General features: G+C 42.1%; 2 protein-coding genes across 3 annotated transcripts; one reads left to right on the top strand and one right to left on the bottom strand.

Annotated features, from left to right (window-relative positions):
- Positions 1 to 10,479: 10,479 nt before the first annotated feature.
- Positions 10,480 to 14,295, top strand: LOC147621359 (proline-rich receptor-like protein kinase PERK8). Of its 2 annotated transcripts, none has more exons than XM_086824549.1 (7): positions 10,480 to 11,265; positions 11,813 to 12,000; positions 12,251 to 12,324; positions 12,487 to 12,539; positions 12,756 to 12,907; positions 13,369 to 13,572; positions 13,802 to 14,295. In XM_086824549.1, exons 1-7 carry the CDS (start codon positions 11,091 to 11,093, stop codon positions 14,033 to 14,035), a joined length of 1,080 nt encoding a protein of 359 aa, XP_086680675.1. In that variant the 5' UTR covers positions 10,480 to 11,090; the 3' UTR covers positions 14,036 to 14,295. The 2 variants fall into 2 exon arrangements, with proteins under 2 accessions (XP_086680675.1, XP_086680674.1); XM_086824548.1 differs by having other exon boundaries at positions 10,488 to 11,265; positions 13,793 to 14,288.
- Positions 14,296 to 76,672: 62,377 nt separating this feature from the next.
- Positions 76,673 to 140,194, bottom strand: LOC147621358 (coatomer subunit beta'-1-like). The gene is made up of 24 exons (XM_086824096.1): positions 140,006 to 140,194; positions 109,883 to 109,903; positions 109,706 to 109,767; positions 109,531 to 109,585; positions 109,402 to 109,438; positions 108,967 to 109,292; positions 108,749 to 108,880; positions 108,491 to 108,639; positions 106,964 to 107,032; positions 106,695 to 106,842; positions 106,444 to 106,509; positions 105,885 to 106,073; positions 104,414 to 104,554; positions 104,083 to 104,157; positions 103,740 to 103,916; positions 103,557 to 103,648; positions 103,342 to 103,458; positions 102,986 to 103,100; positions 102,634 to 102,705; positions 90,123 to 90,319; positions 89,902 to 89,995; positions 89,685 to 89,791; positions 77,517 to 77,649; positions 76,673 to 77,416 (listed from the first exon to the last, which is right to left on the bottom strand). Exons 1-24 carry the CDS (start codon positions 140,126 to 140,128, stop codon positions 77,273 to 77,275), a joined length of 2,841 nt encoding a protein of 946 aa, XP_086680222.1. The 5' UTR covers positions 140,129 to 140,194; the 3' UTR covers positions 76,673 to 77,272.
- Between the last annotated feature and the right edge of the window lie 3,985 nt (positions 140,195 to 144,179).

Raw genomic sequence — 144,179 nt, 5'->3', positions numbered from 1 at the left:
ATTATCATTTGAAAGATAACAAAAAATTAGAAAACCATTAAAAGAATAAGAAAAAGTAGGATTTCTAACTTACATGAATTTTTGGGAGCTTTCCTTTGGCTTGATAGTTTGAGGGTTCTACTCTTGTTTGCAACAAGTGGCCACCAATTCTTTAGAAGAGGGAAAGGTCAAAAACTAATGAATTATTAAGAAATTCACAGTTTTTGGCTTTGGGGAGGAGTAGAGTAACAGTGCATAAAACACTATTAAGCTTCAACAAAGGGCGAGGCTTCTATTTATAGGAAAAAGTGAGCTTCTAACTAAGCAAACTGATTCTAGAATTTTCCAGATCAGTTTGGTCAATTTTTTACCATTTTTGGGTCAGTTTAGCTTACTTTTTGGAACTAGACTTGAATTAGGAGAGAGGAGAGATGACATATCTCAATTTTTGGGAATTTAAAACTCCACCACAAAAGTGAAATAGGTGCCTCCTTCATGAGGGGGAATCCCCACATCTGAGGTGTCAAAATTTCATTTTTTTAGTATTTCCTTTGGTCCTTAGTCCACTCTTCATCTTATGTGAGTATTTACTCATTTTTTAAGAGTATTTTCTTTATTTCTTCTATTTATCTCCTCCACACATTTGGATGAATCTGATTGGCCCCTCAGAACCTTAATTTAAAAATTTCAGAAAATCTGGACCCCTAGGATGAGGCCTTTTGAACACGTTATAATTGATTTCTAATGTACCTTCTGGAAATCTTTTTGAACTTCTGTTTCAGGGAAATTTATTTTAATAAGATGAGATATTTTTCCATCCAAAAATATTTAAAAATTGAATAACCTCTCTCTATAACATTTTCTCTTTCTAGGCCAAAACAAGTAGAAACAAGATTTCTTTTATATTTATGAAGAGGGATTTGATTACAGGGGGAAGATACTGGACATCTTGAGGGGCTAGGGAGGAATCTTACATTCTCTCCTACTTGAAAAACGCGAGATGTCCTCATCTCACAAACTGGGGATAATCCTGCAATAGTTCGGCTTCTTTCTCCTAGGTGACATCTTCAAAAGGATAGAACTTCCATTTAACCAATAATTCTCTCAGAATTCTATTTCTGAGAACCTTTTCTCGAACATCAAGGATTTCTTCAGGTTGGAGTTCTATCTGCCCTTGGGTTGAAGAAGTTAAGATTTCATCAAGCACATGATTCGGGCTTGGTATATACTTTTTAAGAAGGCTGACATGAAATACATTATGTACTTTGAGATGAGGAGGCAAAAGAAGCTCGTAGGCTAAGTCACCTACTTTCCTTGTAATCAGATATGGTCCACAATATCTGGGGGATAACTTCTTGTACTTCCCGAACTTCTTTTGGGGCGTACTCAAATGAAGACCATATCTGCTTCTTCAAATTTTCTGTCTGACCTCTTCTTATCTACATACTGCTTTTGTCTATCCTGGTGGGCAGCTTTTATATCTTTGCGAATTGACTCCATATGCTGCTCTATGTCATCAAGCATCTATCTGGACATCTCAACCCTAATCCATGGATCGGACCAAGCTAATGGAGTTAAGCAATCTTGTCCATACAAAGCTTTGAAAGGGCTCATCCCAATACTTCTGTGATAAGAAGCATTGTAGGCGAACTCGACTAGGTGCAGATAGATTAGCCACTTCTTGGGTTCACCTTTTCAGTTTGACCATCGGTCTCAGGGTGGTAAGCTGTGTTGAGATCCAAGAAAGTTCCTACTGCTTCAAAAAATGCAGTCCAGAATCTTGACGTGAATTTGGGGTCTCGATCACTTACTATTCTCCTAGGTAGGCCATGCAATCTGAAGATTTCTTTGAGGAACACTCTGGCCACATCCACTGCAGTGTAGGTTTCTTTTACTGGAATCAAATGGGCAACTTTGGTTAGTCTATCAAACTACCACGAAGATGGAGTTGTAACCTGATTGCACTGAAGGTAATCCAGTAATAAAATCCATACTGATACATTCCCACTTCATCTGGGGGATGTCTAATGGATGTAACTTCCCATGCATTTTTACTCTCTCGGGGGGGATGTCTAATGGATGTAACTTCCCAGGCATTTTTACTCTCTCGGCCTTGACTTTTTGACAGGTCAAACATTGACGTACATGATTAAGCACATTCTTTCTTAGACCAAGCCAAAAGAAGATTTTCTTCACAGACATGTAGGTTTTGATGAAACGTGGATGTCCTGAAAATAATAAGGCTATCATGGGCTTCATTCAGAATTTGACCCTTAGTTCCCTCATCATTGGGAATGCATAGTCTGCGATTATAATACATAATTCCATTATCCAGGCTGTACCCTTGAACTCGGTTCAGCTCCTGTGGAGTTTTGCTTTCCTACATAAGTAGGGTAGCAATAGGGCCAAAGAATCTATCCTGCATGATCTTCTCTCTTGCTTCAATAACCAAAGTATTTGACGCTATAGTAATTGCAAGCATGGAGGCTTTTCTACAGGGCATCTTCTCTACCACATTTTCTTTGCATGGGCGGTACTTGATTTCAAAATCAAATTCCTGCAGGGTCTGCATCCACCTTCTTTGGCGCATGTTGAGATCCTTCTGAGTGAAGATCCACTTTAAGCTCTGATGATCTGTCATCAAAGTGAATCTTTGACCCAGTAGGTAATGTCTTTACAACTTCAGGGCATATACTACTGAAAGTAGTTCTAGGTCGTGGACAGCATAATTTCTCTCATGCGTTCTGAGTTTTCGGGATTCATAGGCCACTGCATGACCTTCCTGTATGAGTGTACCTCCCAAGGCAAAACCACTGGCATCAGTTTTACTACGTCAAAGGGTAGAGAGAAATCTGGCAGCTTTAGAACGGGATTAGTTACCAAGGCGGTCTTCAGCTTATCAAAAGCACTCTAACACCTGGCACACCATTGAAACGGGATATTCTTCTTGAGAAGATTAGTTAGGAGGGAAGCTATGAGAGCATACTTTGGTATAAGAATTCTATACCAACCAGTCAATCCCAAGAATCCTCGAACTTCTTTCACTGTCTTTGGTTTATGTCAATCTATGACTGCTTGGACTTCCATCTTTGGATACCAGAAAGCCCAAGTATTCAACATGGTCGGCAGAGAAAGTGCATTTGCTCTTTTTTGCAAAGAGTTGGTGCTTCCTTAGGATCTCAAGAACTCTTTTGACATGAGCTTCATGGTCAGCTGCATTCTTTGAGTAAATCAGAATATCATCAAAGAAAACAAGAACAAAATCATCCAAGTATTCTCTGAGAATGTCCTGCATTAATCGATTGAATGTAGCTGGGGTATTTGTCAAAGAAAACAAGAACAAAATCATCCAAGTATTCTCTGAGAATGTCCTGCATTAATCGATTGAATGTAGCTGGGGTATTTGTCAATCCAAGATTCTTTGAGAATGTCCTACATTAATCGATTGAATGTAGCTGGGGTATTTGTCAATCCAAAATTCTCTGAGAATGTCTTGCATTAATCGATTGAATGTAGCTGGGGTATTTGTCAATCCAAACGGCATGACAATGAATTCATAATGCCCATACTGAGTATTGATGGCTGTCTTCGGGATATCTTGCTCATTAATCCAGATCTGATAATACCCTGATTTGAGATCTATCTTTGTGAAGATCTGGGCTCCACTTAGCTTGTCCAGAAGCTCATCAATTTTGGGGATAGGATACTTATTCTTAACTGTCAGCTGATTGAGACCTTTGTAGTTCACACAGAGCCTTAGCATTCCATCTTTCTTTTTCTGAAAAAGAGCATTGGCGCACCCCAAGGTGAAACACTGGGTCTTACAAACCCTTGTTCTAATAGCTGTCTAAGCTGTTCCTTGAGTTCGATGGCTTCAGGAACTGGCATTTTGTACGTGCACAGGACTACTGGCTGAGCTCCGGGGGTCAATTCTATCACATGATCTACTTCCCGAATTGGAGGCATCGCTGTTAATTCTGCTGGGAATAAATCATCATAATCACTTAACCATTCAGGCTCTTTAGCTTTTAACTTTGAGTCTACTGGATTCATTTTGACAACATAAATGAGCTGCTTCTTTCTAAGTCCTTTTAGTAACTTAGAAGCCTTTACTAACTGCAAATTTGGGGATCCTGAAATTCTGATTCCTTGAACTCTATTTCCGTGAAGGTCACGGAAGGAAATGGTTCCATTATGACAGTGAATGTCAGCTTGATTTTTGTGGAGCCAATCCATTCCAAGGATCCCGTCGAAAACTCCCAAATGTATAACTCTGAACTGACAGTCAGTTAAATTCCCATCTAGATTGAACTGAATACGATCTATCTCAAGGTGAGTGAAAAGAATCTTCCCACTGGCCAATTCAACTTGCATAGGTTTCCCTGATTTCTGATCTAAGACTAGCTTACGCAAGCATCCAGGGGAAATGAAAGAATGAGTACTGCCTGAATCAATCAAAAGCTTAAAAGGCTTACCCTGATACTCAGTTGGAGTATGGATGACGGAGAATTGACGGTTTGGCCCTTGGTTTTCAATTGCTGCATAAATCTTTCCTCTTTCTTCTTCCACTACTTCTGCTATTGTGACTGCTCTAGCTGCTGTAGTCTGAGGCAAAACTCTTTCTCTTTGGTTGCCCCAGTTCTAGGAAGGAGTTCTGAGGCTACTTTGGACGAAGGCAGACGGCTGAGCTGGAGTTCTCCTGGGGTTTCCCTGATTTGGGCAAGATGGACCTTGATTTGATTGATAGGAAGGGGGTAGTCTCTGTACTCTCGGTCCCTGACTTCCCTGTCCCCTTGACATGGCAGGAGTCGGCCAGTCTTTGAGTTGGTGACCAAAACCTAACATCCAAAACACCGGTTCTCACTTCTGAGCTCATCCCTCTGAATCCTTGAAAGAGGTGGGGCTGCTGATAAAGTGTTCTGGGGGAAGGGTCTTCCTTCACTTCTGAATCTTTCCGTATCCTAATTCTTATTTGGGCCTTGCTGCCTCTTTGGGGGAGGAAAGTTTGAAGTACTTCCCGGGGTTTGGAATCTTTTAAAGTTAGAGGGTGCAGGCTTTGGCGGGACCTTAACAACAAAGGCTTTGGCAAAGTCTTTTGCCATTCTTACTGCTTCGGCCATTGAGACGGGTTTGGCATTCTTTACTAAGGTGTCCAATGGCTCGTTCATTCCTCGAATGAATCTGGCCATCAGCTGCTCTTCATCCAATTGCGGGGGGAATATTTGAGGAGAAGGGCAAAAGCTTGATGGTACTCTTCAATTGTCCGGCTATCTTGATTTAGTTCCAAGAACTCATTCATTTTAGTTTCAAGGAAGCCCGGAGGACAAAACCTCTTTCTAAGGTAAGCTTTAAGATCGGTCCAGGTCTGGGTATTCCGGTCGAGACAGTTAATCTTGCAGTGATTCCTCCAAGCGACCCTGGCCGTTTCCATAATCTTTAACCTGGTGAGAGCCATCTTGCTTCTCTCATTGTAGCCAGTTACATCAAAGTATTCCTCCATTGCCTCAATCCACTTTTCCACTACTTCACCTAACTGCTCCCCTCCACCCTTGAAGGGACCAGGTTGGGATCTGTGCAGCAGGGCTTTTCGAACATCCGGATCTAGCTCTTCTTCATTGGTTAGAGGATCCGGTTGCCTTGCACGGGCCATGCGCCTCATGACTTTGACAAAACGAGATTTTCGTCAACTTAACTTTGACAACAGATTTATGATTATTTAATTTTTACGATTTATTCTTTAAATAGATAATTATTTCATCATACTTTATGAAACAAGACTTACTCTCTGATAATTTTATTAACCATTCACAATCATGAAAATAATTTGGAATTTTTTTGTAAAACATCGTTTATTATCAAAAGTTTTCGATATATACATAGAGCATCACGGCTCCCAAAATCACTGCCTCAATCGTATACGCATAAAGAAGCGAAACTGCGAAGGAGACTTGCCATGGCACACACGATTCATTACTGAAAGAGGTGCTGTAATTCTACTTCTAGGGATAAAGCGGCTAAGAAGCCTCAAAATTCGGCATGAAATTCTGAAGTTCCTGGGTGAATGATCAAAGAGTTGAACATGTTGAACAAGCCCTAGCCTTGTCAGAATCATGGCTAAGGAAATATTTTGCCTGAGCCTCTGACGCTGACTGGTACTGACATTAATACATCGTCCTCCACAGAACCACATATACCGACGTCGCTCAAGAGGATCAAGAAAGAAAAGACTCTCAAAATGACGTGCGAGTCTCACTCTGCTTACTCGGGTCGTAGCAGAGTTGATGAGGTGCTCGAATGCAAAGGCTATCATATCCTGACTATGGAAGAGTTCAGGAATGCCAGATAGATTCGGGGTATCCATCTATAAATTTTCAATTTAATTTTTGAAGTTCATTCAACATAAATTTAACAAGCGAAAACATTATTTTCCAGATTTACTTTAAAATTTTAAGCAATTTCTGATGCTGTTACGTAAATTTACAACAACGCTTTGATACCAACTGTGGGATCCCACTGCCCCCTCCGCGCACCAGATTCCCGATTGCTGGTGGTGGGCAGAAGCAACTCCCTCTTGCGTGGGGCAGGGTTTCCCACTCGGGGCCTCGCCCTCGAATGTCCGGGCACGAGACTAAGCTGGTGGTCATTCCAAAAACCGAAACCGAGAAAATTTCCCATGCCCAAAAAACGGGGACGATTCTACCATTTTGAATTTCTTAATGAATTTTTCTAACGAGGTCAAGATATTGAACTAACCTTCATCTGAATAAACCAGATAGAAGGGAAACTATTATAGACTTAACTTGAAGGAATCAACGCTTTTTCCTAATTGAATTAGGCATAGCCATTGATCTATTCATTTGAGAAGTCTTCAGGTTATTATTTAACTATTCGAGTTCTAAGCGTATTCCTATTGATCAATTTTATTATTAAAACTCTACTAATTCCAGCCTAAGCCCACAGAACCAGACAAGTACTCACCCACCCATAATTGAATGCCTTTCTTAACTTTTACTTTAGAATACAGATACGCACACACTCCTCTTTAAACTTTAATTTATAAAACAATCCATTGACAATGGTTACAGATGTCATAACTCAAAATTTCCATTCAATCCTTATTTCTCACAAAACAGTATCACTCTGGACTCTCCATTGAGACCAGTAGGTCAGCAACGAGATCCAATAACAGATTACAATAATTTTCTCGTCATGATATAAATAGGCTTGTGATCTGATATGTGGGTCTGTTCAGAACTTTCATCTTAGTACTACTGTATTCCTTAGCAATAAAGCCACTGATGTAACATCTATCAAGACTTTCTTTTCTAAGGTGAGAATCAGCTCTACCATTTGACCAAGTGAACTCAGGGTTTGATGCAATGTCCATAAGGTCAAGAAATCCCTTACAAGATAGCCATTCTCTGTACTCTCGCCCCTTCAGAGTGAGACCCAAGCCACACATTCTGTCTTGTTGGTATCCTACCATGTTAAAATCTCCCACTAAAATGATCGAGATGTCAAGTTGGAGAAGAGATTGCCATAATGTCAGCCTGGAGCTTGCAAGGCCAACAACATACACAGACTATATACCATTCAAACTCTATTTCCATCTTAACTAAAAGCCATTTGCTATACGGGTCAACCCATAGTGCTTTTAATAGAATTATTCCATCTCTTATATGGATACCCAAGGCAATTCCCCCACTACCCTGACTATGATCAATGTAAAACCAAGTAAGATCCTTAGATGCCTTCTCAAGATTGGTCTTAAGGTAAGGACCACAGGCCTTCACTTCTTGGAGACACATGAATTTTTTCCTGAAAAAGCCAACTTTTTATCTTGGACACTTTGAGGGGGTCCGTAATCCCCTTTACATTGAATGAAATAATGGACTTAAACATTATTTCCTTTGTGTTTTTGGAATGATCCCCGTCCTTGTAGAAGCCCTTTTTTCCTCTGAAATAGGAGAGTCAAAACTAGGACCAACTTTAGAGATTCTTCGTTTTGTAGTAGACACTTCTTGATGGGGCAGTGTTGAACTAGAGGAAGGACGATGCCACAGAGACAATGGAAGACCATCATCTTGACTAGGAGTTGGGGCTCCTGGGCCTACTATATTGATTTTATCTTTGTGTTTAGAACTCGAAAGCCTCTCCTCCTCCAAAGTTAGGGCTATAATTAGAGAGTCATCACAAAAATCCATTTTATCAATTTCTTTTTCTAGTCTTTCCAAAGTGTTGATTTGGAACTCCTGAACAAACTCATCCTCATCTGATGATTTACTCTCTTCATCCTCTGGTTGGGATAGGTCAGCAACATCTACAAGAAGAGGGGTGAACCTATTTTGGTTTCTCCCTCTAGCTTGTGGCTTGTTAGAGGTTTGTCTAAGACCCTTTCCCCTCCTAGAGGTTGGTACAAATCCATCATTGTCCTTTTCAGCATTTTCAGACGGTTGGTAGCCCAGATTTTTCTGAAGGGGGGGGGATTATTAAGCGGACAATTCCCAATGAAGTGCACTTTCTTGTTACAGTGTGAAAACATGCATTAGGCAGATTCTTATAGAGGATAGGTTAGACAAAGCTAGTCAACATTAATCAAAATATCATCCGAGAGCTCCTTACTCAAATCGATTTCTATCAAGGCATGTGGATGACATCTGGGATTTAGATCTATGGTGGTGGTAGGTCTTTGACCTAGAAGTCTACCCATCCAATGGTTCAACAATGAGTCTAAGCAGAGTGTGAAAATGGAGGGGAAGGTCCGAGAGTTCAACCCACACATGAAATTTAAAAGGTTTAGGTCCACTAGGGAAAAAATCTGGTTGCACATAGATAGAGGAGAGTTCCTTATTATCCATTGGCCTGCCACAAGGATGTTTAAGGTCATCCTCGCCTTCTTGAACAGAAAACAAAAGTAATTATTAGACAAATATTGAATATGTTCTACTTATACTCCTCTAGGCCGCTAGTTAGATCTAATCCAACCTCTTAGGACATCAGTCGGGGGGCAAGAGCCATGACACAACCCAACTAGTGTATGAGACTGGTAAACTTGCAACCAAACTTAAACCATGTTAATGGGAAGAGAGACTGAAAGTTTACCTTTTGAACCTCGATGATCTTCGTGCTTATTAGTAGGATGAATACCGACTCCTTCACCATTAGCCCCAGCGGGCAGTTCTTCTCCCGAGCTTCTTGTCTTTGTGTAGCATCATGAGGAGCCACCCGACTGCCTCCTCCTCCATGTAAATGTTGCTGTCCTAGGACGACAAGTGCTTCTTGTTGATGCTTACTGAAGGTTTCGCTTGTTGATGCTTACTGAACGTTTCACCATGTCAACCATCTATGGGCAGCTTATCTCTTGGTCTTTCACATAACATCTTGCTCCAAAATTTTCTACGTCCCAAACCCAAATTCACTTTCATTCCATGATGTAAACTAGGAAGTAAACTATACCCGCTTAGTAAACTAGAAAGTTAACTATGACGTTTAGTAAACTATGATCGCTTAGTAACCTAGTTTATTCAGCCTAATTTACTTTATCCGATGGTCGAAAAAAGACGTTAGGATTTTGATCAATGCCATCCATTGATGTCACCTGACAAGGGTCTTTAAGACCCCGTGGCACTTAGTCGTGAGGGAGACAGAGTCGACTCTGCTGTGGGCGCTGTGCTCCCATCCACGCGTCGTCCCGTGCAAAGGCGGCCTCCCCCAAGGAGAGGGTCAGGGCCTGGTTTGGTTTCAATCGCCAAGTGAGGAAGGTCGGAGTCGTTCCGTGCAGGAGCGCTCTTTTCCATCCTCATCTATTCTTCCTGTTAGTTAGGGTTTCATTAGCGATAGGAGACCACGATCAAATCAAGGAGACCAGGACGGGAGACCGTATCAAGCTCAAACTCAAAGGAGACCTTGATCAAGCTTAAAGGAGACCACGACAAAAGACCATGTAGGCCTCCTTTCTGGGCCCCTCCCTCTCTGTATCAGACTATTGTGGCAAGAGTGCATGAGAGAGAGAGAGAGAGAGAGAGAGAGATTAGGTGCCTGCAGATGTACGAAGGAAGTGAAACCCTGCGGGCTTTGTTTACCCTAATGCTATCACTCTCTGCTCAAGGTTTTGGGAAAAAAAAAATCTTGTTCTACTTAATAAAGCGAGCGCGCGCGCACACGCACACACACATGCATCGGGTCTGAATTCTGGAGGCGTTCGGGTGGGTGCAGCGGCCGCTCCGCCGCCACAGCTAGCGTAGCAAGGAGACGTGAAATTCGAGATCGTGGGCGGGCGGCCAAATGTTTGGCAGAGCTTGAAAGCTTCATCATCAAACTCATCATCACCTCAACATGCAACTCCCAAGGTCCAAGAAAGAGAGACTTATCAGACACAGACACCACCTGCAACGGCAGGTACATCAACAGCCTTTGTCCCTTTGTCCCCACAACTCTCCTTCACTCTCTCGCCTCCCTCTCCTCTTTTCTCTCTCTCTCTCTCTCTCTCTTTCTCTCGCACGCACACACACACGCACTCTCTGTCTCTCTCTCTCTCTCACACAGACACTGCTCAACTTTCTCTCTCTTCTTGTAAGGGCCTTCTCCTACCCAGTCCAAAATTCTCGCATGAGTTTCATCCTGATTCCTAAACCTAGCTGGCTACTAGCGCGGGCTCTCTCTCTCTCTCTCTCTCTCTCTCTCACACACACACGCACACACGCACTGCCAGCAATTGCTTAATTTGAGAGCTCATAAGCTCTCTCTCTCTCTCTCTCTCACCCCCCACCCACCACCACCATCATTTTGCCTTGCAATCGCTTAACTTGAGCGCTCTCTCTCTCTCTCTCTCTCTCTCTCTCTCTCTCTCTCACACACACACACACACACACACACATGTAAGCAAGCAGGATCCAGGACCCAGGCCGCAGGCGTGTTTCTTGCCGTTGCCTTCAAAAATCTCAATTCTGACAAGAACAAAAGCGGCCACATGCGCATCGTGAAGGGCCATAATTCTCCACATCAATGAGTTTGCAGGCAGAGTTGTTGCCAAAAACAAGACGATCAAGAAGGATAAGTACACTATACGTGATTTTGGGGTTAAGACCATAATCACATAATTATAAACAACTATGGAGACTTGGATATATGGGATAATTGGAGCCACATCAGTGATTGCTGTGGCCACCATTCTTGTCTTGCTTCTCTACTCTGTCGTGATCATCCGAACGTTTTGTGTGCACCGTTTGATTATCAAGGGCAATCTAGCGGCTAAGGCTTCAACCTTCACTTACTACAAAGGCAAAGGTGAGTGATGATCAGCTTAAATTAACACGAATTAGCTCCTTCAATTAAAATTAATCACCTCATGCTAACTATCTGTCATTTGTTTTACGTGCTTTGATTAAGCTGATCACTTCCTAATCTTGTGTTTGGTTACAACGTTAAGCTCTACTTAACTGCCTACGTCTGTTTGAACTAATGTCCAATTTTCTGCGTAATATTTGTGTGTGATTTTCTATTAAGCTGCTTTTGGTTTGTATAACAGACTAATTTCTTGGGATTTGCAGTGTCACGAGCTCAAATTTAGATTTCTAGCATGCTATAATTAGGGATTAGCTCAAATAAAAAACACGATCCTTGTAGAAGCTTGTGCGTTACTCCTATGACATGTGATCTCCATGAATTTGTGAGATCTAAAGGGAACATGTTTGGGATTAGAAATTCTTCAATAATCACCTAAAAAGCAAACCATCTAAAAGCTGTTAATGGAGATGAGCTAACATGCATGTCAAAGGGTTTTAATCCTTAATGTTGAGAGCTTAATATTGTTATTAATGGGGGATCGTTGTAGGTCGGATAAGAGATCTCACCTTCAATGAGTTGAAAAAATACAGCGAATGCTTTAGTAATAGAGTGGGAAATGGAACCACCAACTATGTTTACAAGGGCATCTTGCCTGATGGCACTGAGGTGGCTGTGAAGAAGACTAAAGAAGAGGTGGCGCATAGCTCCAATGTAGAAGCAAGCTTTTGGTTTCAGGTAATAATTAAGAAACAATCAATTGGATCAGAGAGAAACCTTACATAATTAGGAACACAATTATCATTTTCATGCTGAATTTCAGGTGATCTGGGTAATTAAGACAAACAAGCCATTTTAAGAAAATAAATAACAATTTTAATTAGGAGGGGAAACTTTTTTTTAAATCTAATTTTATTATTCATTCATCCATATCTTTGCTTTGAAATTAGCTAACCCTTGATGGTGGGTCTTGTTCAACCCAATGCAGGTGCACCTTTTGTCTCGAGTTTACCATCACCACCTTGTAAATCTAGTGGGGATTTGCAACGAGAAAGTTTATCAGTAAGTGTTATTGAATTAAATAATTGGACTTTTGCATTATGATTCACATTTCGCACACACATATGTATGTAGGTATAAACTTGGCTTCATTAATTCTATCTTTGTCTAATGATTTAGCAATTGATTTTTCTTTATTACTTTTTCTCCCGTGCCCTTGGCCAGGATGCTTGTGTTTCAGTATGCTTCCAACGGCACACTCTATGAGATCCTACACGGTGTGCCCCTTAAAGCAGTCTATATGAGGTGTTCACTTTAGATTGAAAATTAGACTCTATCAAGCCTCTTTTTTTCCCCTGAAATTTGTGTAAATTTGAAGAGATTTTGCTTATAAGTCAAATTTTGTAGGTATGATTTTTAATTTTTTTTTAAGGGGCTTATTTTTATCTTGTCCATGATTTTCAAGGAATATGATTGTTTTTTTTTTTTGAAAGGAGAGGAACATCTATCATGGAATCAAAGGATGCGTATAGCAATGGGTGTGGCCTCTGGCTTGGCTTATCTCCACCATTCATGTGATCCTCCTGTCATACATGGAGATTTGAGATCTTGCCATGTTTTTCTCACAGAAGATTATGCAGCAAAGGTAAATTAAAAAAGACCCAAATTCCAATATTGAATTCAAAATTTCCCCCCGTATCCAGTTCCTCATGTTACAATCATGCATTATTTTGTCCTACTAATTTGAAACGGAGCTTCAGCTTTGTGTTCTCCCAAATTTTTTTAATATTTTGTATATATCACTTTGCTTTTTTGTTTTTTATAAAAAGAGGGGCCATATGAATTCTGGAATAAGAAAATAAAAGTGAAAATAGATATATCTATCTATCTCTCTATATATCATGTAAAAATATTCTAAAAAATAATGTTTTCTAATTGCGAGGTTTGAAATCACTTCGTTGATTTGAAGGAAAGAAAATCCCGCGTAAAAATCATGGACGATTTTAAGAATTCAGAACTATTTTTGTCGGCCAATGTGTGGCAATGATTGTGAAGCTTTTTTTGTTTTTTTGTTTATTTTGTTTGGATATATATATATATATACAGGTAGGAGGGTTGGGGAAAGTGCCAATAGCAGCAAGCTCTGAGCTGGCAGTGGTGAGGAGGACAGGTGGCAGTGTGGACCCAGAGACGGTGCAGAAGGGGATTCACAGCAGGGCAGGCGATGTCTACTCATTTGGGGTGCTCCTGCTTGAGCTCATCACTGGCAGATTTACCTACTGCCAAGAACATGGCCTCCTGGTGGATTGGGTATAAACAACCCCCCTTTCTTAAAACCCTAATCACACAGTTAATACAAATTAATCTTTACCCTAATAAATATCCACAAAAAAAAAAGTGTGGCCTGCTGTCTTTAAATATTTTCTGCTTCATAATTTATACATAATTTACAAATTGATTATTGGGGGATATCCAAATCAGTGTTTTGTCCTCTTTTTTTTTGTTTTGAATAGAATAAATACCTGTGCAGGCTGCCCAGGTGAGCGGCGAGGGGGAGCTGGTGGACAGGAGGCTGCCGGCGGGCAACGTGGTGGAAGCGGAGCTTTACGCGGTAGTGGAACTGGCGCGGCTGTGCGTGGGGAGGGAAGCAGGCAAGCGGCCCAGCATGCGGCAAGCGCAGGAGATGTTGCAGAAGGGGTTGTGCGTGGGACCCGACTCTTCCGCGCCATGCACTAGCCCGCTCACCCTCAGAGGCCTCTTGCAAGTCTCCTAGCGCGCTCTCTCTTTCTCTCTCTCCCAAGCTGCACTCCCTCATTGCAGCCTCGTTACATTTATTGTATGCTAAATTAGGCTCTTTTGGGTTAGGGTACTGTGCTCCCTTTTTATAAGCTTTATAAATCCCGTTTATCAAATTTTCGGACTAGTTCTGTTGTACTTTTACTTGCTAACCCAATGCTTCGGCGATTCCAATGGTGGATTGCTTTTTGGCTGCTTGCTTTATAAACCATGCCACATGGTTTATAAAGGTTTTGTAAAGCCCCACTTCTTGAGTGATTCCAATGAGAATGGTGTAAAGTGTTAATATTATATATGTATTTACTGTTTTCAAAAAAAAAAGAGAGTGGTGCATTTAATTGAAGGAGCTTTAGGGTGAACCCTTAAGTGGAGCCTTTTATGTTTGTGCACGCGCCTCTATATGTTTTTGGGTGGTGGAGAGAGGGGGAGCAAGAGGCATGCAAAAAACTTTTTGCCTTAGCCAGTGAGAGAAAAGGAGAAGACTGGAGTGTGACGAATTACTATTAATCAAAATCCTATGATTGGCCGGTTTTGTAACATAAAAAGTTTAATTCTCATCAATTTTTTCTCAAGACAAGGTCAAAGTTAACTTTGATTTTTGAAATTCAGTTGGTGAAAAATACACTAAAGGCTCGTTTTTTTCAAGCATTGGAGAGAGGAGCATTCCACCCTATGAAGAGTTGAGTCTCCATAATGCTCAAGTTGTTCAATAGGGTTTGATGGGGTTGTGACATACATTGACCTCTTAAGAAAAGGACATAATAGGTAGGAGTTTGCATCGAGCGAACGAGAGATTGAGTAGGTAAAGGTGGCCTCTATATTTGGTACTAGGTGGCGGCGATCATGGGGGAGTGGGGGGCTCTCTCACACGTGCTTGTGCATGCCCCATACTTAGTGAAAGGTGACGGGCTACATGCATGGATTGCCTCTAGGAGCATTGCCCGGATGAAGGAGATAATGGTTGGGGGGACTGAGGGGATGGAGGGTTTGATGAGATGAAGAGGGCGTGTGCGACAGAGGATGAGGGAAGGGACTGCAAGAAGTCCTTGCCTGATAGAGTAGCCTAGAGGCTCATTACACATGCTCAACTAGAGGAGAGAAGCTATGTTTGCAAGTGTCCCCTAATCTGGTGAGGAGCCAGATTGATTTGTTTTCTCTGTGTAGTGTGATTATCTTTTGTTCAAATAGGATCCCATTGAAAGCTGAGGTACCGAGATGGCTGCAAGATGACATTTTTCGGGTTTTTTATTTAGGTAAAGGTTTCTTTAACGTTTTGTTTACCAAGACGCAAGCTGTTTCGGAACTCTTTGCTAGAGCCTCCCTGTTCATGGATCATAGGTTGATGCATGTGATTCCTTTTAATCCCTTCTTTGATGTTAATAGAAGTTTGGCCGAGTCTTGCCCTGCGGGTTGAAATCGTAGGTTTGCCCCCTTGGCTTCGTCCTGCTTTGAGGGAGATTGCCTATGCGATTGGCCTAGTACTTTATTTATCTAAGGACGAAGTGGATAATTGGCAAGACAACAGTGTTTGTATTGCATGGAATAGAGCAGTTGAAACTCCTAAATCTGTAGAGGTGGACTTAGGTGACGTAGGTAACATGGAGTTGATGTTGAAATTTGGTCCTTTTCCCGGTGCATGCTTCATATGTGGGGGGTTCAGGCATATCACTAGAAACTGTGCTAATGGGAGTCTGCTAAGAGCAGAGGTTGAAAGCAAGGATAAGTTAGGGGGAGATATGAAAAGTGGGGAAATGGAAGGTGGTAAGGGTAAAGGGCTAGAGGATAAGGGTAAAGATATTGAAGAGAATATGGGGGACTCTGGTGGAGAGGATGGCTGGAAAACAGTAAAGGGAAAAATGAGCGTGAGACAGGCTAAAGATGAGGCCAAAAAAAAGGCAAGTGGGGGTGGTGTTGGGAATAACCAGGGGAGTAAACAATCTGGCAGTTTAAGCCCAGCACGTTGAGGAAGCTTGGAAGGGCATTCAAAAAGAAGGGGATCAAGGGGGTAGTGGAGAAGAGGTAGAAATGGTTCCCGAGATTTCCCTCTCATGAGTTCTACTATCAAAATCAATGGGTGCTTGTGGAATATTAAGGGAATTAAAGATAAAAAGAAGAGTGTTGTTTTTTGGAGTCTGATTAAAAATTGGGATTTTTCTATCTTAGCCATTCAGGAACATAATCTTTTTGGGTCTAAAGTTTTGAGAAAAGACAAGTTTAAGGATTGGACTGTTTTGTATGGGGGTGAATGGTGGGTATAGTGGTGCCATGACTATTGTTAAAAATAGTTTATGCCCTATTATCATAGCCAACCATCCTAATGGGAGGATTTTGGTAGTCGATATTGTTTTGGAAGGAGGGAAGATTTGGATAATTTTTGGTTATCGAGTATAGCTTGTATGCAATTTTATACAACTGCTTTATGCGATTTTGGCTTATCTCGTCAGAGCTTGATATGTAAATTTCACATCTTGCAATATAATTTAGCCATTGTTTGCACTTGTGTACAATGTCCCTACTTTGTAATGTCAAAAACGTTTTGGCACTCTACCTTTTCCAACAAATTCACTTCGTTCTTCACATCAGAGTACAGTTACCTTTGGTACTCTATAAGTTTGGCATAATGGTGCATCCAGCTACAAGACTGCAGCTAGATGCACTATTATGCCAAAAAAAATTAATATCTGCACGCGTTGAAATAAGCGTCCAAACTTTCCTGCATCTGTCGAAAGAAGCGTTAAAACTTTCTTGCATCCGTCGAAATAATCATTGTAATACTAGTCAAAATAACCATCGAAATAGTAGTCAAAATAGCAGTCGAAATGCCAGTTGAAATAGTCGTCGAAAAGCCCATCAAAATAAGACTAGAAAACATGGTTATTTTGATGCTTTTTTCGACGCGTATATCGACGTATATTTTGACGTTTCCATTTTGATGCTTTTTTCCATGCGTATTTCGACATTTTAGGGATTTTAAGCTTAGTTCTAAAGCATCGAAAAAGGCATGGATAATGGCCCCACCTCTTGTTGTGTGTGTGTGTGTGTGTGTGTGTGTGTGTGTGTGTGTGTGTGTGTGTGTGCCCATCCCAACCCAGGCACCATACTCAAAATGAGGTAGTAGGCCCATGAGTATAGTCCTACTGCCTCATCATAGTGATGAGTAAAGACAGATTAAATTTAAGTCTTGCCAAACCCTCCCTATATGCCAATTGTTTGCATATAAGTGACACAGTGTTGGGTGCATTGTCCAGCCCAACAATCATAAATTTATCCATAATATTGGATAATTCTATTAGAATATCATGTGTCATCCAATTGGATTCCTTATCTAGCCAATTGTGTGGAATTACCTTTATTTTTTCTATAAATATAAATGGAAGAATTTGGGCTATGTCCTAATGGACATTATACTCCAATTGGAGTCTTTTGGCAATGCCAGCCAAGCAATCAATTAGTGATGCAATGGCCATATTTGGGTTAAGTGGTTCAAGAGAGGAATATAGTTTAAATTAGAAATGGAAGAATTTCCATCTTCTTTGTTTTTGTCTACAGTAGCCAATAGCTTAACCCAATCATTAAATGATAGGATTTGAAGGAGAGAACCTAATAGGAAGGTTTCTGGGTTGGTCAAGGAGAGAATCTTTCTGCAGGTTTCTTCATCTTTAAAACAGGCTAGAACACGTTAACATGCCCTTGACGGGAGGTGTTCGCTTAGGATGATCTCAGCCCCATGAAATAAGGGTAAAATCTAACCCTATGTATAGGTCTGTGTTGCTAGTTTAAAACATAACAATATCCACAGATGAATAGACAAAACTATTCATGAAGCCATACCATCTTGATTCAAAGAAATGTTATACATGAAACAAGTTCAACTATGAGTCATGTATACTTTAGGGTCAATGATGACAAGTTGCATCTAATGCAAATAAAATTAAAATAAAAAGGAAAGCTTGTTTGAAATTAATTGCAAGAGAATAGAAGGTAGGTCATGTTACCTGCATTCATACAAACAGACAAAACAATTTGTTAGCCTGAATGCATATTATAGGTGTCAGTGGACCTATCCACATGTTATAGATGTCACCCTATCTCCGCAAGTTAAAAATAAAAAAGCCTAGCCAAGTTAAATTATGTAAGTCCAAGTAGCACTTAGCATCGCATGTACTGATACATCCAGTTTTTATGTGTTTATCCAACATTCATCACATTAACTTTATGTTGAAAGAACCTCCATTTAGCAAGTTCATTAATATCTTACAAATCTTATGATTTTTTTATGATCCAGCATGTCTCTATCAATCTTGAAATCCTGCTTACAGACATAGAAGGAGAACCTGAAGAGAACCAGATCAAATAGGTGAAAGGGGAGTATACTTCCTCTCAGTAAGAGTAGACCAAGAGAGCTGAAGATAGCAAAGTATTCATTGCTATTATGTAGCTAGCAAACCTGCATATAATTTCTAAGGAGCAGCACCCCTAGAACTAAAACCTATAGGTTTCAACAATAAGATGTTACTATTTGAAACATACTCTCAAAACTCAGTAAGACTATAATAATCTCAGCAATACTATAAAAACACTTGTGAGTGAATATCTGAAGTATGTTGAGTCAGGTTTGAGTCATATAGCATCAACTGAGAGTTATCATTGTGTGATAGGGTCACGTGAGTATCAAAACCCATCAGCTGAGGGTGTGGAAGAATAGAGTCAGGATTTTGGGTTGAGAGAAAGCTATTTTTGGGTCTACTTTGATAGTCATAAGTCAGTCTAAGTTAGTCAAACAGTTTGTGGTCTGAAGGATAACTAACAGAGCCAGCTAGAAGATAGCTGATGTCAGTTTAGGGGTTATAAGGCTGAACCTTTGTGAGATTTAAGATTTTGGAAGGTTTTTAACCCTTAGAGGATACATAAGCAGAAAGATCCAAGTCATATTAATCAGCTGAACCAGATGGGACTCAAGCAGTCATCATCATAGTAGTTAAAGGTCAGGTAAGAGACTATAGTGTTCAATCTTTGTAGGATCTAAAGTGTTTGAAGGTTTGTGAGTGTCAAAGGAGACAGAGGTAAGGAGATTTGAATTAGCTGAGTCAACAGAATCAATTTAGTCATACCAAAGTCAAATAAGAGCTAGTAGAGGATAACTGACATATTCAGTAAGGTCCTAGAGCTAGAGATTTGAGGATTGAAGATTGCTGGTTCTGGAGGAAAATATGAGGGTATGGAGGATAAGAATCTAACAAAGGTCAGCAGGAGTTAGCTGAACCAGATTACAGTCAACAAGTAGTGGTCAGCTGAGAGTCGGTTTAGGTCAGTAGGTTGTCAAAGAAGGTCAGTAGGTTGTCCCAACAACTGAGAGTCAACTGGGGTCAATTTAGGTCAATATGTTGACAAAGAAGGTCAGCATTTTGTCAGAGAAGGTCAGCTGAGGAGACAGGGTTGAAGATCAAGGTTATTTAGAGTCATATTTAACCTAAGAAGACATTTTTTAGAGGATCAGTTGATTCAAGTTGAGGAGGGTAAGGTGTCGGATTGTATTAGCAAAGATTCAAAGGATAGTTATAAATCTATTGCATGCCTTGGGCTAGGCAACTCATAACCATCTATAGCGTATCTTTAGTATGAGCAGATGTAGTCTAAATGGAGTGATGATCATGGCCGAAATGAATCCATGTTCATAACCATGTGTATTCATAGATCATATCAAGACTCTTTCATTTTTCTCAAATACTTACCATGTAGAACAATTAAAACAAAGCTTTGATCTAACAATATTCAAAGCTAAAAAACATAATGATGCCCATGAATATAGTTCCATAGATTAGTTTAATCACTTGCAAAATCCCAACTTATTCAGGTATGAAAAAGCAATGTTTTTCTTAAGTACTTGTGTACCTAGGGGCAGAAGGACCCCCTGTAGAGGCAAGGGTGAGAGACATCGTGTGATGCTTAATAAGAAGGCAGACAGGCTAAGTGAGTTAAAGAACCCACCTCCATTATAATATGTGGGTCATGACTAAAGCAGAGCAGCAAGTGCCCAAGAAATGTTAGTGCTCACCACCATCCCCTGTAAGATTATGATGAACAATTGTGTACAGAGGCGCAACAGAGTCACAGCAACCCATAGGAAGAAGGTGCCACAAAAATTAGCTGCCCACCACCATCCCTTGTAGGGTTATGATGAACACACCACCATGTATTATGGATTATGGCTTTATGCATTGTGTGAGAATGGAGATGGGTTCCCTCTATGGTTAGGGTTTGCAATATACATTAGGGTTTTCTCCTCTGTGTGTGTCTCCTCTCCCTCTACCTATTTTTCAACATGGTATCAGAGCCTGGTGCTCTCTATTAGGGTTTATGAGTGAGTGAGAGAAGAGGGAGAAGAAGCTGTGAAGAAAAGCTGTGAAGCTTGGAGCACACCGATTTCTATCAGATCTGAGAGCTTGGCCTACCGGGTAAGGTCTACTAAACACCCTTGAGCAGATTGCAGGTAATTCAGACACAAACAAAGCAAATTAGGGTTGCCCAAAGCAAAGGAAAATTTTGGTTTTTTGGAAGCGGTGATGTATGGTGAAATAGATGCAAATCTAGCAAAGAAACATGTATGTGACAAGGATGAATGTATTGGCAACTCATGTACAAGCCCTACAACTGATTTTGGAGCAATTTGATGCATTTGAATGAGTGGAAAATTACTGGTTTTTGAGCTCTCACAAAACAGAGAAAATGATGGATTGTACACTTGCCTAGGTGTGTTGGGCATCTAATTGCATCATCAATTAGCACTATAACCTTCCCAAATCCTCTCTACAGCAGGTGGCGCAACATCTACAGAGAAACAAGGCAGTTTTTCAACTATTTGATAGGTGGAGGCCCAAAATCAAGTATTGTGTCTGACAATTTTCAAAATTGGCTTAGCAAGTTTGTGATTCACACTAGTGAGAAGGATGCTACATGATTGGTTTGAGCAATTATGCCATATGGAGCTAGAAATGAGCTGATTAAACAGGCTATCTATTGTGTTCAGTGAAACAGAGTGTGATTAATCGACTAATTACTCTCTCATCTTAAACAACTGGACTAATTTCTTTTACATGGAGTTAGTGGACATCATTGCTAAGCTAATGAATGCCTGGTCTCTCAATTTGGACAAGGATTGAAGAAATTAGAGCCATTTTACTACTGGTTTTTTCTAGCTTTTCTGTTTTTTCCCAAAACAGAGAAGGGGGTTTGACAAAATTGGTATGTACGCATCTTGGATAGTGTTGATATGCAACGTTGAGGTTGTTTAGGTGTCAATTCAAGTTATGCACACTTGATTGAACCACTACATTGCAATTTGGAGCCTTGGAAAGCGCGTCAAAACAGGGTATCTTGGACTGCGTAAACCAGTTCATTTTGGATGCATACAGTTTGATTTTCTACATCAAAATTGAAGTTTGTTGACTATTTTGGAGTATTTGGAATACTCATTAGAGTATGGTTAAGCTGAGGAAGGCTCGTTTACAGATTTGGAAGTGTGCGGAAGGTGTATTTGCATTAAGCAAATATGTCGAATAATCCAGTACAAATTGTGGGTGAAAAATTGGATAGGAAGAAATTCCAGGCATGGAAGTATTATCAGTATAAACTTTGTCACTGGATTACCTTTAGTGCAATCAGGTTACAACTCCATTTTTGTGGTAGTTTACAGGTTGACCAAAGTTGCCCATCTAATTCCAGTGATGACTGCATTCTTTGAAGCAGTAGGAACTTTCTTGGATCTCAGCACAGCCTATCACCCCAAAACTGATGGCCAGATGGAAAGGGTGAATCAGGTAATAGAAGATATCCTTCGGTCATGCTGCGGGCAGGGAACCCAAGAAGTGGTTAAGTCATCTACATTTGGTCGAATTCGCTTACAATGCTTCTTATCATCGGAGCATTGGGATGAGTCCTTTCAAAGCTTTGTATGGACAAGATTGTCTTACACCATTGACTTGGTCTGACCCATTGATCAGAGTTAAAATGTCCACACAAATGCTTGACGACATGGACCAACAGATGCAATCAATTCGTAAAGATATAAAGGCAGCCCAAGACAGGCAAAAGCAGTATGCAGATAAAAAGAGATCTGAGAGAGAGTTCGAAGAATTAGATATGGTCTTCATTCGAGTACGACCAAAAAGAAGTTCCTTATCCTTAGGGAAGTACTAGGGAAGTACAAGAAGCTCTCTCCTAGATACTGTGGACCGTATGCTGTCATAAAGAAAGTGGGCAATCTAGCCTACAAACTTCTTCTGCCTCCCCATCTCAAGGTACATGATGTATTCCATGTCAGTTTGCTTAAGAAATATGTACCTAGCCCGAGTCACATGCTGGATGATGAGCAATTGATCTCTCCGACTCAAGGCCAGATGGTACTCCAACCTGAGGAAATCCTTGACATTCGAGAGAAGATTCTCAGGAGAAGAGTCCTCAGATAATTCTTAGTAAAGTGGAAGTTCTTCCCTCTAGAAGACGCCACTTGGGAGAAAGAAGAAGAGTTGGCGAAGGATTACCCCACTTTGCGAGATGAGGACATCTCGCATTTTTCAAGTGGGAGAGGATGTAAGATTCCTCCTCAGGCTGAATATTGATTAAGCCTCTACTTCAATCCCTTGTAATCATTCTATATTTCTGAATACAAGAAAATATTATTTTTCCTTGCTTTGCCTAGTGAGATAAAAATTTCTAGAGAGTGGTAAATCAATATTGGGATATTTTTGGATAAATAAATTCTACAGATATCAAAAAAATGTTTCCCTGAAATGGAAAATCAAAATAGATTTTCCAAGGTGCAATTGAAATTAATAAAAATTGAATTAGAAGACCTTAGCCTAAGGGTCAAGATTTTCAATTTTTTTTAATTATGGTCCAATTAAGGTTCCTATGGACCAATAAGCTTAATCCAAGTGTTGGGACAAGATAAATCCAAAGAATAAAAGAAAATACCCAAAAAATGAGTAAATGTCCACATAGGTGAAGAGTTGATTAAGTACTAGGTTTATTAGTTAAAAACTATGAAGTATTAATAAAAAAATGAGATATTTTGGAGTAATCATTCATTTTTGACACATTGGTAATAAGGAGAAGGGGGCCCTTCAAGGAGGCACCTATTTCACATGTGTGGATGAGTTTTAAACTAAAAAATAATAGGATATTTTTATCTCTCCTCTCTCCTAAATCAAACCAAATCAAAAAGGGAGCCAAACTGGTCCAAAACTTGTCCAAATTCAGCCAAACTGAAGCTGAAAATTCTAGAACTTAGTTGGGCTCAGTTAGTGGCCTCCCTCACCTATAAATAGACCCTCATTCCTTTGTATTCTCATCTGTGAACTAAACTATGCCGGTATTACTCTAAGTTAAGCTTATTTTCTATTATCCTCTAAAAACCCACTATAAATTGAAGAGATTGGAGCTTCTCTCTCTCTTCAATCTTCCTTGGAGACCCCAACAACATACCTATCCAATTGATTGGTTGGGGGCCTCTATTGTGATCAAAGAATCAAGTAATTTAGGAGGTAAAGTGTGGATTATTATCTTCTTTTTCTTAAATCTCCAAATGTTTCTCTTCTCAACCCCTCTCAAGCTTGAGAAGCATTAATTTGAATGGCTTTTGAATACTATTGAAGTTCTTTAATGTATTATAATGAAGAAACACATAAATTTCCATTTATGCTTTTGAATACTATTGAAGTTCTTTAATGTATTGTAATGAAGAAACACATAAATTTCCATTTATGCTTAATTTATAATGGTTTTTAAGCATTTCTCTCTCTCCCCCAAAGAATGGTCATTCCTATGACCTATTCTCAATTCAATTGGAGGCCAAAATAATGGCTTTTTTATACTTTTATGCTATTAAATTTATGGTAAAATTAAGAATCAATCCATAATTGAATAATGATCCAATTAGTGGTTATTCTAATCACATGAATAATACTAAACTTCATTCTTTCAAATTTATTGAGAATTACCAGTAATAGCAGCAGAGCTATGGTAAAATTTTTGTAAAATTAACACATAAATCATTTTCATTCATAATATGAAAAGAGGACTTCCTACCATATTCTAGGATTAATCATCCTAGATTAATTAAATGATTCTCATTATAATCATGGAAAATTGATTTTTATGTTTATGCATAAATAGTTAATTACAAAAAAGAGAAATTTCTAGTAATCCATTTTTATGTTAAAAGAGTAATCCCCATGACAATGGAAATCCATGTACTCCAATGAAGTAAGAGAAAAATTGTGATGCTAAAATAATGCATATTTTATTTAAAGAAGGATTTTAGTTAAATTTATCTTTTTGCATAGATAAATTTTAAATGATGAAAGAGGAATTCCCACTATATTGGAATCCAAATATTTAAATGAGGAAAGTGTAATTCCTAGTGTAAAGGAATTAATGAAGATCTTTATTTAAAATTTTAAGAGAAAATTTAGTTAAATTTATCTTTTTGCATAGATAAATTTTAAATGATGAAAGAGGAATTCCCACTATATTGGAATCCAAATATTTAAATGAGGAAAGTGTAATTCCTAGTGTAAAGGAATTAATGAAGATTTTTATTGAGAAAATTTAGTTAAATTTATCTTTTTGCACAGATAAATTTTAAACGATGAAATAGGAATTCCCACTATATTGGAATCCAAATATTTAAATGAGGAAAGTGTAATTCCTAGTGTAAAGGAATTAATGAAGTTTTTTATTTAAATTTTAAGAGAAAATTTAGTTAAATTTTAAGAGAAAATTTAGTTAAATTTATCTTTTTGTATAAATAAGATTAAATGATGAAAGAGGAATTCCCACCATATTGGAATTCAAATGTTTAAATGAGAAAAGTGGATTTTTTAGCTTAATGGAATTAATGGATATTTTTATATAATTTTTAAGAAGAATTTTAAGTAGATTTAATTTATGGTAAAAGAGGAATTCCCATGATAATTGGATTGCACTCATTGAAATGAGAAAAAGAAGGATTTCAAGTTTATTTAAAAAAAGGTATTGATATTTTAGTTAAAAAATAAATTTCCACCATAATTCTACCTAATGAATTAAGGTTGAGAAATTATGTGATAGAAGGAATATCTTTGGATATTTTAATTGGTAAAATCACTAAATTGATATTTACCTAAAACTAGATGTTTATCTGAAGGGAATCCTTGTAGAACTATTTATGTCATCGACATGGTTGGTGGTCGATACAGTTGATATGTAACCATTGATGGGAAGTTGCTTCTTGTGGCTCTATGATGGAAAAGTATCCAACAACACATTTTCAACATAGGTAAGGTAAGCTCTTGTCTTGAACATATTTGGCTGCACCCCCGATCCCACCTTTTCTATGTATTCCACCTTCTCATCGCACCTCCTTCAAGATGATTGGTACTGTGAGGTCCCCCGCCCGCTCTGGGGCTCCTGCCGGCCGACGAAAGCGGTGTTGGCCTCCCGTGCGGAGCGAGGTCCACACACTTAGGGCCTCGCCCGCGGATGTCCAGGACGAGAGGCTAGCCCGGGCGGCCCCTCCGAGATCAGGCCCGGAAGACTCCCCTCGCCCGGAAGGCACGGGCGATTCCGCCAATTGGGAAAAAATCTTCTAACGGCGGGGAAATTACTCTAACGAGTCAAGTCTTAACTAGAAAAATTGATCTGACCAAACCTGACATCACATGGTCAGATCAAGAAGAGACTTGCACTTGGTCCATGGAATCACCGCTTTTTTCCTCATGTACAAGGCACAACCGATGATCCCCTCCCACAGAACAAGGCCTTCTCAAGATTTAAAGCTAAATAACATAACTAATCGTATCTAGTTGTTTCTCAAGAATCCTGTGATCCAGCCTAACCCCATCCGGCCCATTAGCCAACCACCACCCGACCTGAATTGGTGGGATTCCTTTATAAAGATTTGGTTGGGTTTTTGCCCGGGTACCGAGAAAAAGAGTTTCTAGGCCCCCTAGCCGGCGATTCATGCAAAAATCAAGGTAGGCATACCACGTACACACCCAATATGAAATTGCCATTTATAATAGATTCAACTGGCTTTAAAAACAATCCTTCAATAGAAATCATAATATTTCTGATCATCATTTTCTAAAATTTTGAGTTCATTGTATTACAAAAATGTATCCTTTAAACTCTCCGTTGAAGACCAGCTGGCCAACCAACGAGATCGAGTATCAAAATTTGGTTCTCAAAAATCTTCGTTTTTGTCCATCCAAAATCTTCCTCGACGTACGCATGGGTGTCCTAGCAACCGTGAGCCCGTGCATCGCCTGGTCAGAACCCTCTAGGATCCTCCTTAGGTGTCCTAGCACTTCACTCAGGGACCGCTTCGTCAGTCCTCGCCCATCATACTGGAAGCGTACCATTTTAACTGTACTAAGGAGGCTGGTCAAGACCTCGGCAGGCTTTGCCGCGAGCAACGTCCCTTGGTGACTCCCCACGAGTTGTTCCAAAAAACGAACCTCCTCTTAGAAAAACATAAGCCAAATGCTTCCTCTAGTATTCTGGCATAAAACAGTCCTGTCCTTTGAATGAAAAAAACAGAGGTTCCAATGCAAGTAAAATTCTAGTTTGAGATCGGTTCCAAAAACCCTTTTTCCATAATTCCCAGTTTCATAATGAGGATCCTTGATCTCTCATCAGGGTAATCATTCAGTCTAATTATCCAACTAGATTCTTGGTGAGTTCGTCAGAGAAACTAGTTTAGTTCCGGTAGTCTATTCTTTGTGATTAGAACTGGAATTGGTCTCACGAAGTCTTTACTTGATTCAGATCGAGAGATGGACAAGTAGGTTTACTGTCCGTCCCTCTTGTAGTCTAACCAAATTCATTCGGTTTAGTTCTACAAGGATTCTTGAATTACACTTTTCTCATTTAAATATTTGGATTTCTATATAGTGGGAATTCCTCTTTCATCATTTAAAATTTATCTATGCAAAAAGATAAATTTAACTAAAATCTATCTTTAATTTTTAAATAAAATATGCATTATTTTAGCATCACAATTTTTCTCTTACTTCATTGGAGTACATGGATTTCCATTGTCATGGTGGGGATTACTCTTTTAACATAAAAATGGATTACTAGAAATTTCTCTTTTTCGTATAATTAACTATTTATGCATAAACATAAAAATTAATTTTTTATGATTATAATGAGAATCATTCAATTAATCTAGGATGATTAATCCTAGAATATGGTAGGAAGTCCTCTTTTCATACTATGGATGAAAATGATTTATGTGTTAATTTTACAAAAATTTTACCATAGCTCCACTGCTATTACTGGTAATTCTCAATAAATTTGAAAGAATAAAGTTTCGTATTATTCATGTGATTAGAATAACCACTAATTGGATCATTATCCGATTATGGATTGATTCTTAATTTTACCATAAATTTAATAGCATAAAAGTATTAAAAAGCCATTACTTTGGCCTCCAAATAGACAAGCATAGGAAATTACTTTTAGATTAGAGAAATGCTTCATGAGAAGCTTCATTTGAATTTAGAATAGGTCATAGGAATGACCATTCTTTGGGGGAGAGAGAGAAATGATTAAAAACCATTATAAATTAAGCATAAATAAAAATTTATGTATTAAAATTTTAACTAATAAACCTAGTACTTAGTCAACTCTTCATCTTATGTGGGCATTTACTCATTTTTGGGTATTTTTTTAATTCTTTGGATTTATGTTGTCCCAACACTTGGATTAATCTTATTGGTCCATAGAAACCTTAATCCAAAATTTTCAAAAAATCTTGACCCTTAGCATAAGGTCTTATAAATCATTTTTTAATTAATTCTAACTGCACCTTAGAAAATCTATTTTGATTTTCTATTTCAAGGAAACATTTTTTTTAATCTGTAGAATTTATTTATCTAAAAATATCCCAATATTGATTTACCACTCTCTAGAAATTTTTATCTCACTAGGCCAAACAAGGAAAAATAATATTTTCTTGCATTCAAAAACATAGAATGATTACAAGGGATTGAAGTAGTGGCTTAATTACTATTCAGCCTAAGGAGGAATCTTACAGATACTCCCATAGCCATGGTGGAAGCTCGCCAGGGAGAGGATGTAAAAGACGATCTAGTGCACCCATATGGGAAGTTTCTTCTTGTGGCTCTATGATGGAAGAGTATCCAACAACACACTTTTGAGATAGGTAGGATAAGCTCTTGTCTTGAACATATTTGGCTCCACCCTCGAGGACTATTCTAGGGCATATTAGCTTCGATTTCCATCCCCGTTTTTGGTTATTAGGTTTACCCAATATGGCCCCATATCAATGAGTAGGGGGTCACATCTTGAAAGATATTAGATTTTGGAGTCTTGGATGCATTTGATTTTAATGTTTTGAATCTTGTTTTGCATTAGGTTTTAGACATTCTAATTTGCAAGTTTAGAACAGAAAACCCTAATATATTTTGCTAGTTACATTAGATAAAACCCTAATTTCTTTGCATTAGGTTTAGACATTCTAATTACAAGTTTAGAAGAAATTTTTTGGCTAGTTGCATTATGTTTAAGCTTGAGGCTTAGATTTGGTTGCATAGATCTAAGAGTTTGCTCAACATTGTGATTAGGAGTGTCATCAAATGTGAGCCAATGTGTGTGAGCCACTAGATATGACATGAGCCACCAGGTGTGTGAGCCACCAGGTGTGTGAGCTAACATATATGTGAGCCACTAGACATGATGTAAGCCACCAAACATCCACTAAACATGAGCCACTAGATGTGTGCCACTATGTAGTAGGGGTTCCACACATAGTAGCCTAGGATACTAATATGGACATTTTCATTATATGGTTTTATTCTTAGACATGAGCACGCATTCACACGTGAATTTTCATATCATAACTATTTTTAACATCTTCCTCACATTCACAAGACAGATAGTAATGTAACTTCCGATAGATGTGATGTAATACAACAATGGTGTTTTCTCTCTTTCTACCACATTGAAGATGTCCGCTCAACACTTTGAGATCCTACTCTATAATAGCCCTTAAATCTTCTTTGCCTTAATGAATGAACAAGACCATGATCGCTGTCTTTGCTACTATGTGAGGCCTTGCCATCAAGTTCAAGCTCTGAGGGATGTCAGCATGCTGCCAATTCAAATCTAATGTAGAAGGCCTCCATGATAATCCCAGCATAACCATGATCTTTGTCTTTGCTACTATATGAGGCCTCACCACCATTAACATCAAGTTATAAGGGATGCTAGCATAATGTTGCTAATTCAAATCTAATGTATAAGGCCTACATAATCATTCTGCTAAGAAGAGGACCATAGGAGGCACATTTTTCCATTTGTCATAAATAAGTAATAGTTAGTTGTGGTGTCGGGAAGTCACTTGCTTCTCTGATGGCCAATGAATCCTTGTAAATTTACAATTCTAGGTGCAAGAAGGGTGTCCTCATCTAGCAATGATGCGAATTTACCTTGCTATCCTCATCTAGATCCCACTCAATTCATGTCTTGCAGCCATTCTTGTCACTTGTTAAGGTTTTAACTTTGTACCTTCAAAAATTTAAAATTTATCAATTAAGTTATGCTTTAGTGGTACCTAGACTTACCATAGAGTGCTAGCTACTTTCTTACCACAATACCACAATGAAATGGTGCTAGTTGGTAGTGCTTTAGTACTATATCTAGTACTAGATGCCATAGTGCTAGTAATGCCATATTGCTAGTTAGTATTACTTAAGTGCTATCTTGCAATGCCATTGTGCTAGTTAGTAGTGCTTCACTACTATCTACTAACAATGGTAAAGTGCAAAAGTGCTAGCTAGTAGTTCTTAAGAGTTATCTAGCAATGCCATAGTGTTAGTTAAGTGCTTTAGTAGTAGTGCCATAGTTCATAGTGCTAGTTAGTAGTGCTTCAATACTTTATAGCAATGCCATAGTGCTAGTTAGCAGTGATCACTTTTTACTATCTATATAATGCTTTATAGCAATGCCATAGTGCTAGTTAGTTAGCAGTGCATCACTATTATTTGGCACTGGTACAATGCCATAGTGCTAGTTCGTAGTGCAATGAGATGTTTACTCACTTTCAGAGATTTAAAGCCTTGGTTGAGAAGAAAAAAGGTATGTAGATCAAATGCCTAAGATAAGATGGTGAGGGAGAGTATTTTCCTAATGAGTTTAAAGATTTCTTGAGAAAATAAGGAATCAAGAGATAATTTCTTGAGAAAATAGGGAATCAAGAGACAATTTACATGCAGGTACAACTTCGCAACATAATGGTGTTGCAGAAAGGAAAAATAGGCATAGTACTGCAAAAGTGGCACATGCCTTGATGTCTGAAAAGAATATGCTAGATTATTTTTGGGCAGAAGACAACAACAATAAATACTATTTACACCATAGCTATTCATGGTGTGATGCTTGAGCAGAAGTTTATAGGCATAAAACTAGATATGTCACTTGAAAGTGTTTGGGTGTATTGCATATGTGTATGTTATTCTTTGGAGTAGAAAGGTTATAGATGTTATACCCTACCACTCATGAGATATAAGCACAGATGTTATCTTTGATGAGATGAATAGCTAGTATGCACTACTGAAGGTAACAAAAGATGTAGATGTAAGAAGTAATAATGCTCCCCCATGTGTAGAGCACCAAATCACAAGTACTTATAGTGGACTTAGAGAGTCCTCTCATAGTGGATCCAATGTTAGTCTATGGTCAGGTAGGTTAAGGATAGATGTAGGCACACATATATCATACAAAGAAAAGGAAAAGGTAGATCAACCTTTTGTGTCTGATCTCTATCAATAGGTCACTCATATGTGGATGGTGACTTTAGTGGCTCTGAGTAGAGCCTTGATAAGGAGATTGGCATCCTAGTGCAAGGAGAAGAAGGGCTATTTTGAGGACACCTAGTAGTGATCTAGGTGTACATAGGTCTAGGAGGATTAGATATCTATTGATAGATTGAGATATGATGGATACATTGCATCGTTATGGTTACATGGTTAAAGAACACAGAGTTGGAGCCCACTTGTTTTGAGTAGGCACTTGGGAATGAAAATGGGAAGATGCCATGAATGAGGAGATGGCAGCATTGGATGCCATCTCCTCAACATGGGAGTTAGTGCCTTTGTTTTCTAAGGAAAATAAGGCAATTGGATGTGAGTGGGTGTGTAAGGTCAAGCATAACTTGGATGGATCAGTGAGAAGGTATAAGGAAAGATTGGTTGACAAGGGTTATGTGTAGACCTATGGTATTATCTTTGAGGAAACATTCAACTAGGTTGCAAAAGAATGGCAATGATGAAAGCTGTCATTTCTATGGCTACAAAGTGAAGGCTTCTTATGGATGTAAAGAATGCTTTCTTGCATGGTGATTTGTAAGAAGTGTACATGATGTAGCCACATGATGCACACCTAGATTTTATGTGCAGGTTATACAAAGCCTTGTATAGAAGCAAACACCTAGAGCATGGTTAAAAAAGATTGGGGAGTTTCTTATTACCATTGGATTTTAGATATCCAATTTAGATTTTTCACTTTATGTGAAAAAGATAGATAGAGGGATCATTCTTTTAGTCATTTATGTGGATGGCTTGATTATACTAGTGACAGTGATGCTGACATACATGATGTCAGTATGCTTTTGAAGGAGAAGTTTAAGATGAAGGATTTGGCTAAGGTGTGGTATTTCTTAGGTATAGAGGTGGTGACATCACCTTATGACATTTTTTTGTTACAGAGGCAGTATGGCCTGGTGGACATGTTGTCCAAGTATGGTATGACAGGCTTAAGCCTATTTTAGTGCCACTGGAGAAGAACGCAAGGCTTTTTATAGATACAAATGAGCTTTTGGAGGACCCCACTATGTACAAATGCATAGTGGGTAGTTGATCTACATGACCATTACTAGGCCAAATTTGAGCTATGCAGTTGGACTTATGAGTCAATTTATGCAAGCTTGCCAGGAAGTTACACTTGAATGTGGCTAGATGGATTATGAGGTACATAAAGTCTACAGTTGATTATGGAATTTTGTATGAGGCTAGTATATAGATATAACTACATGGGTACACATATGCTGATTGGGCTAGTAATATCATAGATAGGAGATTTACCAATGGTTTATGTTTTCTTTTGAAAGTGCTCCTATGAGTTGGAGTTGGAGCAACAAGAAATAGTTAATAGTTGCCTTGTCAAGTATAGAGGCAGAGTATGGGAAAATTACTACAATGGCTTGGTTTCAGAAGCTACTTGGATGGTTGAGCCCTTGGATAGGTCATTGTCATTTACTATGACAATATGAGTAGCATATAGCTAGCTAATAACCCAATATACCATGCTAGAACAAAGCACATTGAGGTGCAATATCACTTTGTGAGAGAGAATATTCTAGCAGGTAATGTAGATTTGGTACATGTCAGGACTAACATCTTTGCAAAGACACTTTTGGTACAGAGAAGCTCCACAAGTTTAGGAGCTTACTTGGAGTGTAGTGTGTGGAGTTGAGTTTGACAGAGAGTGTTGAGATATCAAGTTCAATTAGTGCTATGGACATTGATGACCTGCCCAGGTGATAGCATTTGTACTTATGCCACTCACATGGTTGGTGAGATTATGTGATATACCACTAGTGGATGGCACGCTATGTGATAGAGCCACTTTGAAGTACTAGTGTTATGGCATAGTTATTGTGTTAGCTCATATAGTTGTCTTCACACTATGGACCATTATATGTTAAAGTAGGACAGCACTTTTTTATATAGTATGTACTCTTATCTCTTTATGTTAATGGCTGTAGAGAAGAGAAGAATATAGAAGAAAATTCAGCCATCCATCTCTCTTATGTCTTGCTCTCTCTTATGTGTGTGTGTGTGTTTTTTTAAACTTGCAAGGAACTCAAGCCCTCCCTCTCCCTTGCATTCTCTTTAGTATTTACTAGTAGTTATTAAGTGCTTTAATGCCCTAGTGTAGCTACGTATGCCATAGCACTAGATAGCCTATGCACTAGTGCAAGTCTAGCAATGCTTAAGTGCCAGTACAGTGCTACCTATAGTAGTTTCTTAAGTGATTTAATGCCCTAGTAGTAGCTAGCAATGCTATAGTATTACCTAGCTTGAATGCCACTATGCACTAGTGCTACTTAGCAATGATTGCTACTACTTAGCAATGATTGCTACTATCTAGAAATACAAGAGGTAAGAAAACAATTTCATGCTTTATTGAAGATGAAAGAAATATTTAAATGGAAAAGAAATAATAGTACTACATGATGATGGTAGCACACATGAATTTCAATAAAGGCACTAAGTAAAAGCTACATTCACTAGTAACAAATATAATTTCACACATACGGTGAAAAATTTAGAGAAACCGTGAGAAAAAAATATGACTTTCTAGTAGCTCCACTTCAGGGGGTAGACATCATTTTGGAGATGCCATGGAGGCAGCCATGGAATTAGCATAACCAAAAGATTGACTATGACTCTCACACCTAATGGTTAGTGAAAAGATGGTAAATAAAATTTCCTTAAGTTTCAATCTAAAGGATAAGTGAGTTCTTTGTTGATATGGATTATGATACTCTTGAATATCCACATAATGACAATATAATGCTCATATCATCTTAATACAGTGTCCGATTATTTCAAATTTCTCAAAAATATTTGCCATGATTTACGCACAGTTTCTACACACACACATATTTTGTGAGGTACTACTTTAAGTGATATTTGGTTCAAATTCCTCTGAAGAATTATCATTTTACATGTTTATAATTAATAAAAAGTCATTAATTATTCCATGTCCTAAAGATACTAAAATTCATTAATTAGTCCTTGTTTGAAAGATATCAAATGACACTTAATCTCTCTTGCATATGTGGCCTGTAATTGTTCAATGAAAATGCAAAAGGCGCAACGCTGCAACATAAAAACCAAAGCAAGACTGCTTGGTGATTTTTTGACATTGTGTAATCTCTTGTCCTTGGCTTATTGAGTTTCATCTCATTTCACGTTCCTAAGCCATGATTGTTGAATGCCATAAGTATCTCATACACACCTTTATGCATACCTGGTCAAATTCATCAATACACCTTTATGCACCTGATTAAATTGTAAACCTAATGCAATGTATTGACATTTTGATGGTCTCAATTAAATACTCTTGTTGCCCTTGTCCTTACACTCATGTACATTAGTGACACATTATGTGTCTTTAGCTTTTAATAAAGCGTGAGGTTTACCCTATTTCAATATGGCATGCTATTAATAAATTACTATTACCCACTAATCTAATCAAGTGTGAGGTTTATCCTATTTCAATATGGTATGCTATTAATGAATTTATCTTACCCACCACTAATTTAAGTGGTGTCTTACTACATTGCTCTCACACCCACCACCCAAAGTGGCTCCTTGACCATTACTTTAATGATTCCTTTCCCTCCATATAAGTGATAAAATATGATTTTTAAAAATCATATGTCTCTATCACTTCAAGTTTTCTCCTTGAATTAATAGATGTTAGTGTACTAGCTTTGTGTTTATTGTGACATCTATAACATGTGGGGTTGGGAAATAACACATATTTTCCTGAATGAGTTTGTCAATACATGTATCTTATTTGGATGCTCTTTTTTGGATGGTGGCAGGTAACAACTCCTCCCTTTTAATAAATAAATCAAGTTGGAAAATGAGGAATTGAGCAACCAAATACCAAGAGAGGCCTTAAACCAAGCAAAAAAAAAGATAATTTAAGAATCAATGAGAGATTTATAAATAGCAAACATTGAGAGAGCTAATAAAAATAGGAAATGAAAATTGAATTTAGTCCCAAAATCAATGCTTGTCTCAACAAGAGTGAACTATGTATGTAATTGAGCGAGATACATTGTGTTGACTTGATGGAGAAGAAGTTGATGTTCTTTTCATTATTAGTTGCTATTAAAGTTGATGTTCTTTTCATTATTAGTTGCTATTAAAGTGATGAATGTTAATGTTCTATATTGGATGCTAATAAAGTGATGATGAAAGTTAATGTTCTTGTGATTATTGGATGCTAATAAAGTGATGAAAGGTATGTACTTTGTGCCTAATGGGAGACTTGGAGTTATGTAAAGTATATTGTCTTTAGTCACTTTTTTGTGGGAGAGTACTTTCCCTTGGTTTCCCATTCTTAAGCATGGATTATTATACGATAATCTTTGTTTAATTTTTTACTGCTGACAGCATGTAGTGCGGGGGTAGGGTTCGAACCCGCAGTTTTCACAAGTCATGAGCCTGACGAGTTGGCCATTTACTCCACCCCGATCGATCTCTCTCGACTAATTTTCGAATCGAAATTTCTAGGAAATTTATGCAGTAAATAGATGGGCGAAAGAGGGTTGCAGGTTGATGGTGGCCGAGGAGTCCTTTTTCTCGGTCCTGCCCCACATGAAGCAACCTGGTGGAGGTTGCTAAAGACCTATCTGCTGTGAAATATCTGTTATAGGAGGCAAACCACCGATGGGTGATCTATCTCGTTCGATTCCCATGATCCGCTCACCCGCCTTACCGGGAGCTCCCACAGAAGGGAGGGTCTCCGGTGTCTCGAATCACTTGAATCCCCTGGGTTCCATCTAACGTTACATGTGGATCTGTGTATGTAATGAATCTATGGCTTGTGAGTGACATGTTTATTAAAAAGGCTGAGATGCTTCAACCTATTATTTTTCATGGAGATTTCATAATGTAAAAATACTTGGATGAAATCAAATTAGAAGGGAGAAACCATATGTTCTCTTTTCTATGAGAGGGAAGGAGAACAAATACACTTCCATGAGAGAAAAGAGAGGATATGGCTCTAGAAAGCTTATTGAGGTTGACTTGGTAGCCCATAAAGTGGTTTTTTTGGGATTTTGTTTTAACTATAACATTGTTATTGTGAATGTATTGATTCTAATTTGGATTGATGTTGATGAAGTGAGTGTGTTAATGTTCCTTTGTGAGTTTGATGCTATGTTATTGTGAATGTATTGATTCTAATTTGGATTGATGTTGACAAAGTGAGTGTGTTAATGCTCCTTTGTGAGTTTGATGCTATGTCTAGGTACCTCTATCATTTGGTGAAAGGGAAGAGGTTGGTTAAAATTCCCAACCACCAATGTAAGGGGTGGACAAAGATATCTAACCCCATACTTTGCATGTACCCATCTAGCATGCATGCACTTTTATAGTGGGAGCTTGCAAATTATCCATGGTGTGCAGACTTTCCAACTAGCAATGTGTTGATAAGAGAGTGAGATCATTACATGCAATATGCCTCCACTAAAAATACGATGGGTTCACACATTAACAAAACAAAGAAGGACAAATCTTCTCACTAAACAAAGAAGACACAATTTCTATCTTGATAATATTTGTACTTATGTATATATAATTTTTATGTTTGACTTAAGCATAGGGTTTTTTATTTGCATATGAGTAGTTGATGTGGATAGTCCATGTCTTGGAAAAAATGAGGACAAGCATTTACAAAAGGAGAAGACAAGGTTGGAAATGTTATTTTTTTAAATTGATTTCTACATATGTTTAGTTCTTTCATACTTCAATCTTGAGTTTGTCATTATTACAGAGACAAATATATTAGCAAAGGAGATTATTTGGTATGTGTTTAGTCCTACACCATTGATGGATGACCTTCTACCTCATGGTGTCACTTTATTGTATGGCTACACTATTGGTGATCATGTTGGCATGGGGGTAGGATTTTCCATGTCACAAAAGAACATGATGTTTTTCTTGAGGGTGGTTAGAAAAGATAGAGTCTACATGTGGATGGGTAAGAAAGTTTGATAGGTTGCTGCTTAGGAAAGGTTTCTTGCAACATTGGTGGCTTTTTAGCTTGGTGTACTCATAATATATTATTCTCTTGGAATACGTGTAATTTCCTTAAGAGGTAGTGATTGATTTGTATGAGTAAATACTTGTAAAGTGTGCAAGTGGGATTCTTAAATTTGAATTACAAGAGTTACAAGGTTGATGGAACAATATGTTCATGTCCATGGCCTCAAGGTTGTTAGGCATGTTGAGATTTGAGGTGACATGTGAGCTAGAAAGAAGAGTGGAGACTTATCCCACATTGATGTACAAGGCCAAGAGTGTGCCTCCTCATATTAAAGGGGACCATTCCAAGCAAAAAAATGAAACATGAAGCAAGCTCTCAAGCCTCGTTTTATGAATACAAGTCTCAATCTTGTAACTTAATTGTGCTTGGGTATTAAGATGAGTTAGCATAATATTTTTATTATCATTATGTTGTTAATTAGGTTGCACCCACCATAAGATTAGTGTTTCATAATCATAGTGATTAGGGTTAAGCACACCATAGCCATGCATGGTGAGGGTTAATCTTTTTTAACATGGTGTCAGAGCCATCCCTCTCCATTAGCTTAGCTTTAGTCCACATTAACTATTGTCATCACTAATCTCATGCTCATTAATCCTAATCTCAATCTTTATGCATCTTATCCATAGCTTCCGTTTGTGGCCGAAATTCTCCTAGATTAATTCTCCATATCCTCTTCACCATTTCCAAATCCCTCTTAGGGGCATCTTGCTAACATTATTGCTAAGCCACACCTAAAAGCGTTTCACTTAATTTGCTAGGAATCATCAGTTTTGAGCGCATTCTGCATAACTAATATGTCGTTGCATTCGCCACATGTGAGTCAAATTAACCCAAGCCCTTCTAGGGATAGTTAAAAACCTAGCACAAGGTCTTCTCAGCCCGAATCTCATGGACATCAGTGCACTAAGCGACCCGGGAGACCTTGATTTGCAGGCATTGGAAACAAGAAAAAAAAGTTATTTTCTGGTGGATTTGAGTTGAATATTTCCCTTGGGCCATTGATCCTCATCAAGGGTTCTAAGGCTATCAAGAAAGGCCCATCAAGAGGCTCTTGCATTTGCTAGTTTTTCCCTCCAAAGTCTGCTACTGCTGTTAATCACTAATCACTATCATTAGTGCATCATTAGCAAAAATTAGGCCAAATTAATGTTTAAATTGGATAATTGGAGTATCAATACATTGTGGGAAGTTCTCTCTTACATCAAAATTTATTGCATCCTCTTGCATTACTCAATTGAAGAAATTTTTTCATTGCCATTCTTGTACTGGGACTAGACACTGGCTGTGAATTATTATCATGTGCAAAGACCTTACCAACCTTCTCACTACAAATTTGTATTAGATTAGACACTGCTAACAAAGCAAAATAAAACCTTGTTAGTAAGACCTTCTCAGTATGGAGCATTTTGAAGTTGTTTTAAGATTTAATGGTGATAGGTTTTATACATGGCAAAGCAACACCATGTACTTGATTATCCGTAAGGGGATTTGGAACCTCATTGAGGATGAACAAGTGGAGGTTGAGCCACTTCAAAACAACAAGGAATTGGGCCTTATCGTTCAAAATATTGGTGATGATGTGATTAGTCACATTGCTGGATCAAGGATGCCAAGTTGGCATGGCAGGAACTCAACAAGATTTTCGGCACTGACTCAAAGAGCTCAAAGATCAACCTTCTCATGCAGTTTTACAAGCTCAACAAGAAGGACATCGAGACCATTGCACAACACATCAAAAAATTCAAAGGTATCAAGCAGCAACTTAGTGCATTAAAGAAAGTCATTGAGAAAGATGAATCTATTGCCATATTATTAAAAAGTGTTGACAAAGAACCTTATGAATCACTTGTTGCTACACTTAAAAATGTGCCTAATGCTAAAATCCAAGATGTAGAATCATCTCTACTTAAACATGAATAAAAATTCAAGGATAAGGAATTGTTCAAATCACATTCAAGTGAGTAAGCACTATATACAGAGGGTGGGAGATTTCAAAGGACAAATCAATCGACATCTCAACTTTAAGATATAATCACTGTGGCAATCTTGGTCACATCTTTGTGAATTGTTGTTTCAAAAATAAACAAAAAATAATTTATAGTGCTTGTGGAAGGATTAGGCACTTGGAAGAACATTGCTACTCCAAACAAAATCAAGAAAACAACTATGTGGAAGATGATCACTTTGTGGCAGAAAATGACGCCTCTAGCTCTAATCATCTTTTCTAAAAACTTTGTGTGTCCTACCCTCTGGCACAAATAATGTAGCTAAGGTAGAATAAATAGTTAAAATTTGTATCCCTACTCTTAGAAGAGACCTCTAGCCTGCACTTGAATCTCAACAGCCCCTCTCAAGCTCATGATGTACTGCCATAGATGAAGATGTAGATGAGCTTGGGATATCAAAGCTCTCAACACTCCCCCTCAAGCTCATCCCACGTACTCCCAACATAGTACGAAAGTACTCAAACTTCTCCCTGCTAAGTGGCTTTGTAAAGATGTCACCCACTTGCTCTTCAGTCTTCACATACTGTAGATCCACTATACCATCCAACACTTTCTCTCTGACAAAGTGATAATGGACCTCTATGTGTTTGGTCCGCGCATGAAACACTGGATTCTTGGCCAACTGTATGCTGCTCATGTTGTCACAATGAATGACAACTTTGCCATCAATAGGCTCACCCAAATCAGCCAAGAGATTCTTTAACCATATTCCTTCACAAGTAGCAATGGCTGCACCCCTGTATTCAGCCTCTGTACTAGATAAAGCAACAGTAGGTTGCTTCTTGCTACTCCAACTCACCACAGCACTTCCAAGTGTAAAGGCATAACCACTAGTAGACCTCCTATCATATGAGCTACCTGCCCGATCTGCATCTGTGTAGCCATGTATATCCAAGCCTTTACCATGCTCATAAAGAAGACCATAATGTGCAGTGGTCTTTACATATCGCATAATGCGTCTCACTGCATCCAAATGAGGTTTTCTGGGCTCTGCATAAATTGGCTTACTAGTCCCACATCATAACTCAAATCCGGGCGTGTGATAGTCATGTAAATGAGACTACCAACCATCTTTCTATACATAGATGGATCATCCACCTCCTCACCAAAATCAGCCCGCAACTTCACATTCTGCTCCAAAGGTGTACTCATTCATCCCATATTTTGCCAACATATCCAATGCATATTGGCATTGCACTAACCATGTACCTGCATGGTCTCTGATCACTTCAATTCCAAAAAAGTATCTCAATTCACCCAAGTCTTTCATGTCAAATTGCCCACTCAATGCTTTCTTGACATGCATCACATCTGTACCATGATCTCCTGTGAGTGATAATCAAGTCATCCACATAGATGACAAGTAAGACAATCCCATGATCTATTTTCTTCACATAGAGTGACGAATCTGCTTTCTGGTAGAAACCTAAAATCCAAGGGAGATAAGATATCTGCTCATCTTATCACTCCAAGCACGAGGTGCTTGCTTCAAACCATATAATGCCTTCTTCTGCATACATGAGTGGGATACTTTGGGTGTACGTATCCTTCTGGCTGTGCCATATACTCTTCTTCTTGTAGATCACCATTTAGAAATGCATTTTTCACATCCATTTGATGCATTTTCCAACCATTTGCTGCAGCCATAGTAATGACTGCTCTCACTGTTTCCATCTTTGCCACTGGACTAAATGTTTTATCATAGTCCAAGCCTTGGGTTTGTGCATAACCCTTAGCTACCAATCTTGCTTTATGTCGCTCAATGGAACCATCTGACTTGCATTTCACTTTGTAAACCCATTTGCAACCAATAACATTTTTGTCTTGTGGTAATGCAACCAAATCCCATGTGTCATTTTGAACCAATGCGTCCATCTCAACATCCATTGCCTTCTCTCATACATGCTTTCCAATAGCTTCTGTATAGCATGTAGGTTCCACATGCTTCACCAAAGAAGTCATATATGCGTAATGCATAGCAAAATCACGATATGTCAACCTGTCAACAAACTGGATATCTGACCCTTTGGGATCTCCGCAATACATGCGGATCACTCTGAACACCTGTCACTCTAGCATGTGGTGGCGCATATCTATCCTGCCTTGCACTAGGTGTGCGTAAAACATGTATGCCAAGTTCTTCATCCAAATTCTCTAAACTTGACGACTCATAACCTGTAATTCCAATTCCTTTGACTTTCTTTTTCCTTTTATCTACAGCACTACTCCCAATGCTCACACTCTCATGCCTCAAGCGTCCTGACACATGCACATCAGCTTCAAGTGAATCAATGACATCCTCATCCTTTGCTTTGTACCAACTAGCAAGTTCATCAAACACCACATCTCGTGAGATGACCACTTGCCTAGTTTGTGGATTGTAACATTTGTATGCCTTTCGATCCTGTGCATATTCAACAAATACACACTTCTCTGCCTTAGGATCCAACTTCCTCCTTCTTTCGTAAGGCACATGTACATAAGCTATGCAACCAAATACTTTGAGGTGTCCAATGTCTGGCCTAAAACCTGTAAGCCGCATCTCTGGCATACTTCCATGTATGGCTGCTGTGGGTGTCTTATTCAGTATATACACTGCAGTAGCACATGCTTCTGCCCAATAATAATCTAGCATGCTCTTTTCATTGAGCATCACCCTGGCCACTTCACAAATGACTCTATTCTTTCTCTCAGCAACACCATTTTGCTGAGGTGTATACCTGCAAGTTAATTGTCTTCTTATGCCATGCTTTCTCAAGAAATGCTCGAAAGCATGTGAGGCGTATTCACCACCTCCATCTATCCTCAAACATTTAATCCAAGAGCCATATTGCTTCTCTGCAAAAGCTTTGAAGTCCATAAACTTTCCCAACACTTCACTTTTCTCTCTGAGAAAGTAAATCCATGTCATTCTGCTGAAATCATCAATGAATGTCACATAATATAAATAGCCTTTAATGGATGGGTTTTGTGCAGGACCCCATACATCACTATGTACTATCTCAAGTGGCCTACTACTCATGTTGCCTTCTCTAGGAAACCGCAACCTCGCCTGATTTCCAAACTGACAGGCTTCACAAACATGCATATTCCTATCATACTTGAATCTAGGCAGCCCACTAACAATGCCTCGTGCCTGCATGTTCTTTAACCTTGTATATTCACATGTCCAATCCTCTTATGCCACATGTCAATGTCCTGTACCACATTTCGGCTTTTAGAGAACATGGCTGATTTCAACTCAAGAATTTCAACATCCAGCTTAAATAACCTGCCTTCTTTCTTTCCTTTGGCAATGACTCTACATCCATTTTTAAAATCCTCAACAAAGCAACCATGCTCATTGAAACAAACCTATAATCCATGTTCCACCATTTGACCAACTGAGGCCAAACCTGTGAATAGAAAGCTTGATTTCTACCATTATCATCATGGCTAGTAGATGCATCATGAAAAGTGTCACTGAGTTTGATTTCCTCACAAGCAAGAGTGAAACCAACTCATCAAAATCTGGTAAACCTGTACTCCAAACCGAGATGGATGTATTAAAAGATTTATACTCCTTGCCAAGACCACGCAAGGTAATGTCTACCAAATCATCATCAGGCATGGGGGCATTGATTGTTGCCAATGCATCTGCATACTTCTTTATCTCTTGTACATAATCATGGATGCTCCTTCTATTCCGTTTCACATTATGAATCTGTTGTTGCAACTGAGACTTGCGAGCACTCGTGTCTGTATCAAATAGCTTTACCAATGTATCTCATGTATCCTTGGGATTCTCAACATCATGTATGTGTATGAGTATGGCATCTGAAATACATATAGACAGATAATGCAACACTTTGTATGCTCTTTCTGACCATTGCTTATTATGAGCTATAACATGTTGCTATGTAGGTTGTCGGGGTAGTTCCGGCTCTTGTTGTAATAAGATTCCAAAAACCTTTGCATTTCCACTTCATCTGTGGAATGTCTAGAGGCTGCAGTTTCCCTAGCATCTTGACTCTCTCTGCCTTGACTCTTTGGCACATCAAGCATTTTCGCACATGATCAAGTACTTTTTGAGTCCTGGCCAAAAGAAGCTTTTCTTCATAGACATACAGGTTTTTATAAACCCTGGATGTCCAGCTATCAGGCTATCCTGGGCTTCTCTCAGAATTCTTTCCTTTATTCCCTCATCATTGGGGATACATAGCCGATTATTATAATACATGCATCCTTCATCCAGTTTGTACCCAAGAACTTGACTCATTTCTTGAGGAATCTTGCTTTCTTGCATCAAAAGGGTAGCAATAGGGGCAAAGAATTTGTCGTGCATGAGTTTCTCCTTTGCTTCATTCATCAATGGATTTAACACCACCGTAATTGCAACAAGCAAGGAGGCTTTTCTGCTGAGCGCATCTGCAACCACATTTTCTTTCCCCGGTCGATACTTTATCTCAAAATCAAATTCCTACAGGGTCTGCATCCATCTCCTTTGATGCATGTTGAGATCCCTTTGGGTGAAGATCCACTTCAAACTTTGATGATCTGTCATCAAGGTGAACCTTTATCCCAAAAGATAATGTCTCCACAACTTCAGAGCATACACTACTGAGAGTAACTCCAAGTCATGGACGGCATAATTCCTCTCATGTGTTCTGAGTTTTCTAGATTCATAGGCCACTGCATGACCTTCCTGCATTAGAGCACCGCCTAAGGCAAATCCACTGGCATCAGTAACTACCTCAAAGGGTTTGGTAAAATCTAGTAATTTAAGAATAGAGTTGGTTACTAAGGCTGTCTTTAGCTTGTCAAAGGCACTCTGACACATTGCAGTCCATTGAAAAAGTGTACTTTTCTTGAGAAGGTTAGTCAAAGGGGATGTTATCTGAGCATACCTAGGTATAAAGATCCTATACCATCCGGTTAACCCTAGGAATCCTCTGACTTCTTTTACTGACTTGGGTTTTGGCCATTCAACTACTGCTTGGATCTTTGCGGGGTTAGGAGAAATCCCATCCTTTGACACTATGAATCCCAAGTATTCAACCTGGTCAACCTGGTCAACAGAGAAGGAACACTTGCTCTTCTTTGTTGCAAAGAAGAGGTGTTTCCTTAGGATTTCCAGGACTTTGCACACATGATCTTCATGGTCTGCAGCATTCTTTGAGTATACTAAGATATCGTCAAAGAAGACAAGAACAAAATCATCCAAGTATTCTCTGAGAATATCCTGCATAAGACGATTGAATGTCGCCAGGGCATTAGTCAATCCAAAAGGCATGACTGTGAACTCATAATGCCCATAGTGAGTATTGAATGCTATCTTTGGGATGTCTTGCTCCTTGGTTCTAATCTCGTAGTACTTGGATTTGAGATCTATCTTTGTGAACATTTGGGTCCCACTTAACCGATCCAAAAGCTCATCAATCCTATGAATAGGATACTTATTCTTAATTGTTAATTGATTCAATCCTCTGTAGTCAATACAGAGTCTTAACGTTCCATCTTTCTTCTTTTGAAAGAGAATGGGCGCACCCCAAGATGAGACACTGTGGGTGTGACGAATCCCTGCTCTAATAGTTATCTTAATTATTTCTTAAGTTCTATGGCTTCAGGGACTGGCATTTTGTATGCAAGCTAGGCTACTAGTGGCTGAGCTCTGGGGGTTAATTCGATCTCATGATCTACTTCACGAGATGGAGGCATCTCAGTCAGCTCTTCAGGAAACACATCTACATACTCACTTAACCACTCTGGTACTTTAGCCTTGCATTTTATGTCTACTGGATTCATTTTAATGACATACACAACTTGCTTCTTTCTAAGCCCTTTTAATAATTTGGAAGCCTTGACTAAATGTAGCACTGGGGATCCGAAAATTCCAATTCCTTGAACTTTATTTCCGTGAAGGTCAAGGAAAGAGATGGTTCCTTTGTGACAATGAATGTCAGCCTGATTCTTTTGGAGCCAATCCATTCCAAGGATTCCATCATATATTCCCAGGGGTAGGACTCTGAACTGGCACTCTGTTACGTTCCCATCTAGGCTAAACTGAATAAGATCAAGTGAGTGAAAAGAATCTTCCCACAGGCTAATTCCACTTGCATAGGTTTATTTAGGACTAATTTACGCAGACATCCTGGGGAAATAAAAGAATGAGTACTGCCTGAATCAATCAAAAGCTTGAATTTCTTACCCTGGTACTCTGCTGGAGTCTGGAGGACTCAGAATTGACGGTTATTCCCTTGATGCTCTATTGCTGCATAGATCTGTCCTTTCTCTTTCTCTACTTCCTCAGCTATAGTGACTGCTCTGGCTGCTGTAGTTTGAGGTGGAACTCTCTCTCTTTGGTTATTCCAATTCTGGGAGGGAGTTCAAAAACTGCTTTGCATGGAGGCTGCAGGTTCAGCTGGCACTCTTCTTGGGCTACCCTGATTCTGGCGACGCAGCGGACCCTGATGGATTAAAATGAAGGAGTCGATCTCTGAACTCTAGGCAAAGGAGATGGGCAATCCTTAAGCCGGTGCCCAAATCCCTGACATCCAAAGCATTTGTTCTCACTTTGAAGTTCTTCCCTTTACATTTTGGAGAGAGCCCGAGTTCCTGAGAATGTACTTCGGGGGAAAGGTCTTCCTTCATTTTTCTGAAGCTTCCCGTCTCCACATTCTCGTTAGGACCTTGGTGTCTCTTTGGAGGGGAAAAGTTGGAAGAACTTCCCGATGTCTGAAATCTTTTAAGGGATGAGGGAGCTGGCTTCGGTGGGACTTTTATGATGAAGGCTTTTGCAAATTCCTTTGCCATTCTGACAGCTTCAGCCCATGGACACTGGCTTGGCATTTTTGACCAGTGTGTCCAAGGGTTCGTTCATTCCCCGAATGAATTTGGCCATGAGTTGCTCTTCATCTAGAGGTGGTGAATATTTGAGTAGAAGAGCGAAGGCCTGGTGATATTCCTTGATGGTTTTTCTCCCCTGCTTCAGCTCTAAGAATTCGTTCATTTTGGTTTCCAAAAATCCAGGGGGACAAAATCTCTTCGTTAAATAGGTTTTAAGGTCATTCCAGGACTGAGTATTTCTGTACAATTGGTTGGTGTCACAATGGTTCCTCCATGCCACCCTGGCTGTTTCCACTATCTTCAGCTTGGCAAGAGCCATTTTGCTTCGCTCATTGTAGCCGGTGACGTCAAAATATTCTTCCATGACTTCCACCCATTTCTCCATAGCCTCGCCCAGGTTCTCCCCTTCTCGTTTGAAGGGTCTTGAGGCTGAGTTCTATGAAGAGCCTTGCGAATGTCAGGGTCAAGCTCATCATCTTCAGAGAGAGGTTCTGGCTGACGGCCACGGTTTCCTCGTCTCATGATTCTGCCAAAAATGATATATTATTAAATTTCTATTTTTGATATCGTCCACGAGATCCTAAGACTTAAGAGGTTTGAAAAATAATTTCTTAAACAAGACAAATGATCTTATTGGAGATCTATGACAGATGTCCGATAACAGATTTTTATTTATCAGTTCGTCCATAAATAATTACTTATACAGCAGGGAATTTTTCTCCAGAAAACATTTCTTTATTTATATAAAAGCTTCAATATGTACATAGAGCATCTCAGCTCCAGAAATCAAAATCTCCTCAGGAGACGCATAAGACGGCGGTACTGTGGGCCATAGCCATGCCCTGATACAAACGTTCACTTACTGCCAAGGGAACTATTATCTTCTCCTTTAGGAATAAAGTGACTAAGGAATCTGTAGATTTGGTATGAGAGTCTGAAATTCCGAGGCGTTGAATGATATAGAATGACACCATGTACCACTTTTAACTTTATTAGAATCATGGCCAATGAGAGGTTTTGCCTCAGCGTTGCACGCCGGTCGTAAGAGGTGTGGACATACTGCCCTGCAAACCACTTATGTTGTCATCTCTCCGCTGGGTCAGGAAAATATAAATCCTCGAAATGGTGTGCAAGTCTGACTCGGCTTGTTCGAGTTGCAGTGGAAGAGATGAGATGCTCAAAGGCAAACGTAGTCATGTCTTGCGACGATGACTTGGTGAGGTTGGGAATACCAGATAAGTACAAAAATTCCATCTATAAAAATAATTTCTTTGATTAAAAATTCTTCATTAAAGAAGCTTACGGAATGAAAATAGATTATGAAAAATGCCTTTTCTGAGTTTTTGTTTTATCAATTTCTGATAAGAATTCGTTTATCCTTATTAGCTTTCAACAAAGCTCTGATACCAGCTATGAGGTCCCCCGCCCGCTCCGGGGCTCCTACTGCCGGGGCGGTAGAAGCGGCGTCGGCCTCCCACATTAGGAATTTTTTGGACCCAAAAAGGGTCTCCTAAGGATTCCTAATTTTAAGGGATTAGAGCTTAAAAAGCTAGGCTTAAGAGAGACAAAGGCTATGATGACCCCTATTTTTTGCCTTGCCACATCAGCCATACCCCCCTAGTTTCACTTTTTAATGGGAATTTTCTCATACTCTCTCTCTCTTACTTTTTGACTTTTCTCATACTTTCTTACTTTTTGAATTTTTTATCTTCACTCTCTACAAATTGAATCTTTCTTGTCAGTTTGAAATCTCCTTTCTCATTAACTCCCACCATATCTCCCTTCCACACATCAGCAAAACATTCTCGTATTTAGGTTGTTGAGATATCGCGCTCATCTAGTGAGGCGGTGGACACTGATGATCCGCCTGGGGGATAGGTCCCACACACCACTAGCATGGTTGGTGAGATCATGGGTGATATACAGCCAGTGGGATGACAGGCTGTGTGACAGCCATTCTAGAGAGACTGGCATAGTTATAGCGCCAGCTCATTTAGTTGGGTTCACACTATAGAGAACCCTAGTATGTATTTGGTTGAGTACCTTTTCATAGTGTGTGCTCTTATCTTTGTATATGGTGTGTTGAGTGTTGTGTGAAGAAGAAGAAGATTTTCAGCCTCTCACCTTGTGTGTTCTCTTTTTTTAGGGTTTTGTGAGTGTGTGTGTGCTTGCAAGAGCTCAAGCTCTCTTCTCCCCTGCACCTTTAATAGTATCAGAGCATGGTTCATGCTAAGGGATGAGCTGCAAGCAAGAGAAGCATAGAAAGCCGTACAAGGGTAAGAGCTTCATCTACTCTTCCCTATTTGTGTTGGCGAGACTACACCCTTGTCGGGAGCTCTACGGGAGGCACCAGCAAACGATCTCTGATTGAGGAGCTTTCTTCGCGAGAGTAAAGCTATAGGGCAACTATAGGGTCCTATTGGATAAAACTTTTGGGCCAAAAACGCGTTTCGGGCGTATTAGGACTTTCATTTTTCAGAAAGCATCTGATTTTGAGCACTACGGGTAAGTCATCGATTCAATGTAGAACTCTGTTTAAGAACTGCAGGAAGACAGATTGGTTGTGCAGACATTGTGTGTACTGCAAGGAGGTAAAACAATTGCCATTGGGTGTATGTATGCACATTGAGGTCACTGGCTGTGACATTTGAGTGTAATACAGTACCGCTATGCAGAAAATACAGCAATTTGTGCAGGACAAACCAGAGTGCTGTTTCTGGTAAATTTGTGTGTCTGGCAAGATGTCAAATGATGGCATAAACTAGATTGTCGCTGAGAAGCTTGACAAGAACAACTTCCATGCTTGGAGGTTTAGGTTGATAAATTTCTTGATGGGAAAGGGTTACTAGGACTACATAGAAGGTGAGCATGAAGAGGCACCAAAGATACCGGAGATCAATCCGATTGCTGCAGATGTGAAAGAGTTCAAGGATTGGAACCAAGGAGCCAGAAAAGTTATGTATTGGCTCTCTATCAGTATACAGGACAACATGATACAGGATGCCAAGGAGGCGTGGGACACTTTGGTAAAACTCTATGAAACGAATACCAAGGCATGAAAGATACAGTATGGAGAAAAAGAGTATGTCTGCTGCTGCTGTGAATGACTATGCATTGAAGATCAAGGGTATTGTGGAATCCCTTGCATCTATTGGCGTTTCAGTAGATGATGATGATAAGGTGGAAGTGTGTCTACGTGGTCTCGGGCCACAATACAACGTGTTCAAGACATCTATTCAAACTCGAGAAAACATTTCCAATTTCACAGATTTGGTGTCTATGTTGATTATAGAAGAGAAGAGCTTGGGTGAAGACCAACAGTCTTCACAAAACAAAAATAGTTCAGAGCAACAGGCCTTCTACACAAGTTCAGGAGGAAGAGGACGAGGTAGAGGAGGCCGTGGACGCGGCCCAAGGAGGTGGCCAAACAGGTAATCAGAATTGTGGCCACCAGCAGCAACAACAACAACAGTCCCATAATTCATAACAACAACAACACGCAAGTGGAAGAGGCCAATTTAGAGGTAGGGGGAGTCAAAGAGGTCGTGGAAATTGGCAAAGGTAGTATAATGATACACGTGGATGCTTTTATTGTGGTAAGCCTGGACATGTGCAGGCAGATTGCTATAAGAAGCAAGCTGACATGCAAAATGGGAAATTGTAGCAAAACAACTATGCATCCTCGAGCAAAAACAATGAGGATAATGAAAGGTTGTTTGTTATGCAGCATGTTGTTAATGCCATGTCTGAAAATGTTGAAGCAGCACATAAAGGTGATGTATGGTACATTGATTCAGGTGCTTCGAACCACATGACAAGTCATGGGGAGTGGTTCAAGGAGATGAAAAACCTTGAAAGACCAGGTTTTGTGGAAACAGGGGATGACACTGCTCATCTAATTGCCCATGTTGGAGATGTGCCATTGTCTATGCAGGATGGAAAAAGTGAAGTACCTTGCAGATGTACTTCATGTTCTGAACATAACAAAGAATCTGGTTTCAGTTGGCTAAATGATTGAGCAGGGTTTGCAGGTTCGGTTTAACCCTGATGGTTGTTATGTGGTGTTGAAGACTTTAAAGAGACAAGTGCAGGTTGGTTGCAAAAGGCAACAAAGTGGGCAGAATGTTTACATTGAATGTAAACATGCCTGAAGTGAGTGCTGTGATGTTTGCAAATGGTTCAAGAATTGTTACAAACATAGACATTTGGCATAAAAGAATTGGATATGTGAATGTGCAGAGAATGAAGTCTATGCAGACTAAAGGAATTGTGACATGAGGGCTACCAAAGTTTAAAGTTGAAGGTATGCAGAAAATATGTGAAGCATGCCAATTTGGAAAGCAAACAAAGCATGTATTTCCACGTGACAGAAATGTGAGCAGAAATGCACTAGATGTTGTGCATTTAGATGTATGGGGTCCTACAAAGACCATGTCTATGGAAGGCTGCAGGTATTATGTGACATTTATTGATGACCACATAAGGAAAGTGTGGGTATACTTCATGAAGGAGAAGGGTGGGGTATTCACTCATTTTCAGAATTTCAGAGTTATGGTTGAAAAGCAAACATGGAAATATGTAAAGTGCCTAAGGTCAGATGGAGGGGGAGAGTACTTCTCCAATGAGTTCTCTGAATTTTTAAAGAAGAATGGTATTCGGAGACAGTTTACATGCAAATACACTCTGCAGGCAAAATGGAGTTGCTGAGCAAAAAAACAGGCACATTGCTGAGATTGTGCGAGCATTGATGGGAGAGAAGAATATGCCGCATAGCTATTGGGCTAAGGCTGTTTCTATAGCAGTTTACATCATGAACAAGACTCCAACTGCAGCCATACATGATGTAACTCCAGAGGAGAGGTTTACTGGTAGAAAACCTGATTTGTCTCATCTGAAAGTCTTTGGATGCATTGTATATGTGCATGTGCCAGATGAGCTGAGAACTAAGCTGGAAACAAAAGCTGAAAAATGTGTGTTTATTAGGTATTCCCTTGAGCAAAAGGGATACAGGTGTTATAACCCTGCTACACGTGAGTTGAGGGTAAGTAGGGATGTTTTTGATGAGATGAGCAGCTGGTATGCTGCTGAAAAAGAAGCTGTTGGGGCTTATGTGAGTGGAAATGTGGTTGCACAGAATGCAAGGCAGCAATCACAGTCTTTGAGTGGACCAAGAGAGTCCTCATCTAGTGGTTCAGTTGATAGACCATGGAGTGGCAGGCTGCATCATAATACGAGTCCTGCAAATGTGATTAGTACATCACATAAATGCAAAGAGAAAGTGATTGAGCCCTTTAGTATGCCTGACATTTCTGCAGGGCATTCTCATGTTGATGGAGAGTCTAGTGGCTCTCAGAGATGAGCCTTGATGAGGATCTTGGGATACCAGCTATGAGAACACCTGGTGTAAAGAAGGCTAGGAAGCCATGAATGCAAAGCTACGAAGAGCCCACATGCATTGATGAGGCTGTTGGAAATGTGTGTTGGGAGAAAGCTATGGATGAGGAGATGGATGCACTATATAGAAATGAGACTTGGGATTTAGTGCAATTGCTTGAAGGCAAGAAAGCCATTGAATGCAAGTGGGCGTACAAAGTAAAACATAAGAGTGATGGAAGCATAAGCAGGTACAAGGCTAGATTGGTAGCCAAAGGATATGCGCAGACATATGGCATTGATTATGAGGAAACTTTCAGCCCAGTTGCCAAGATGGCAATAGTGAGAGTTGTGATAGTAGTGGCTACGTCAAAGCAATGGTCTTTACATCAGATGGATGTAAAGAATGCATTCTTGCATGGGGATTTGCAAGAAGAGGTGTATATGTTGCAGCCACCTGGTTATGAGGATGTGAGTCACCCCGAGCATGTGTGCAGGTTGAAGAAAGCCTTGTATGGCTTAAAACAAGCACCAAGAGCATGGTCTGACAAGATTTTTGAATATCGTCACTATCAGCTTTCATGTAGACAATGCCTCGCTGTATGTGAGACACAGTGATAGAAGGGTTATGCTTGTTGTCATCTATGTAGATGACCTGATCATTACGGGGGACCATGATGCAGAGATCTTTGATGTAAAGATCTTGCTTAGACAGAAGTTTGAGATGAAGGATCTGGGGGAGCTCAGATATTTCTTGGGCATTGAGGTGATTAGGTCACCACATGGTATTGGATTACTGCAGAGACAGTATGGCTTGGACATGTTGTCCAAGTATGGTATGACATGCTATAAGCCCATCTCAGTGCCATTGGATCATAATGGCAAGTTGAGTGGTGCAGATTCAGGAGAGATTTTGGAGGATCCTACTATGTATAGGCACGATCACCGGGCTAGATTTGAGTTATGCTGTTGGGTTGGTGAGTCAATTTATGTAGGTTCCTCAGAAGCCGCATTTGGATGCATTGAGACGCTTTCTAAGGTATGTGAGGTCTACTTTGCATTGTGGACTATTTTATGAAAGTGGGACAGAGATATGTGTACATGGGTACACAGATGCTGATTGGGCTGGTAGTATCTCAGATAGAAGATCTACTAGTGGCTTCATGTTTTCTTTGGGGAGTGCTGCTGTGACTTGGAGCAGCAAGAAGCAACCTACGGTTGCTCTATCCAGTACAGAGGCCGAGTACAAAGGTGCTGCTATGGCAGCATGTGAGGTAGCTTAGTTGAGAAAGCTACTTACAGATTTGGGTCTATCAGTAGACAAGTTGTCATTTTCTGTGACAACATTAGCAGTATACAGTTGGCCAGGAACCCATTTTTTTCATGCTCGCATGAAGCATATAGAGGTCCACTACCATTTTGTCAGAGAGAAGGTTTTGGTAGGAGACGTTGACCTTGTTTATGTCAGCACACAGGATCAGGTCACTGACATCTTCACTCAAGCATTGGATACAAAGAAGCTCCGCAGATTTAGGGCTTCGCTTGGTGTACATGAGATGGAGTTGAGCTCGAGGGGGAGTGCTGAGATATCGAGCTCATCTCTAGTGAGGCGGTGGACACTGATGATCAGCCTGGGGGGGATAGGCCCCACACTTACACCACTGGCATGGTTGGTGAGATCATGGGTGATATGCGGCCAGTGGGATGACCGGCTGTGTGATAGCCATTCTAGAGAGTCCAAGCTCATAGGATAGTTAAGGAGAAAAATGTAGATCTTTGGGTTGATGGGCATCTCCATCCAGTTGACCCTCCATTAAGAGCAAACCCTCCTTTCCATAATTTATCATCTTTTATGCAATTTGTTGGTGAAGGAGAGCTTGGCTTGTTAGGATACTGCAGAAGATTGACTACAAATTGACTACAAGTGGAGCTTAGCAAACCCATATTCTCCAATCACAATTCAGCCTTTTATAATGTCAAGAAGGACTTAAAACATCATCAGTGAATAAGCAGGCCTTTGTTATGTCATATGAGGTTGCTCAAAAGGTCTCCATGACTGGATCAAAGGCAAGGAGATTTTTGGAGAAGGCAGCAAACATAGAGAATTCAAAGAAGACTTGTGGACTCTAGAGAGACCTGTGTGCAATCACCACAAATGTAGATTGTCCAATGCCAGCTCTTGTAAATATGCGCAACCAGCTTTGGATAAATTTCAATAACATGGTTTGCATTATGAATCAAAATAGCACAACTGCCCCAAGAACAAGCATCATTCCAACAACATATCATAGAATTCACCAAAAGTGTACTCAGGTGCTTGGGGAGAGAGTAAAGTAACACACTATATGGTAAGTTGTACAGTAAAAAAATAAATTGGTCTTTTAACCTTGACTTTTTCTAATTAAATTCTATTGTCATGTGTAGCACATAGTTTATGCGCATGGTGCATATTTTATAAACAAGTATAGATTGCTCGACATGTGGAGTACCCAAGGGATGAAGAAATCACATTATAAAGCAAGAGGGGTTTATTTCAAAAATACAAGACATGGAGGTGGAGCTTCTGCAGGAGGAACACGTACAAACTATCTACAACAAGAGATGTTCAATTGGTTTTATCGCACAACCTTTGAAAGGGTATTGGTTAGGGAGCGGGCCCAACAATCTAAGCTTGCGCAAGAGGCACGTAAGAGGCATGCAAGGCTACAAAAAGTCATGCTCAACTTGAATGGTTGCAGACCAATGCTGCTCGGCTTGAATGGTTGCAGACCAATGCTCCCCATAGGCATGGTGCTTTGCAACCGGACCCTTTAATTTTCTTAAAGGGAATAATCAAAAACTCATAAATTGTATCAAATATTAAAACAACTACTTGAATTAAATTGAAAATTAAAGCACATATCAAAACATAGAGCAAGAGAAAGAAATACATCACCATCAACACAAGGCAACACAAGACTGGATGCAATCTTCCCCCCCCAACGTGAGTGGCTTCTTCTCGCGTGGGTATTTGTGATATATTCCAAAAGTAGGCTTTAAGCCAAAAATAAAATATACATCCATATTTGGACTTTGCCATTTAATTAGCCTTTGTCCTCAATTAACCTTTGTCCTCAAACCTTCTAAGGTTTGCACAATTTTTCTAATACAATAATCTAACTTGTGCACATATGCACATTACAAAATAAATCAATAATGCTCGTACGCACACTGTACAATAAATTGACGCGTGCACACACACACATCACACTGATGTCAAAATAATATCAAATGCCATAGTACAGTCACAAAATGAGATCTGTCCACACGCCACGACTCAATCCACCATCTGTGCGACACCTAAATCGATACCCTCGCACTGTGCAACACCTAAATCGGTACCCTTGCACACCTCATCACCTAAACTCATAAACATAAACCACGTCAGTAGTAACAATCAATTAACATCACATCAATCAATCCTAACGTGTTCATGAGAAATAGGCATCATAAAAAATATATAAATTTAAATGACCATGATTATCATTCGTCAAATAACATGGGTCATAACAGTCCTCCCTGTTGAGAATTAACTGTCCTCAGTTGCGCAATCAATGAGTGGATGGCTTCATGGCACAAGTGGAGGACAAGATCATCACATCAAACAATTTCTGAAAATAAAACCAAACAAGTGAACGCATGTGAAAAGGATCTAAGTGTCCCATACCACATAGGTACCTTCCACATACAAACACTCGTTGGTGAAAGATAGAAGACATAGATACGTCTGGGGTAGGCATGTAAAACCAATCTAATGTCCCATAACATAGATTAATTCCACACGACACTACCTTAAGAATAGAAGTTTGAGACGGAGTAGCTAATTCCCTCTGAAACTTTCATTCCGACATAACTTTTCTCTATCCTCAAAATTAGACTACAAGTCTTATTCCAAAAATGAATTAGGTCGAAATGGAAATTCTTATCAACTTAATATTGAAGAATGATCACTTACATTACTGTCAATAACTTGATGAATTTCTGGGGATTTGTTCTTGATCTTAACCTTGTAATTGTCTAACTAAATTTCAAAAATTATAATCTTTGAATAGGTCTATAATTCTTGAATTTGTGAATGTTGCTTGTAAACAATGAAATCTTAGGGGGATCTTGATCTTAAGCTTAATCTTAAACTTGAAATCAGAACTTGAATAATGATAGACATCTTGTGCCCTAGTTGATAGTAAGTACTAGTAATGAATCTTGGCTTAGATTAAAAATACTTGAATAGACGAAAATTGAGAGTATAGTCTTTAATTAATCATAATTTTAATTCTTGAATAAATCTTGTTCTTAAGGGGTTTAAATCTTGTGGCTGAATATATCTTTAACTTAGAGCAATTCTTGGTCTAGAAAGAATCTTGTACTTGGATAGATCTTAAACTAGAACACTTGAAAATTTAGACAAAACTTTACTTGAATTGGTATAAACTTTACTTGAATTGGTGTAAACTTCGTAATTGTGATTGGTATACAACTTAAACTTCGTTTCTAGTCACTTGAGAGCTATTTCTTTACTTTTCTCATCTTCACTAAATTCAATGGTGAAGCAATTGATAACTTGAATCAAAGACTGGAGAAACTTGCTTGGTTCTTGAATCTTCAAATTGGTCTTAATCTTCTATGAAATGTCTAGTAATCATTTTTTTTTAACTTGAATTTGGGCAACTAGATCTTGAAGATAATTTTTGCTAATCTTGTCTCGTATCTAAAATTCTTTTCAGGAGCTAAAGTTTTCTAACTAGGTCTAGAAGCAAAGAATATTCAGAAAACAGATACAAAAGCAAACAAGAAATTGTATACAATAAATAATTTTTTTTTACACATACCTCCACCTTTGGTTAATGTGTCGAGTGCATTAACCTCTTCGATGTCAAGCTGTTCCTGAATAGTACGATGGTGCGGATATTCACCCATTTCTTGACAATTAAAAGGAATAAGAAAAATTAAAAACAAGAGAAAAGATAGGATTTCTTATCTCATATGGAACGTCGAACTAGATGTGAGTCCTGCTAAGTTAGCTCAATACACAAATGCATAATTTTTCAAGAAATAATCCATGTACTCTTTAAAATTAAAGCTTTATTAATTAAAGCTCAAAGAGTTTCTTAATTAAGCTTACTAATAAAAGCTTTGCTTAACATGATTTTCTACTAATTTAAATCCAACGCACAATTAAACCCAAGCTTAATAAAGGCTTAAATGAAATGATTAGGTGAATTCAATCATCTTGGAATTCATAAAGTTCAGCGCAAATTTGTTAAAAAAAAGCTTTGGAGAAAATTATAATTAGTGCATAATGATTTCAATATTTTCAACTTATATATATATATATATATAAAGCTTTTATGCTAGTTAATAAGCCTTTAATTAAGCTTATTAAAGCTTTTAAATATAAGCTTTGTAATAATATAAAGCTTTTATGCTAGTTAATAAGCCTTTAATTAAGCTTATTAAAGCTTTTAAATATAAGCTTATTAAAGCTTTTAAATATAAGCTTTGTAATAATCAAAGCTTTAAGCATCATTAAGCCCAATTAGAAAATAGGCGTCTGAAAATTTCTGCGTCCCCCTGAATTCGTACGCTGGCCGTCACCAACCGATGGAAGGAGAGAGGTCGCGCTGCCGCCGCCGGGTATGGAGGAGGGAGGGAGAGGGAAAGAAAACAATTGGAAAATTATATATATATATAATTTTTAAGCTTGCGCCCAGCGCATCAACTGAGGAGGAGAGGGAAAATAAAAATTAAAAGTAATTCTTTTTTTGAAAACAACTCTTGAACAATTCTCATCCCTCTATTATAGAAATTGAGCAAAGGAAAGGTTTAGCAATTCTGCTTATGGCTCTCCATGCTCCTCTGCTTGCTCTTTCAATCCGTACAGACAGATTAGGAAGAGGATTAGTGAAGAGGAAGGTGGTTTTATGGTTTTGAGAAACCCACTAATGGTTTTCCACCGTTTTACCCTTTGGGCAATAGATTGATGGAGATTGATTACCCAATGGTCAAAAACAAGCTTAATTTGATCCATACATAAACAAAAATCCCTAAACGTGTTCTTTTTCAATTTAAATTCAAGAAAATTACCAAAATCACCTCTGTTTTAGTCTCTTTCACCTCTTTTGACCGCCTTCAAGAAAATTAAATTACACCAAAGCTCTGATACCACTGCAATCGGACCCTTTAATTTTCTTGAAGGGAATAATCAAAAACTCATAAATTGTATCAAATATTAAAACAACTACTTGAATTAAATTAAAAATTAAAGCACATATCAAAACATAGAGTAAGAGAAAGAAATACATCACCATCAACACAGGGCAACACAAGACTGGGTGCAATCTTCCCCCCCCAACGTGAGTGGCTTCTTCTCGCGTGGGTATTTGTGATATATTCCAAAAGTAGGCTTTAAGCCAAAAATAAAGTATACATCCATATTTGGACTTTGCCATTTAATTAGCCTTTGTCCTCAATTAATCTTTGTCCTCAATTAATCTTTGTCCTCAAACCTTCTAAGGTTTGCACACTTTTTCTAATACAATAATCTAACTTGTGCACATATGCACATTACAAAATAAATCAACTAATGCTCGTACGTACACTGTACAATAAATTGACGCGTGCACACACACACATCACACTGATATCAAAATAATATCAAATGCCATAGTACAGTCACAAAATGAGATCTGTCCACACGCCACGACTCAATCCACCATCCGTGCGACACCTAAATCGATACCCTCGCACTGTGCAACACCTAAATCGGTACCCTTGCACACCTCATCACCTAAACTCATAAACATAAACCACATCAGTAGTAACAATCAATTGACATCACATCAATCAATCCTAACGTGTTCATGAGAAATAGGCATCATAAAAAATATATAAATTTAAATGACCATGATTATCATTCGTCAAATAACATGGATCATAACATGCTTGGCATGCACGAATGAGGAGACAAGGGAGGCGTTGGGTTGTGCACGCACCAGCATAAATCTATATGTAATAAGGCTAAGAAAATAAGTTTAGTTAGGTTTTTTTGCCCTTAAGAAAAACTATTAATAGTTCCTTCTCTCACTTCATTTTCATTTCACTTTTTTAGAGAGCTTGAGCTCAAGATCTATGTAGACACCCACGTAAGGACACCAGCACATCACCACGTTAGCATAGTCGTACATGGATATGGCACGCACCAACAAGAACACCGCACATGTTACCATGCCTTCACAAAACACAGTGCTGCAAGGCACCCAACGACCACATATTGGCAACACCACGGAAGAGAGTGACCCCTTGGATTCTAGGACACGCCCAATGGGATCACCAGAGTCCCACCCTCCTCCCACAGCAACACCAACGCACACACATGAGGCCCTTCTAGTGGGAGCAAGCATGTGAAGAAGACCCCACAATGCAGCCACCCCAGAGATCAAGACAGAGAGGCCGATGATGAGCAGTTCGACTGGGTTGGTGAAAACATTCCTACATTGCGCAGCACCATAGGTGGCAAGACCCTACTACCAGGACAGGGTTCCCTACCTACCCGGGAGGAACTTGATACATAGGTACCACAGCAACAGGAGGAGGAGGATTCAGACTATGAGAGAGACCAAGAGGAGGTTCCTGCAAGTGCACGCAAGCGTAGAAAGGTCAAGCTCTTCAAGCCAAGGAAGTCCCAACCTCGCCAACGCACTAACACAACACAGAGAGATCCAAGGAGAAGGATGTGCCAAGGGCATAGGGCTCTACAAGAAATCAAGTTTTATCAGAGGAACACTGAGTTGCTGATAAGAAGAGCCCCTTTCGCTCGCACAGTGAAAGAGATTCTCCAACGATATAGAACAGAGTTCCGTGTGCAGGGGATTGCCCTTGAAGCATTGCAAGAAGCCTCCGAGGCTTACCTTGTTGGGCGTTTTGAAGACATCAACCTCCTTGCAATACATGCAAAGAGGATTACCATATCTGCCAAGGACATGCAACTAGCTCGGCGCATTCGAGGCGAGCGAGACACGATCTAGAGATCTTAGATGTTAACCTTTTTTTTGAAGCAACTCTTTTGTTTCAAACCCCCCTTTGTAACAAGCCTATCTGGCTTTCATTTGTAACCTTCTGATAATTAAAATTTTAAGTTTCTCTTACAATGTCTCGGTGTCATCGTGTTTGTTTAACATGGAGTGTCTATTATGTGCCAGTTTGTCACCCAAGGCATCAGAAATGCTCTTGGAGGACTGAGGAAGTTGTGCCAGAATAGTGCGAATCTGGCCTCTGCAACGGCGATGTAGGCTCAAAATTTGCACTGTTCTAGCACTTCTCCCCTCGCCACTCAGGATCATTTCTAATGAAGTTGAGCACACTAATTGTGAGGAACAGATAAAAACACCTTTAATCATGTGTAAAAATATAGTGTTTATCATCCAATGCATCAGAATTGCTCCTGGAGGACCGGGGAAGCTATGCCAGAACAGTGCGAATTTAAGCTCTGCGGCGGCAATGCAGGCTCAAAATTCGAATTGTTCTGGCACTGCTCTCCTAGCCACTCAGGATCATTTTTTTGATGCATTTATAATGAAGTTGAGTATACTAATTATGAGAAACAATAGTTTATAAGATAAAAATAGCTTTAATCATGTGTAAAATTACATTGTTTCTCATCCAATGTATCAAAATTGCTCCTGGAGGACTGGGGAAGCTACAGTGCGAATTTAGGCTCTGTAGTAGTGGTAGTGCAGGCTTAAAATTTGCACTGTTCTAGCACCGCTCCCCCAGCCAGAGGATCATTTCTGATGTATTTATAATGAAGTTGAGTACATTAATTATAAAAACTATAATGTACATTAATCATTTCTGATGTATTTTTAATGAAGTTGAGTACATTAATTATAAAAACTATAATGTACATTAATCATAAAAACTATAATGTACATTAATCATTTCTGATGTATTTATAATGAAGTTGAGTACATTAATTATAAAAACTATAATTTACAAAATAAAAATACCTTTAATCATGTGTAAAAATACATTACTTGTCATCCAATGCATCAAAATTGCTCCTGGAGGGCTAGGGAATTTTGAGCTCTACAGCAACGGTGCAGGCTCAAAATTCGCACTATTCTGGCATTGCTCCCCCAGCCACTCAGAATCATTTCTGATGCATTTATAATCAAGTTGAGTACATTGATTATGAGAAACATTAATTTACAAGATAAAAATACCTTTAATCATGTGTAAAAATACATTATTTGTTATCCAATGCATCAGAATTGCTCCTGAAGGGTTGGGGAAGCTGTGCCAAAACAGTGCGAATTTGCGCTCTGCACAGCAGCGGTGCAGGCTCAAAATTCGCACTGTTTTGGCACTGCTTCCCCAGGCTCCCGAGGTCATTTCTGATGCATTCACAAAAACATTGATGGTACAACTAGAAAAAACAATGATATACTTGATGAAAATAAGTTCGCAAAAAATGTATTGTATTCATAAATAAGAAGTGATACATCATCTTTACAAAAGCTTTCTTACAATATTAAGCTTCCTTCTCTTGTTATTGGGCAGAGTGTGCTCAAGGAGTGATTGGGCTATTTCTTGAGGATCCTCTATGCCTATGCTTTTGGCTATACCTATACGAGCAAGAAGCTTATCCCTAAATCCAGAACCAAAAGAAGGCAAGGGATTTTTTAATCAAAACTATACATTTGGTGCTCTCTGCCATAGAGGCTACACAGAGCACCTTAGAGAGGGCTTTCAAAAAGAAGAGAGTGAAGGCAGATTGAGGGGTGTAGTCCCTGTGGATAATGGTGATGCCATCTATAGGAAGTCAACCAAGATAGTGCGCCAATGCAGCATCATGTCCATGGACCTTGGCCTGGTCTCTGCTGCCGCCGCCTCTCCCAGCAAATGCGTCAATTTCAACCACCCTCTGCAATCAAAGGAAAAATGAAAATATTTTCCTATACATAATTACAAATGTTTCTAGGTTGTAAAAGGTTGATTATTACCTCTTGCTCAATGTCTTCTTTTGCCAAAGTGCTGGTGGGGGGGCGGAGAGGTCAATCGAGGACTTAGCCTCATCCTTTTTTGGTGCTTTGCTCTCCTCCATCACTCCAGCAGCAAGGGTATCCTTTTCAGCCTCTAGCTTGTCTTGTAAGGTTGTGAATTCCTCCTCTGGAACTAGGGCTTACTCTGCGGTCTCAACCACAATTTCCTTGACCAAAGCAACTGTCTCTACGATAGATTCTCCAAGAGGTAATATAGCACTATCTAGGTGAGGACCGAGGTTGGACGTATCAATGTCCACCTCACATCGCGTTGTCGTGACGTGGGCGATGTCGCTGGGAAAGTGCGAGACTTCTAGCTGTGAGAGTAGCTTTCAAATCCCAGCAAGGAAACAAAACATATAACTCTTCAAGGAGCATAAGACATCTCCATTTTTGATGACATGTACATGTGCCAATTCACTTCAATACATCCCCAAATTCAGCTTGATGATTGCACATAAATTGTGTGTCAAGAGCATGGCCAGTTCCAAGCATAGATCTCCTGACTCTTTTTCCAAATGCCTCAAACCAATCACATGTAGGCATAACACAATCTACAAATGATTTCCATATACATGTGACCATTCACATCACATATTTCATATATTGCCAACTCCATCATTTCAAGATATCTCTTGATTTCATGAAAACCTGCTTTTCAGATTCCAGCAACTCACAAAGCAAAAGATGACATATGGCATATGTACAACATATTCATGTGATTTTAGAAAACTCCATGTCTAGCAATCCAAAATCCAACCAAGTAGAAAAAAAAATCCAAATCCCAGGAATCTCTTTGTATTTTGATGCTTTCTTATTCTAAGACTCTCCAAAACAATAAAAAAAACTTACCCAAAGCCTTACCCAAAAGCTTTAAAGGGGTAGTGTATTTATCCAAGAGCTATACGATTTTTATTTGAAATCGTAAGTAACAAAAACTACCAAAATATTACTTATCTCAGAAAAAAAAGAAGCGAATTTATGCATATCACTTTTCCCCACGTTCTGCTTCACTGCAATATGCGCCAAGTTCAGTATTCATCATGTATTGTGTGATTTTTTTGAAGATCATCTCCTTTGATAGCACTTCATTCTCTCTTTAATTCTAAACCCAGGATGCCCTATACAGTAACCTCCCTCACAATTTGTGATCCTCTGGTCGAATTTCCCTCTGGTTCTCTCTTCCTCCCATTTCTGCATAATAATTTTTCTCCTCTGCGTTTCTGGTTTTTTTTTTCCCAATTCTTTCCCGCAAGAGAATCGGGCTTCCTTCGCTTTTGCAGCCCAAAAATCGCATTTTCCCAAATTAAAAATACGTTTGCGCCTCCTTATTATTCGGATATTCCCCTTTTTAAAAAAAATCTATTGTGTTTTCTTCCACGCAAGCCACCACCTTGCATAACCCCATACTTGCTTGCAATGCTAGGTGATGCAAAGTCCACGAGCGGAATCAAAGGAGATCCGGTGTCTTCCCACAGATGCTTCTCGCCCATCTCATTCAGTTTCTTGTTGACAACCACAAACATGAGGTGATCCCCTTCCTTCACTATGTTCTTGAGAGCCCACTCCAAAACATACCTACTCCCAAGCGAGAAGTCCATGGCAACGCCCACCTGCCTTGCTGTCTACTAGTTGCCCTCTGCTCAAGGCTTCAGTTGCCAAGCTAATTAGATCACCCTCTTGTCCACATACCCGGGTACCATCCATAGCCTCGCTCACGCACCCGATCACCAATCCAACTTCATGGCCTTGAATTCCATATGACCACCTATGTCTAGACACCTGGGTCTCACCACAGCATGCTCATCATGTGCACACAAAAGCCGCTTCAAACTAGCCATCTATCATCTGTAGCTATTTCGGATGAAAAGTACCCACCTTGGGTGCTAAAATGATCTCAAACTGTAGCTCCTCTGCAAAAATTTCCTTCTAGGAAGTTGTTCATAGCATGTCTGACCACAACTCTTCAGTTCATCACATACCCATCAGGCACTCCTAGCTCCTGCTAACTGCCCTCCAAAATGGCTCCTTATCAGCCTGTGCACTTCACAAAAACTCACACATTTCTCCACTGTTTGCCTGGCCTTCAAGCATGCATCTGCACAGCAAAAGACTGCCCTTTTCCTCCACTAAAAACATCACACTATCCAAGTGTTAAAACACCTACTACACCCGTTATGTACACAAGCTTTGAGACCTGACTCAGTCTCAGCTCGTCTTATTGAACCTCATTTACAATATGAACATATGTACTTAGGCATCATATAATGACTCAAGTCATGGCACTTAATGCCATGCATCTGGATTTGCATTTAATGGCCTCATATGCATGGTTTCACACCATAGACGTGCCATGGCACGACATCGTGCATATAATGCCCAAGCATTCATCCATTCTCAAGCCAGCTATAAAAATATTAAGATTTCAATTAAATAAAGATTGGTTAAAAAAGAGCCTGCTACAAAATTACAAGCATGTCATCTAATCTAAAATTGTTATAATGTCTTCATTTTTTGCCCCTCTTATGACATTTACTTCATGTTGATCTCCATCTCCTTGTTGACTTGAAAGCTTATCATTGCCTTCACCTCGATCCTGAAACTCTTTCCCCTCACGTGCATCAAAACAGAGGCTATTTTCCCATATACTCAGTTCATCTTCAAGCTCTTCCACATGCCTACTATGTGTTGGTAGGGCTATGCACCTTGCTGCTCTGCTGAAAATTCAAGGTCCCCCATTTGCCATGATTCTGAGACCATGGTTGTCCCCTCATTATGCTTCCCAATCTGTAAAAATATAGAAAGTGGCACAATAACCAGAAAGTGTAAGGGTTAATTCTAGACATGTAGTGGAATCGGATATACCTTTCTTCTCATCAACTTAAAACTTGACTCTTCCACATTGTCAAAGCCCATGATGATAAAGTGTTGACGCAGGTCTGCTAGGCTCCAATGCTTGCTTACTGCCACTCGCTCAATCCATCCATTTTTCATCATCACAGCTACCTCAATAGGCATAATTTCTTCTTCTGAGGCTTGAAGTGGGATCCATGTCCCGTGCTTTTGCATCCATCTTTGGTAGTGCACAAACGCATGTACAAAATAGAGCGTGCCTTCAAGAACCTGAAAGACACTGTAAAATCTACTACATTGCACTTGTACACATCACCTTGATGTGACCCCTCATTAACCTCCCAACCCTCTCCTAGTAATCCTTGAATGAGGTCACACCGTACCTCCTTACAAATATACATTGTTTTTGTTTGGTGCATTGGCATGGAATTGAACATGTGCATAAAAACATGTAAAGGACAAACCCAATTTAGCCCTACTGACCTAGATGCCTTTGAAAACTTGAGTGATGTCTTGATATCACTTACCATCTTAAACTTTAAGCATAAGATGGTCCAAGCATCAGGTTTGGGCCATTCGGGATTGTTAAGAGAGGGTTGGGGATCTCTTCTAGCTTGCCAAATAAACTTAGTTTTTTATCTACAAAATATGAGTGAGAAAAGAAAAAGATATTGTTCTGCACAAGAGCACTTGGGCTTTGAGATACAAACATTGCCTCTCCAATGGATGCATGCATAGCATAGAAAACTCCAGTGAGGCTTTGGAGTGGTTGTTCCTCAACATAATTAGAGGGGATGAGGAAAGTATCGATAGAGATCTCATTCCAAATTGAGCTATGTAGACAGAGATTTCTGTTGTAATACTTTGTGTGGTTGTTGCAGGTAAAAATGACTAATAGCTTATCACAAATTGTTAACGAGAGGCTAGACAGGAACAATTTCAAGGCATGGAGATTAAAAATGATAAATTTCCTTATGGAAAAAGGCTATTGGGAGTTCATTGTAGGTGAACAGAAGGAGGCCCTAGAGCTTCCAAAGAATGCAACTCTAGCACAGGTGACGGTTGTCAAGGGATGGAATGAGAAAGCTAGCAAAGTCATGTATTGGCTTTCAATTAGTGTTTTAGACTCCATGATTAGCCATATATAGGATGCAGATATGCCTAAGGAGGCGTGGAATACCTTGGTGCGAATATCTGCAGAGAGACATAAGAAAATGGAGAATCATAAGAAAATTTGAAACAAAAAATCCAATATTAGCATTTTGTTAAAGCTGTGTTTATGTTACACTGACAATTTGAAGGAAACCTTGGTCGTTGGCCTTGAATGTACAGGTCTCCAAGGGTATGTACACATGTTGCACTATGGTAACCAGTCCTTCCTTTAGTATGCTTGAAGCCTTGTAGTCGCCCCTTCCAATGATGTAGCATATTCCCCAGTTGACACACTCGATGTGGTCCCTTAGATCTTGGCTGCATGTAGACCCAAGCCCCAACCCTGAATCTTGTTGGAGCCCAAACTCCATTCTCATCTCTTGTGGCATGCAGCACAAGCTCTTCCACCTTCTCCCTACATCTTCTCACGTTACTAGAAGAGGCCATGGTGGTAAGAAAAGAGAAGAAGGGAAAAGAAAAGCTTGTTTTACAACAACAGAGGAGTGGAGAGGAGAGAAAGTTCAGGGTTTTCAGTGCAGCAATGGAAAGCTTAAAAGAGGGTTAGAGTTTGAGAATAGGCTTCCTGAACCTAGAGTAGACTAAAGAGAGATAGAGTTTCTGCAGCAATGGAGAGGGAGGGAGCTTGAGAGAGAGAGAGAGGGAGATTGAGAGGGAGGGAGCTTGAGAAGGAGGGAGAGCTTGAGAGGGATGGAGTTTCTACAGCAATGGAGAGCTTAGAAAAGGAAGAAAGAGGGAGAGGGAGCTTGAGACTGAGGGAGCTTGACAAGGAGGGAGATCTTGAGAGGTATGGAGTTTCTGCAGCAATGGTGGAGAGCTTAGAAGAGGAAGAAAGAGGTTCAAAATGAGCTTTCCAAACCTAGAGTATGTTTGGGGGGAAGTTTGAGAGGGAAAACACACTTTTGGGAAAAAATTAAAAATTTTTAATTTTTAGGGTCTTTAATCTGCGCGATTCTAGGTGGGGGGACCTCTAAGTTTGGGCCCGAGGTAGGGGACAAGAGTAGTAATTAGGCCCCATTAGCAAACCAAATCCTAGGCCCCCTAGGGTCAAAGAAGTCAAAAATGTGCACCCAACCCTCTTCCTATTGGTCCATTCCTAATCAAAAGTTAATCCAAGAGGCCCTCTTTGGGTCCCAGAATTCCTAATGGCGCGGGGCAGGGTCCACACACTCAGGGCCTCGCCCTTGGAGTCCGAAGGAGGATGAGAGGCTAGCCCGGGCGGCCCCTCCGAGACCGGGCCCGGAAGACTCCCCTCGCCCGGAAGGCACGGGCGATTCCGCCAATTGGGAAAAATCTTCTAACGAGTCAAGTCTTAACTAGATAAACTGATCTGACCAAACCTAAAGTCACTTGGTCAGATCAAGAAGAGACTTGCACTTGGTCCATGGAATCACTGCTTTTTTCCTCATTTACGAGGCACAGCCAATGATCCCCTCCCACAGAACAAGGTCTTCTCAGGATTTAAAACTAAATAACGTAACTAATTGTATCTAGTTGTTTCTCAGGAATCCTCCGATCCAGCCTATCCGGCCCATGGGTTAGCCAACCACCCGACCACTGAATTGGTAGGATTCCTTTATAAAGATTTGGTTGGGTTTTTGCCCAGGTACTGAGGAAAAGAGTTCCCAGGTCCCCTAGCCGGCGATTCATGCAAAAATCAAGGTAGCCATACCACGTACACACCCAATATGAAATTGCCATTTATAAATAGATTCGACTTGCTTTAAAAACAATCCTTCAATAGAAATCATAACATTTCTGATCATCATTTTTCAAAATTCTGAGTCCATTGTATTACAAAAATGTATCCTTTGAACTCTCCGTTGAAGACCAGCTGGCCAACCAACAAGATCCAGTATCAAAATTTGGTTCTCAAAAATCTTTCCTTTTTGTCCATCTGAAATCTTCCTCAACGTACGCATGGGTGTGCCGCGATCCCGTGCATCACCTAGTCAGAACCCTCTAGGATCCTCCTTAGGTGTCCTAGCACTTCACTCAGGGACCGCTTCGTCGGTCCTCGCCTATCGTACTGGAAGCGCACCATTTTAACCGTACCGAGGCTGGTCAAGACCTCGACAGGCTTTGTCGCGAGCGACGAGCAACGTCCCTTGACGACTCCACGCCGGCTGTTCCAACGAACCTCCTCTTATAAAAACATAAGCCAAATGCTTCCTCCAGCATGCTGGTGTAAAACAGTTTGAATGAAAAAACGGAGGTTCCAATGCAAGTAAAATTCCAGTTTGAGATCGGTTTCGACAACCCTTTTTCCATAATTCCTTGTTTCATAATGAGGATCCTTGATCTCTCATGAGGGTAATCTACCCATCATTTTGTCCATTTGTCCAACTAGATTCTTGGTGAATTTGGTCAAGGAAAAACTAGATTAGTTTTGGTAGTCTATTCTTTGGATTTAGCAAGTGGAATTGGTCACGAAGTTTTTGTCTGATTCAGATCGAGAGAAGGACAATTAGGTTTACTATCCGTCCCTCACGTAGTCTAACCAAATTCATTCGGTTTAGTTCTACAAGGATTCCCTTCAGATAAACATCTAGTTTTAGGTAAATATCAATTTAGTGATTTTACCAATTAAAATATCCAAAGATATTCCTTCTATCACATAATTTCTCAACCTTAATTCATTAGGTAGAATTATGGTGGAAATTCACCTTTTAACTAAAATATCAATACCTATTTTTTAATAAACTTGAAATCCTTCTTTTTCTCATTTCAATGAGTGCAATCCAATTATCATGGGAATTCCTCTTTTACCATAAATTAAATCTATTTAAAATTCTTCTTAAAAATTACATTAAAAATATCCATTAATTCCATTAAGCTAAAAATTCACTTTTCTCATTTAAACATTTGAATTCCAATATGGTGGGAATTCCTCTTTCATCATTTAATCTTATTTATACAAAAAGATAAATTTAACTAAATTTTCTCTTAAATTTTAAATAAAAATCTTCATTAATTCCTTTACACTAGGAATTACATTTTCCTCATTTAAATATTTGGATTCCAATATAGTGGGAATTCCTCTTTCATCATTTAAAATTTATCTATGTAAAAAGATAAATTTAACTAAATTTTCTCTTAAAAATTTAAATAAAAATCTTCATTAATTCCTTTACACTAGGAATTACACTTTCCTCATTTAAATATTTGGATTCCAATATAGTGGGAATTCCTCTTTCATCATTTAAAATTTATCTATGCAAAAAGATAAATTTAACTAAATTTTCTCTTAAAATTTTAAATAAAAATCTTCATTAATTCCTTTACACTAGGAATTACACTTTCCTCGTTTAAATATTTGGATTCCAATATAGTGGGAATTCCTCTTTCATCATTTAAAATTTATCTATGCAAAAAAATAAATTTAACTAAAATCCTTCTTTAATTTTTAAATAAAATATGCATTATTTTAGCATCACAATTTTTCTCTTACTTCATTGGAGTACATGGATTTCCATTGTCATGGGGATTACTCTTTTAACATAAAATAGATTACTAGAAATTTCTCTTTTTCGTAATCAAATATTTATGCATAAACATAAAAATCAATTTTCCATGATTATAATGAGAATCATTCAATTAATCTAGGATGATTAATCCTAGAATATGGTAGGAAGTCCTCTTTTCATATTATGAATGAAAATGATTTGTGTTAATTTTACAAAAATTTTGCCATAGCTCCGCTGTTATTACTCGTAATTCTCAATAAATTTGAAAGAATAAAGTTTAGTATTATTCATGTGATTAGAATAACCACTAATTGGATCATTATCCAATTATGGATTGATTCTTAATTTTACCATAAATTCAATAGCATAAAAGTATTAAAAAGCCATTATTTTAGCCTCCAATTAGACAAGCATAGAAATTACTTTTAGATTAGAGAAATTCTTCATGAGAAGCTTCATTCGAATTGAGAATAGGTCATAGGAATGACCATTATTTGGGGGAGAGAGACAAATGCTTAAAACCATTTTATAAATTAAGCATAAATAAAAACTTATGTGTTTCTTCATTACAATACATTAAAGAACTTCAATAGTATTCAAAAGCCATTCAAATTAATGCTTCTCAAGCTTGAGAGGGGTTGAGAAGAGAACATTTGGAGATTTAAGAAAAAGAAGACAATAATCCACACTTTACCTCCTAAATTACTTGATTCTTTGATCACAGTAGAGGCCCCCAACCAATCAATTGGTTTGGTATGTTGTTGGAGTCTCTAAGGAAGATTGAAGAGAGAGAGAAGCTCCAATCTCTTCAATTTGTAGAGGATTTTTAGAGAATAATAGAAAATAAGCTTAACTTAGAGTAATACCGGCATAGTTTAGTTCACAGATGAGAATACAAAGGAATGAGGGTCTATTCATAGGTGAGGGATGCCACTAACTGAGTCCAACTGAGTTCTAGAATTTTCTAGCTTCCTGAATTTGGACAAGTTTTGGAGCAGTTTGGGTCTCTTTTTTATTTGGTTTGATTTAGGAGAGAGGAGAGATAAAAATATCCTTTTTTTAGTAATTTTTTATTTAAAAAAAATCAGAGTTGCTTTTTGGTCTCCGAAATCCATATTTTTAATCCAAAACTACCATTTTTAAGCCCAATAGTGCCCTAACATCTCTCGTGATCAATACGCATGTCACACTTAATATGTAAGAGCCACTTTGCACATAACAACTAAATGATATATCATTGCACAAGATAATATGCTAAAGAGTCAAGCACTGCACAATACACCATCACTAGGGCCCCGAATGGACCGGTCCCTCTCAATACTAGAGTATATCATCGGAGTATTTAAATTTGAACAAAGCTCCAAGGCAGCCAGATAATCCTATGCAATGTAAATATGAAGACAAGTTACCCAAATAGAAGTATGTTGGAGTAGTTTGTTGATGTCGGACTCGTTGAATGAGTCTGAATAGCATGGCCACTAGTCTCATTCACTTGGGGGAAAGTGACTACAAAACTATCATTTCGAGACCATGCACAAACAAGCACTCTTGTACTAGAGTCTGGCTCACAGCCTCAGAGACCGTGGTTCAAGCCTCCCTAGTATGAGTACACAAACAGGTGTACAGGTACACAGTGTCAATAGTAGGTACTCAAACAGATACACTTGGTGCCGGTTCACAGCATGTACATCTGGTAGTGTAGCTGTCAAATGATAGTCAGCATGTACTTGCATGTACACTAGGGTTTTCAACTTGTTCTTATAGGTACAGTTAGGGTTTTATCTTGTACTTACAAATACAATTAGGGTTTCAACTTGTACTTGTTATAGGTATAGTTATGGTTTTAGCTTATACTTGTAAGTATAATTAGGGTTTTAGCTTGTACTTACAAGTATAGTTAGAATTTTAGCTTGTACTTACAAGTACATTTAGAATTTTAACTTGTACTTGCATGTACAGTTAGGGTTTTAGCTTGTACTAGCAGGTACAATTAGGGTTTTAGTTGGTACTTGCAGGGATAATCAAGCACAGTTAGGTAAAGTGCCCACAAGAGTAGGTACTACATGTGCCCACAACAAGTGCACAGCAAGTACAGTTGATACTACAAGTACAACTGGTACTGTAGGTACTATAGGTACAGAAGGTAAAGTATGTGATGCAGGTATAGTAGGTGTCCACAAGAGGTACATAGCAAGTACAAAAGGTGCCCACAATAGGTACAAAAAGTGTCCACATTAGGTACATAGCAAGTACAAAAGGTACCCACAGTACGTACACACAGCAAGTACATACAAAAGGTGCCCACATTAGGTACATAGCAGGTACAAAAGGTACCCAGAATAAGTACAGAGCAGGTACAGAAGGTATACTAGGTACAAAGGGTACCCACAGTAGGTACATAGTAGGCAAGTGCAGCAATTTCAGTCGGTACAATAGCTATCCAACAAGGAGCAGTCGACCAGCAAAAAAGCGAAGAGAGGAAGGGAGAGATGGGCACCAACTTGCAAGAGAAGGAACATGAGAAAAAGGTGGAGGAGAATGGGGGAGAGGAGGTGGAGAGTCCAAGGTGGCACAGTCCACTGGTGGGCACCTCCTTTAAGTGTCCACACATTGGGCCTCAGCCATTGGGTCAATGGCCGATGCCCAACTTTAATAAGTGTGAACTGCTAAGGTTATAAAACCTTTACAATAATAAATAACGGCGGTTAAATGAATACTTACCACCTGTTCACATTCCACAAACCATGTCAAAATACAAGGCATTCACCGGCTCACGGCGGGTGGGCATCCCCTACCTATGAACTAGACACGTCATAATAGGCATTCACACAAACACAAGTCATGCGAAATCATTTTCAAGCAAGCAGAGATGCGTGCACATGAATTATGCAATAGATATATCTCTCATTCCTCGAACCTGTTAGATAGCAGGTCTTCTCGAGTACAAAACTAGCTCAATGGTGGGAAGCTTAAATTGGGATCCCTTTCCAGGTCCTGACCACACAATGGGTGACATGAGGCTTGGCCTCTCGTAGGTGATGCAAGTTCTGGCCTCAATACGGGCGACACGAAGCTCCTTGGGCTTCCGTACCTTGGCATGAAATAGGGAAAGACCACTTGGACAGCCAAATGGTGACACTCTTTCTACCATGATTACCATATACCATCTTAACTCTCATATTAGAATGTTATCCCTATTTACAAGCCTACAATATATGCTACATAACATAGAATCCACAAATTCTCCCCTCACACTAAGGTTCTCCCTTCCTCTTGATTAATTATCATCACCATACATCAAAAATCACCCACAACCATGGCAACTTACCAAATCAGTCCATCATTATTGCAACTTGTGCAATGCTTCAACCCCAACGAAATAAAAACAGCAAGCCACACATGGCCTTATGGCTTCTATCAATTTCTATAATAGTGGTAAAGTGGCATAATATGTGCAAATGCATACATCTATTATGTATATGGATTGCATTTCAGTATAAAACTACGATTCAACAATGTGAATCTTTATAATTCGAAATTATATTAAAAAATAAGCTGTTAAACCTATAGGCCTTTGTCATAACTCACCAACACATGAAGCTTTTATCTCGATGTTTATGGAGCTGAAGCATGATTTTTTTGGCTACATGCATCATGTAAGAGGTACTATAGGTGTATGTATGTATGTACACACACACACACATACATGCATACATACATACATACATACATATATATATATATATATATATATATATATATATATATATATATATATACAAAAATCTCTCTCTCTCTCTCTCTCTCTCTCTCTCTCTCTCTCTACACACACACACACACACACACACAAAGAGATTTTTTGTATCAAAGGAGTAGACAAAGGGGTTGTTAGGTTGGTGTGTGTGTGTTGGGGGGGGATGTGTATATCTAGTGCTAAATTAAATGGAGCTAAAACTATGGTTTTGTTATCTTTACTGTCATTGATGGCTTTTTATGTGTCCATCCTCTTGTGCCCAATAGATGCGTCCACCCCAACCCTAGAAACTGAAATAAATCGTCGGGTATGTGTAGAACCTTAGGAATAAGGGATTGTTGCATGGCCACCTAGTACAAGTGAGTTTGTTGTTATCACAGCACAGCTGATGTTGTTAGGTGAAGGGAGAACTACTGCATGTGTAGAGAAGTCGGGGGTAGTTGACAACAACAAGAGAATAGATGCATGGAAGTTGGTGATAGGGGCAAGAGAATGCATAGTTATACGGGGAAGCATAGTTGTGAAGAAGTTATAGGGGCAGGAGAATGCATAGTTATACGGGGAAGCATAGTTGTGAAGAAGTTGAGAGAGAGACAAGGGGTTATTGTGAGGAAGCTCTGTGTAGCTTGCTGTTGAATCAATTGTTTGTTTTGGGAAGAAGGTGACGCGGAATTTGCTTGAGGAAGTTTGGGTATGCCCAGAGCAAAGAGTGCTAAGGTGATAGAGGGTTTTGTAGGAGGCTGTGGTGCCCTAGGACCTCCACAGGACTAAATGACACATCATGAATCAAGAGGGATCTAAGGCTGAAAAGAGGTGTCCCGATCTAGACCGTCAGATTTCCGTTGGGCAAGTGAACTAGGCGTGAACTCAAGGTGAACTAGGGGTGAACTCGGGAGGGGGTGAACTTAGGGTATACCATGGGGATTTTTGGGATTTAGAAACATTTCGAGAATTTGAGCTCAATGCAAAAGAGGATTTGAACTCGGAACCGTCTGCTCAAGTTTTCATCATCTAACCACTATGCTATACTTTCTAGCAGGTTGTGGAGAGCATTTTTAAATTTAAATCTTGGTATTTTTGTTCCCTAGTTCACTTTCTTCTCGAAAAATGTCTCCCTAATTCACCTACTAGTTCACCCCGAGTTTACCCGCATTCCTAGTTTACCCCCAAGTTTACCCGCAATTCACCAATACTTCACTTGGGAATCCAACGATGATCAGATCCCGATCGCAACGCCTCTTTCCAACGATAGATCCCTTCTAACTCATGATGTGTCACGAGGCTAGGACCTCTGGGAATAGCAAGTCTATTAGAACTTGGACCAATCCAAAGCTCTACTCAACAATTTTCTATTGTGCTTGAAGGTGAAGATCATCAGTGTAGCTATAGTGTTTAATGATACTGATTCTTGTGGAATTGGAAGAAAAAGGCTTGAAGAGCTTTACTAGGATCATCTTGTGGTGGATCCCTTTGTTTCCTTCGTGCTTTTTTTTTACTGTTTGTACCCCATGTCTCAAGGTTGTTTGAGACAAGCTCAATTATCATCTATATGCAGAAAGTTCCTTATGGTTTTGATTGATGAATTGTTTATGCTCTGGTATGAGTCGTTTGGTTTGAGACTGCTAAAAGAACTCATGTGAGAGTAAAGATCTAAAAATTGTTAAGTCGGGTCTGAGTTAGAAAGCTCTAATTGTGAGTCAACAATATCTGGCTGAGTCAGTTGAAGTCCACTGTATATCAAGGTTAGTCAGCTGATGTTATTGAAGAGTAAATTTTATCTTGTTTGACACATGTGGAGTCTGGTCTGACATCTGACCATAGTCAGAAGTCAGTCCTACAATCTGATAGGTTGTGAGCTGGATGGTGTTGTGTGTCAGGTGAGGGAGTCAGTTTGATGGTATACAAGCGTAGAAATGACCTCTTTGGGTTGAAGGGGAAAGTTTTGGGTTTTGGTCTAACCATCATATTTTCAGTCAGTCAGCAACAGTCAAATTTGCAGAAAAGAAGGGGAAGGAGTTCCAGAGTCAACAGACTGCCAGCTACTATCAGCCTTAAGTTTGTGGAGTTGAGTCTTGGTGAGATTTGAGCTTTTAAAGGGATTGGCGGTGTCAACAGACACTGAGGTGTTAAAATCTAACTCGGGACTTAGTCAACTGAGATAGCTAAGTCGGATCTCAGTTAGCAAGAAGTCAATAAGGGCGAGCTGATAGGTTCAGTGAAGTTCTGAAGCAAGTATTTGAAGTTGCTAATAGTGGACTTTATTGGGAGCTTGGTGGACATATATCTAACTGGGGTCAGTAGCAGCTATCCGATTCAGTTTATAGTCCTCAGAAGTTGATCAGCTCAGAGTCAACTCTAGGGATGTCTTTGGTCAGCGAGTGGTCAAAAAAGATCAGCTGAAGACTAGGGCATGAAGATCAGAGCTAATGGAGGTCAGAACGGACCTAGTAGGACAATTGGATGAGTCAGCTGAAATGATTTGAGGGGTTTTAAGAGCTTTTCTGTGTCAACCAAAGAACTGAGGATATCAGTTAAATGGATTTGTGTTGTGCTGGTGTTGTGGTGTTAGTTTATAGATCCCTCCCTACAGTGGTGTGTTCGAACAAGCTATAGAGGCAAGTCTCCCCCCAACACATCGTCGTGTTCTTACACATTACCTTAACTATCAAAAACCAATTAACATTTAAAATCCATACTACCCCCAATGGCTTGTATTTATTAATAAAATGGGAATGCACAAATGATCCATGACACAAATAACAACACATCAAAATCAATTACACAATTATCAATGTACATATCACAAAGAAACTACAAACAATACCACAAATCTAGTTATTTCTAAAACAAATTTTTTCATTAAAGATCCCATATTTTTTACCTCAAAAGCTTCTCATTCCCTATAGAACAATAATGTAATCAAACATTATTGACAATACATAAGGTGCGCATCACAAAGATGACTTTTTAATTGCACAATGTTTTAGATACATAACTTTAATTAAAAGTGTGGCTTTAAAAGGGGGGAAAAGAGTTTAAATGGTGCCTTTGATACAATACATATGTATTAAAAGGTATCTATTTTTTGCTTGTATGGGATCATGATGTATTTAAATATGTTTTTTCTTTTAATTTCTTACATGAAATTGTCGGTTCTAATTCTACTCGCATAAATAACAAGATTTGCGCTAGGTTTCCAAACTAGATTTTATTTTGCTTGCATTTTACCACACTTCTCTCAAGAGTTAGTTATTCATGAAGTTAGAGATTGATGGAAGATCCTACACACCCTATCGGCTTAGCAATTACGGTTTGAAATCAATCGGAAAATACCCTATCAGCTTAGCAATTACAGATTTGAAATCAATTGTTAATATCTCAATTATTAATTCCATTAATTTTTGAACAGTCGATGATAATTAGCCACTAATTAGATTTCCCCACATGATAAACCTTGCGATCACTGTTATTAGAAAACAAATTGATGACTAGCAATATTGGGACCAGCTACTGCATGATATTCATCTCAATTCCACCAATATTTAAATCGGCATTGAATTAAATTTTATTTACTTAGTTAACTCTGCCTCTTGACATTGCTTGCATAGTATCACATTAGTTAACTCTGCCTCTTGACATTGCATGCATAGTCCATCAATTTGAGCTAGAATTTAACGATGGATGCATGTAATTGCTTGGGGGAAGGGCTCGGTGGTGGTGGTGGTGGTGGGGGGTGTGTGTCTGTGTTAGAGAGAGAGAGAGAGAGAGAGAGAGAGAAAAGAACACAAGAGTCTATAGGATCAACAATATAGCTACACATTGGCATTAACTGAAAACCAAAAAATGACCGTACAGTACAAAGCCACAAGAAAAAATGAGGCTTACTATATAAAATTAAGGAAACTGGCTTGAAAAATGAGAGGATTTTTACCAAGACCGACCTTTCTGTATAAGTACTTTCACATTTATACCATGAGACCCTAGCTGTAGGAAGTTGGAAAATGTTGTGAAATTTGATAGGGACCGTTAAATGTTTGGGAAATTGAGTTGAGACCGTTGCTTTTCTTCTTTGTCATGTATATCCTTCTAAGGCAATCTATGCCATTGGGATATGGATGCTGATGTGTTGCTTTTTGCCTTGTGGTTTTATGGGATATGGTAGGGCATCCAATGCTGAAGCCTTGTTCTATTGAATGTGAATTAGCAAAAATAAAAGCATAATAGTGAGACTATTGCATGCACCACCACATAAACCACTTATCACTTGTCACATGCACAAGGAGACGGTTGATTTGCCTTCTGACGAGTTCTAGTCTTCCAACAAAAAGTTGGCAAAGATAACCACTCACAAAAAACCAAGAAGGTAGGTCAAACAAATAACGCTATCAAGAAATTACAGCCTCCACACCGGACGGTGAATTATATTGTGGGCGTACTCATCAAGACAGGTTTCACCCACCTCAAAATGATAGCCCTCTTTACTTCTCATGGGAATTGATCATATGAGTATGATCAGAGAGGAACCTCCACCTTTACGATTCTTTTCATACAGGAAATCCTCAACTTGAATGCTCGTCTCCCTGAGAAGATTTCCAACTTCCTCATTAGAAAGATATGCACAAGAAAAGACCTGGTCTCAGACTCTCCAAAATATTGAAGAAGTGCCGAGCTCATCTCAGAGGCCTCATCCAAATTCTTCATGTTGCACCATGGGGGCATCTCATGGGCATCATAGTGGGCAGATAACTTCATAAAAACCAAGCTTCGGGATCACTCGTCATTCTCTACAGTCCATTCCTTGGCTTCATCATCGCCATTGGCAAGCACCTCGCCGTCTGCAGTGTCATCACATTCGTAGCCATTGACCAACACTCCTCCGTCCTCTTGAACAAAGTCTTCAGTCGCATCCTCAGCCTTAACAGCAACACAAAAATATACATCAGAACACCGGAGTGGTGACATTTGGAAGCAGAAGTTATTGAAAAGTGCAATGAACCTAGAAAAGTATTCCAACCTCATGAAAGGAGTCCCCATTCTCAGCAGGTGTCTCCGTGCCATTCAGATGCAATGCCTTCAACTCCTCAATTATATCCACTTTCGTGCTTCCCAAATGGTTTACATAATCACTTGCCGGCATAAGATTCTCTCTGAAAAACATGTATCGAACAGTAAGTAGTGGCAGGATCCTTTCAGCCTGGAGAGCCCAACCACCCCCTTTCTTCACTACACGGTGAGGATGGGGCGCAGGATCCAGATGCATGAGATCGAGGGTACCCTGGCAGTGACAGCACACTGGGCCCCCAGAGCTTCTCTCCCCGTCCCTTCCTCCCAGACTTTTGGAAGCGCCCATGGGACAGCTATATGCCATGGAAGATCTCACTCTTCCTCTGGCAGTAGCCCACCGCAGCCTCGCAATCAACACTTGGTTGGTCATCAGAGGACAGCCAGCAGTGTGTGTTGCAGCCATCCCACAGAGTCACAGAGACACAGTCTTTAGGACTGTCCCAAAAAACGACAGGTTTGGCAGAGGACCCTTCACCTCTACACGATGGTACAGTCCACGCTGCTGAGACCGCCCCGCTCTTTCCTCTGAGGAGGCAGCAGGAGGACAGGCACTCCGAGTCTCTTACCGCATGATTGTTACTGTACCCACTCCCGACAGATCGTCAGAGCCCTGATCTCTTGGGTACTAGTCAGAGATGGGAGACCATCAGCAGCATAGCTGCATGGTATATATGGTGGGCCCGTTGATGGCACGGAAGCGGTAAAGCTGTCTACGCCCTTATAGGGTGCCACACTTCCACACACGCATACAAACACACCAGAACACCAGACCAAAGAGCATAAACAAGACTTATATTTCAGATCTGGCTGTTACAACTCGTATCCAAATGAACAAAGAAATAAAAGAACTCTCTGGCATCACCAAACACCAAACACAGCTAATCAAAAGAATTTACAACTCTGGCTTGAGTCCCCAGAAGAGGTGGAAATCCACAAAAAACCACACACACCCTCTCTCTCTCTGGCTTTCTGTTAGCTCTACACAGCTATACTAAACAAGCGTCCTTTGATTCCAGACGCTGCAGAAGCAATTCAATCATCACTCTCTACTTCACTGCTACACTGCTCCCATATTCTTTCACTGCTTGAATTCCTAGCTGTCCTGTAGTTGCTGCCAGTCCAATCCCTTCTCTCAGTGTACCACCACTTTGAAATGGTGGTCCCAACACCACAAGGTACCGATTGTCTCCGTCACCACCAACCTTTGCCAAAACAAAAGCAAGACAACTTTCCCTCTAGCATCTGCACAAATATCTGCTTGCTCGGCTCTACTAAGTTCCTTGCTTGCTTCAGCCTCTGCTGGCGTCAGAACCAGGTGAAACAATTCCATTGTTTTGACCTCAACAGCACCACACGGCCACTCACTATCGTCCCAGCCACCGCTATCAGTAATGTAAATGTATTCAGCCTCATCATCGCCAGCAGCTGCAGCAGTGAACACCTGTTTTCGCGAGTGGTTTCTTCTAACCGGCCCACACTCCACGCTCAAACTCTCCCTCTTCTACCTTCGCACCCCCACGCCAGGCATCATAGGCGGTCTCCTTTTCTCTCTCTCACTCTCTAGAGGCGGCTCTCTCCTAAGTTGCCAGCCACCCCGTTTCTTAGTCGTCAACTGCTGCGCCTACCACCTACTCTCTCCGCAGCGCCACAGCAAATACAAACAGAAAAAACGTCAGCACTTCCCTTGTTTTTTTCTTGCAGCTGCGCCCAGCGTTTTACTCTCTCTTGCAGCTACATTAGAGAGCTCTTCGAACAACGCCGCCTCCCCTCCTTTTCGTTTGCAGCTGCGTTGACTTGCCGGCTCTGCTCACCTCCGCGCCTATAGCTGCAGCTACGCCTGCTTCAGATCCACACGGCGCCCATACCAGCAGCCAAGCTCCTCTCTAAGCATCTGTGGCTGCAGCCAGCCACCCAAACACAAAGGGCTCCACACCTCTGCGTTCCACGAGATCCCCCTCTCGCTGCTATCCTCTCTCGCCTTTCAGCTGTACTCTTCTGCTCCTCACCCAGCGACCCCTTCGCTCGTCTTCCCTTTCGCCAGCCTTCTGGAGAATCCTCTCGAAGATGCGCTGGCAGCCACTATATTATCCCTTTTCATACCAATGCCCATAGCTGCATTGGGCCATCAATCATCAAAAAAACTCCACGCCTTCCACACTCCTCTTTCTCAAGGTAACACCGGCCCTCTCAGTGTTCAATGCCCACGCCTCCATACACATTCCAAATGCAGCATACGAGTGCCCACTTACTTTTAAGGACGCGCACACAATCAAAGCCATCAAGCAGCTGATATCATCCTCAGTGGACCTCTCTCCAGACAGGCCTGTATATGCTCACATCAATGCATTTACTCTGTACACCTGACAATGCTTTCAAAAGTAAAACTTCACACACGGCCTGTACATGTATGTACACATTTCAACTCCTATTTTTGTCCACACATATTTAGCAACCCCCTACTTCTGCTGAGACATTCATGTCCAGCAGCTGTACAAACAGGGATGAAATATTCAGATTTTCCTCTGTACCTTCTACATCTTCCTGACATGCATCATAAGCTTCCTGATCTTCTTCTTTCACGGCTAACATCAATCGAGCAAAATATTTCTTCAGTCGTAAACCATTCACTCTCCTTTTATGCTTCTTTCCATCTAAATCAGCAAGCTGATAACTCCCATTATCAAATTTTCTCTCAACTTTATACGGACCCTCCCACTTTGTCTGGAATGCAGTATGAAAAGTGCTATCCAGCTTGCTATTATACCTGAGAACCAGATCACCCTCTTCAATTTCTTTCTGCTCCACCTTCTCATTCTCTCTTTCTTGTCTTTTCAATTGCATAGCTGCATAGTGATCAAATGCTAGCTCTCTGTCCAGCTGAACTATTTGCAAAGCCAGTAATCTTTCTCTGTAACAGTCAATAGGCTCATGCCCTTCTTCAATCAAAAACTTCAAAGCTGGAATTTCCACATCAATAGGCATGAGTGCTTCTTTCCCATAAACTAAATGAAAGGGTGAGAATTGTGTACCAGATTTTACAGCAACCCTGTATGCCCATAATACACGATTCATCTCTATATCCCAATTCTTGATATGGCCTTCTGTCATTTTGGTTATCATCAGCTTAAATTCACCATTGAACCTTTCATTCAAGCCATTGCATTGAGGGTGATAAGGAGTGGAGTATTTGTGGTTGATATTCAATCTTCTGCATAAATGGTCAACTACCTCTCCTCTAAATTCAGGTCCATTATCTCATAGTATCTCCAGAGGAATTCCAAACCTGCAGCATATATGTTCATACACAAAATCAGCCACCTCTTTACTATCCACTCTCTTCACTGCCTTCACTTCTGCCCATTTTGATAGGTAATCCACCGCAGTAAGCACATAACACTTTCCTCTGGCTGTCCTGGGAAATGGTCCAACTGCATCCACTCCCCATCTTTCAAAAATGTCATATACCAGCATGATATTTCTCGGCTCCATTTTTAAGATCCTCTTCCCCATTCTCTGGCACTCATGGCAAGACCTGCACCAGTGTTGAATATCCTTCTGGATGGAAGGCCATACATAACCCTCCAGTAATATCTTCTGCAAGGTGATCTTAAATGCATAATGACCCCCACATGCTCCCTCATGATTTGAAGATAGAATATAATAAATCTCTTCTCTCCAGGGAATTCTCCTCAATACCTGATCAGCTCCCTGCATATATAATTCATCCCCAATCATGACATAATGCTTACTTTTCCTGATAAAATGATACTTTTGGCCTTTTTTGAGCTCCTCAGGCAAGCGACCTGAAAGTAGATAATCCACCACCCTGGATAGGTATTCTCTCCCTCTGTATAATGGCTCTTCGATTTTTGCAATTACTGGATCCTGATTAATTGCCTCCTGAGCTAACTCATGTGCCATATGATTTTCCTCCCGCCGCACATGTTGAATTCTCCATGCTGTAAATTGATGTAGCAACCTTCTAACATTAGCCAGACATTCTTTTAATCTCGGATTCTTTGCTCGCCAGCTACCCAAGACCTGCTTTACCACTAATAGAGAATCTCCCTTTATGATTAGCTTTTGAATCTTCTGCTTTAAAGCAACCTGTAACCCTTGAAACAATGCTGTGTACTCAGCCTCATTGTTACTTTCAGCTTCCAGATATATTCCATTCTTTAGAATCAGCACGCCTTCTGAATCCTGGATTATATATCCCCCGGTGGCCTGATGTATACTCCTTTTATACGAACCATCAAAGAATAAAACATGAGCTCCAGGAATGATAATCTGTTCCTCTTTTTCTATCTTTGAATCCACTTCCTTCACCAGTATCGGGCCATCTTTGTATGTTAGAAGATCTGCCAGAGTTGCTTTGCAAGTATCTTCAATCAAAAATGAAAAATCATACTCTTGAAGCTCCACTAACCATCGCATCATACCTTTTGAGAGTGAAGTACCATTCACCAGCTGAGGGAGTAAAGTATAATTTGTCAGCACCACAAATGGTTTCATCAGGAGATATGACCTGAATTTCCTGCAAGCATACACCAGACTTGACAAAACCAATTCGGCCTCAGTATATTTCCTCTCTGCTTCTGTCTTCACTCTACTTGCAAAATACACAGGCTTCATATATCTGGATTCATCTCCTCTCTGCATTAAGATTGCTCCAACTACATCCGGACCAAAAGATGGATTCACATAAAAGACCTGAGAGAAATCCGGAGCTTTCACACTGGAAATACCTCCCAATACCTCCTTTACTTTCTCAAACACTTCCTCGCATTCTTCATTCCATTGCAATGGTTCCTTCTTCATAGCCTGCTGAAGAGGATAAAGCAGTTGAGACATTAAAGGAACAAATCTTGCCAGATATTTTACCTTCTGGACAAAAGTCTGCAGCTGCCTGGATGTTGATGGTGCAGATAATAAGACAAGAGCTTTTATCTTCTCTGGATCAGGTTCAATTCCATTCTGAGATATCATATGCCCCAACAGCTTCACCTTTGAATGTCCTAAATGACACTTCTTTGGATTGAGCTGTCCACCTGCATCATCCATTTTAGAAAATACTTGCTCCAATTTATTACCATGCTCTTTTTGAGAACTATATACACATATATCATCCAAAAAAGCTCTCACAAAATGATCCGTAAGAGGTGCAAGTACTCTATCAGTGTTCCTCTGATACCATGAGGGTGCATTTTTCAAACCAAATGGTACTACTCGGTAGCAGAAGCAACCCCACGGTGTAATGATGGTGATTTTAGCCTGATCTTCCTCAGCAATTGAGATCTGAAAATACCCAGAGAAACCATCGCATACACTATACCTCTCATATCCAGCTACCCTGTCCAAAATATCATCAATAAACGGCAGAGGATAATGATTGCTTTTTGTTGCAGCATTCAGAGGCTTGTAATCAATACAGACCCTCCAACCACCTGTATGTTTTGGAGTGAAGACCACTGGATTTGCCCAATCTGAGTGATCTACTGGATAAATTAACCCTGCTTTTAACAACTTACTCAGCTCCTCTCTTAATACAGGCAATAGTTCTCTATTTATCCTCCTCAGTTTCTGAAACACTGGCCTCACTCCCTCTTTCAATACTATGGGCATTGGCTCACATTTGAATCCTCGGATCTCTTCATATGAAGTAATAAACAAATGAGGGAATTTATGTATTACCTTCATATACTCTTCTTTCTCCACTAACTGCAATTTAGGATTCAGCATGCCCTGTAACAGCTCCTCTTTCTCCGCACTGGGTGATGGAGGCTGCATCAGACTGTCCATATCTTCAAGTCTGCTTTCTTCTTCCCTCTTTAACTCCTCTTCAGCTTGCATCATATGCTTGCTTTCTTCCTTCATTATAAATGATACCTGGCTCTCATCATCTGAAGTAGAACTCTCTTCTTCAGTTTCACTATCTGAATACTCATCAGCACTTGTTTCTTCAGGTTCAGTCTTCATTTCCCGCTTACTACTCATGTTAAATTTCCTGGCTTTCCCTCTCCTATTATGTACTGTTATGGTTCCCCTTTTCCAGTTTTGAATGGCACCCACCTGTCTGAGCCAAGGTCTGCCCAAAATCAGTGGATAGGCTCCCAAACCAGCCGGCATAATATGGCAATTTATATTGCAAACCACACCAAAAGCAGTCACTGGCACTTCTGTGCATATACCCAGACACTTTACTTTTGCATGATTTGCCAGACGGAGTCTAAAGTCTGAACTAGCATTCAGCTTCAACCCCAATCTCTCCATACAAGACTGAGTCATCACACTGATTTGTGCACCGCCATCAACATATGCCTCTCCAACACTCACATTTCCACACCAGGCATCAACTGATGGACAAATATCAGGAAGGTCTTCCACAGACATCAGCTCCATTTCGCCTTGTGTGGGTTCCTGCTCATTTACTTTCCTCGGATTTGCCAACTTCTTCCACTCTCTCTTAAGCTTCGGACACAATCCAAGCAATTGGGCAAATGTTATATTGGCTACCCTTCCCTTTAAATCTCCCATTAATGTATACTCCTCTTGGCCTTGACCAATATGCAAATCTAAAGTTTTATAATGTCTCCTTGGCTTCCTCTTTTTCTTCTCTGGTTGAGGGCTTATATCAAATTGGACATGCTTACCTTTTTTAGAAGATGGTTCAGGTTCTGCCATTGTACTCCTCGTCCTCTTTGCCACAGGCATAATCTCTGGAATGGTCTCCACTTCTATCAAGCTGAGAGCCGGTCCCTTTCCCTTATCCTCCCATTTGACTCCACTGGTAGAGGGTTGATTTGGATCTTTTACTTCAACACTATGATCCCCCGATCTATCATTAGTCCTCTGCATCACAGGATATATTCCACCACCTGCTCTGGGCGGCTTGTCACATTGAGGGCTGATATGTCCCCGCTCCCCACAGTTCCAGCATTGGACATTACTCAAATAGTAGCCCCTTCCTCTTCCTGTTCCTCCCATGTTCCCTTCACCTGTTGAGATACTGTCCCTTCTATTATTTGGTGCACCTCGGCTTCTTCCCTTTCCACCTGCTTCCACCCAATTCAAACTTAGAGACTTCATGAGCTCCACTGCATCATGTATGTCCCTCTTCAAAGTGTCTTCCTGTTCTGGAACAACAGCAGCTTCCCTTTCAGGATGTATACTCTCAATCTCTGGCATCTTCACAAACTTCTTCGGCTCTTCCTGCATTCCCATCTGCCGCAAACGCTTCACCTTCCACTCCTTCTCTCGAGCTACTCTGACAGCCTCCTCAAAGCTATCCAGGTTCTTCAGCTCCACCTTCAGACGGAGGGTTGGCTCCAGACCAGCCACAAACCGGTCTCTCTTTATCATCTGCGGGGGTACTTCAGGAATCAGAGCCTCACACCATAGACTCCACAGTCTACCAAACTCTATCAAGTACTGATCCACATCCTGACCATCCTTCTGCTGAATGTTGCACAACTCCTTCCACACCTCATTTGGACTCCTCACTCGGGCAAACTGTGCCAAGAATGCAGCTCTGACTACACGGTACTCAGGATCCTGTTGATGAATATTCCTGTGTGTAGTCACAAACATCTGTAACCATGTTTTTGCATCACCCTGCAAGCAATAAGCCAAAATCTGAGAAAGGATCTCCGGGGTTGCCCTGTCCTTCATCAAAGCTGTAAACTCCATCTTCTCCAGAAACCTGACTGCACTTTCCTGTGGCAATCCCCAATACTCTGGAAAATCTTGAGCCATCTTTCCAAATCTTGCTTCACACAGCTCCTATCTTCTTTCACGAACCAGAGGAAATCTGCTCCTCTGTGGAGGCACCAAAAAGTGATGGCACGGAAGCGGTAAAGCTGTTTACGCCCTTATAGCATGCCACACTTCCACACACGCATGCAAACACACTAGAACACCAGACCAAAAAGCATGAACAAGACTTATATTTCAGAAAAGACCTTGACCTTTACAGAGTCGGATATCCCAAGATATCCCAGACACCAGCTACACCAAGCACCGCTCGCAATCAGCCTGCTCCAGCTCCTGGTCGCTCCAAATCCGTTCCCTCCTCGCTTCTCTGCAGCAGCCCTTCTCGCTCTCTGCTTTGCACCTCAGCTGAGGTCCCTCTGCTACACTTCGTACACTGCCAGTTCCTCAAGGTAAGAACCCAATGACCCTTCTATCTTTGGCACCAATCCAACAACCAAAAACCCCTGCTGTATCACCAGCCCAACAAAACCAGCTGCGCTCCACGCTTACCATCAAACGGCTGTCCGCTCCAGCCTGTCACCTCTTTGACCAGCAGCTCCAGCTCACTCTAGGCTCCACACAAACACCTAGAACCCACACTCACCAACCATTACAAAGCTTCACCTAGCACGCTTAGTGCTTCTGGAAGGTGGTCTCTGCTTATCACCAACCAGCGACCCCATTGTTCACTTCTACGTCCAGCCACTTGCGCCAGTCACCTTGTCTCTTTATCGCCCAGCTCCTCTACAAACCCTTTCTTACACATGCACTCCACAGCCAGCTCTCTGTCAGCTTCTTCAGCAGAATCACCTGCTTCTCTGCGCCCAGCTGCACTCACTATTGTAGCCCACACACACAACACACCAGGGGGTCTCTTCCCGTCGGTTCCCCGCCGTCTCCACGTTCAAGCAACTCGGCGGCCGCTCCAGCCACCGCACAAACACTCAGAACCTTCTCTGCACCTTCTGCTGCGCTCGAGGCCCCTCCTCTAAGCAACCAACACGGCGGCTCCTTCACCTCAGAGAGTCCCCCCACTGCTGCAGTGCCACCACACCCGCGGCTGCACCCCGTCGGCTCCCTGTCAAACACACACACAGCGGTGGCCTCCTGCCCCCCGTCTCTGTGTCCACTTCTCTCCCCACTGCTCTTCTCTGCAGCAGCCCCTCTCGTTGGCTCCTTGCAGTCCTACTCCCTTGCACTCCTGGTTGTCTCCCTCCTCTGCGCTTCCCTGCAGCGCCTTACACCAGCAGCTATGAGGCCCCCTCTAGCTTCATCTTGCAGCTGCCTCTCCCCAGAACACACAACACGGCAGCCTTCGCCCACTGCTCCCAGCCGAATTCACACAGGCGGCGCTCCCCAGCTAGCCACCCCTCCTTTCAAACCCATGCTGCGCGTGCAGCTGTAGCTCGCCCATAACACACCTGGGGGTCTCTCTTCCCCGTCAGCTCCCACTCCCTTCACGCCTGCACGGGGCTCCCCTCCAGCTCCTCTCCTTGCTCTCCTCAACGACCCCGACCACACTTGTATTCGGTGGCGCACCCCTGCTTCTCTCCAAAATCCCCCACTCAACGCAATCCTGTTGCGCTGGCCACCTTCCAGAATAACCTAGCTGGCGGCAGCTCCAAATTCCACGCCACTTTCCAAAACGTCATCTTCTATTTTATTTAATTTTGAAAATTTAAGGCCACCATATTACTTTCACACCATCTAAAGCTGCCTTGGCTCTCTTCACCCTTTTTTCATGCTCCACATACCTTCAATTGCAACCTTGAGTACTCGCTTCTCTTGGACACGCATACAACTCAAGTGGCCGAACAGTTGAGACCATCTCCAGCTACGTTCCGGATGAGCTTGTGCTTCCAGAATCCCTACATTGTCCCTGCACACAGTTCCATCAAGACCCTATGTCTGACTGTTGCATCCACGATGCCCACACCGAGTCAATGGGTGTTCCCACGACTTCACCACAACACGTACAACACTCATGTACACATGTACAAGTTGATTTTGAGGTTCCCACAAAACATCACACATATTTACAAGTTGATTTTGAGGTTCCCACAAAACATCACACGTACAACACTCATGTACACATGTACAAGTTGATTTTGAGGTTCCCACAAAACACCAAAAAGTGATGGCACGGAAGCGGTAAAGCTGTTTACGCCCTTATAGCATGCCACACTTCCACACACGCATGCAAACACACCAGAACACCAGACCAAAAAGCATGAACAAGACTTATATTTCAGATCTGGCTTTCACAACTTGTTCCCAAATGAACAAAGGAGAAAAAAAGAAACTCTCTGGCATCACCAAACACCAAACACAGCTAATCAAAAGAATTTACAACTCTGGCTTGAGTCCCCAGAAGAGGTGGAAATCCACAAAAAACCACACACACCCTCTCTCTCTCTGGCTTTCTGTTAGCTCTACACAGCTATACTAAACAAGCGTCCTTTGATTCCAGACGCTGCAGAAGCAATTCAATCATCACTCTCTACTTCACTGCTACACTGCTCCCATATTCTTTCACTGCTTGAATTCCTAGCTGTCCTGTAGTTGCTGCCAGTCCAATCCCTTCTCTCAGTGTACCACCACTTTGAAATGGTGGTCCCAACACCACAAGGTACCGATTGTCTCCGTCACCACCAACCTTTGCCAAAACAAAAGCAAGACAACTTTCCCTCTAGCATCTGCACAAATATCTGCTTGCTCGGCTCTACTAAGTTCCTTGCTTGCTTCAGCCTCTGCTGGCGTCAGAACCAGGTGAAACAATTCCATTGTTTTGACCTCAACAGCACCACACGGCCACTCACTATCGTCCCAGCCACCGCTATCAGTAATGTAAATGTATTCAGCCTCATCATCGCCAGCAGCTGCAGCAGTGAACACCTGTTTTCGCGAGTGGTTTCTTCTAACCGGCCCACACTCCACGCTCAAACTCTCCCTCTTCTACCTTCGCACCCCCACGCCAGGCATCATAGGCGGTCTCCTTTTCTCTCTCTCACTCTCTAGAGGCGGCTCTCTCCTAAGTTGCCAGCCACCCCGTTTCTTAGTCGTCAACTGCTGCGCCTACCACCTACTCTCTCCGCAGCGCCACAGCAAATACAAACAGAAAAAACGTCAGCACTTCCCTTGTTTTTTTCTTGCAGCTGCGCCCAGCGTTTTACTCTCTCTTGCAGCTACATTAGAGAGCTCTTCGAACAACGCCGCCTCCCCTCCTTTTCGTTTGCAGCTGCGTTGACTTGCCGGCTCTGCTCACCTCTGCGCCTATAGCTGCAGCTACGCCTGCTTCAGATCCACACGGCGCCCATACCAGCAGCCAAGCTCCTCTCTAAGCATCTGTGGCTGCAGCCAGCCACCCAAACACAAAGGGCTCCACACCTCTGCGTTCCACGAGATCCCCCTCTCGCTGCTATCCTCTCTCGCCTTTCAGCTGTACTCTTCTGCTCCTCACCCAGCGACCCCTTCGCTCGTCTTCCCTTTCGCCAGCCTTCTGGAGAATCCTCTCGAAGATGCGCTGGCAGCCCTCTTGATGCTCCACGCCCTTACTGCCAGCTGGCTACATTATCCATTTTGTTTTTATTTATTCCCAAGGTCTAAAGATGGCCACTATATTATCCCTTTTCATACCAATGCCCATAGCTGCATTGGGCCATCAATCATCAAAAAAACTCCACGCCTTCCACACTCCTCTTTCTCAAGGTAACACCGGCCCTCTCAGTGTTCAATGCCCACGCCTCCATACACATTCCAAATGCAGCATACGAGTGCCCACTTACTTTTAAGGACGCGCACACAATCAAAGCCATCAAGCAGCTGATATCATCCTCAGTGGACCTCTCTCCAGACAGGCCTGTATATGCTCACATCAATGCATTTACTCTATACACCTGACAATGCTTTCAAAAGTAAAACTTCACACACGGCCTGTACATGTATGTACACATTTCAACTCCTATTTTTGTCCACACACCGTTGCAGCAAGACCATCAAAGGCATTCTCACCCCCCGCCCCCCAGCTGAGTCCATCAGTTCCATTTGGACTGACATCATTCATGCTCTCCGTGGCCAATGGGGGAAGCTTCAGCACATGCATAGACAGCACGAGGCCTCCTTGTGCACATGGTGCCGAGGCCCCTTTCTCTCTGAGAGCGGCCAGCCATGAAGGGAACAACCGTCCCCATTTTCTTTTGCCCCTTACAACGATTCTGAGCATGTATACTTAGTCTATGGCTCCTTTCTTTAACTAATAGAAGGATCTCTTTCCCAGAAAAAAAAAAGTATTTCCAGAGCAGAAAACAGCTCAGATGAAAGGGAACACATAGGGAAATCAGTAAAAGAAGGTCAATATGCTGCAGACCTAAGGGGCTTTATTCTTGCTTCTGCTTCTAATGCCCAGTGCCAATCCGGAAAAAGGTTTGGATACTCTTCTGGGTCTGCCAAAGATTCAGCTGCCTTCTGATTGATCTGCACACTTACACAATATGTCATTGTTTGATAACAAGCTCTGCAATAAAAGAAGGAAAATTTCTTGGAACCCATTACCAGCATATAACCACTGCGTTTCATGCACTCACCTTCTTCAGATCACTGCGCCAAAACTTGACAATTTCTGACACCTTACTAGGTAGATATGCTCGGGCCATGAAAGCGGATTCAGGTGTCCGGTTACTGAGGAAGTTTTTAAAAAATCTCATCAGCTTTCAAGAAAAATCAACTTCGACCAACAACAGTTTTACATTATTTCTGCAAAAATTGAAGCAAAAGGTTCTCGCTTGTAGTACTGCTCAGAAATCACCTATCAACAAGAAGTTGTAAACACTCTTCAAGTTGTCCAAGCATGAAGAGGCAAACGAACGCCACATTGATTTTCCCATTTTTTTGGGCTAAAGAAGCCAGTTTTTTCATCCCGGACGAGTTTCCAAGCGATGAATATAGCAGGAGCAAGCCACTTAAATCTTCTGCCCTCGTCATGCATTCTTCTGCCACATCCAACTGCACAAAGGAAGGTTGTTAAGGTGGTGGAAAAACAGTTAAGGCAATATCCAAAGAAACATTGACTCACAAAGTGCAACCCTACACATGAGGAGACATTATTTTCACAAATTCAAGCCCAAAGAAGGGCTTACCAATAATGACAAGAAGAAAACACACTGACAAGAAGACAGCAGCAGCCAGTGTTCAAGGGATCACAAGGTCTATATTTCTTCTTCAGTTGCACCTTGCTGTTGATAATTGATGAGAAAGAAACATAGATTTGAGTCAAGTGGCACAAAGGACGGCAAAAAACGAACATCCCCTTCTCTTTTGTTTTGCCCAGATAGTATAGAGTTGCCACAGATGTTGGAATCTAAACAAGAAGCTGAAGGCGGTCACCTGGATATGGTCTCTGCCTGTGATCAGGCTCCCTAGCTTGAAAGAGACCGGCAGTATTGGGACTGTACTCATAACCATCCTGTTGCCTATAAGAGCAGGTAGCTCTAAGGTAGGGAGCTGGGATACTCTTACCTGTGAACATCATGTCGTGTATGAGAGCGGGGAATTCCTAAGCCCTGAGTTCAAATACTCTTCCTATCATCGAGAGTTACTAGCAGTCACTCATGCTCTTTGGCAGTGGCTGCACTACTCACATCCAGGCAATCAAGTCCATCCTCCATAAAGTCTGTCCTCTCGCCCATTGAGGTGAGGTGGTGGCACTTGCTTTCTCTAATACTGCCTTGGCAAGGAGAATCCAGTGGTAAACACGTCAGCAGCACAAGGCATTTAATTTGCACATGAAGTACTTTGTGTTACTAAAACAAAGAATTATTTCACTGGTCCAAAATTTAAAATAGCACGCACTAAATTCTCTGCAAGCATTAAGACTGTTCACCATTCTGAATAATGCTTGTACCACTGTGGACAAGCGTGCTTCCACAAGAGGCAAACGGCCCACATCACTTTGGGGGAAAACTCTTAAGAGGTTAACCATATTATTTTTTTGGCATTGCACTGTGGTAGACTTGTGTCTAATGTGCAAGTGAATAACATAGAAGATAGACAGCGAATAGAGGGACACATGCACAACACACAACTACCTAAACTACTGTATATTTATGTACAAGTAAATGTAATACAACAATACAAAATATTGTCTGTCTACAAAAGACAACCAAAAGGTGATCAAACTTTCAGAAGACAGCCCAAATGCTGTAATGCAAAATGCTAGCTTCTCCTGGCTGAAGCCCACTTTTCCAATGCTCTACTGAAGCCCTCGGTGGCTGTCCTAGCTTGGCAGAGAAGGCAAAACTGAATGATGAATAATGGAGGGCTGAACCTGTCACCAGCTTGGACATTCCCTAGTATGAAAGGGGTCTAGTGGACTCCAGGATGTCTAAATATTTGACTCAAGACGTCTAAATATTTGGAAAGTACAAGCTTTGGGAATGGAGGATTATCCTGGAATACAAAGGATCACACTCGTAAATTTAGGAGAGTTGCTATTTTTTGCCCGACTCTGATGGAAATTTTGTTCGCGTCATTACATCTGGAATTAAGCAGATACCAAGAGTTGCCAAAGCGCCTATGACAGAATGTCTATCAGTTGGTGTCAAATCCCCATCGGATCTCCTCGTGGAACGCTCCTGGTACGAGACTCGAAACCTGCAAACAAACAAACAACAAGGGGGTGCAAGCCTGACTCACCTCCCAACCATGACAGCCGTGGGCAAGCTTACAGTCTTGGCTGTCCCCACCAAGCCACGAGCTGAGCTAACTAGGTTGACGTACCGACCAATCTCCACCTCGTGATGTCCCATACCGCCACGAAGCTACCCTCGCGGGCCTCGAGATTGCTGCCGGCCTCAGCTGCATAAAGCAGGTGCACGTCTGCACTCCACACTCTCCTTGTGTCACCCAAGAAGATATCCAATGCTAGGTAGAGAGCAAGAGATAAGGAGCTATGGAGAGCTCGACCTCTACCTCATGCCATTTGTATGCAAAGTGTACATGGTAAATAGCAAAGAGAAGGTAGACGAGGAGAGCATTACCACTCCTACTCACATACACCGACTATCAACCATGCAAGCAAGCAAGAACACAAGCACGCATGCAACCACAAGCTCGCAATGAGAGAGAGAGAGAGAGAACAAACTCAAGTGAGAGAAATGGGATTGTCCATTTTTATATTCCATAACATATATATATATATTATGCTTTCTTAAAAAAAACACCTTTAAACCTTAGAGGGGGCCTTTAAACTCTTTTTTTTTTTTTAAGTTTAATCTTAAAAAAACGAAAGCAACTGAATTCGGCGTTTCAATGATTTTCCTGTTTTTTTTTTCTCTCCCCTCTTGAAATTAGCGCCGCCAGCCTGCCTTGCTGTCGGCGCTGCCTTCGCCCGGGTAGCCATGGTTGTCTGCGCCAGCCTGTGCCTAGGCTTGGCCGCCTGCGCACGGCTGCCTGCGTAGGCCTGGCCGCCTGCCAACATGGCAGCCTACATATGCCTAGGGCCTACATAGCCGAGCCGCTTACTCACTTGCGCCTACAACAACAATACAACTGTACCCGGCCAGCACCCGACATTGCATAGCCAGCAATCGCTTTTCTCGCTCTCTCTCTCTCTCTCTCTTTCAAACAAAAGCAAACGTGCGTTTTTTTCTGTTTTCTCTCACCTGAAACTGTTTACACAGTTCAAAAACATCTTTCCTCTTCTTTGCAAAGCAAACAACCCTTTCTAGACCACAATCTCCATCATCACCGGTTCCTATGATGAAAAAGCAACATACTGAATCTAAAAAACAGCACTATGCACAGAAAAAACAGCAAGCTTTTTGAACACATACCTTACTTCGACCTCATCTTCTCTACCTACCGACTTGCTCGTTCACGAGGCATGCTCTGATACCACTGTCAAATCCCCATCGGATCTCCTCGTGGAACGCTCCTGGTACGAGACTCGAAACCTGCAAACAAACAAACAACAAGGGGGTGCAAGCCTGACTCACCTCCCAACCATGACAGCCATGGGCAAGCCCACAGTCTTGGCTGTCCCCACCGAGCCACGAGCTGAGCTAACTAGGTTGACGTACCAACCAATCTCCACCTCGCGACGTCCCATACCGCCACGAAGCTACCCTTGCGGGCCTCGGGATTGCTGCCGGCCTCGGATGCGTAAAGCAGGTGCACGTCTGCACTAGATCTAGGCTCCGGACCATAGAGCTCTCACAAATCACGCGAGACTCTATATGACTAATGACTAACCTTGGCCACCCTTTTATAGGCTCTTGGCCAGTCATCGAGCGTCCACACTTGGGTGCCCGCCCGTCCATACTTGGGTGCCCGCCCGTTAGTCTATCCCTAACTCAGCTCGCCAATCAGCCTGCCTAGCTCCAAGCTTCCCCAAACCTCGAAGCTAGTCTTGTGTGCATGTAGCACACGGTAGATACACACTGTGCACATGACAGTTGGGATATTTTTAGAGATAAAGTTTATGGAAGGACCGATCTCTTAGATTAGGACATGTGGCAAGAAAGTCGATCAAAGTGAGACAAGTGCCCTGACACTTGTTAGAAAGTGGATCAAAGTGAGACAAGTGGCCTCACTTGTTACTTCAACTATTGTGTGGCTTCCCACTTGTCATTATAGCCTTCTCTTGCCATTTTGGCTCATGGGAGACTCGAATCTATAAATTGGAGCCCTCTCTTCATTTGGAGGAGGCTCTACTGCTGCAAACTAGCCTCTACCTCCTCTCTATTCTTAGTGGTTCTCTACTCCAAGGTTATGGCTCTCTACCACCATTACAGGCTGCCCTGATGTTGGTGCTCTCTTTCTCTCTCTCTTGAAGGCTGCCCATGACGTATACCAGCTGTTGGTGACTGTTTTGAAGGCTTCCATAACGAAGAAATACTGAAGGCAAGGGTATTTAATCATTTTATTATGATTTCCAACCACTTTACTTGCTGTACTAGCCCTTGTTCTTGTTGTACCATCCCTTGTTCTTGCTATACCAGCCACTGTACCTGCTGTTCCAACCACCGTACCTACTGTTCCAGCCACCATACTTGATGTACCAGCTAGTGTACATGCTGTACAAACCATTGTACTTGTTGTACCAACCACCGTATTTGCTGTACCAACTGAATGGCAGGCCGTACCAGTTCAATGGAGAGTCGTATTGGCTATACCGGTTGAATGGAGAGTCGTATTGGCTGTACCAGCTCTATTGCATAAAGACTCGTCGTTTTTTAGGAAGGATCAATACCCACATGGAGGTATATGGATTATATTGTTGGCTCGGCATTTCTACAGCCTGTGTACCGGCTGAATTTATGGTGCCTCGTGTTGGACTGTGTTGTGGAATTTGTATACGGATAATTTGGCATCTCCCATGGGGAGAGTAAGGCCCTCAAAGCCTGTACATGGTATTTTCTCCTTGGGTAATAAAATACTCCAAGGGGGGAGTCGGCCCATTCCGGCCTCTATGCAAAGTCATATGTGCAACTTTTATTTTCAGCTTTGTGGATTGTTTAATGGCTGTGATTAAATGCCAAAATGTTTAATTGTGCTCATGGTCAAGCGATGCACACCCACTCCAGTGCTTCTCAGGCGAGTTACATTGGTATCAAAGCATAGGCTTTCTTGGAAGCAGAGGCTTCCTTCTATCAATGAGGAAGAGAGAAGATCTCAACTAGGGACCACACTTACCATCATTGTTGTTAAGCATGGCCAACCGCTTCATAGTCTATGAAGCAAGAGCATGAGCAGTAGACAACTTGGTCTAAGGATTTATGAATTCACAAAATTTATCTTGGAAGTATAGAGTTGGCTTAATGTGCACATGTTTAGCACTCTTTCCATATGGATATTGTGGATTATATTATTAAGCTTACAGGAAAGCTATATGGAGATATATCTCAAGATATCTTAAAGGATATGGTGAGGAGATATTTATTTTGGCTTCATGACCAACCTGGCGAAGAAAAGCCAAGTATACTTTGAGTTTGCAAAGTTGGTGCTTTTGCTATTTACTATGAAGTGTTTTTGATGTTCACTAACCCTTGTATAGCCATGCAAGGAGAAAGTTGGTGTTGTTTGCCTTGACATTGTTTATGGCTCCCTTTATTTGGGATGCATTGGACCTATGGAACTCATGGTTCACATATCCTGTGCAGTGTTCTCTTGTCTTACGTGCTCTCCTGAAGATTGTTTCTACCATGTGTGAGTGGAACAATAGAGAGCAAATGGAAGGCAACATGGACACTTCAAAGGGATAGTGTCAAGCACAACATACTCTGTTCTCTTATCCTACGTGCTCTCCTGAAGATTATTTCTACCATGTGTGGGTGGAACAATAGAGAGCAAATGGAAGAGAACATGGGCACTTGAGAGGATAGTGTGAGTTGGTGGCCGAAATGCCTATAAACTATGTGTAGCAAAAATGCTTATGGAACACCAGGCCTACGAGTGATTATTTTATCTTATTACTCGAGCCCACCTCTCATCCAATGTGGTCGGAGTACCAACACGGAACGCAAGTGGTAGAGTGGACATGACGCCTGGTTGGCATGGGACTTATGTCTACGCCAAGGGTCATGTGGCCTGACACCTTGTTGGCAAGAGACTTATGATATCTGGACTTATGGGACTGTTTTGTCTCGCCCATTTATTTTGGGTCATGTTTATGATATCTCGACTTATGGGACTGTTTTGTTTCGCCCATTTATTTGGGACATGATTTTCATATTGGTATTACGGAGACTTACTTAGTCTCATCCATTTATTTAGGACATGGATTCTTTCAATTATATTGGATTTATGAGACTATCTCGTCTCGCCCACTTGATGGGACATGATTATATCTTGGATATATGACTTGAAGCTTAAAGTTGAGGACAACTTTTAAGAAGCTGGGGAGGATATCACTAGCTTGGACATTTCCCAGTATGAAAGGGGTCTAGTGGAACTCCAAGACGTCTAAATATTTGAAAAGTACATGCTTTGGGAATGGGGGATTATCCTGGAATACAAAGGATCACACTCCTAAAATTTAGGAGAGTTGCTATTTTCGGCCCGACTCCGATGGAAATTCTATTCGCGTCATTACATCTGGAATTGAGCAAATACCAAGAGTTGCCAAAGAGCCTATGACAAAATGTCTATCAGTTGGGATGTTTTTAGAGATAAAATTTATGGAAGGACCAATCTCTTAGATTGGGATATGTGGCAAGAAAGTGGATCAAAGTGAGACAAGTACCCTAACACTTGTTAGAAAGTGGATCAAAGTGAGACTATGTGGCCTCACACTTGTCACTTCAACTATTGTGTGACTCTCCAATTGTCATTATAGCCTTCTCTTGCCATTCATACTAAGATAACCCGCATCCAAGAGATTACAGGGTAAATGTGCACGAACATCTGCATGCAAGCACTGTTTCAAACCATCCACAAACACTCTACTTGCTATGAACATCGGGTGGTCCCTCGAGAGCACGAGCAAAAGCTTACAAAACTTGTCAAGTAGTCGCCTTACGGGCAAAGCACCCCCATTGCTTCTTTAACTCACAATGGTAATCCACACGTACAAACTGCTTCAAGACTGCCTTGCGGCAATCCTCCCAATCACGGTGTGGTGCCAAAGGTGGTCTTCCCGCCACGAGAGTAGCACCAATCAATGCCATACGAACCAAATGAAGCTGAAACACATCAAAACCACCTACTACCGCCAATGTGGAAGCCATCTGGTGGGTCCAGTTGGTGACGACTTCACAATCCATCTTCTTGTTAAACTTGAGAGGCTTCAAAAGCTTCAACAAATGAGTTCATTGCCCATGAGGCATGGAGAAAGAACTCAGCAATCCAGTGACGTGCTCGTGAAGGAAAGTGAAAACTATCCGGAGAGTCCAATGGAGAGGGACTCCGTGAAGGAAACCATGAGTGATGTGAATGATGCCTCATGAGAGCCAGCGGGCGGCGACTCTAGATACTAGGCTCGGTGAGATCACAGCACCATTCTCCAAGAGGCAGCTCAGACCACACTATCACAGTTTAGAGAGCAGGAGAGGAGCCTTGCCAAAGCCTATCCTTCCTTTAGCGTGGCTGTAGGAGCGCACACCACACAGCCCTTGGATTGAGGCTCAGATGGCCACAGCTCGCAATGAGATCAGTTCCATAGAGGAGAGGAGAGTGGAGTACAGATTCCATTCCCGCACATCTTTCTAGACTCAGACCGGTGACAGAGGCACAGGGGATTTCTTCGAGATAACAGGGCATTACCACCAAAGGGATGGCAAGTGGAGGCTTAGAGGATCAGAGGGCACCATTGTTTCCGACCCGCTCCAGGTTCGATCCATAGCCATTGTTTTCTTCAGTTCCCTACTCACTACAGAGCCTCACTCCCCACAGGTAGAGGATGTGAGAGAGAGGATCTAGCAGCATACTCGTGAGGCGGTCCCACTGGGTCTCCGTAGTTTCTTGATGACACACTTCTCTTCCGTAGAGAGTGCAGAGGCTTTGCAGGCGCTCCCTAGGGACAAGTGCACAAGTGAGGATTGGGCTTCTTCGCAGAGGACACGACCCACATCAAGGGGAGAGGTGCTTGGAGCCCAATCTAAAGATGCCCATCAAGAGAGTCACTTCCCCTGTTTCTTCATCACTGGGAGCTCATGGAAGGCGGCTTCCGAGCGGCCTTTAATGAGATCATGATTTTCGGATCTATGCCAGAGAGACTGCAACCCCACCTCCCAGATCTGATCCATGGCACACAAATAGGTTTCATCCAGGATAGGAGCATCCTAGAGGAACTGAAATCCTTGAAGAATTCGATAACATTTTCACCTTCTAGGAGAGGCAACCGCCATGGCCCATTTACATCGACAGGACTTAGTGGTACTCCTCCTGGATTTCGAGAAAGCCTACAATAGGGTGGATTTGGGCTTTCTCAAGGGGACTATATGCAGGATGGGCTTCACCGCCACCAAGGTCCAAGGTGTCTCCGCCCTCTACTCGGCCTCTCAAGACTCACAGTCAGGTCCTTATTATCGAGGTTGTTCTGGGTGACAAGTTCCACTTTCTCGGTCAGTACACCAGGGGTGTCCCCTTGCACCTTTCCTCTTCCTCTTTATGGCAGAGGCGATAAGCAGTTTTTTACCTTCTTTGGTGACTGGACCACAGGGCTTCAGGCTCCCTATCAGATCTCAAAAGGAGCTCCTCGATTCAGAGTTCGCAAATGACACAATGACCTAACTCTCCGAAGATGTGGAGAATCTCAAGAGGTTTGCGGATATAGTTGAGATCTTTTGCCGGGCCTCAGGCGCACAAATCAACTGGCACAGGTCGTGTGGATTTTGGGTTAGCTCATCCCCTACCCCGGCTTGGTGACCAATTTGAGTCTTTCGAGTGGATTCCGAGAGGTACCCTAGTTCATTATCTTCACTACAAAGTTGGGATTGACATCACCTTAGAGCAGCAGCTTGCCCCCCTTCTTCTGAGCATTCCGAAGAAGCTTCTTTACTAAATCATGACCAAGCTCTCACTCGCTGGTCAAGTAGTGCTGGCGAACCAGGTCCTTCTCGCCACCATGTGGTACATCACTTCCAGCTAGGCCTTCTCCAAAGCAGGTATTGGTAAGGTACAGCGGTTGATCCGTAACTTCCTTTAGGCAGGTAGTGATGGCAAGCCGGCACGGGCCAAGGTGGCGTGGAGAGTCATCATTCAGCCTCACCACAGAAGCGGCCTGGGCATTATTGATCCTTCTACGTAGAGCACAGCCCTTACGGGCAAGTTGATCATCACAGGACTCCTCCCAGGCGGAAGGACTTTCTCATGGCCTGCATCTCCGCCCACACGCTAGTTCTTGGCGGTCCCTGGTACCCAACCCCATGATGGATCATCACAAAGATGAGGACCCATGGCCTTAGCCCAGCCTTCGAGTACCGATTTGCAGCCAGTCTCTTCCAAGCCTGGGACCACATTTGTTTTGCTCTTCACCAATCTCCCCCCATCCTAGAGGAGGAGAGACTTCGACAGCCGCTCATTTGGAACCCCCTTGATTACGCTTCCTAGTGGCCACATGCTTGGCTCCCGTCCTCACGTCTCATGGGGCTCAATGAGCGAGGGACTGGCCCAGTCTCTTGGACTGGCTCACCTTTAGACAGCTCCCACTAAAAGCTCAAGAGAGGAACCTAGCTCAGATCCGAGGCAGAGACAGACTCACCCGCGACATGGATGACTCCATCCATCCCAAGTTGCTTGTACCCGTCCAGGATCCACCTCCCCCTGACTGGGTAGGGGTTTTAACCAAACATGATATCTTGATGGCAGTCCATGGTGCAGATGGAGGCACCCTCAACGCTCATGACTCTCTATAAGGCCACAGAGAAGATTGAACCGATCCACCCCCTCGACAGAGGATCTCAGCAGCTGCATCTCTGGAGGGTGAGAATGATTGAATTTCATGACCACAGATGGCACGTCGACCCACCTCCAGACAAAGTGGCCAAAGAGAGATCTTGGAGAATATGGTTAGGGGAGGTCTGACCATTGATGCGGCTACAGTGGAATCCGGGTTAGTGGGGTAGTGGCAAGTCGACCCGCCTTCACCCAAATGGCCAAAGAGAGATCTTGGAGAATATGGTTAGGGAAGGGCCGGAAAAGGGTGTGGCTACAGTGGAATCCAGTGGCACCATCCCTTCGCCCCAACATCCCTTTCTTTGAGTACACTGTCCGTCTCAGCCGCAGGATTGAAATGCCAGAGGTTGACAGTACGCCAGCGGCGGTGGCAACACACTGGCAGGCACAAGGCATCCCCACGTGCTTCCTCCGTCATTTTTGGAAGCATCTGTGGGACAGCTTCCAGCCACAGAAGATTTTAATCTTTTCCTGTGGTAAATAGCTTGGCAGTGGGCACCTGGCTGGCAGTTGGAGGTCGGCACGCTCTCTGTTCTAGATATGGACACCCTCTGTAGACACGCTCGTATTGCCTTTGGGATAGTCCCAAGGCACAGCAGGTTTCGTTGCGCATCCTCCGCATTTTAACCCTGAACCAGGCACCAGCCCGCACCATCACCCGGGGGCGCGCGGGAGAAAGGGGGGGGGGGCGGGGGGGGGGGGGATGGTGTTGCACGGTAGCCTGGGCTTCTGAGACAGCACTACCCCTAGCCTATGCGGAGATGGGACAAGACCTCACCCTTCTTCTCTCTCATCACAGCATCATGTATAACAGCATGGCACATTTGACGTGCTCGCTGCAGCGAGGCCATAGAGGGCACTACCAAACGCCCCTGCTGAGTCCATCAAGAGCATATGGACGGACATCATACACACCCTCCGTGGCCACTGGGAGAAGCTCAGGGCGGCTCTGGAGCACCAAGAGGCTTTTCTGCTTTTATCAGCAGTCCTTTCCTCAGGGTCAAAGACAACAAGGTTACTTGGCATTACAGGCCACCCGATTGGCTATTACCCCCTCCCGCAGTTTCAGTGCAGCAGATAGCACCAGTTAATCAGCCCAATATGGGTATACCACAGGCTCAGCCTTATGGACAAGGTCCCCATTGTATGAGATAGCCTTCCTCCAAGAGCAGCCAGCCAGCAAGGAAGAGCCCCTCTCTGTCCCCTGTTGTTTTTCTTGTCTTCGCCGATTCGGCTGCATTTTTTTATCTTTTCGAGAAGGGGGAAAAAGGGGGGTGGGGGGGGGGGGGGGGGGGGGTGCTCAATACATATAATGCCCTGCAGGTTGTTCTGTATTGACACAATGGCAAGTCCCTCAAATGCACCCTACCAATATGCAATATGCCAAAGAAGTCACCAAAGCTTTATTGCCTTAGCGTTTTCTTGATTGACAAGTTCTTAGTGCCTGCATTGGAGTCCCCTTCTTCATATTATATTTGAAGATCGAAAGGGCATGGCTACTAAAATCACCATCACATGCACTACTCTCTCCTATCAAATGGATGCGTATGTAGAGGGCTAGAACTAAATAGGTAGATAAACAAGCCTTTATGTGAGCTTTCAACAGGCAGGAAAAATGGCCCACTATAAACATGCCAATAGGGTGGTTTCACATTGGATGCACCCCTAGGAAAGGGATGTACCACAGTGAGGCATCATGCCCTTGTCATTGGAGCAAGAGCAGATGCAGACACCTTATAGTGTAGTCTGCTACCAACTACAGATTCCAGCAAAAGGAGAGGTCTGGTCTCTATGCACACAGCCCGCACTTGTTACCAAGTACTCCACAGAAGTGAGAAGGGGCAAACCTGTGAAAGAGGGGGGAGAGGTCTAGTCTCTGTGTACACAGCCCGCACTTGTTACCATAGTACTCCACAGAAGTGACAAGGGAAGAAAATGTAAAAGATGGGCGGGGGGGGGGGGGGGGGGGGGGTTGTTGTTGGTTGGGGATCAGTTCGGACCCTGTGAGGGTCTACTGCATCTATTCTCTGAACCTTGCACTCTCTAAAGCCATTCATTGCTCAAGCTAGCATAGGCATGGGGCTGAACTCTTGCTGGCAAGAAACAAGGTTGGCAGCAGCAACAAGGACTGGTGAGATGCAGGCTGTGCACAGGTGACAAGGTGAGCGCTTCCAAATAGAAATTGGGCTGAAGACAGAATAAAATCTCCCAGCATGCTATTGGCATATAGATGAAGGCATCAGAAACCTGCACCCAAAAAATAGTTCTTTTTCTTACCCAAAAATGCGATCAAAAAATTTATATTTGGTTCACACAAAAAGTATCATATCATAAATAACCCACAAAAATCATATTTGGTTCATACAGAAAATATCATATCATAAATAACCCACAAAATTCACTCCACCAAACATTTAAATATATGATGGTTATTATTCAGATACATCATAAAAAAACTCACAAAATTCACTCTAACAAGGAATAAAATAGATGGAAGGTTATTAAGTGCCAAGCTTACACAAAAGCTAGATTATCACCATTCAGTGTTTAAATCTAACCAAAAAAAAAAAAACTATCACTATATGTATATAAGACCAACGAACGTATCAGCAGGACTACAGAAGAAAGTCTACAGGACAACTTAGTCAAAGAAAAGCGTACACAAGCTAGTGTAGCCATGTGAAATCTAATCTCCTACACAAATACAGCTTCAGAAGAAAACGTATATAGCAATCAGTCTGGACAGCATGTTTTTACTCTCAACATTGTTTTGTATACATCCAAAACTTATGTTGGTTCTACTTTCTAGATGGCGTTGTCGATTCTTTTATAAAGGAACTTGAAGAAATAAAAGGTACGACAGTTTCCTCAAAACCCAAATACACCCCACCCCACCCACCCAAAAAGGAATAAAACATCCTAACCTTTCCAGAAGACATTGACAACTCTCCAAGCTGCTTCCACTTGGACTCACTTTGTGCTTCCTCAGCAATGGCCTGCACAAGCAGCTAAAGTTTTCAGCATTGCTGAAGTTGCACAGGTGCTAGCTTCAAGATAATACAGACCGCCAGTTGCAACACCATGATGAACAGAGTCTACTATATTATGCACGCAGAAATAATTTGTCAAGCTGTAGAGGGTCTGTTGCTAAAAAAATAAGTCTGCATGTTTTATCTCAGCTTTTTAGGTCAACAAGCGATTTCGCCCTTCCAAAAAGAACATACAGAAAATCTATTCCTAATAATATTGATTCATTGAGATGAAATAAAAACACACCTTTGCCACCTCTAACCTTCCTAACTGAATGGCAAGATCGAATTTATAGTCAGGATCTGTTACTATTGCAAGCGCTTCTTCTAGCATGTTACGAGACTCCAGAAACCGGGCAACACTACAAGCGATTAAACAATCAATGTTCCCATCAATATACCTGTAACTGGTGAAGAAATGAAGCAATGGTAGAAAGCATATTGCTATTAGAATCTGAATCTGGCGAGAACAATGATGCATCATCATTTGTTCGGGGGGAGGTAGGTGTATTTTCAGGGGTAGGGGTGGTTTTGGATAAGAAGAAAACAGAGAAATGGGGGGAATGAGCAACAATAGTTGCCAAATTTAGAACACCATCTTACCTATTATGTTGATCTTTTGGTATCGTAGACAACACCTCTTCAGCCCTTTCCATGTCTCCTCTCATGACAAGAGTCTTATACTCAATCAGGCTAAGCAATAAGGTGTAGCTCATAATGCTGCAACACAACACAAATATCAATGAATTACATGCCAAAAGCCGCATGTCAAGTAATAGAAAGAACAAAATAAACTCTGATGCAAAAAATAGACTCACTTGAACTCCTTGTCAATAAGATACATTCTACTTTGACTTGCAAGGTATCCAAGCAGGTACATTGGCCGATCCAAATGATACATGGTGGTGACCTGCAATGAAAAGCGAAACCGTCTAGGTATAGCCAAAAGAAAATGCTATGAACATGATCAAAAGATCAGAACCAAAACTCGACTGATTTACCTCCCCCCCAACACAATAATTCAGGCGCCATGCTGAGTTGTTATAAATGAAGCAATCGCCAACCCATATACCAGTGCGGACTCGCTCCGAAATTTCATGCAAGAGTTCAAATGCATCCTCAACTCCTTGTTCATCCAAGGGCTTGCCAGCATCTGTGTGGGCAGCCACAGCATCTCGCTGCAATGGCAGTGTATTTGCAATAAAGAGAAGTGCAACACTTGACCAGTCCCCAAAGAGACACCCTTTTCTTAGGAAAATTCAACCATACGTTATCTCCATAAACATGGATATTACTCAAGATGCTGATCTGACAGAAAAGGGCATTACAGCACGATTCACTTACATTGTATTTCAGTATGTAGAAGGAATTGTCACTGGAAACCGTTACCAAGTCACCACTGTCAGCCCAATAGATATCCTGCATGTGTTGAGAAAGTGCAAAAGGAGCAAAACTCTTAGACCACATCCTTCTTTGATCATAGTGTTTAGAAACCACAAAACGCTAAACATTTAGTAAAACATCTAATAGTGCATTTTATGCCAGGAATGCCCTTTGGAGTCATCTAACTAGAAGTAGTTGCCTCTTTACACAGCAAGTTAAAGGATAGCAGACTGTTACATGACATCCACTGGTGTTACTCCGACAACTGTTTTGTAGAGCGAATAGCTCATACCTTTACAACCACATCTATGCGTCGAATCACTCGACACTCTGCCCAGTCATAAAAGCATACAAATTCATTTGAGCGAACAGCAAGAAGAGCTCCTCCATAGATACCTTCTGCAGAAAATGTGGGCCGAATGCTTTTTCTCTCCTGCAGTCATGACATAGAGATGTCAGACGATCAGAAAAATAAGTTTTATAGATGCACATGATGGTTGTGCTCATGGGCCATACAAATCAGATTGTCATTATGCCTTAAAGTAGCATAAAACAACTTAACACGGTTTTGATGGAAAAACAAACATAAGCTTGGTTTTTTGGGACAAAAGGAATGTAGATGAAGCCTTAGGGCAACCAGGTCAAGCAAGGATGCACATGGTCCCCAAACTTTAATAAGATAGAGCAATGGCATAGGATTCCAAGGTTGTTGATTGTGAGAACAGAATATGTGAAAGATTTCTGCCTCATCCTTTTATATTAGGAAAAAGGAATACAAATAAGCTGGCCATAATGCCTATAAACAGAATTTAAAAAATTGTGAGGTTTTGATTAAAAAACCAATAAAACCAACATAACCTTGGTTTGGGACAAAGGGAATATAGAGGAATCCTTGGGGCAACCTTGAGGTTAAACAGGGACGGCCCACTTCCCAAAATTCAATAAGATTGAGCTAGGATGGAGGATTCCAAGGTTGAAGATTGTGAGACCAGAATATATTTAAAAATATTGTCTTGCAGGCTCCTCTTTGTTTTAGATGAGACACCACTTACATGACTAACATAAAACAAAGAACTGGACCTTCAAGCACTGAGTCACGAGACTTGGATATAATGTCAAGGTCCAGAGGCATACATGCACCGTTATTGTTTTGGAAATGGTAAAGAAATTCAAAACATAAAAAGGCTTTGGGGTGGACATTACAGGCAGCTACAGCAGATTTCCCAAAGCAGTTGTTGAGATGGTCAGTTTTTAATCAAAGTCTGGAAGATGTGATGATATCAGATCCAGGTGGAGCATTGAAAATTATCTCCTCCCCACTGTTCCCAGGTAAACAAGGAGAGAGAGGAGGAGGGGAGGGGGCGGGGGGGGGGGGGGGGGGGGGGCGGGGGAAAGAGGATTCAATAAGCATCAGCCCCAGACATCAGATGCATGTGCCATGCCTACTAAGGAACGATAGGGTTAGGATTTCGCATAGTGTTTAGGCAATCGTGAGCCCTATTGATAAACAGATAGAAGCCATGAGTACAGAGAGGCTAAGAATGCACAAGGATTCAGATTAAGGGGATTCCAAGACCCAAAGACAGTTGGGGGAGGGGGGGGGGGTTGGTTTGGGGGTTATTCTCAAAATGGACTATCAGGTCCCTTGAAGTTGATCGCCATCTGACATGAGCGGAAACCATATAATGCCACATAATAGAACAATCTTCAAGATACATTCTTAAAAATGTACACAATCGTGTATGTACTAACAAAAACAATACCTGAAATGACTTATTGAATATCTTGATCTTTGATGTACTCTCTCGAACAGCATACTCACCATCCACAGACCATACAAACTCCAAAGCAGACCCAAAAGATCTATTCCTCCATGCGAGAGCTGTGTAGATAATGTACTCCCCATCCCCACAAACAACCACAAACCTCCCATTTGGATTGTGCTTCAAGCTCTGTACAACGGCATTTAAGAAAATTAGAATCCCTGGGAAAAACTGGGTATGATAAGCAGCTGGACAATAACCGTTGAGGCTTTACAGACAGATCCCCTGCCCGTCACCTGTGGATGAGAAATCTTCCTCATCCAACCCCTCAGGCCTCCACCCATTCCATAGGTGGAGATCTATCCGTAAAGACCCTTATGGGAGGGGTCATAGGACACAGGGATCCTTAGAGAATAAAGACTCCATATAGATTCATAAGAAAATGCATCAACCGTCTTGGCACATTTCTTTCCAAACTCCACATCCTCAAACACCACTAAAAATCTAAAGATTATGTCTAGCCTCATTTCTGAAAGTTGAAATAAAAGAAGGCACTTGCTTGTGGATAAAGATCACAACTCCCAAGCTCCTTCACAGCCAAAGGTAATCTCTCCCCGTCCACTACCTGCAATTTTGAGGCAATATTTTGATTATGCAAGCATGAGGCTACTTACACACAGAAAACTGAGAAATGTGAGGGATCCAAACCACCTAGAAACTAAGTGCATATTGATGCCAACATATTAGACAGACAACCTGTACAATCAACCAATTAATGATATCAAAGTTCCAAAACGATACCCTTAATACCTCATCTAACCCAATTGCTTTGATGTTCACAGTCTGTATTTCATTGTGTTTTGCCCAGATTATCTTCCCACTACTATCCATGCTTGCAACCGGCTCTTCTCTTCCTATTTTGATCATTACAGTACCCTCATCATACCCAATAGCAATCCTGCAAAACCCAATTATGAAACTCCGCGTTTAGCTTTGATAAAGTGAAGCATTGTGTAACACATCTGAATGGAGTTTCTTTTCCAACTCACAGACAAACTTTCTTGAGAAGATTTGCAAACCTGTTGGAGCTTTTTAAGTACCCAATAGTCCACACCCGTTCCAGTCCATAGTTCAAAGTGTTTTCCAGCCTGTTACCAGAAGCAATCAGATCATTCAACCATTGCTATACTTAGCACTAAAATATCATCTATACCAACAAAGAAAAAACACAATGCATTATTCTATGTAAATGCTTCAAATAGCCATGAAATATCATGGTAATAAGTTAGTGTAGAAACAACAAGAACACATGTTTCACAAACCCAGATTAGCGAAACCCTTGGCAAGGCTCCACATAATTGTTAATAAAACTTAATTGGTCAGGGTAAAACTTAGCTTTCTTTGTTAAAAAAATGCTGATCCTATGAGCCTGTATCTTAACTCCCTCCTGAAGGCATTGATTCCCTTGTTGAACACATTATCCTAAACATTTGGATCCACAACTTCTCTTACATGCTATATCATTAACTCAGGAGCTAGTTGGTTACTATTCATCTACTGCACATTCAAGTTATTAGTGAAATGCAAAATTAAGCAGCTAGTTCAATAATAATTTCATGACATGCATTTTCTCCACAGTGAGGAGTAAGTTTGAAAGTTTGAAGCATACTTTGTCTATCTGAGATGGCAGCTGTGCTTGTAGTAATATACATATATACAGTCACAAACATGTGTTTACAGCCCATCTCCAACCTTTCTATCAAATATGTGTATGTATGTAGGCATGTACTTGTGTATGCAGGTTATGCATACATACATACAGGAACATATGAACGTACATATATCCATACACACGCATACATGCATACACAAACATATACGTGCATACCATGGGTTCAAAGCTTGAGGCATTTTTCTTGAAGAAATTTCGCAAGAAAGGTTCAAAGCTTAATGTTTGTAGTCTGACGAACTGTTTCTTCTGTTTTTTTTTCCCAGGACAGATCCTGCTAACCCGTCAAGTGGATGTGCTTCTCAAAGCACAACCATCGCGAGTGGGGAAGAGGCTAGATACACTAATGAAGGATCGTTGTCCTTCAGCCGAGATAAATAAGGCCCCACTCTAGAGTTTGATGCCTTACCCATTCGCCTACCAAGCTGCAGACTGTTTATTTGGGTTTTTAAAAAAAAGTTTCTGACAATCGTGCTTCCTGGCCATCCAAATGCCTACTCAAGGAAAATGTGTGGCTTGAAATTAAAATGCTGTGCTAGCTTTCAATATTTAAAAATCTCCACAGAAACAATAAGCTCATATAAGAATTAGAAAATCAATACCCAGAACATTTAGTGAGGTCTGCAAGATGTGAGCAAGCTAACATTCCAAATGCAATAGAAAATCAACACTGATTATCACTGAAACCAAAACATGTAAATTAGATCCTTCAACAAGGGAGCACTTTTACTACATAGAATAGGAGACAGGCACTGACCCACATCAATGTGCTAAATAATGAATAGAATCCCATCAAACAAAATTGGAACTCGGCAAACTCAAGGAACTACAAGATTGTGGGCAAACTTTGAGGAACTACAAGGTTGTGCCATCTGACCTGTACGTAGTTGCATGCCAGATGCGGACAGTGCCATCCTCTGAGCCAGTTATGATAATGGGTAGCTCTGGATGGAAGCAGACGGCAGAAACGTTATGAGTATGCCCTTCTAATGTCTGGACACAGCTCTTAGTTTGGTAGTCCCAAACCTGTTGTGATAGTCAGCATTGGTTAACAAAAACATATATATATATCAAGCATAAAAGAAAGCCATTTACTAGCATTTCCTAAGGCTGTTAGGTGCGTGTGTGTCCACACCTTAGCTGTGTGATCATCTGAGCCAGTGATCAAATAAGGCCTATCACCTCCTGTGAAGTAATCTACGCAATTCACCCCCTTCATGTGGGCCTCCAGAGTAAAGTTGGGCTCTGGGGATCCCAAATTCCAAATCTGATACCATAACAGACTAGATTGCGTCAAAAGCCATCAAAAAATAGCAAAACTCGTACAAAATACCATTTACCTCCATTTTATACCTTGATAGTTCGGTCAAGTGAGGCACTTGCAAATGTATTTGTGTCTTTAGGATTGAAAGCCACTTGCATCACATAATGTGAATGACCTTCAAATATCTGAGTGCAAGTCCAACCCTTGTCCCAGTCCCAGAGTTTGATCAACATATCATCAGAAGAAGACAGTACATATGGTAACGTGGGGTGCACTGCCACACACCTAATATAGTCAGTGTGAGCTTCAAAGGTTTTGATTTTGTCCATCGTGTTATAATTGTATACTCGAATGTTCAGATCATCTGCCCCAGCTACTATCCATTGTTTTCGAGGGATAAACTTTGCTGATCGAACTGCAATACACAGATCCAGAATGACAGCATTAGGAGGAGCCATACATGGAGAAGATCAAGTAAATGAGAGCAAATATAAAGAAACCCAACCATTGAAAGGGACAGTCACCTGGAAGTTCAGTCACTTCAAAAGACTTCACTAAGCTCTGTGGGAAACAGAATCAGAAATCGAAGGCTCTGTTAGGCACATACTCTAAAACAAAAGCTTATGCTTTTAAAACCCACACAACTACATTACCTGGGATTGATAGTTCCAGATATAAACACTGCCCGTGTATAAACTTGTGAGTATCCTGTTCCCAGAAGAAACATTGTCAGCATTCATAACAGGTCCTCTGGGTATAATGACGCAGTACAAAAATCGTGCAAGACGCACAAAAAGAAAGACTTCTGGACCACAAAGATGAAAATACCATGGCTCTGAAGGATGAAGGTCAACGGACTTCACCCGATCTGATCTTTGTGCAAGTTTACGCTGTAAAGTGAATTAAGCCAGTAGTTAGCTTTAATATTGAAAGAGGTCAGCCAACTCACTTGAACTAAAACTGCAAGAAATAAAACGATAAATTTGATATGCTGAAAAAGTTTACCTTAATCTCCAATCGCAACGGCTGCAAACAACACCATAGGAAGATTATCAATTAGTCATCACCTTTTACCCAATACATTTCCTTGCATGGAACATTGACTAACAGAAATGCTGAACTTTTTTAAAATCCACAAAGAAATTTCTGAAAAAACCACACGGCACATGAAATATGACATGAAACCATGATTCTGTATTTTCAAAAAATGTAAAAAGCAATCCTTTCATTGGAAAGCCAAAAGGGACACAAACCCCAAAAGTTGCAACAGGGACCCCACCCTGATTTCTGCCTGGTATTAGTAGCCTTGTGGCTGGCTACTGTGGCAGCATATCTTTGTCAAAACTGCATTTTCTCTAAGGGGATGATAATGTGTTCTTGGCACAATGTGACATGCGGAAGCTCTGGGGGTCTTCTTTCAGCCCTAAACACCACTGGAAACAATCTGATGCAAAACGCAGATATGGAGAGAAAGTAGAGAGAGAGAGAGAAATGTGCTGGAAATTCAGTATATTAATATGGTACAAAAGCTCCCTAAAGGGGTGAATGACTAACACAATGTGCCTTTGGTGCTATTTATATGCTCTTGACTCAAAGCTGGGCTGGCCGACTGCTGCCGGACCAGCCAACTGGCCCTGGACCTCCATAAACCTTGGTCGGGCTGCGCCTCTCCATGACTGGAAACGCATGATGCAGCCGACGCTTTCTAGTACAGCCGACACCCTGTTCCTTGCAACCGATTGAATCCCCTAAGTCCTCCAAGTCCTGCTCCAAGTCCATCCTATTGTCTCATCTGTGAGCAAACTATGCAGAATATACTGAAGCAAAACAGTCCCAAGCAAGAGACACAGATAGTCTCATAAGTGAGGGAGCAAAATATGTACAAGACTGATGAGAAAAGAGAGGCCAGCACCCACTATTTATAGTAAGGGAATGCTGGCCGACTGGAGCTGATAAACAGGCCGACTGGAGCTAATGGACATGGCCGACTGGTAAATGCCAGAAAGGCTGGGAAAAATCCCAGAAAAATAGTAAAAAAGGGGTGGCCAGCCCACAAGCAAGGGCCATGCAAAAGGGACCAAATGGGCACCATAAAAGAGCAAAATCTGGGGATGAATATGCTAACACCCCCTCTCAGCACCAGATGCTGAACAAACTCCGAGAATCCGAAGATGAGGAGCCAAGGAAGCCTGAGAAACCGGCTTGGTGAACAAATCTGCAGCATTCTCCGCGGAAGGACAATACTCCAAACGCAAATCTCCAGCAAGAACCCGTTCACGAACATAGTGATACTGAATCTCAATGTGTTTCGTACGAGCATGAAACACAGGGTTCTTGGCGATGGCGATGCAACTCTGATTGTCACACCAAAGAAGAGTAGATCCGGTAGGAGGACAGCCGAGTCCAATAATCTCCGCAACCATATTGCCTCACATGCAGCATAACAAACTACACGGTACTCCGCCTCGGTAGAGGAAAGCGCCACAGTAGGCTGTTTTTTACTGCTCTAAGAAATGGCTCCAAACCCAAGTGAAAAAACACAATCAGTGGTCGAACGCTATGTATCTGGATCTCCAACCCAGTCTGAGTCAGACCATCCAACAAGAGTGCGTCCTTGGCCATAAAAGATGCCAAAATCCAAAGTGCCACGCAAGTACCGAAGAACTCTTACAGCACACCGCCAATGCTGCTGACGGGGTTTGGATGAGAAGGAACTCAATACACTGATTGCGAAGCATATGTCCAATCGGGAGTAGGTCAACCATACCAAACACCCGATGAGAACCCGATACTGTCCCTGATCAATCCCTAGAGAAGCATCAAGTGAAGAAAGCTTCTCACCAATATCCATAGGAGAAGATACTAGTTTGCACCCAGTCATCTGAAATCTGTCGAGGATCTCCCGAGTGTACTTTTGCTAAGAGAAAAAAATGCCCTTCGAGGTCTGCCAAATCTCAAAGCCAAGAAAATAATGCAAGAGGCCAAGATCCGTCATCTCAAACTCTATCTCCAAAGCATCCATAACAGAACGGATCCGCACAGAATAAGAACCTGTAAAGATGAGGTCATCAACATAGACCACAATGATAACAATCAACCCCCTCTCAAGGAGGATATAAAGGTTCGAATCTGCGTGAGAACGGCGCAAGCCAAGCTTCTGAAAGAACTCATCAATCCACTGGTACCAAGCCCTCGGAGCCTGCTTTAGACCATATAAAGCCTTCTTCAGCCGGTACACATGATCCTATTTGCCCGGAACAACAAATCCTGGCGGCTGATCAATATAAACCTCCTGTGTAAGCTCTCCATTCAGGAAAGCCGACTTGACGTCCATCTGGAAAACAAGCCATCTATGATGTCTTGCAAGTGCAAGAACGGTACGAATGGTAGTCATCCGGGCCGTCGGAGCGAAGGTCTCATCAAAGTCGACACCAGGGCGCTGAGCATAACCCTTGGCAACCAACCTCGCCTTGTGCTTGTCCAAGCTGCCATCAGCTCGAAACTTTGATTTGAAAATCCAACGCACACCAATCACCTTACGCTGCAGAGGCCGAGGCACCAAAATCCAAGTGCCATTCCGTTCGATAGCATCCCGCTCTGCCTGCATAGCATGACGCCAAGGCTCGTGTGAAAGAGCCTCGTCTACAGAAGTGGGATCAGAAGGACCATTAATAATTGTAGACATAAGAGCATAATTAACAAACATGTTGCCCTCATGAATTTGTTTCCTTGTAACTCTGGAAGAACGCCGAAGAGAACCAGGTGGAGCAGAAGGAAGCTCACGTAACCCAGAATCACGAACTGTCTGATAATACCAACCAGGTACAGATCTACTTGAACTCGCCGGAGAAGGAGCAAGGTCATCACCATCTGACTGAGTATCCTCAGCTGGAGGTGTAACAGAAACAGCGGGAACAGGAGGAGGAGGAGGTGGAGACGGAGGTGAAGGAAGCAGAAGCTCACCACCCCCCTCTGAAGATGTAGGAGTCTCGTCGAACACCACATCACAGCTCACAACAACTTTACCAGCCTGAGGATCATAAAGACGATATGCCTTGGACACAGTGCTGTATCCGAGAAAAGTCATGCACTGAGACTTCGAGTCCAACTTGGAGCGGTGCTCCTTTAGGCACATGAACATACGCCGTACACCCAAATATCCGGAAATGAACAACGGAGGGCTTCTCACCATGGAAAGCCTCATATGGAGTTTTGTCGGGAAGAGCAACAGTAGGAGACCTATTTTGAATGTAGACAGCAGTGGAAGCCGCCTCAGCCCAGAAACGTAGAGGTAATGAAGAATGCTCAAGCATAGCACGGGCCATCTCCATAATGGTCCTATTCTTCCTCTCGGCAACTCCATTCTGTGATGGAGTATATGATGTAGTAAGCTGTCTCCGAATGCCATGTGTCTTGCAATATTGCTGAAACTCCTGGGATGTGAACTCACCCCCTCCGTCGGTCTTGAGAGCCTTGACCGAGTGACCGGTCTCTTTTTCCACCTCAGCTTTCCAACCACAGAAGTGATGAAAAGTCTCATCCTTGGTCTTCAGAAAGAAAACCCAAGTATATCTGGTAAAGTCATCCACCATCACGAGCATGTACAACGCCTTACTCAAAGACGCGGTACTCATAGGACCACATAAGTCTGCACGAATGAGAGCAAGTGATGTCGAAGATCTGTGTGTCGCCTCCTTCGGAAAGGTGGCTCGGTGTTGCTTCCCCTGTAAACAGGAGGAACAAGCAGAAGACAGAGCCTTGATGGTCGGTAATCCCTCAACCAACCCATCCTTCGAAGCTCGCTGCAAAAGCTGATAGCTCAAATGGGCAAACCGAGCATGCCAAAGAGCAGAAGAAGCACCAGAAGAAAGCAGAGCAGTCAACTTGTAGAGACCACTATCTTGGACTCCCTGAGCCAAGATGCTACCAGTCGCTTTATCACGAATGGTAATCTCATAACGAGAAAAGATCACCTCCGCACCCTAAGCTGTAAGAGCACTCACTGATAAAAGGTCAAAAGCCAAATCTGGAATATAGAGAACATCAGAGAAGTACCTCTTGTCCTCGTCAGAACGGAAGATGGGGATAGTGCCATGTCCATGCACTGGCACAAAAGAAGAATCACCCAGAGTGATCTCACCTGGTCTGGCAGTGAATTCCTCGAACCAATCTCGATGGGGTGTCATATGAGCAGTAGCACCGCTATCAACAATCCAAGACCGTGACTGAGAAGTCACAAGAACAAGTATACACCGAGTACCTGCTAAGAGAAGAATGCCATCATCGTTGAGACACCGCCATTGAGGAAGAGTTCTTTGCTGCTTCATCACGCTTCTTCTTGTGACATTGGGGTGACTTGTGACCCTTCTTGCCACAAATAATAACATTCAATGTCCTTATTCTTTGAAGATTTGTTGTCTTTATCCTTGTCAGAATCCTTGGAGTTCTTGTCAGAACCCCCTTTTTCTTTCTTTTGTTGAGTCTTCCCTTTATCTTGTGCTGCCAAAGCTCCATCAGGGCCACCGGAGGTGCCAATCCGCTCCTCAAAGCGAGACTCAATCTGCATAACGGAGGGGAGAACTTCCTCCCAAGTAAACTGGAACAGGACGAGGAGAAGAAACCAGAGACTAAAAGTATGCATCAAACCTCTCTGGAAGTTTGGAGAGCAGCCGAATAGCCATATCCTCTGTGGAGATGTCCTTGCCACAAACAGCAAGCTCGTCCCAGAGATCTTTCATCTTCGAGATGAAAGCAGATAAAGATGGAAAGGCAAAAACTGATAAGTTCATAAGTTGCTTTTCCAACGCCAAAATCCGACCCGGAGACTTAATCTCATAGAGATCTGCAAAAGCCTTCCAAACTTCATGTGCAGCATCTGCTGTATGCACATGAGAGAGAATAGCATCCTGACAGTTCAACATCAGAAAGGAGAAAACGTGTCGATCATTCGACTGCCAAATATCAATCTGTGCCTAAGTCGCACCACTGGAAGCGAAGGTGGGAGGGGTGGCATTGGCTAGTGTAACAAGCCAATCCCAAAGATCCACGCCACGCAAGACCGATTTCACCTTCACCTTCCATAGGGTGTAGTTGGAACCATCCAACTTGGCAGACTCAGCAAACATATGAAGAGAAGTCGGTGCAGCCATCACAAAAGCTTGCGCTCAATCTCAAAAAAATGCACAAACTCTGAAGAAGAAGTGTCCTCCACAGGTACCAAGAGTGCCACCAAAGCCTGCAACACCACAAGCCCCCTCTGCAAAAGGGAAAGGGCCACTGGAGAGGAAAACGCAGCCCAAAAAGGCTGCTGTCCTGTAGAAAACAGGCTGCCTATTGTCCAATCTCCAAGTGGGAAAAACGCTGATCAGTAAACGCCAGATGGCTGCTGTTGGAGAAGCCAAAACTGGAGGGGAAAAGACCAGAAGTTGCTGTCCAGAAAACGCAGCAGCAAGGGCTGTGGATCTGGGAGAAAACTGCAGAGGAGAAGGTGCTGAAAACAGGTCTGAATCTGGGGCAGCAAAGAGGTTGCTAAACTGGGAGCGATGATACCATGAAAGAGTGCACATAGCGGAAGCAGAGTGGCACTAGAATGTGCTGAACAGAGAGTGCAAGAGAGAGAGAGAGAGAGATATGGAGCAAACTATGCTGAATATACTGAAGCAAAACAGTCCCAAGCAAGAGACACAGATAGTCTCATAAGTGAGGGAGCAAAATATGTACAAGATTGAATGAGAAAAGAGAGGCCAGCACCCACTATTTATAGTTAGGGAATGTTGGCCGACTGGAGCTGATAAACAGGCCGACTGAAGCTAATGGACATGGCCGACTGGTAAATGCCAGAAAGGCTGGGAAAAATCCTAGAAAAATAGTAAAAAAGGGGTGGCCAGCCCACAAGCAAGGGCCATGCAAAAGGGACCAAATGGGCACCATAAAAGAGCAGAATCTAGGGATGAATATGCTAACAATCTGCACCTTGTGCTCCAAATCCTAGCCTTATCTGGTTCTTATGCTCTTTTTCTGGTTGCCTTCCTCTGGACTAGCCCTGAGAATATACATGAGCATGTCATGCACATGACATCCCCCTCTGCTAAACTTGATGACGGGAATCCAACCTGTTCTTGGATGACTATCATCATCCCAATCCTTTCCCAAAGTCCCTCTGTCATCCATCCATCCATCCCTAGCAACCCTTTTCTCTGAAAGCCCGGCACGGTCTCCAAAACCACTCTACCTCTGAATAAGATCAATGCATCTATTCCCTCCGGCCCCAATCCATTCTTGCCCTGACTCTGAATATGGTCTTGGTCTTCATTCCTGAGAAATGAGTCTGGCACTCACATCACCCTTGGAGGATAAACCTCCCTTGGGACCATTGCCCGAGAACCTATCTGGCTCACAGGACTGCCATCCCCTCTGGCTCTGTGGAACACCACCAACAAACCTCCTAGGAGCTCTTCCCGATTTTGTGTTCCTTGCCTTGGGCTTCGTATCCGTGTACTTTCCTGTACCTTGGACCTGTACACCATCATATGGGACCGAATCAGTGTTTAGCTTTGTTGAGCCTAATGCTCTGATACCAATGTAACACGCAGAAGCTCTGGGGGTCTTCTTTCAGCCCTAAACACCACTGGAAACAATCTGATGCAAAACGCAGATATCGAGAGAGAGTAGAGAGAGAGAAATGTGCTGAAAATTCAGTATATTAATATGGTACAAAAAGGTACCTCCACTACAGCCATAGGCTGCATTAAACAAAAGGTGGTAAACACACAAAATCTGGTCCTACTATAGGACCCTAGGGATCCACTCCCGAAAGGGGTGAATGACTAACACAATGTGCCTTTGGTGCTATTTATATGCTCTTGACTCAAAGCTGGGCTGGCCGACTGCTGTCGGCCCGGCGGATTGGCCCTGGACCTCCATAAACCTTGGTCTGGTTGCGCATCTCCATGACTGGAAACGCATGATGCAGCCGACGCTTTCTGGTACAGCCGACGCCCTGTTCCTTGCAACTGACTGAATCCCCTAAGTCCTCCAAGTCCTGCTCCAAGTCCATCCTACTGTCTCATCTGCACCTTATGCTCCAAATCCTAGCCTTATCTGGTTCTTATGCTCTTTTTTTGGTTGCCTTCCTCTGGACTAGCCCTGAGAGTATACATGAGCATGTCATGCCCATGACATCCAAAAGGCTTGGTCAAATTGCATACATGGAGTAAGTCATAGGAACATCTTATGGAGGCGATAACTATTTCCAAAAGTTGAATGTGTTTGGTTCCATTTACCAATTACTTAGCCTTGTGCTCTTAGCTCTAGGCATTTCTCTATACATTGCTTCATGTGTTGCTCTATGCATAGAGCTTTATGTATAAGCTCTATGCATACATAAGGTTATGCATGCATATATAGAGCCTTGTAGCTAAATATATGCATGCATAATAGTTCTATGTATACATACATAGAGCTATACATGCATACATATCACCTTATAGCTCTATGTATGCATGCATAATAGCTCTTTTGTATGCATTCATAAATCTTTTATGTTTATTACATTCATATAGCATTGCATTCTTAAATCTCTTATATATATACCTAGATGAATCCAGGAACATGCCCAAATTCACCTTTTAGGAACGTGCATGTTATATACTCATGGTAGTCAACCCACAAGACTATATAACTATCAACTCCATTATGCATAGTATGGACTAGATACTACGACATACCCACTAACGTCATCAGTGCCCAATAGTGGTTGTAGAACTCTGTATCAAGATATGCTTTCTTTCTTCTCTCTCTCTCTCTCTCTCTCTCTCTCTCTCTCTCTCTCTCTCACACACACACACACACACATAGGAGCATATATTCACACAAAGCCCTTCGTACTAAGTTTTTGTCAAACCTCTGGCGATGCAGGGCAAACTCAGCCATAATGAAGCCTAGCACTAAGGGAAGTAGGAAATAGAGAGAATTAGTACAGCAAATAAGTAGTTGATAGGGCAAATGCACCGCTAAAGATAGAAAGAATTAGCACAATATCAACTGGCCGCAACTCGGGATGAAAAACTTCACAATGTGAAATCTGCATGTCCGCTAATACGACTGAATTATATACCTAGATGAATCCAGGAACATCTCCAAATTCGCCTTTTAGGAACATGCATGTTATATACTCATGATAGTCAACCCACAAGACTATATAACTATCAACTCCATTATGCATAGTATGGACTAGATACTACGACATACCCACTAAAGTCATCAATGCCCAATAGCGGGTGTAGAACTCTGTATCAAGATATGCTCTCACACACGCACTCCACACACACACACACGAGCATATATTCACACAAAGCCCTTCGTACTGAGTTTCTGTCAAACCTCCGGAGATGAAGGGCAGACTCAACCATAATGAAGCCTAGCACTAAGGGAAGTAGCAAATAGAAAGAATTAGTACAGCAAATAAGTAGTTGATAGGGCAAATGCACCGCTAAAGATAGAAAGAATTAGCACAATATCACCTGGCCGCAACTCGGACGAAAAACTTCACAATGTGAAATCTGCATGTCCGCTAATACGACTGAATTATATACCTAGATGAATCCAGGAATGTCATGTGCACAGTGTGTATCTACCGTGTGCTATACGCATGCAAGACTAGTTTCGAGGCTTGGGGAAGCTTGGAACTAGGCAGGCTGATTGACGAGCTGAGTTAGGGAAATACTAACGGGCGGGCACCCAAGTATGGACGGGCGGGCACCCAAGTGTGGACGCCCGATGACCGGCCAAGAGCCTATAAAAGGGTGGCCAAGGTTAGTTATTGTATGATAGAGAGTCTTGCGAGTTTGTGAGAGCTCTATGGTCTTGGAGCCTAAATCTAGTGCAGACGTGCACCTGCTTTACGCAACCGAGGCCAGTAACAATCTCGAGGCCCGCGAGGGCAGCTTCGTGGCGGTATGGGACGTCGCGAGGAGGAGATTGGTCGGTACATCATCCTAGTTAGCTCAGCTCGTGGCTCGGTGGGGACAGCCAAGACTCTGGGCTCGCCCACGGCTGTCATGGTTGGGAGGTGAGTCAGGCCTGCACCCCCTTGCTTGTTTGTTTGTTCGTTTGTTTGCAGGGTTCGAGTTTCGAACCAAGATCGATCACAAGGAGATCCGTGGGGATTTGACAGTGGTATCAGAGCATATCTCGTGAACGAGCAAGTCGGTAGGTAGAGAAGAAGAGGTCGAAGAAAGGTATGTGTTAAAAAACTTGCTGTTTTTTCTCTGCATACTGCAGATTTCAGATTTAGTATGTGTTTTTTCTTCATCAAAGAAACCCATGTTGATGGGGGGGATGGTAGTTAAGTAGGGTTGATTGCTTTTGCAAGGAAGAGAAGTTTTGTCGTGCAATCGCATAAACTGCAGGGAGAGAAGCAGAAAAAAAAGCATGTTTGCTTTTCGTTGCTTTTTGGCGCATGAGAGAAAGAGAGAGAAAGAGTATCGTTGTTGCTGTGTCTGCTGGCCGAGAACTGCTGTACTGGCCGTGTGTGTTGCGTGTGTGTCGTAGGCGTGGGGGCTGCTCACAGCTACAGGCGGCCAGGCATGCTAGGCATGCGGCCAGGCCTGCGTAGCCAGCCCAAGCCGGCGCCCAGGCCACGCAAGACCGGCGCACAGGCCAGGCAAGGCGAGCGCCCAGGCCACGTGGCCCTGTGGCCAGGCGTAGGCGCAACCTACGTGTGCGCACAAGCGCTGGCCGGAACGCAGGCAGGTACACATGTGTGGCGGCGCAAGCGTAAACCTAACGTCAACAGCTGGTGACGGCAGCTCCACCGGCGGGCTAATCCAGGAGCCGGCAGATTAATCCTGGAGGGGGGGAAAAAAAAAGGTGAAAGCACACGTTTTTTTTTATGAGCTTTCTCTTTTTTGAGTTTTTTTTAAAAAAATTAAAGTTTTAAAAGAACCCTCCAAGGTTTCCAAGGTGTTTATTTTTTTTTAAGAAAATAGAATATATATATCCATATATATATATATATATATATATATATATATATATATATATATATATATATATATATATATTCAAGAAAAAAAACACAAAAGCAAAGCAAAAGCTTAGCTTAGCTTTTGGAGATTTTTGGCTTTTGGGAAACCTTTATAAACCCCCTCAAGTGGGCTTCTTGCCACACATCTCTCAAGTTCTCAAGTTTTCAAGCTCTCAAGCTCTCAAGTTCGCTCGCACTTTCATTGTGCAAAGATCGAATTTTCTCTCCACGTACCCTCTTCACGATGTCGACCCAAGAATCAGAGTTGGAGCCCCTCGTGGAACGCGAAGGCTTGCCGGCTACGGAAGGTACCGATGCCGATCTTTTTGACAATTTTGTGTCAAAATCAGATTTCCAAGAGTTCAAAGTAGCTCTCGAAGCTTCTTCGTCGGAACGTCAGGCACGAATTGCAGCTCAGACGCAAGCTTTGCAGAACTCCATCGCTCTATTGACCACTACCCTCTCTACTTTCTCGGGTATGGATACCTTGGCTTCAGCTTTAGGCCCCAATATTACTCCGGAACCGTTCGGGGGCGAGCAAAAGCAACAAACCAAGAAGATCATGGACACGTGGCTACATAAGTGGCAAGTTCACTTTCAGTTTCATCCATATGATGATGGAAAGAAGATCCAATAAGCAGCAGGTTTCCTGTCCGGCAAAGCTTTGCTTTGGTGGAAGGAACTCAACCCTAAGCCAACGACTTGGGCACAATTTGAAGATATCTTCAAGAAAGAATTCCTCAAGAAAGAGGATGACTATGATGTTGTTGCCCAGTTTTCAGCTTTGACCATGACCTCGCAGCACCTCACTTATGAGATCTACCTCCAGAAGTTTCGTGACTTACAGATGAAAGCCACAAAGATGGATTCCACTACTCTTTTGGGGTTTTTCGTAGCTGGTTTACCAGACTCGTACTGATTACAGGTTAAAAATAACAAATGTAAAACAATAGACGAGGCCATTCATTCAGCTCGTATCTATGATGATACGATGGTCTCTTCCAAGTCGAAACCCGTTACCGAGCAGGGGAACAAGCATAAAAGAAAGTTCTCCGCACTTATGGCTACCACGACAGAAGGAAAGTCTTCGGACCAACCTTTGAAGAATTCAAGTTCGACACCAACGAAGAAAAACCGACTCCTTAGGGCTTTAAAGCTCAAGAAGGAAGAACGTTGTTTTATCTGCGAAGAAAAAGGACACATGCGTAACGAGTGTCCAAAGCAAAAGGGTACCAAGTCAAACGCAGGACCCAAGCCAAAGGCAACTAACCAGTTGTCTTTGACAGGTACATCAATTACGTCAAGTTCGACACCAACGAAGAAAAAACGACTCCTTAGGGCTTTAAAGCTCAAGAAGGAAGGACGTTGTTTTATCCACACTTTTTATTGGCCGAAGATGAAAGGGTATGTAGAAGATTATGTTCTCAAGTGTCAAATTTGTCAGGCAAATAAAGCTGAACGCTTTAGACAGGCTGGGTTGTTGCATCCTTTGCAAATCCCAGGTAATAAATGGGAAAGTATTTCCATGGATTTTATTACCGGATTGCCAAGAACACATCAAGGCCACGATTCTATTTGGGTTGTGGTAGATCGCTTGACAAAAATGACTAGATTTTTACCGACCCGGAAGACTATTACAGCTACGCAATTAGCTCGGCAGTTTATCGAGCAATTGTTTAGACTATACGGGTTACCGCAGGACATAGTCAGTGATAGGGACTCTAAGTTTACGAGTGATTTTTGGAACTTGTTTTTGAGAAGTTGGAAACAACTTTGAATTTGAGTTTGTCTGATCATCCTCAATCTGATGGCCAGACTGAAAGAGTGAATCAGATTTTGGAGGATATGCTTCGAGCATATGTATCCAAAAGACAGAGTTCATGGGAGGATTATCTTCCTATGTTAGAATTTGCATATAACAGTACTAAGCATACGAGTACAGGTTTTAGTCCTTTCATGCTTATGTATGGTTTTCAACCAAGATCACCTGTTACAATAGGATTCTCAGGACTTCAGCATGATGCAGCACGTAATTTTTTGCAAGATATGCAGGAAATGTTACAAGTTGCGAAGGAATCTATTAGAAGTGCTCAAGACCGAGACAGGTTTTATTCTAATAGACATCGTTCACCTAGAGAGTTCTCTGAAGGAACGATAGTGTATTTACGAGTTCCGAAAGATTCCGAGACTTTACGGACAGGTAGATCTCCGAAATTATCCCCTAGATACTGTGGACCATTTCGTGTTACACGACGGATTGGTTCAGTTGCATATGAATTGGATTTGCCTTCTCATGTGAAAGTTCATCCTGTATTTCATGTCAGTAGACTTAAGGAAGTACTGGGTGGAGCAGATCAATTAGTTACTCCTCAAGAAATTATAGATGTCGAGGACATGACATTTGTTCCGCACGAACCTGAAAAGATTCTTGGATTTCGTGAACGAAGATTGCGTAATACGCTTATCACGAAATACAAGATCAAGTGGAAGGATCGTGTTGAGGAGGACGCTACATGGGAGACATTGACTACTCTTCAAAGAGATTACCCTGGCTTTTTAGTGAGCTCAGGAGTGAGCTCTTAGAGGAAGGGGAGTATGTCATGTGCACAGTGTGTATCTACCGTGTGCTATACGCATGCAAGACTAGTTTCGAGGCTTGGGAAAGCTTGGAACTAGGCAGGCTGATTGACGAGCTGAGTTAGGGAAATACTAACGGGCGGGCACCCAAGTATGGACGGACGGGCGGCCAAGTGTGGACGCCCAATGACCGGCCAAGAGCCTATAAAAGGGTGGCCAAGGTTAGTTATTGTATGATAGAGAGTCTTGCGAGTTTGTGAGAGCTCTATGGTCTTGGAGCCTGGATCTAGTGCAGACGTGCACCTGCTTTACGCAGCCGAGGCCGATAGCAATCTCGAGGCCCACGAGGGCAGCTTCGTGGCGGTATGGGACGTCGCGAGGAGGAGATTGGTCGGTACGTCATCCTAGTTAGCTCAGCTCGTGGCTCGGTGGGGACAGCCAAGACTGTGGGCTCGCCCACGGCTGTCATGGTTGGGAGGTGAGTCAGGCCTGCACCCCCTTGCTTGTTTGTTTGTTCGTTTGTTTGCAGGATTCGAGTTTCGAACCAAGATCGATCACGAGGAGATCCGTGGGGATTTGACAAGGAACATGCCCAAATTCACCTTTTAGGAACGTGCATGTTATATACTCATGGTAGTCAACCCACAAGACTATATAACTATCAACTCCATTATGCATAGTATGGACTAGATACTACGACATACCCACTAATGTCATCAATGCCCAATAGTGGGTGTAGAACTCTGTATCAAGATATGCTCTCACACACGCACTCCCCACACACACACACACACACACACATTCATATGGCATTGCATTCTTATGTTCATTTTACTTTTAGATGTAATAGCTATATTTGTTATAATATATACTATGTATTGCTGGGAGGATCCTAGCATACGTACTCCGGAACCACCTCAATGCGCTCGGCGGCCTATCACCGATGATCCTGATTTGGAGCAAGTCTCACAGTTAGCGCCACAAGTCTGTCACACTGTTATGGTAGAGAGAGTGTGTGGAACATCTTTTCTCCACCCTCGATCCTTACTACAGCTAATCCTACTCCTCCTAGTGGTAATTGTTAGCAGTCATCTCCTGTCTGTATACTACACCAGGGCCTCTGTTGTGGGTGTCCCCGTCCGTTTTTGGTGTTTCCCCATTTTTCCTCACTTTCGTGTATTTTTCCCATTTTTCTTGAGGTGTGGAGGGCTGTCAGCTGTCTTCTGTTGCTGGCCGACTGTAGATCTACTACCCGACCTAATTTCGTGTCCTGGCCGACTGTAGGCAACTGGCCAACCGGCTCTTTTCTGGTCGTGAGCTTTTGCTACTGTCGGCTCTTTTAAATTGGCCGACCAGCAGCCTGGGGCCATATAAAATGGCCCCTTGCCCCCCACACTCTCCAGTTGTATATCCGGGATTTTCTTGTCTGTATATAGCAGAGTTACACAGCTTCTCTCTCTCTCTTTCATCTGCGTTTTGCTCTCTTCAGCAATTGTCTTCATTTCCGCTGTGCATTCTGACTTGGTATCAGAGCCCCAGGTGGCTTGAAGCTTGAAGACAATGGGACGTCGAGGATTTGCTGATTTGAGGTGCTAATTGGAGATTGATTGGGCTGTTCGGGACTTGGAGATCGGGTAGAAGGCGGCCATCACCGTTGGACAGCCACCTTGCATATTATTTGCAGCCTCTTCTTCTTCTTTTTTCCCACCCACCCTCCCTTCACAAGACCTTGTGAACCCTTTGAGATGGCAAACTTGCTTGAGATGGCTGAGAAGCACGTGAAGATCCCAACACTCCCCACATTCCCGGTGGACTGACAGTTGGACGGGAACAACTACGGCATATGGAAGGTAATGATGGATGGAGTCTGTTTTGGAGTCTTATGACTTGGCTGATTTCATTGTTGTTGGTGTCCCACGACCAGAGTTGAAAGATGGGGAGTTACTCTCTATACGGAAGGAACGGGAGGCTCAGACACAGTTATGGGATCGTGTCAATGCCCGCGTCTGTTCTTTCATCTTCCTAAATTGCACACCACAGGTGATCAATCACATAAAGCATATGACGCTGGCCAGAGGGATTTGGCAGCATTTGGCTTCTTTGTACAACAGCGTATCACCCATGAAGAGGATCTCCTTGGAAGTTCAGATACGGGTGATGAATCCTGCAAAGTCGTTGACGATGCGGGAGCACATCAACAAGTTGCAGGCTCTTCAGCAGGAGTTTCTTCAGGCAGGGAAAGAGAGATCGTCAGAGGATATTAAGCCCTCACCCTCTCCGCGGCACTCCCTCGTCCACCCCTCTTCTCAGTGTTGTATGGAAGCAGCAGAGCGATGATGGACTTGGCGTAAAGCTTTGCCCATGGGTGATGTAAAATATTTTTTTTTCCTCCCCCCGTGGGTTATGCGGGCCACTTAGCCTCCTCACTTAGCGTTCTCCCCCCTCGACAACCCACACGTGTGTTGTATGGAAGTTATGGAGCGATGGCGGACCTGGCGCAAAACCCCCCTCCTCGCTTCGTTCGCTGCAGGCCATGAGCCCCCTCCTCGCTTCGTGCAGTTGCCGGCCCTGAGCGCCCCTCGCTGCTGAGTATCGACCGCCCCCCCTCTTCGCATTGTGCAGATGCAGCTGGCGGCGCCTTTTCGAAGAGGCGCACCCCCTCTTCTGGTCGGGTACGTGACGATTCCAGGCCACCCTCACCCTTAAGCCATAAACAAAAAAAAAAAAATCTTGGGCACGCTACGTGGCATTTGGGCCTCTAATAAATAAATAAATAAAAAAGGTGTGCGCAAGTGTGGAGCGCACCCCCCCCCCCTTCCGTTGGCGATTCAACATCCCCCCCCCCCTGTCAAGATGCCGCCGACTGCACTTTCGCCTTCATCCTCTCTCCCGGCTCTGCCCACGTCACACTGTGTGCACCCTTGCCATCCACGTGCATGTTTCATGGACAATTTTCCGGAGGAGCCCTACATGCACATCCCCTACCTAAGTTACATCGACGAGATTCCCGAGGCTCTCCTTCCCGAACACAGCCCTCTTCGTGCCCCCACTCCAGAACCGGTGCCACTTTCCGCCGATGTTGGGTGGATTCCAAGTCTCCCGGACTCTCCTATCCCAATAGCCCCGGCCTCACAGGTGTACCGCATACATGTCAGCAGCCCGCATGTAACCGAACCCGACACTTGGGCGATCTGGACTATTTTCCTCACCTGCGAGCCACTGCACCTTGCTCATTTCGAGTACTTTCTGTCACGGTACCCTCGGTTGGCACACTTTCTTCCCAAGTGCAATGTGGATGGCCTCCGCAATATCCTCTCCACGTGCCCTCCTGTGACATTCTACCGCAAGATCATCGTCCCCGATTATACTCCATTATCTCCGGTGCCCAGCTCTTTGGCGGAACCAAACGAAGAAGTGGAAGCAGACGAAGTAACCTCCGAGGACAATCCCGAGGAAGTGGAGGACCCCGACTTCGAGTACGAGGATCCCGTTACTGCCTCTCCAGCGGTTGTTCCTTCCATCCTACATCTCGGGTGGACCTTTCCTGCTTCACCTCAGTACTCTCTCTGAGTTCTCCAGATGTCGACTTCGCACGACAACGTGCCACCCGCCGATCCTTAGATGGAGGCTTTGCAGATGACCACTCTTCAACAACAGATGGAGGACTTGCAAAGGGCCCTTTTCGACGGTATGGCATCAATGCGATCACAAATGGAAGACATGCAACAACAGCACCAACACCGGCGCGAGGGATCCAGGAAGTCACAATGAGCGCGTCGATCGCGTTCACCGACTTCATCATCATCCTCGGTGGGCCAGCAGGACGATCCCTCAACTCCTCCCGATCCGACCGCCGAGGTAGACAATGTTGAACTCAAACTTTTGTATAAATTAATGACCACAGCACAGACAAGAAAGATGGATATCAAGTTACCTGAGCCCTACAATGGCCGCCGCGATAAGCGGTTAATCGATCACTGGCTCTACAAGATGGAGGTTTATTTTTCAAATACCGATTTGCCCGAGAATAAAAAGGTGGCATTGGCCAATACCCTCTTGAAAGATACCGCCTTCCTTTGGTGGTGACGCAGGATTTCAGATGGCAAGTCTACTCCGACGTGGGATAAATTCCGGCGTGCTCTTCGCAAGGCTTTTGAGCCTGCCAATGCGAACTTTCATGCTAGGTCTTCTCTCCGCCGCCTGAGTCAAACTGGCTCCGTGGCCGCGTACATCTCAAAGTTTCAAAAACTGGCTCTCGAGATAGACACTCAGCCCCTCTGACCAGCTTCACAGCTTCATTGACGGGCTTGAACCCACGATCCAAGACGAAGTCCATAAGTACAATCCTGCCACCCTGGATGAAGCAATCTCGTATGTCAAGCGCATTAGTGATTACAAGCGTCCTCCCAGGAACTTTTCCTCCGACGCCTGTTCTTACCAGCGGAATCGACCCAATGGGACTAGCCAACCCCAGCGTCCCAATCCTGGACAACCAAACTCTCGGCGACCATATTTTGGACAACAGTCCTTCCAGTCGCGCTTCTTCGGGCAAGCTCCCGCGTCAAACGCAGGATCCTCTCAGACCGAATCCTCTGGCAGCAGAAACCGAGATCGGTCCCGACAGGACCGTCGCAGCAATGATCGGCGCAACTTCAAGCGAGAAAGCTCTTCAGGACAGCAAACCTCTTCATCGACTGCCACTTCATCCCAACCTAGTCGTCCAGGCCTCTGTACAATTTGTTCTGGCAATCACCAGTGGTATGAATGTCCTCAGCGCCCTAAACCCTCCAACACTCGGCGCAATTCTCAGGTGGACAGTTGCCACCATGCTGATTATGACCCGCCTCCTGTGAAAGACAAAAACAAACAAATAGCTTGCTCTATTCGCGTTTCTGAAGTTGTCAGTACCCCGATGCTTAATGGCCAAAGTACCAACCCTGTTCCGTTGAATCTTTCCAAGTAGGTCCTTAGTCTTCTGGGTTTCATTGGCGACCATCCCATCAATGTGCTGGTGGACAGTGGCTGTTCCACTAATTTTGTGGGCACTTCTTTGGTTCACAAGCTTCGCCTGCAGACCCGACATTTTGTGGATGCTTTTCAAGTAGAGCTTGCTGATGGTTCCTTCCTTAATTGTAACAAAAAGGTGCAACAGCTCCAGTTCCAGATTCAAGATTACCAAGATCACCTTAATTTTTCAGTGATGCCGTTGTCACATTATGACATGATACTGGGACAATCTTGGCTGTATCGATATGATCCAGTGATCAGCTTTCATTCTCATTCAATCCAGTTATACCATGATGGTCGAGAGCTGGAACTTCGTGGCCTTTTCAGTGCCAAACCCATCATCCTGCTGTCAAAAGCAATGACACGATCATTCTGCATCAAAACTCCACCAGAAGCACGATCTGAGGCATTTGTCATTACACCAAAGGGCTGGGTGGGATCTGCAATGGCCAAGACCGGGGTTGTCATCAAGGCATGCTTGAGATCATTGAAGGATTGCTCAGCTTTAGAAGACCACTGAAGTTTGTCCAGCTTTGTCAATTCTGTCAAAGGGGCAGCAATCTCTGAAAACCTATGCACCTTGTTGTGATAAAAGTTAGCAAGTCCCAAGAAAGATCGAACATCTGAAATGGTGAGAGGCAAAGGCCAATCCACAATCTTAGGATCTACTGCAATCCCATTAGCAGAAATGATGTGACCAAGATATTCCACATGGTTCTTGAAAAATTCGCTCTTCTTCCAGCACATTGGTGCGTAGTACTTCAAAGACAATCTGTAAATGCTCTTTGTGATCGACCATAGATCGGCTAAAAACCAGAATATCATCGAGATAAACGATCACAAACTTGTCCAAGTACGGCCCAAAAAATTCATTCATCAGGGTCATGAAAGTGGCCGGGGCATTGGTTAACCCAAAAGGTATGACCAAGAATTCATAATGGCCATATTTTGTCCGAAAGGCTGTCTTGTATTCATCACCATTACGGATACGAATTTGATGATAGCCGGACTTCAAATCAATCTTGGAAAACACCTTTGCACCAAGCAGCTGGTCGAACAACTCATCGATGCGAGGCAAAGGGAATTTGTTCTTGATTGTCAGCTTGTTGAGAGCACGGTAATCAATGCAAAGCCGCATTGATCCATCCTTCTTTTTGACAAGCAAAACCGGGGCTCCGAAGGAACTTCTGCTGGGACGGATGTGACCTTTGTCCAGCAACTCTTGTAATTGCCTTTGTATCTCCTGAGATTCAGAGTAAGAAACATGGTATGGAGCTCGGGTTGGAGGAGGTTGACCTGGGATAAGACTTGGGATAAGATCAATCGGGTGATCCACAGGACGACGAGGAGGCAATGTCGTCGGAAGATCATTCGGAAACAGATCCTGAAAAGGCCTGAAGAAGGGTTGCTCCAAGTAAGCAGTTGTTGATGACGAGGCTTGAGATTGCTTTCTGCTTCAATTTCCCGTAACATGACCAAGGATGTTGTACAGACACGTTTGCGGATGAGGTGTTTGACTTGCAGGGCAAAAACAATAGATCTTCTTGAAGCAGATTCAGTTGTACGTATAGATCATCAATCTCTGACGTACATTTTCACTCGGCCTGTTATGAACTCTCGACAAGGCCGATGGGTTGAATTCTTGGCTAATTTCCACATGACTATCCAGTATGTTCCTGGTCTTCAGAATGTGGTTGTAGATGCTTTGAGCCGCATGCCTCGAGCCACTAATTTTGCCATCACAGATATGCAAATGGAAATCCCTGCTTGTTTCAAAAATGAGTATTTGACTGATAGAGATTTTGGAGATGCGTTCCGTGCTCTCAAATCTTCTAATCCCAGTCCTGCAGAAATGAACACGTTTGCAGCCTACACCATCATAGATGAATTGCTGTTCTTTTCTGATCGCATTTGTGTGCCTCACAATACTTCATTGCGGAAGATTCTCATTCAAGAGCATCATGAAGTTCCTTATGCTGCTCATCCTGGTATCAACAAAACATATCGGCTTTTGTCTGCTACATACTTCTGGCCTCAGATGCAACAAGATGTTAATAAATTTGTCAAAGCTTGTCATTCGTGTCAGATAATGAAAGCCTCTCGACAACTTCCTCAAGGGTTACTTCAACCGTTGCCAGTTCCCAATGAGAGATGGGAAAGTATCAGTATGGATTTTATCACCACTTTGCCTCGTTCATCCAAAGGCAATGCTCAGATTCTTGTGGTGGTTGATCGATTTTCCAAAATGGCGCATTTCATTCCTTGCAAGAAAGCTGCTTCAGCCCCAGATGTGGCGTCATTGTTCGTGCAACATGTCTTCAAATTGCATGGTTTGCCGAAGACTATCATCTCTGACAGAGATCCAAAGTTCACTGGACATTTTTGGACGTCTTTGTTCAAATCTCTTGGCACGAATTTGTTGTTAAGTTCAGCCTATCATCCTCAAACAGATGGACAGACTAAAAGAGTCAATCAGATTTTGGAAGAAATGATTCGACATTACATTTCAATCCCGTTTGGCATCATGGGAAGATTATTTGCCACTCGTGGAATTTGCTTATAATAATTCCCATCATTCAGCAATTGGATTAACTCCATTTCAAGCAGCATATGGGCATACTCCTCTTGTGCCTACAAACTTTGTTTTACAATACAAAGTGGCGTTGGCAGATCAATTGGTTCAGGAGATGCAAGATGTGCTTGTGCAAGTTCAAGATAAATTGGTCCATGTGCAACAAAAATATCAAAAGCAGGCCAACAAGCATCATCGACATGCAGATTTTCAAGGAGGAGATTTGGTCTTGTTGTATGTGGCACCTCACCGCTACAAACCAGTGAAGTTTGCCCTTGAGGTGTGATCCTTTCACATGGATCATTTATTTGTTGCTGATTCTTGGGATCTGATTCTACTTATGGAACAGTCTTCTGCTATCAGTGATACTTTTGAGGACTTTGTTACCACTGCAGTTTATATTCCTGCTTCCCTTCCTCATTGTGAGGAGTCTACCTCTGCCTCTCTTTGTGATGCTTCTGAGGATGCCCCTCCCCCTGCCAGTTCTGCAGGTTTGTTGTTTTGGAGGATGGTTTTTTGGACCCAGTGGGATGCTTTGGATCTGTGGTTGCTAACCATGCCTAGGGCACAGTGGTACTTCCAAAGTTTTTTGGATTTGGATTAGAATCAGGTTGGGTTTGTACCAATCCGACGACATCTTTTTTCAGAGGGGGATGTGGAGTCCTTTCATCTTGCGATGCCCACCTCAGTGGAGTGTGCTTATGTACAGCTTTGGGCAACTCATGGTACGGAGTTTGAGCAGATGGACCCCATCTTTTCTACATAGTCTTTACATCTTGCGATGCCGATCTTTTTAGAGGATGCTTTTGTACAGCATTTGGCTACTCTTTGTACAAAGTTGGAGCAGATTGACTCTATTTCTTTTGAGGGTTCCAGTGAGGAGCAGTTTGCTTCTCCCAGGATTGATTATATACAAGATCTGATCTTGGTTGATTATGAGGTTTTTCATACCTTCTCCAGGCTGGATACACGGCATTCGATTTTGGGGAGTGTTCTTACACTTGGGTTTGGAACCATTATTTGGAGCAGCACGTCGTAGCCTACATGGTTGTTTTCTTCCAGAGGAGCGGTGTACCTGGCAGCTTGTTCTGTTGCTTTTGTAGCTGAGTTGCTGAGGAGATTGCTTGTGGAGCTTTCTTGGTACATGTTTCTGCAGTCTTTCATCTTTGATCGAGGACGACGTCTCTGACTTCTTGGAGTTCACTCAGCATCCAGTGCTGAGAGGGGGTGTTAGACATCATCCCCTTCTTGCTGGCTTCCCTGTTTGGTGTCCTATTTTAGCCTCTAGGGCTGACCATGTTAGCTAGAGGGGCTGGTCACCCCTCACATATGTTTTCCATATTATTCCCCATTTTATGGAGTCTTGGGTATTTTTCCCAATCGTGGAGGATTTATTCCCTAGTCGGCTGCCTGCATATGGGCATATATATAGCTGGCTTGCCTCCCTCGTTCTTCACTGCTTGCTTAGCATTGTTTGCTGCAGTCCCTCACATACGAGGTTTTCACCCCTCTTGCTCGGGACATGTATTCCTTTTGGTGATGATATTGAGAGCAGGTTATCGCCTGTGTTTCCTCTCCATATCTCTCTCTCACTCTCTCTCCTGTGTTTCCACTTTCCCTTCTTCCCCTGCACATTCCATCATGGCCTTGTACCATGCAAGACATACACCTAATACCCTACAGATATTGGAATGACCATTGTTTTCATTGTTGGGCTTTGATAGGCAAGACTTATCTGCATATGCAGAATTGAGGAATAGTTGACCACACATTGACACTGTGGCTACACGGATATTTGATAGAGGACATCTAGATTAAGTTTACCTGTTGGGATTCATTGTCAGATTGCATGACAGACGGTTATGCGACAATATCCAATATGTACATTTTCAACCTTACAATTTTTAAGGTTTTGATGGTCCTCTAGTTTTATGTCCATAGTAGGAGTGTGTACAGATATTCATGCTATTCCAAGTATACCCATCTATTCTTATACCAAGACTATTGAATCATGGTTATTCAAGAACTTGCACTATGTACATAAGTTTTTGGAAGCAAGTTTTGGTTTCCAAGATTTTTTGGGTTTAGACAGATGCTTTGACTGGGACATTGGTCAAGGTTCTTCTTCTTTGTGTACACAGATGTTGTCTAATCCCTGGACCGAGTTATGATCACTAGTCTCGTTTTTTGGAGTTCCTCCTTTCGAGAACATGTTTTAGTTTGTGGCACATGGTCAGCCATTGGCATTTATTGTTTCTAATAGATCACGACAAATCCACAAACTGGTCACGTTTTGTAGTAATCGTAGCATGGGTATGGGGTGTATCATAGTGGTATGGGACGCCATGATCCATCGCATGTTACGGGGCTACGCCAGATTGTCAAGACTTCATTCGGACTCTGTGCCTACAAACACAAGGATATCTCAACATCTTTGAGGGATAGATACTTTACTTTCAATACAAACAGTCATGATAGATGCTAGCTTGCGTCATAACCAAGTCTATTGGAACAATTGTTCCTTTCATGTCCAAGGTACTCATAGACTTTCCGAGGTCTGTTTGGGAAGTTAGACTTCCGAGGTGACAAAGTACAGATTGATGATCTTTTCTAGAAGATCGGTTCTTCTCTTATTTGGGAAGAGACTACTCGTGTTCGACTTGATTCAGGCTTCAGTAGTAGGTTCTCGGTTTTCCCAATTTTGTGGTTTTTTCCAGACCAAAAGATACTTTTGGTTTCGGGATAACTCTTTTAAGACAGTGGTTGCTTACCTCTGGTATTGGTAGCATGGTCAACTTCGAGTTACCCAGATGATCCATTTGCTCCGGATTAGGCTTTAGGAATTGACGCTCATGTCATATTACTTGAGCAGGTCGATCTCTTAGTCGGATTGTCCTTGAGACTATTGGTTTCGACCAATAGAGGGTGTTTCTCTAGTGTTGCAAGTGTGACAACTTCTCCTTGAGTTTTTTTTCTTGAGCTCAAGAGTGAGCTCTTTTGAGGAAGGGGAGTATGTCATGTGCACGCTAGAAGCAGGCATATTGGCGAGCTAGAGTGTGATATGTTGTGGGTGGACGTGTTTTTTGGTCCGCTATTGATAGCGTGTGCTTTTTGGGCGTTCCTTCCCTAATTATTGGGGGGAGGGATACCAGTTGGGCACACACTGACGGATGGAGCTCAGGAGTGCAGAGCGCATGAAGCGGAGCGCTCCACCGTGCAGTAGGCCATCGTCGTTGGGGGGGACAACGCTTGGTGGTATGAGAGGAGAACGGTGGCAAGACACTCACGAGGGCATGATGCTCTAGCTCGTGGCTCGGTGGGGACGGCCAAGATTGTGAGCCTCGCTCACGGCTGTCATGGTTGGGTGGCAAATATGCCTGCACCCAGATATGTTTCTTTCGCTTTGCCTTCTAGCGTTAGGGTTTGTTGCTTTGTCTTGCTTTTCATGGCCTATATTGCAAGTTTCCTTCTCAGAGAGATCTTGGGTATTTGACATGCGCTGCGGCAAGCTTTCCGAGACCATATGGTGGTTGGCTTGCCAGATGTTGGCAGCAGGCAAGGACCCTGTAGTTCTTGCATTCGTGGTAAGCAGCACAGGGAATCTTTTCCGAAGCAAGCTTCCAGGCAGGCTTCAAAACCTTTGGAGTTGGTACACACTGACTTGTGTGGACCTATGCAGACACCATCCTTGGGAGGTTCTTTGTATTTTATGATGCTGCTTGATGATTGTGGCAAATTCACTTCGGCTTATTTCCTTTCCGAGAAGGACCAAAAGTCTCTCTCTCTAACTCTCCAATTCTTTCCTCTCTTAAATTCTTTCTCTCTCTATCTCTCTCTCTCTCTCTCTCTCTCTCTCTCTCTCTCTCTCTCTCTCGCTCGGTTCAAGGAGTGACATGTGATGGTGGAGAAAGAGTCTAGCTTGCAGATAAAGACTCTTCGGGCAAATAAAGGAGGAGAGTTTTCTTCCAATGCATTTGTGCGGTTTTGTGCGGAACATGGCATCAAGCAGGAACTGGCCAATACAGGTTTGCCTTCAAAGACTAGAGTAGTTGAGCGTAAGAACCGGACTGTGGTGGAGATGGCGAGGACGATGTTGGAGCATCGTGATCTTCCTCGTCCACTTTGGGGAGAGGCTGTGGCTACAGCTGTCCATATCCTCAGCCGATCTCCAACGACTTCAATACCGAACATGACTCCCTTTGAGGCTTATTTTGGCAAGAAACCAGATGTCTCCCATTTTCGTGTGTATGGGAGTGATGCATATGTTCACATTCCAAAGAAGCAAAGGGGAAAGCTTGACTCGAAGTCCCAGAAGCTTGTCTTTGTGGGATATAACTCTCTTTCCAAAGGATGCAGGTTGTATGACCCAGAGCGGAACGAGGTTGTCGTCAACAAAGATGTGGTTTTTGATGAGCATGTTCCAGCTTCCACTATTGATGAGCCGCCACTTCTTGGAGACCCAGATGAGTCTGATGATGATTTCCAGTCGATTGTTCCAGCTGGACAACCTCAGTCAGTTGAGGAGGTTGAACCCGGGGCTGGAGATGAGCCCCCGCAACAACAGGAGGCTCTGCATTCTATTCAAGTACCCAGGTGGTTGTTGGACAACCTTCGGGAGTCAGGTGTTACGGAGCTTCCCTCCGAGTGGACCACAGAAGACGGACCTCGACGATCGCATAGAGTTCATGACAAAAGTCATTCAGCAGAGCTCTTACAGGTAAACTATGCTTTGATGTCTCGTATCATGCGGGACAAAGAGCCCACTTCCGTAAAGAAAGCCCTTTCACAGGATACTTGGAGGAAAGCCATGCAGGTGGAACTGATGCCATAGAGAAGAATAAAACTTGGGAGTTGGTTCCCAGGCTGTCAAAACGGTCTGTCATTGGTGTCAAGTGGGTCTTTAAGACCAAGTATACGTCAAATGGGTCACTAGACAAACACAAAGCCAGACTTGTGTCTAAGGGTTATGCTCAGCAGCCTGGCATCAACTATGAGGATACCTTTGCACCGACAATGAGGATGACCACGATTCGAACCGTTCTTGCCCTTGCCTCTTCTCAGCGGTGGCCTGTATATCAAATGGATGTGAAATCTGCGTTCCTTAATGGTGACTTGCAGGAGGAGGTGTATATTGAGCAGCCTCCAAGCTTTGAGGTTCCAGGATCAAAGGGAATGGTTTATAGGTTGCAGAAGGCCTTGTATGGTCTTAAGCAGGCTCCCAGGGCTTGGAATTAGAAGATTGATTCCTTCCTTCTGCGGACTAGATTTCAAAGATCACTTGCAGATCCTAACTTGTATCTCTTTCGAGAATGCGGCATGGTCACGTTGATCATCCTTTACGTGGATGACCTCATTCTCACTGGCGGTCATGTGGAGCACATTGCAGTGATGAAGGCTGCCTTGTCAAAGGAGTTTGAGATAACTGATTTAGGCTTACTCCACTTCTTGGGATTGGAGATCTGGCAAAACCAAAGGGGGTTCTTTGTCTCTCAGTAACAGTATGTCCATGAGTTGCTTGAGGCCTTTGGGATGGAGAACTGTAAGCCTATCACGTCACCAATGGACCCGAACACGAGGCTTACAATGAATGATCCTTGTGAGCCGGTTGATGCCTCTGTACCGGAGGCTGGTTGGTTCATTGATCTTGTTACTGAACACAGATTGGACTTGAGCTTTCCTGTGGGGCTGTTGAGCTCATTCATGCAAACGCCTTTGAAGTCTCATTGGGACACAGGATTGCGGATCTTGCGGTATCTGCAGGGTACAAAGGATCTTGGACTATTATACGACACTGGAGGTGAAACGAAGGACCGAATCCGACTCCAAGGCTGGAGTGACTCAGATTGGGGAGGATATCCAGACACAAGGAGATCTACATCAAGCTGTAGTTTTACCCTCGGCTTAAGAGCTGTTTCATGGAGCAACAAGAGGTAGCCAACTATTGCCTTGTCGTCTACAGAGGCAGAGTACCGGGCTGCTTGTGGTGCTGCTTGAGAGGTTGTGTGGTTGCAGAGGTTGCTTGGCGAGATTGGGTTTCCACAGAAGGAGCCCACGGTCATCCAATGCGATAACCAGAGCTATATCGCTATTGCTCGGAACCCGGTCTTCCATGCCCGGACCAAGCACATAGAGATATAATATCACTTTGTTCGTGAGAAGATCTTGGCTGGTGACATCTTGCTTCTTTATTGTTCGACGGAGGACAACGGGGTGGACCTCTTCATGAAGTCTCTACCTCAAGCTATACTCCAGCGGCACTCCAACTCACTGGGGTTGGTTCCACATCTAGGAGCTAAGAGGGGGTGTTAGCAATCATCTCTTGTCAGTATACTACACCAGGGCCTCTGTTGTGGGTGTGCCCGCCCGTTTTTGGTGTTTTTCCATTTTTCCTTACTTCCATGTATTTTTCCCATTTTTCCGGAGGTGTGGAGGACTATCGGCTATCTTCTGTTGTTTGTTGGCCAACTGTAGATCTGCTACCCGACCTGATCTGGTGTCCTGGCCGACTGCAGGCACCTGGCCGACTGGCTCTTTTCTAGTCGTGAGCATCTCTGATGCTGGTCATGGGTTTTTGCTACTGTCGGCCTATTTTAGACTGGCCGACCAGCAACCTGGGGCCATATAAAATGGCCCCTTGTCCCCCATACTCTCCAGTTGTACATCCGGGATTTTCTTGTCTGTATATAGCAGAGTTACAAAGCTTCTCTCTCTCTTTCATCTGCGTTTTGCTCTCGACAGCAATTGTCTTCATTTCCGTTGTGCATTCTGACAATACTCCCATGAGAGGCGCTACCCCTAGGTTACAAACTCCAGTGCCCATTCTCATTAAAACTAGCAAAGCTAGTCCCTTCTTGTATGCCGGCATTGGGCCATCTTGTGCTACAGGCAATGATTCTCCTACTCCCCATTCTTCTCGTGCACCTACTCCATCACATCATGAAACCTCCTTGGGTGACAGGAGATTTGGTTGTGGTGGTTGTTTTAGGGGTGGCAATAGATCCTCATCCAGTTCCTCAAGCAATCATACCAATCAACCTTTGTTTATGTACCATCACGAGAAAATGATCCTGCAGCTTCGTTACTGTGTAAGGAGATCCAATGGGAGCATCATTGAGGATCACAAGAGGAAGCAGGTGATGCAAGCATACAACACCGGATTTTCCACAAAGCATCAGTAAAATCTCTTGCCCGGATATCTATCCAGTGCCAAGATAAAACACAGCACCAAAAAGGCATCCGAAAACTGTCTCAAAGCAGTCCCATGAATCACCTCATAAACAGTCCATAAAAACAGCCCGGTACGGAGCCAAAAACAGCCCCAAACTCTGCACCAAAACAGAGCCTCAAATCAACCCCAAAAGAGCTCTCAAACTGTCCCAAATACCTCCAAAACAGCCCCAAATCTGCCCATAACAAGGCCAAGAGTGAGAGAAAATCCACCACTATACGGCCTGCCTCCATCGCAGCCAGTAGAGAGAGGAAAACAGTGTACAGGCACCTCTGGAAGAAGAGAGAGAAAACTGTTGTACGGCCAGCACTCAGAGAAATCAAGAAACAGGCTGCAGCTGAATTGTACGGCCAGCACTATAGGAGAGGGAACACGCCAGTCAACTGCAGCTGAACTATATGGCCAACGCTTAGGAGAGGAAGAGAGAAAAGCTGCAGTCGGCCAGATGAGCTGCAAGCGCATGATGATAAAAACAGCCCCTTGCCTTGCTTTAATAGAGTCGACCAGCTTCTATAATAGCTATACTTTTCCTCTCTGCCCAAAATATCTGAACTTGCCCAAAAATATCAACTTTATGCTTTTCCCGGGCTTGTAGCCCAAGTCTAGCCCGTCTTTAATGATGTGTGAACACACCAACTTATAAACCTTATAAATCACTTTGATGAATAAAATCCCATACTCCTTATGCTCTGTAGCCATCTTTCAGGCCAAACTTTGCCGATAAATGCTCCAGCTTTCTTCTATGGAAAATCCCCGTTCACACCTTGGCTCTGCTCAGTGTGTGAAACACTGGTTAAGACTAGTGAAGGGACCAAATGGTGACATCCCCTCCGTCTTATAAAGCAATTGTCCGCAACTGTATAAACCTAATACCACTGAGATATCCTTCGAGTATGGTAGATGCACTGCCGATCCATAATATTTCATAGTTCCGGGCATTAAAGCCATAAATCCAAATCCACAATCCGAAGTCAAATACGGACACAAGAGTCAACTGAATCAGAAAGAAACTTTATCCATATCCGGCGTCACCAACTCTAATAATAACCAGACACATGCACAAGAGCAAATTGTGTCCCAAATATCCATAAATCCATATGCCGAGTCAACAACTCTGATATTAACCATACACAGGCACAAGAGCCAATTGTGTCCCAAATATCCATAAATCCATAAGTAGCTTTAAGTACTTGCAAAAGAAAATTAAGTAGTATACATAGCCACAAAACATCTTGCCATGCCATTGGCCTGCATAATGGTAACACTCCTATAATCCATATGCATGCCCAAGCCGAACATGCTTCACATGTCCATATGGTTCACCAAGGCAACAACCCTTCCATGAACCATTCATGCTCGCCATGGTTTCCCCTTCCACGAGGCTTCACTCACAAGGGAAACTACCCTTCCATGAGTGCTGATAATACTCACCAAGGTTACCACCCTTCCATGAGTTTATAGAATCACTCACCAGGGCTACCACCCTTCCATGAATGAATCCATCCAGAGTTAGCGTACACGGTTTCCTGCCAACAAGATGTTAGATCACATGATCCTTGGCATAGACATAAGTCCCCAACCAACAAGGCATCATGTCCACTCTACCACATGCACTTCATGTTGGTGCTCAAAACATACACTTTGGAGGAGAGGCACGCTCAAGTTCACTCTACCACATACACTCCGTGTTGGTACTCTGACCCCACACACCTTGGAGGAGAGGTGGGCTCAAGTTCACTCTACCACGTGCACTCCGTGGTGGTATTCTAATCACAGACTTGGAAGGAGAGGTGGGCTCAAGTGTAGAACATAAGATCAGAATGAGTCCGCTGCACATAGTTTTACATGCATTTCGGCCGCCAATGGAAATCCATAGAAAAATCCTTGATGTCACATGCACTCTGCACTGTAGTGCTAGTTCATCCAATTAAGGTGATCAAGACAAACCGATAGCACCTAGAAAGAACACAAAGGTCAACCATGACCAGGCACCGAATGTCCAACAATATCAAAAGAACCATCAAAGCTAGCAACCAAGCCAAACCCTGATGGTAGAGCAAGGAAGCCTAGATGCGCATCATCCAATGCTTCCTAGCAATGCACTACAGCATGGTCCATATTGGTCTTGCAAAGTGAGGAAATAGGCCCAGGGCTCAAATTCGATAATCGATTGCATGATCCATGGTGTTTACGGCATCTCGATTTGCAAATTGAGGACATAGGCCCAGGGCTTGAATTCAAGTGCAGGATACACTGCGTTTACAGTATCTTGATTTGCAAAAACGAAATCTAGGAAAATACAGAAAATCTAGGAGATTTCACCACCATCTCAAGCCCAGAAACTTTGGGTAAACATCAAGCAAAATCTGCATGGAAGACATATGTGCTCGGCCTTACAACAAAACCCTCACAGTTTTGCAAGCATTGATGCAAATGACCAATACCTTAAGTGCATGCCAATTCCATTCATTTTGCATAATTTACAGGAACAAGTGTGAAGCCTTTCAATTCATACAATAATCTTATTGCAAATGCTAAAGGAAGAACATCTGTGAAACCTTAATCTTTCTTTTGAAACCTTAAACTGTTCTTAATTAATCATAAATTAGTGGTACAAACCCTACGAGATTAAGAGCGTTCTCTTTGATTTTGATAAGCATGAAAGCACACACAAAAATATACAGAAAAACGCAAAACAAGATCGAGATTCACTGTTACCATTTTGAAGATCTGTAACGAGATCGAAAAGGATCTGACGGTGGAGCTGTTCCTATGCTGATTTCTGTAGCTCTCCTCTACACACAAGGAGGAGTAGTGTGAAATTACAAGAAAGCGCGCCATAAACCGAGACCTTCTAGGAACATTTATGTGTGATAATTGTATATATATTTTAATTTATGTTTACTTATTTATTGAGAGAGGGTACTGAAATTTAAATGCCACACCAGAGTATATTCTAACCCAATACCTTGAGTTAGAGAGGTTGGGGCCCTATAATTGAGCTATAGCCGAGGAGGCGTGTTTACTGTACATTATGGTTGGCCAAGTGTGAACACTAGCCATTTGTTTATAAGCCAACTTTGACATTAAACAATACAGAATCACTCCCCATGCAATAGAATACTTGTGAGCATTCTACCCTCTTCCCCCTCTGTTAAAGTTTAGTCACTTTCACTAGATATTTACATAGGACATTTGAAAAGGCCCAATTGGTTCTACATTAGTTTACGTTTTACTCAGTGTGTAAGGGTCACTCACACGTATTATTTGTATATGTTTAGGACATTGGAAGAAGGTCCAATTATGTCCCAATTGGTTCTACATTAGTGTACATATTACTCAGTGTGTAAGAGTCACTCTCACCTATTTTCATGGCAAAACTCCACAACCACCTCAATCAAAGGAAAGCAACTCCTATTTTCTAGCTTGCTATAAAACTGTAATATGCACCTAAAGACAAGCTAATAGCTCAAAATAGGAGACAAATTTAGCTCTAAGTAAAAATGGAAATTTGTAGAGGATAATGAGAAATATTGGCCTACAAAGTATCATCAGCACTAAGATCATGCTCAATCATGGTCAATGAGATATTAACTTTGCAATCAACCCTGTCATATTTAGGCAAAATTGGCTCTTATCAATTGAATGGAGAAATATCTAATTTAGAGTGTTAGAGGGCCAATTAGAGCAATTAAGAGAGTGTATTCACAACTTTGTGAGTTAGGATTGAGTCAAGTCTCCCTGGTGTGAGCTTAGTTTACAATTGTATTACATTTATCTTTTCACAATAATATAAGCAATTTGGGTCTTCTTAATCTTGTCCAATTTTGTCAATTATTCACTTTATGTTTTTGGTTCATCCAATTGTTCATTTTAGTACTTAATTTGTTTGCATGTCTCCCAGAATTGATGCTTGTGTTCTATTGGATTCTTGCTTACTTGATGGATGCATGTTAGGATAGAAAAGGTTATGGGTTTCTCTCTTTACATGAGATTGGAGCTATAAGTGGTTATCTTAGCACATTTGTCTACAAGCTTTATGCTCAAAATGAGCTCTTTGCTATTAAGATTTAGCTCTTCATTCAAGAACATATAAGGAGGAGCCCTTCATTAGCACCAGAATATTAGCATCTCAATAAAATTAATTGAGCTCAAAATAAGCCGAATTGTTAATTGGGTCTTCACACTCAAATGTAGTCAACCTTGTAATAGCAAGTGAGAGTGACACTCACTAAGTGAAAATGTGCTTGTTTTGCATCTCTCTCTCTCTCTCTCTCTCTCTCTCTCTCTCTCTCTCTCTCTCTCTCTCTCAAGATTTGTCTCCTCTCTATCACTTAGGTTTCTCTCCTCTCACTCAAAAAATTGCATTGGACATGTTATCTAAATATGGTATGATTGGTTGTAAGCCCATTTCTATACCATTGGATCAGAATGGCAATAAGCTGAGTGCAAACGTATGTGAGATTTTGGAGAATGCCACTATGTACAGGAAGATAGTGGGCAGCTTGATCTACATGATCACCCTGCCAGACATGAACTACATGGTTAGGTTGGAGAGTTAGTTTATGTAGGTTCCTCGGAAGCCATGTTTGTATAGTGTGAGGCGCACACTACGCTACGTGAAGTCCCCCACTGTGGATTATGGTCTCTTCTATGAGACTGGTATACAATTGGTGTATGGATACACTAATGCAGATTAGGTTGGTAGCATCTTGGATAGAAGATCTACTAGCAGGTTTATGTTTTCCTTTGGGAGTGGTGCTATTACATGGAGTAACAAGAAGTAGCCAACTTGTCGAGTACAAAGGTAGAGTATAAGGGTGTTGTGATGGTAGCATATGAAGCAGCTTGGTTACGTAAGCTACTTGGAGATTTGGGACTGCATGTGGACAGGCATGTTGTCATCTATTGTTGGCCATAAACCCAATGTTTCATGCACAGACCAAACACATAGAGGTCTAGTATCACTTCATCAAAGAGAAGGCCTTGGCAAGAGCTTTTGATCTCGTGCATGTCAGCACAGAGGAGTGGGTAGCTAACATTTTCACCAAGTCCTTGGGAACTGAGAAGCTTTGTGAATTCTACACTATGCTTGGAGTCTTGGAGATAGAGTTGAGCTCGAGGGGGAGTGTTGAGATGTTAAGCTCAACACAAGATGACACTCATGATGTGCCTGGGTGACCGTTTCACCTTTACATCACTAGCGCATTTAGTAGCTGGTAGATGGATCTTCACCAGTGATTGTATAGGTGGACTACACCTACCTAGTCTAACCGAGTTATGGTATACTTATCTTGCCAACTCACCTACTTAGCGTGTTCACATTATGGACTGCTTGTACATAGTACTCTAGTACTTATGTTGGTTTTTATTTATCTTTAGTAGACCTCTTTTTGAGAACAACAAGGAGAAGAAGATTTCAACCTTCCATCTTTGTGTGTGCCTATTGTGTGAGTGTGAGTGTGCTTGAAAGAGCTCAAACTGTCTCTCCTCCCCTAATCTTTTTAGTCTCTAGCCTTAGCCTTAAGCAAGTATATACACAAAGTCATAGACTTCCCCATTTGGCGTTAAGTACAAAGTAAGGCCATTTTATATATTCCAACGTCATCTTATAAAATATAAGCTTCAGCTATACCGAAGAAAAGTAAGATGGCAAAGCACCAAGATGGGTGAGAGTGAGACCATGCTAATTGGTGTGATTTAGTGAAACTATCTTTTGACGTTAAAAGGAACCAATCCACATTCTCTGCCGGTCAAGGGCTTGTTGGGGATATGTTGAGAAATATGAGTGATCTAGCACCCATAAATTCTTATTATGAGACTTAGTGAAGGTTACATTTGTCTAAGGCTACTAGAGCCTTGGTTTACTAGAGTAACCTCAATGAAACTCTAGGTGGAATCCCCTTGTTCCTAGGCACCTCCCATTCATTGTGTGATTGCTTACTTTGTGAGCTCATTGTGGGTTTGTGTAATTTCTAGTTTTCAACTCATGGCACTAGCATCCCTTGTGAGCATTTTCTTCATTAAATTTACTCATTCACTTTTTCATTAGTGGGTGGGAATTTTAGAGAGCTTGAGAGAGATTCTTTTGTGAGGTTTGTGAGCATTGTCTTTTTGAAGAGCTTGAGAGAGATTATCTTTGTGAGGTTTATGCCTTCATCAAATCTATCATGTTCTTCTTCATTGGGTGGCAATTTGGAGAGCTTGAGAGATGTTATCTTCGTGAGAAGTTTGAATCCGTATCATACACTCATAAGTGGCATATTAAGTGTAGAGAGGCATGCATTCTTCACTTACTAAGTGCGAGACAGAGAAGTATTTTGATGTGTGAGGCCTATTTTTTTCACTCTCATCTCAAATTCAACCATTTTTGCAAATCGTATATTATCTCTATGACAACCATATGCCCTCATGCATTTTGATGACCTCAATACCAAGAAGGTATCTTATCTCACCCAAATCCTTCATGTAAAACCTTCATGTAAAACTTCTTCTTGAGGAGACCCTTTGCATTCTCAACTTCCTCTTCATTATCACCCCCAACAATAATCAAATCATCCACATAGATGGTGATCCCCTTATCACCCTTTTGCACATAGATGGTGATCCCCTTATCACCCTTTTGCACATAGAGTAAATGATCAACAGCTGCTATATAAAAGCTAATGGTGATAGGATGTTGTGCAATCTTATCATGCTATGCTCTTGGTGCTTTCTTCGAGCCATACAAGGCTTTACATAGCCTACACACATAATATGGGTGACGCAAATCCTCATAACCAAGTGGTTGTTCTAAATATACTTCTTCTTTGCAACTCACCATGCAAGAACGCATTCTTTACATCTATCCGATGTAAAATCCAACCTTTTCATGCATCCACACTATAATAAT

This window comes from Cibotium barometz, chromosome 30 (assembly GCF_041138505.1).
Source record: "Cibotium barometz isolate CiBa-2024 chromosome 30, ASM4113850v1, whole genome shotgun sequence".
Classification (NCBI taxonomy): domain Eukaryota; kingdom Viridiplantae; phylum Streptophyta; class Polypodiopsida; order Cyatheales; family Cibotiaceae; genus Cibotium; species Cibotium barometz.
The sequence above is the reverse complement of the archived record's forward strand: the minus strand, read 5'-3'. Positions and strand labels throughout refer to the sequence as shown.

What these genes read in the sequence shown, in the direction of transcription:
- LOC147621359 (XM_086824548.1), top strand. Translation starts at nt 11,091, where the DNA reads ATGGAGACTTGGATATATGGGATAATTGGAGCCACATCAGTGATTGCT. An exon ending in CACTTACTACAAAGGCAAAG is followed by an intron (nt 11,266 to 11,812) that starts GTGAGTGATGAT and finishes GGATCGTTGTAG; the next exon opens with GTCGGATAAGAGATCTCACC. An exon ending in ACTCTATGAGATCCTACACG is followed by an intron (nt 12,540 to 12,755) that starts GTGTGCCCCTTA and finishes TTTTTTTGAAAG; the next exon opens with GAGAGGAACATCTATCATGG.
- LOC147621358 (XM_086824096.1), bottom strand. Translation starts at nt 140,128, where the DNA reads ATGGCGCGCTTTCTTGTAATTTCACACTACTCCTCCTTGTGTGTAGAG. An exon ending in CGTTGCGATTGGAGATTAAG is followed by an intron (nt 109,768 to 109,882) that starts GTAAACTTTTTC and finishes TTCACTTTACAG; the next exon opens with CGTAAACTTGCACAAAGATC. An exon ending in TACTTAAAAAGCTCCAACAG is followed by an intron (nt 106,843 to 106,963) that starts GTTTGCAAATCT and finishes TGGGTTTTGCAG; the next exon opens with GATTGCTATTGGGTATGATG.